General features: G+C 38.7%; 3 protein-coding genes across 5 annotated transcripts; 1 reads left to right on the top strand and 2 right to left on the bottom strand.

The window, feature by feature from the left end:
* Positions 1–12,968: 12,968 nt before the first annotated feature.
* rnf228 (ring finger protein 228) lies at positions 12,969–16,119 on the bottom strand. Its single transcript, XM_028463907.1, has one exon. It carries the CDS (start codon positions 15,867–15,869, stop codon positions 15,123–15,125), a length of 747 nt encoding a protein of 248 aa, XP_028319708.1. The 5' UTR covers positions 15,870–16,119; the 3' UTR covers positions 12,969–15,122.
* A 13,979-nt stretch (positions 16,120–30,098) lies between these two features.
* sgpp2 (sphingosine-1-phosphate phosphatase 2) lies at positions 30,099–66,759 on the top strand. Of its 2 annotated transcripts, XM_028463899.1 has the most exons (5): positions 30,100–30,446; positions 40,338–40,499; positions 50,163–50,342; positions 59,314–59,403; positions 65,979–66,759. In XM_028463899.1, exons 1-5 carry the CDS (start codon positions 30,195–30,197, stop codon positions 66,522–66,524), a joined length of 1,230 nt encoding a protein of 409 aa, XP_028319700.1. In that variant the 5' UTR covers positions 30,100–30,194; the 3' UTR covers positions 66,525–66,759. The 2 variants fall into 2 exon arrangements, with proteins under 2 accessions (XP_028319701.1, XP_028319700.1); XM_028463900.1 differs by lacking the exon at positions 40,338–40,499 and having other exon boundaries at positions 30,099–30,446.
* A 1,604-nt stretch (positions 66,760–68,363) lies between these two features.
* On the bottom strand, positions 68,364–109,852 carry farsb (phenylalanyl-tRNA synthetase subunit beta). 2 transcript variants are annotated; one of them, XM_028463863.1, is made up of 18 exons: positions 109,692–109,852; positions 108,145–108,200; positions 106,025–106,179; positions 100,301–100,373; positions 99,293–99,408; positions 97,133–97,283; positions 94,575–94,683; positions 92,324–92,394; positions 92,195–92,256; positions 91,821–91,872; positions 91,681–91,742; positions 88,201–88,408; positions 88,018–88,098; positions 86,703–86,795; positions 81,057–81,174; positions 79,403–79,555; positions 70,908–71,055; positions 68,371–70,018 (listed from the first exon to the last, which is right to left on the bottom strand). In XM_028463863.1, exons 1-18 carry the CDS (start codon positions 109,747–109,749, stop codon positions 69,253–69,255), a joined length of 2,532 nt encoding a protein of 843 aa, XP_028319664.1. In that variant the 5' UTR covers positions 109,750–109,852; the 3' UTR covers positions 68,371–69,252. The 2 variants fall into 2 exon arrangements, with proteins under 2 accessions (XP_028319665.1, XP_028319664.1); XM_028463864.1 differs by lacking the exons at positions 106,025–106,179; positions 108,145–108,200; positions 109,692–109,852 and adding an exon at positions 104,140–104,299 and having other exon boundaries at positions 68,364–70,018; positions 100,301–100,376.
* Between the last annotated feature and the right edge of the window lie 8,542 nt (positions 109,853–118,394).

Raw genomic sequence — 118,394 nt, 5'->3', positions numbered from 1 at the left:
CGTCCAAACGCAGACACATTAACACACACACTAACCCTAACCCTAACACATAGACTCAAAATCACTCCCTCCCGGTCCTTGTTGTTATTGTTAAACTTAGAAGAAAAAATAAACTGTTTCCCGCAGAACACAACATCAAAATAGTTAAAACCGAAAAGACACACAAGCACAAACACATCAGCCCATTGCAAAACAGAGATACATAATGATAAAAATAATCACAATCATAATCATCATAAACTTTATTTATAAGCGCTTTTCAAAACCTCAAAGACACTTTACAGTTGTTAAAACAACACACACAAGTAAAAAAAAAAAAAAAAAAAAAAAAAAACTAACAACAATAAAGGCAAATACAGAAAATAACAATCATAAGTAAAAAATAAAAATAAAAAATCATGTTAATTGAACTTTGTTTCAATACAAACATTACAGACAAACTCTGATATCAAATTAAAACACTGAATTTGAACCATAAAAGTAAGTGACAACAGTAAGGACATGAAACCATTTAAACTCAATCATAAAAAAGTCCTAACTTGACTAGATCGCAATAAGAAAATGAAGAAAACAAACAAACAAAAACATAAATAAATATCATCATTGAATCAAATTACACAGTAAATCAACTCTTTACTGAACAGATTTAACTGTGATAATAAACCCACATGTAAAATAAAACCATTCTTGAGTCATTTCCTCTCGTGTGTTGTTGTTACACCTATTACATTACATATTCGCCAGAAAAAACTATTTAACTTTGTTAAATCGTGTAATAAACAATAACTTTCTATTTGTTGTTACTTATTGGTTGTTGTTTTTTTTAAATGTATCTGAAGTGTGTATCATTTGAATGTTGTTTAGTTTGTAACTGCTTGTGACCTTTTGTCTCTGAGAGACTTTCTGTAAAATACAATGTGTCTCAACAAGACAAGCTGTAGAAATACATTTCAATTATTAGGACAATGCAAAAATAACAATAGTTATAATACAGTACATGGATTCAAATGTTGACCTCCTGAAATTAAAGAACACATTTTTTAAAATCTTGATTTTATTCCTATATGATTAACATGCTGGACAGGAAGTTAATCACCACTTTCATAAATATATATTTTTTTATTTTAAAAAAAAAATGTATTAAATTAAATTAAATCTAAATACATTTAATCTGAAATTAAATGAAATTATCAATATTTTGTAGATATTGTATTAATCATTAGGCTTTTGCCTGGACTAATAGTATGATTTTGTAATGATTATAACCATGTGACGCAGAGTTATTCTCGGTTTGCTTAGTGAGTTTTTTGTTTTTTTTTTAATTTCATAATATATAAAAGTGACTCACGTTTTCACTTTAAAAGAAAAGAAAAAACACACACACACACACACACACACACACACACACACACAAACGTATGTATTACGGTTTCATTTATGCATGTTGAGGTTTTCATTATTAACATAAGATCTTAACTTTTGACTTTTACAAAAGTTTAGACGTCCTCATGGTGCGTAAAATCAGCTCCAAAGTCTGTGACACATGTTATTGCACACGACCTCCAATTTGTTTCCACTTCATGGCCTGATCGTTGACACAAAACGGTGCTAAAGTGCGCGCACTGCGCACCTCCAGGAATTTATGAGTGTTTGGAGAGCAGCGGGACGCAGCGGGACACGACGCCAGCACGGCTGCGCTCTGAGTGGGATCAGCGCTGTGTTTCCATCCCCTAAATGTCTAATAATCAATACTAAAAAAAACACACACAATAGAGTTTCAGGTTTAAAGGTTCAGGGAGGTTTTTTTGTGCGGGTCGCGGGTCACAGCATCCTTTAGTCCACCATCAATCACTGAAGCAAAAGGTTCAACTCACGCTTTGAAATGAGACAAAAGCTCGTTTGACTTCATTGTCCATCATTCAGAGAAAGGAAAGGAAAGGAGAATCAAAGCGGATCCGATGAGAAACTTGGCAAATTCAACAAGGCAACAAACTGAATATAATAGAAAACTTTATTAACTTTTACATTTCACCACATTTTGCACTGGAAAAAAAAACCAAAAACAATTTCCCACAATTTTGAACTAGATCAATGTAAACACAGAGAAACAGTTGAAAGCCAAATTAGTGCATTAAAAATAATATCTAGACATAATTAATGAATTCATCTTGATTAATCTAAATTAATGGTTTAACAATAGAGGGTTTTAAATAGAATGGATGGGACAAACTGCAGTATGGGTCATAAACCCCGCCTCATCAATGAAAACAGATAGGATGTGGGTCAAACTGTAAAGTTTACTCATCACATTTTTTTTTTTTCCAAACCTAAACTCTGCTGTGATCATTAGTTATTATCACCCTACATTGTGTTCAAATGCTCAATTTTCTTTGAACTTTGTTTTAAATAAGTTATTTGAGGTTGAAAAACTGGATTTTACGTCATATATGACGATGATTGACAGCCGCGGATCTTGCGTAGCTCTCTTTGTGAATAGCAGTTACATCGTGAAGGAAAGCAGAGACGCTATTTAACTAAATATTTGAGTTGAAATCTGTCGTGGTTTTATACTAACCTCTATGATCTGAACAAGACGTTGGTAGATATTTCCAGCAGGAAACATATTTATGTTCTTGGCGTAGCTGGGCTGCGTAAGTCATCAAGACAGTACACTAAAAGGGCGGGGCGTGTTACCAGGGCTCCTCCCGCCGGACCCTATTGCGCAGACTCTGACTCCAAATTACGTCAAATTGGCTCCCTCGTCTTGGATCAATGATGACACGGAGAGTCTTCCGTCTGTCATGTATCCCGATATCGTCAACGACCTGGTTTTCTCGCCAAGCCCATACACAACGGAAGACCTTAAATCTTATAAAAGTTTGGAAGCCTATAACCAGAGGGAGATGCAGTATCAAGTTATCAATGACAGATGTGTTGTGAAGGCCAAAGTAAGTAATGCAATAACGGTAAAAGGTCAAACATTTTACCTGGAATAGACCCCTTAGTGGCCCACGTCACGAGTGACGTCACAACTCTAGTTGGATGCAAAAACAGGAAACACCGCATAGCTAAAGACTGTGGAGACTAGTAATGTTACAGCTTTAGAATGTCGTCTTGTTGTGTGTTTGGGTGCCAGAATAGGAGGAATAACGTTAGCAGACGTAAATTTAAGTTTTATAGGATTCCAGCGGACACTCCTGCTCGGAAAAAACTAAGACAATTGTGGTTTTGCCTCCAGGCTAAGCCCCGCCCAACAAAATACGTCACTATGTTTACAAACAATCAAAGGGTCTATACAATGAGAAATGCAGCACATTTTAGCTCTACAGTTTAAGAACTGTGTAGCTATTGTAGCAGGCTATAAAATTTGATTATATGAAGTCAATAATGCCACATGCAGTAGCTTGATATGAATCATATTATCATCATCACACTAGAAAATTAATGAAGAGCCACTGCTATCAACAATTAACTTACCTGCCTAGAAATGGGCCGAACAATTTTGGATGTTTTTCAGATTTTTGCCTCGTAGATCCTGGTTTAGCGTCACTAGCCACAAGGGCCTCCTTTCCTCTGATAACTTTTGATATTGTTCTCTTTGATTTGTTCTAAGTTTTGGCAGTCTAAACTCCATTTGGGGAGTGGTGGCCTAGTGATTAAGGACAGCGGGCTTGTAATCGGAGGGTTGCTGGGTCGAGTTTCACCTTGGGCCAACATTGTGGGATGTTGAACAAGTCCCTTAACCCCCAACTGCTCCCCGGGTGTCACACCGTGGCTGCCCACTGCAATCCTCAGATATGGGATAAAGAGTGTCTGGTGCTTTCCAGTCTGTCTCCTCTTCAGGAAGAAGCTAAGACTCCACCCACATCTACTTGAGGCCGTATGAGGGCGCTAGTTCTCCCCACCGACCTAGGGTATTTCTGAGAGGAGTCAGAAATTACTAGCTTTGTAAAGTGACTAAAACATGGAATCATGTGGTCGCTCACTCCAAATGTTTTTCACGTTCTGACCGATTGGTACAGCCAAAAACACGGCAATAATTCACCATTCCCTCTCGAAATTTGGTATTTGCTTTTGTACGTGCGCTTTGTTTACGCTTTGAGTACCTCCAATATGGCGACTTCCAGGTTGATGACGCGCCGTGAAAACCCTCTGTATTTGACAACAGAAGCAATGTTTTCCATTTTGGTATATGATTGAATCAATACAAATAATAAATTAGCTTAAACAACAAAATAGTGCTAACATAATGTGTAATATGAAAAACAAAATCATAATGATTGTATTGTTCACAAAGCTAAAACTTAAATGTAACCCTCCTATTATTCATTTTGACTGCATTCAATGTTTATCATTCAAAAAATAATTGTTGACTTCCTTTAATTTTTTGCTTCAAAACTAGTAACTTACTTTGAGTACCATTTAATTTAGCTACTTTTTACTTGTTCTTGAGTATTTTCTTTTATGACTTACTTGTACTTGTTCTTGAGTACAATTTCCATGAAGTAACAGTGCTTCTACTTGAGTAGAATATATCAGTGCTCTTTACACCTCTGGTTTAAGTCAGAGGTGAAAGTAATAGATTACAAGTACTCACATTACTGTAATTGAGTTGCTTTTATGGGTACTTGTGCTTCTTTGATGATATTTCTAAATCAGTCATTTTACTTGTACTTAATTACGTGTTAAAAGAAGTAAAGTAATTCATTATATTTCTATACCCAACCGTTACAGAGTAGATTTTTTTTTTCTGTTTTAAAATGATCAACAGACATTGTGAAACTACAAAAAAATTAAATGACCAAACCACAATCAAATGTATCACATCATAGCCGACCAATCAGATTAAATGTAAAGTGTGTAATTAGAATTTGCACAAAACACTGCACAGATTTTTTTTAACTTTTCTCTTCACACCTCTGATTTAGGTATACTAGTTTTATTATTGTAGGTTAACAATGGTGTTTTCGCAGGGCTTTGCATAAAAGTGCGAATCAAGCTTTGTTTGCGCTCAAAAAAGTGAATGATAGTGGATGAAAAGACCTGCAGGAGTGTCTTTGACAGAGTCGTGATCACGCACTGAGCACTGTTGAGAGTTTGTGTTGAGTTCAGAAATTGGTGTCAACCATTTCTAAATTGAAGAGTTAGCAAAAGTTGGCTCATGTTGCGTTTCTTCTTAACTATCACTCCTCTTCTTGACAAACGTGACGATTTGGACGTGATCTTATTGAAACTGGATATTAGAGTTTGTGGGGGAAAGTCAAATGGAAACCAGAGAGCGGAATGATGCTGGGCCCTTTGCTTTAAGGTGACATTGAATCTGCGTGTCCAATCCATTACCGGGGTTGGAAACTCAAAGGCAGAAATCTCCCTTGATGAGAAATAAATTGGCTGCTTCACATGCTCACAAACACGTGTTGGTCCAATCAAATAGTTTTTTTTATTACTGTCCATGTTTTTGTTAAGAGGTCAAAAAGACATGATTTTTGAATAAATAACAAATCACCCCATGAGGAAAACCTTTAAACGACTGAAAATATAGAACTGATTTGAGAGTCACATGATCAATGTTCACGTCACCATTTACAATAATGACCAATCTGAACATTAACACAGGAAACAACAGAAATTGTGTGTTTTTGTTGGATTTTGTGTGTTTAGAGTGATTTTTGTTGTTATTTTGAAGATTTTCAGTAACCTATTTGTTGTTATTTTGAACATTTTCAGTAACCTATTTGTTGTTATTTTGAATATTTTCAGTACCCTATTTGTTGTCATCTTGTGTGGTTTTTGAGTCATATGTATTTTTTTTTTATCCTTTTTCTCTATTTTTTCTTTTTGTGTATTTTTTCTGTAATTTTGTATGTTATTTGAAGTCATTGTTGTATTTTTGCTGTTTTTTGTAAATTTCTTTGGCAATTTGTGCATTTTTGGGGTGTTTTTGTGCCTCTACTTTGGGGGGCCACACAAAATTACACTGAGGGCCACATGTCATGTATCAGTTTAACAGTATCAACTCTGCACCAATCTTAACACAGGAAACAACCAAGAGATTGTGTGCTTTTGTTGTTTCATATATTTTCCTGTCATTTTTGTTGTTATTTTGTGTGTTATTGGCATTTTGTATATATTTTTTGTATATAATTGTAGTTGTCTTGTGTTTTTGGAGTAGTTTTGTGTGTTTTGCTAGTGACCAATCTGAGCATTAGTACAGGATACAAGAAAGAATAATCCAGAATAATCACCTGTAGTAAACATTGAATAATACAAAGAGATTAGGATGGATTCCAATTACAACAGCAGTCATCTAGAAGTGCTATCAAAATATTAAATTAGTAAGAAAAGAGATTTAAAAAAAAAAACAAATCCACATGAACCGCATCAGTGACAGTGGGAAGAAACAACTTCCTTCTGAAAGGAAGAAATCTCCAGAGGTGGCAGCCATCTGCGTCGACTGGTCGGGGTTAGTGGACAGGAGGACCAACAGAACAGGATAGAGAGATAGAACATCAGAGTGTCACAGACTAGTTGAGCCGTGAACCATAGATCAGGAACTGTCAACTCCAGCTTCAAGAACCGGAAACAGAAAAGAGAGAGAAGGGCGAGGAGAAGACACTGACTGCAGAAAAACATGATACAGGTATACAGTGGAATGAGAATTAATTATAACCTCCTTTAGCCTAGGAAACACTGATTTATAGTTTACCAAAGGAGACCAAATAATGCTGACCCACAATTGTGGCGACAACATTTAAAGGAACCCGATCATCTGATCGTTCACGGAAACTCGCGATGACATAAAAAAGACACTGTGTAGTTGAAAAAAAAGGGATCAGACATTTTTATCCACATAATGTTTTATTAAACATATTTCATTCACCTAGGAATGTTCTGTGCATCTTTAACAATGTCATAAAATCCTACTTATTCTGGATTACTGTTGATTAGTGAGGGGAAGGTGAGTGTGAGCAACCATTCACTTTGGTTCCTCACAGCCTGGTAGCCTCTTTTCCTGTGATTAACATTCAAACCTTGTGATTTTTTTAGATTATATCAGACGTTAGAGGCACAGGGAAAGTGTTAGAAATGCTTTTAGTCCATTTTCAGAAATTTGTAGTTTTTTCACCACGGCAGAAGTCACTGACCTTCATCGTTGTCGGCTCATTACGTCACCTTGTGAACTGTGTCTGACTGTCAAAACAACGTGATGGCCTTTTCCTAACTCCTTTAGGATGTCTCTTAAGTCCTTCCCTTAAGGAACAGTGGATAGGAAAAGAGATAGGAGGGACTTTTCGGACGCAGGTGCGTTCACACCGAACGCGACTAGATTTAATTCAAAATCAATGTCAATGATGCTATATCAAGCGACTTCCCTTCAAGCGACACAACTTGCGCGATTCTGGCGAACTAGTCTCTCAAAGTTGAAAAATGTGAACTATTCATGCGACTTCAAACGGCACCTCCCCGACGGTCACTGTCTGTAGAGCTGAGGCAACAGCCCCTCCCTCCTTCTACAGTGAGACGGCTGCAGTGCACACTATTCCCTGGTCATCACGTCACTGGAGCGATGAAGTGATGACCAGGTGAAAATATTCAAGGGACTCATCACGTTCGGCATGAACGCACTTTAAATGGGCAGTATTATGAAAAATTCACTTTAAAATGGTTTTGCTACAGTGATGTACATTCCATTAGCCTCATTCAGAGCGCCAAAGTATATACCTTCAGTATATAGACAATCCAGATAAACCACTCACAATCAGTTCCATTTTTAGTAGCCGTTATACCACCTTGCATCTTCTGTATGGGATGATCTGACGTGTTTGTGACCCAGTGTGATACAGCGGTTGGACAAAACAGTGGACTAACGTCTTAAATTAACTATTCCTGTGACCAGAAAAGGTGAAGAGGAGAAGAAAGCAGCATAGCAGCTCATGTGAGTGTTTGAAACAGCTGACTCAGCTAATAGTTGAGAGTTTACTTCCCTGCGGCGCAGAGCCAGCGGTTACAATCAGTTCCATTTTTAGTAGCCGTTATATCGCCTTTATGGGACGATCTGATGTGTCTGTGACCCAATGCGACAGAGCGATTAGACAAAACAATGAACTATTGTCTCAACTTAACTTAACTATTCCTGTGGTCAGACGAATAAGGAGGAGAAGGAAAACTGTTAATGATACGGCTGCTGCTGTGATAAACACACACTTATGCCTACTTATTCGTATGCACGAAGGCCCAAAAAAACACCTGTTTTTAGGAACACTGGAAGTTACTTTTCAGAGGCCAAAACTCTGGAAAACAGGCGAGTTTGGGAAAATAAACCTCAAATACTATGTTGATGGGGTTCTTAGAACAAATGGAGATGAGTGAAAAATAGCATAACACCGCACCTTTTAGTGTGTCTTGAAAACCTTTCATCCAAATCTTTTCTAATTTGGGGTGCACATTAATGGTAAATGGTAAATGGACTTGATTTATATAGCGCTTTATCCCCACACTGAAGCAGTCTCAAAGCGCTTTACATATCAGCTCATTCACCCAATCACTCTCACATTCACACACCAGTGGGACAGGACTGCCATGCAAGGCGCTAGTCGACCACTGGGAGCAACTTAGGGTTCAGTGTCTTGCCCAAGGACACTTCGACACATAGTCAGGTACTGGGATCGAACCCCCAACCTCTCGATCAGAGGACGACCCACTACCTCATTCTATGACTCATAGAATGAACCATATTGATGGATGTTGATGACCCCCTTCCTCTCATAAACATATTTATGTACTTATTTTTGGTAATATATTTGGTGTTATTCGCTATAAAGGTTCACTCACTTTTGTTATCCAGGCTTGGGACCGGCAGTGGCAGAGTTTTTTCTTCTTTGTTTGTTTTTTATTTGTTTATGTTTTCTTTTCTTTTCTTTTTTGTTAGTTGGGGGAACTGGGGGGTGGGCCCCCGAGCGCTACTTCAAAAAAAAGGCTCAGAGCATCTCATCATATTCATTCAGTACCACCAAACGTCGTAATATTGATTAGAAAACCCTACACATTAATAATTTAACCGTAGCATCTCAGTATAAAATATAAATACAGAGGTGAGGAGCCAACAAAAGGGTTTTTTTCGGAAAATAAAGAATTACCATCTTCATAAAAGGCCTGAAGATCTTAAAGAATGATTTTTTTCTGTGAATTCTGTAATAAATGAATTAAATCTTAATAATATAAAAGGCTTTCAAATGTCAAATCTACCATTTTAACAATTAGTACTTTCAATCATTTATTCTGCATGAAGAATATCACTGAACAACAATATCACAGTGAGAGCAACAATATCAAGTTCATGTGAGCATTAATAACTATGACCAAAATAAGCATTAACACAGAAAACAAACATTTTTGTCTTTTTTTTTTCTCTCCTTTCGTGTATTTGTTTTATTTGGTGTTTTTTGTTCTTTTGTGTCATTTGCTCTCTGACTTTCTTTTATCTAGTTGAGTCGTTTTGTTTAGTTTATTTTTCTGATTTTATGTATTTGTTTATTCTGTTGCATTTAGTGTATTTTCTCTTATTTCGTATGTTTAGGGGTCCTTTTGTGTATTTTTGTTGTTCTTTAGTGTAATTTTATATGTTTTCTGGAGTAATTTTGCATACTTGCAAAACTTTCTCTAGTTTTGAATATTTTAGGAGTCATTTTGTGTATTTTTTATTTTTTTTTATCTCATTTAGTTTTGTTGTCTTTTAGTGTATTTTTTAGGACAGTGATTCTCAAACTTTTCCAAGTACATCCTTTGTCTGACTGAAAAACAACAATAGAGCATAATAATGGAATGAATGAGTGATAAAACACATTTTAAAGAATAGTGGTTAGTGGTTAGCACGTCCGCCTCACAGCAAGAAGGTCCTGGGTTCAAGCCCTGGGGTGGACTTGGGTCCTTTCTGTGTTGAGTTTGCATGTTCTCCCCGTGGGTTTCCTCCGGGTACTCCGGCTTCCCCCCACAATCCAAAAACATGACTGTAAGGTTGATTGGAGTCTCTAAATTGCCCATAGGAGTGAATGAGAGAGTGAATGGTTGTCTGTGTTGCCCTGTGATGGACTGGCGCCCTGTCCAGGGTGTACCCCCGCCCAGTGCCCTATGAGAGCCGGATATTGGCACCGGCAGACCCCTGCGACCCTGTTAAACGGGAATAAGCGTGTATGAAGATGGATGGCTGGCATTCTGACGTGGAACCAACACGAAGTTCATGTTCGAAACACTCCTAAAATATTCAAAACTAGGGTAATTTTTATTTATTTCCTGATTTTGCATGCTTTTTGGAGTCATTTTGTGTATTTATGCTGTACTTTTGTGTGTTTTGTTGCTGTTAAGTCTATTCTTCTGTCATTCTGTGAATTTAATTCTGGAGTTGCACTAAATTAATTAAATCCTATATTTAAAATTTTATTAAATACTAAATCAAAACTACAAGTTATTTTGCCACTGAATAATATACAGCAGCTAACAGCTCCACTGTAGAGGAACTTTTCATATTGTAACACCTCAAACGTCCACTGGGGGCGTGTGTGTTGCACAGCAGGAGCTCAGTGTCTCATTATAATAAATAAAGAGTGCAGTGGGATACTCATGTTTCCTTTATTATTCAAATGTGTTTATGTTTGTAAAACAGCACATAAAGAGCATTTATCTGTGCAAATACAATTGGTACCCTAAACAACCATAAATTCTCATTAAAAAAACAACCAAAAAAGTCTAGTTCCTCTGAAATAAATACAACACACAGACTATAGTCAAAGGGGAATCCTGTTACCTTTGAACAATAAGAGGGAGAAAGTGCAGCGTGGGATCAGGGAAGGTTTGCAGAGGTGGAAACAAGTGTTAGCTGACAGAGGGTACTAAGTGTGTGTGTGTGTGTGTGTGTGTGTGTGTGTGTGTGTGTGTGTGTGTGTGTGTGTGTGTGTGTGTGTGTGTGGTTAGGTGCAGCACACTGTGTAATAAGTGCTTCTATTACACAATAAAGCACAATCCACCTCCATCTTCCGTTCATATTCCACGCTGCTCTTTTTAGGACCACAAACGGTCATTTTTAGTCAACAATATTACAAAAAAACAAAGTCAAGTGGTTCACAGTTATAGAAGTATATAGGCCGTCTGTGTTGGTTTTGACTTTGCATTTGGAAAATGTTGTAAATCAATCAATCAATCAATTAGAAAATCACTATCTTTGCATGCTGTTAGTGCAAGTATTCTACTGAAGGTTTGGTTTTAGTCCCATCTGAGCAGGACATCAAGGGAAAGCTTCTTCACCATCGTCATGGAAACGACTTAAGATTGAAGCTTTGATGAAAGAAGCGGAGGCTTTATAGCCTTATTACTCCTTCAGTCGCTACTTCCTGATTATGGGCACAACTCAGGATTAGGGTCAATTATAATTATAATTAATTACAATTATGACATAATTATAATTTTAATCGTAATTGAAAAAACATGTTGCTGTCGTAATCATAATTGAATTGTGATTGTAATTTGCATTAAAATTCTAGAAAAATTGTCAATTACAATTTAATGAAATGCAACCCTGGGGAACCATGTTACAGTTCTATGTCTTACACATAGGTAGTTAACAAATATTAAAATATGTTTTCTTTCTTATTTTCCCAACTACCTGTCAGTTCTCTATATTACACTGGTTCTCAACCTTTTCAGCCCGTGACCCCCAAAATAAAGGTCCCAGACAGCGGGGACCCCCACTGTAGCTGAAGGTGGGTGAACACAGACATGAACATTGTGGAGACAGGACCATCTATAAGGGGGAATAAAGGGGAGAGATTTCAGGGGTCCATCCATAAAGTCAGTAAAATGATGGTCCATTGTTCTATGAATCTGTAATAACCACATTTATTTATTCATCTGAATAATATCCACTGTTATCCAGGAACGTTTATTATTATTATTACAGTCATCTTAAAGATGGAAATCCTTGTTTTAATCCGAAATAAAATGGGTTCAAAGTGACCAAAAATGGGAGAAAAGGTGGTGAAATGGGATTTTAAAAAACACAGAAATTGGTTCAAAGTTGCAAATTAGAGTGGGTAAAAACAGAATGTGAATGTGGCTTGATTGGCAAAAAATAAACATGAAATATGGTGAAAAGAGGTTAAAAGTGACAAGTGCGACATTGGGTAGGAAAACTTAAAAGGGCCAAACATGTCTTGAAAGTGGAAAAAATGTGCAGAAAATTCATTGAAATTTGATGAAGTGGCAGAAATGGCAGAAATGTAGCAAAAAAGGCATCAACAGGAGCAAAAATAGGGCAAGAAAAAGTAAAGAAAATAGGTTTTGTGTAGTTGCAGAAAAATGAGCAAAAATGGGCTCATATTGTTCTTAAAAGCATCTGGTGACCCCTTCCCAGTGTCTTGTGACGCCAAAATGAGGTCCTGACCCCAAGGTTGAGAACCCCTGCTCTTAAGGATCATTTTACCATTTAAAAAGCAAAAATATGAATACCTATATTTTCATGGATAAGGAAGCCTAACAAGGAAACAAGAGATGAGAAAATAATCATCTTTTTTGGTGTATTTTATATCTGATTTAAGACATTGGTCAAAAGCGACCCTTTATCATAAGAGATGCTAACAGAAAGCTAACACAAGAGGAAGGTTACAGGGAAGCTTTTGCTTGTTTTAGTAATAAAATTGAGGCACCAAAGTCAGGACCTTTTCAATACAAGGTCAAGGAAAAATGATCAGTAGCAAATGCACACACACTTGTCTACGTAGCGATGGAAACAGGATAAAGAGGCTTGTACACACACACACACACACACACACACACACACGCACACACACACACACGCACACGCACACGCACACGCACACACACACACACACACACACACACACACACACACACACACACACACGCACACACACACACACACACACACACACGCACACACACGCCAGTAGTGTATCGTTCTATGTACAAGGTCAGCCGATGGATGCAATGTTTTTAAACGAAAGGCTTCCCAACCTGCACAGGAACAAAATCCACCAGCGTTAACATCTGTACAGTAACAACATAGTATGAGTGAACCAACGATAAACAGATTTAGGCTACGTTTACACTGCAGGTCTGTCTGATTCTGGACTCCTGAAATGCATGTGTCGATTCATTATTGGGGACTTGGTAAATGTGTAACACACGCACACACACACACACAGAGAGAAACATGTGTTTTGCATATGGAGCAGTCTGCTGCGAAGGAAGCAGACAACCACCATCATGTTTGTAGCTTTACCTCTATCAGGGTTATTGATGACGAAGTGTATCGGGGTTATTGATGACGAAGTGTATCGGGGTTATTGATGACAACGTGTATCAGGGTTATTGATGACAACATGTATCAGGATTATTGATTACATTAATAAATCTAGTCATCTGTGTGAGGTGATGAAATAAATTAATTGTCCAAGTTAATTTGAAACACCAGCATTAAAAGACCTAAGACGACAGATTTTAGTGCTCAATTCTGATTTTTTTGTGTGTGTGCTCGTTCACATTTACACAATAAATGTGTCTTCTATCAGTTTGGATTATGAATGGAATGCGACCCTAAAGTGACCCGCATGCGCTAAACAGATCCTGAGATACTAAGTGCACAAACAGGCACGCAATGTTTACGGAAGTAAATATAGAGGCATCTCGTCTTGGTGTGTGTGTGGCACTGATAATAATATACATAATATAATAAATATGAATTTATTTTAAGTGCTCACTCTCCTTCAGTTGTCTAATTTCCACTCCGTCCTCCACTGCTCTGTCTGGGACGCAGAATTATGACCTTTTTGTTCATTTTCATGACGTAAAGGTGGGATAAAATGCGACCTGGCCGTTCAGTCACATTGCAGAATATCAGATATGTATCAGATTTATATCCATAGACAAAAGTGGCCTGGGTCGGATTTGTACTGTTCACATTGACATGAAAAAAATCATATATGTGCAAAAAACAATGGTTATTGACCTGCAGTGTGAACATAGCCTTAGTGCACGGGTGTCAAACTCATTTTGGCTCAGGGACCAAATATACGTCAGTATGAGCTCAAGTGGGCCACAGATTAGTTAGAAAAAAAGTGCAATTTTAACACTAACGTGCCATAGTTATCACTTCCATGTATAACTGAGTTTGAAAAAGGCTTTGAATTGAGAAAAATGACAGTTATTTTGAGAATATAAGACTACAGTCGTGTGAGATATTGGCACAAACGCCCCTGCAAATATTGTCTGTTTATTAAATGTGTGTATTTGGAGGGAAAAATGATAGCTACAACTTATATAATTGATAAGTTGTGCAATGATTGTTTTCTTTGTCATTTTTACATTTTCATGTGGGTCAAAATGAATGATCTAAAGCAGTGGTTTTCAAACTCATTTTAGTTCAGGGGCCAAATACGGAGCAGTTTAGTCACAAGTGCCTCAGATTTTATGTGGAAAAACAAGAAATTTAAACAATTTTGTGCCCTGGTTTGCACTTCTACGTATACATAAACTACTACATACAGTATGTAAGAAACTGACCCTCCAAGTAATAATTGACAGATATCGGTCTCACAGGATTTTCACTTTAAATTTTGTAGATTTTGTGACGAATTTCAATTTCATTAGGGATTTTGTATGAATTTTGAATTTTTTCAACATTAAAATGACTGCTACGTGCGATATAAGCACTGGGAACACTGTGAGGAGCCCCTGCAAATATTGTTGAGTTTCATTTACACAATAATTCATGTTTTCTCTGTCATTTCAACTTTGTCCTGGGGGCCTAACTGGATGCTCCAAAGGGACAGATTTGGCCCCCGGGCCATGAGTTTGACACATGTGCCCTAGTAGGAGAGCATATTATTATTCACCAGGACAGAAAACAACCTGTAAATAACACTTTACATTCAACCAACCACAGCACTGAGTCTAGTCACGTGTTCACTCATCAAAATCCGTGCTCATCAATCAGGAGAAAAAGGTAATCATGGAGGATGACGTTGGCCTCACGAAGGCCTTTGGGTGTTTGCTGTCACAATAAAAGGCCATTTCCGGGCAGAATAAAGGTCCGTGCACAGCAGCGTGTCGTGTCAGGCGTTCCTCCGGGAGCTGGTGGCGGACGCGCGGCCCGTCTCGTGCTCCGGTCTGTATTTGAGCCAGCAGATGAGCCACGTGACCACCACGGAGAACATGGCCAGGATGCTGGCCACGGAGAGGCAGATGGGCCCGGCCGGGGAGGGGGGGACGCTGTGGCTGTGCACAAAGATCAGACCCATGAAGAGCAGCACGAGCATGGACAGGAAGGAGAAGATGACGCACACACACCCGGTGGTCAGCGCCACGCGCTTACAGCTCTGACAGCTGTCGTAGCGCACGGAGTCCTGGGAGAGCGTGGTGGCCGTGGACACGGTGGTGGACGGGGTGGCGGCACCGGCACCGGGACCCGAACCGGAACCGCTGGACGTGGCTACGGACGCGTCTTCCCGGCGCAGCGCCACCAGAGCCGGGTGCAGCGGGGGCGGGTAGGGCGGCAGGGCGTCCTGGGGCAGCGGGTCAGAGTCGATGTAGAACGGGAAGTCCTCCGTCACCTTGGTGTTGTTGGGCAGGTTCTGGATCCGGTAGTCCGGTACCGGGGTCCGGTGGCGGCACAGCGGGCAGCTGATGCGCCACGGCCGCTCCTCGCGGAGGTGGAGCGTGTTCAGACACTCCTCACAGAAGGTGTGCAGGCACTCCAGGATCTTGGGGGCCCTCCGGTCCAGGTCGAAGTAGTTGTAGCAGATCTTACACTCGTACTCCTCGTAGGCCTCAGCGGGGGGGTCCATGGCATCCCCCTCCATCAGCACAAAGGCAGCGGACAGACGGACAGATGCTAGTGGTGCTCGGCTCTCATCCCCCTCCTCTCTGCGCTCAGTGGAACACCAGCATCCCGGTACTCACCGCTGTCTGTGTCCGGGAATAATCCTCAAAGGTCCGCGGTCTGATCCAGATCACAGAGAGGCTCTCATGGCGGTCCTTCATCACTGACTGTGAACATCCTCATCCTCCAGGAAGGGAGAGGCGCTGTGTCATCTACAGTGTGTGTGTGTGTGTGTGTGTGTGTGTGTGTGTGTGTGTGTGTGTGTGTGTGTGTGTGTGTGTGTGTGTGTGTGTGTGTGTGTGTGTGTGTGTGTGTGAAATATGCTCATTCAGTTCATCTGAGGGCGTATAGATTCACTACTTCCTGTCACAAAATGACGATTTATTACATCTCACCAATGTTTCTGCTCCATGTCTCATTGTTGTCTGGGATGGAATCGATCTCTTTTTGTCCTTCTTGGAAAAAAAAGAAAAAGATCTCTCATATGTTCAACTGTAATGATCATATCACCCATCCATTCTCAGACCCACTTTGTTTTATTTCAGTGTTAAATACAGTTACAATCTGGATCAAAACACACAAACCTGCCACATTTGCCCAGAATGACACAAATAAATGTTATATTCTTTCAATAAACCATCTGTCTGGTGGAAATGTTAACAATGAGACACAAAACAGAGACAACTGAAAACAATGTGAATAACAACAACAGAAATACAGTAGCTATAAAATATTTAGATCAATATAAAATCTATGAATATACGCAAATTATAATAAGCCAATGAATAAAGGTTATGGTATAATGAACAAAACATGCAGGGATTGATGGGAAATTGACACAACGCTCCCTAAAAGTGATACAATAATTAATAAAAAGTGCATAAACAAAAATCCCAACATTAAAAATGTCACATTAACATTGGTTAGATTGAATTTATGTGACATAAATGTAAATTATTATTATTTGTTTTAAAATGATCAACGGACATTGTGAAACTACAAAAAATGAAACGACCAAAAAACAATGAAATGCGTCACATCATAGCCGACCAATCAGATTAAACGTAATGCATCACATCATAGCCGACCAATCAGATTAAACATAATGCATCACATCATAGCCGACCAATCAGATTAAACGTAATGCATCACATCATAGCCGACCAATCAGATTAAATGTAACGCATCACATCATAGCCGACCAATCAGATTAAACGTAATGCATCACATCATAGCCGACCAATCAGATTAAACGTAATGCCTCACATCATTGCCGACAAATCAGATTAAACATAATGCATCACATCATAGCCGACCAATCAGATTAAATGTAACGCATCACATCAGCCGACCAATCAGATTAAACGTAATGCCTCACATCATAGCCGACGAATCAAATTTAACGTAATGAGTCACATCATAGCCGACCAATCAGACTAAACATAATGCATCACATCATAGCCGACCAATCAGACTAAACATAATGCATCACATCATAGCCGACCAATCAGATTGAACATAATGCATCACATCATTGCCGACCAATCAGATTAAACGTAATGCATCACATCATAGCGACCAATCAGATTGAACAAAATGCATCACATCATAGCCGACCAATCAGATTAAAAGTAATGCATAACATAGCCGACCAATCAGATTAAACGTAATGCATCACATCGTAGCCGACCAATCAGATTAAACGTAATGTATCACATCATAGCCGACCAATCAGATTAAATGTAATGTATCACACCAAAATTATTTTCACAATTTTAGAGTTCATAAATGTATCTATACTTAGAACCTGATCATTTATTTTATTTTTAATTGATTTCATTGGTGTTATTTTATTTTAAAAATAATCATATATAATGATAACCCTTTTATTTTATACAGATGACTTTGTGGAAAATAAATTAAGTTCTACTTGTGGTAGATTTGGTTTGTTTCTTTTTAAGTTTCTACATGAGATGTTTACTGTATGCGCGGGAACCGTGGCAAGATTTATTACCAACAAAAACTGTTGGGGGGTGAAAGTAACTAATAACTTTTACTTTAAGTACTGTTTAATTGAGCTACTTTATACTTTTAGTATTTTATGTATGACTTACTTGTACTTGAGAACAATTTCAATGAAGTAACTTCTACTCTTTACATCTCTGTTATTTACAGTCAAACATGTTGATCCACTGCAGGCTTTTTTTAAAATTATTATTTTGGTGTCAATTGACAAAAAGTGATGGGAGCAAATATATGGTTTAATATGTTTAACAGTTTTTGAAAAACACAAAGTGATGATTTCATAAATTGCATTAAGTTTTAAATGTACATTATATGTACTTCATTATTGGGGACATTTTGGTGAACGTTTCAAATATGTAACACATTTTGTTCAATTGTTTTGAATTTTCAAAGTTTTAAACTTTAGACTGTAAAGTTTAAAGGCTTGTTGTAGCGCCACCTTTAGGGCGTTTGGCCTGTTGTTGTAGCTGAGACAATCTAACATTGGGCTGGAGTTTTGTACAAAATGTGATGTTTGTAGAAGAAGAAGAAGATGCAGGATAACAACAGGCCTCTAATTACAAGCATTATCAATGAATATATTTTCCCCTAATATTTGGAAACAACAATGACGATAATCACTAAATCAGCTCTTTTGTGCTGTTTAATTGTAGAGGGATTTTTCATGGTAATCACAGATTGTTTTTGTGTTAGAGTAAAGGTGATCTTTAAGGTTGGCATGGAAACAGAGTTCTTCAAACAGCAGTAAGTCACTGCTATCAGCGTAAAAAGTCTATATAAGTTATACATTATAAGTCTACATAAGTCATATATCCATCCATCATCCATCTTCTCCCGCTTAGCCGTTTCCGGGTCGCGGGGGCAGCATCCTCAGTAGGGAGGCCCAGACTTCCCTCTCCCCGGCCACTTCCTCCAGCTCTTCCGGGGGGACCCCGAGACGTTCCCAGGCCAGCCGAGAGACATAGTCTCTCCAGCGTGTCCTGGTTCTTCCCCGGGGCCTCCTTCTGGAGGGACGTGCCCTGAACGCCTCACTAGGGAGGCGTTAAGGGGGCATCCTAATTAGGTGCCCGAGCCACCTCATCTGGCTCTTCTCGATGCGGAGGAGCAGCGACTCTACTTTGAGCCCCTCCCGAATGACTGAGCTTCTCACCCTATCTCTAAGGAAGAGCCCAGCCACCCTACGGAGGAAACTCATTTCGGCCGCTTGTACCCGTGATCTTGTTCTTTCGGTCATGACCCAAAGTTCATGACCATAGGTGAGGGTTGGAACGTAGACCGACCTGTAAATAGAGAGCTTCGCTTTTTGGCTCAGCTCCCTCTTTACAATGACGGACCGGTGCAGACTCCGCATCACTGCAGACGCCGCACCAATCCGCCTGTCGATCTCTCGCTCCATCCTTCCCTCACTCGTGAAGAAGACCCCGAGGTACTTGAACTCCTCCACCTGGGGCAGAACCTCATCTCCAACCCGGAGAAGGCACTCCACCTTTTTTTGGTCGAGAACCATGGACTCGGATTTGGAGGTGCGGATTCTCATTCCGGCCGCTTCACACTCGGCTGCAAACCGATCCAGTGAGAGTTGAAGGTCACGGTATGTTGGAGCCAACAGGACCACATCATCTGCAAAAAGCAGGGATGCAATACTTAGGCCCCCGAACCGGACCCCCTCAACGCCCTGACTGCGCCTAGAAATTCTGTCCATAAAAGTTATGAACAGAATCGGTGACAAAGGGCAGCCCTGGCGGAGTCCAACCCTCACCGGAAACGATTTCGACTTACTGCCGGCAATGCGGACCAGACTCTGACTCCGGTCATACAGGGAACGAACAGCTCCTATGAGGAGGTTCGATACCCCATACTCCCGGAGGACCCCCCACAGGAATCCCCGAGGGACACGGTCAAATGCCTTTTCCAGGTCCACAAAACACATGTGGACTGGTTGGGCAAATTCCCATGACCCCTCAAGGACCCTGCTGAGGGTGTAGAGCTGGTCCACAGTTCCACGGCCAGGACGAAAACCACATTGCTCCTCCTGAATCCGAGGTTCAACTATCCGGCGGACCCTCCTCTCCAGTACCCCTGAATAGACCTTACCGGGGAGGCTGAGAAGTGTGATCCCTCTATAATTGGAACACACCCTCCGGTCCCCCCCGCGATGTTGCAGAGTCGTGTCAGCCATGACAGCCCCACAACATCCAGGGCCTTGAGGAACTCTGGGCGGATCTCACCCACCCCCGGAGCCCTGCCACCGAGGAGCTTTTTAACCACCTCGGCAACCTCAGCCCCAGAGATAGGAGAGCCCACTCTCGGGTCCCTGGGCCCTGCTTCCTGATTGGAAGGCGTGTCGGTGGGATTGAGGAGGTCTTCGAAGTATTCCCCCCACCGATCCACAACGTCTCGAGTCGAAGTCAGCAGCGCACCATCCGCACCATACATAGTGTTGACGGTGCACTGCTTCCCCCTCCTGAGACGCCGGATAGTGGTCCAGAATCTCTTCGAAGCCGTCCGGAAGTCGTTCTCCATGGCCTCACCAAACTCCTCCCATGTCCGGGCTTTTGCCTCGGCGACCGCCGTGGCTGCACTTTGCTTGGCCCGTCAGTACCTGTCTGCTGCCTCCGGAGTCCCACAGGCCAAAAAGGCCCGGTAGGACTCCTTCTTCAGCTTGACGGCATCCCTCACCCTCGGTGTCCACCAACGGGTTCGGGTATTGCCGCCACGACAGGCACCGACTACCTTGCGACCACAGCACCGATCAGCCGCCTCAGCAACAGAGGCACGGAACATGGCCCACTCGGACTCAATGTCCCCCGCCTCCTCCGAGACATGGTTGAAGTTTTCCCGGAGGTGGGAGTTGAAGCTCCTTCTGACGGGAGACTCTGTCAGGCGTTCCCAGCAGACCCTCACTATACGTTTGGGTCTGCCAGGTCTAACCGGCATCCTCCCCCGCCATCGGAGCCAACTCACCACCAGGTGGTGATCAGTTGACAGCTCCGCCCCTCTCTTTACCCGAGTGTCCAAGACATGCGGCCGCAAGTCCGATGACATGACTACTAAGTCGATCATCGAACTGCGGCCTAGGGTGTCCTGGTGCCAAGTGCACATATGGACACCCTTATGCTTGAACATGGTGTTTGTTATGGACAATCTGTGACGAGCACAGAAGTCCAACAACAAAACACTGCTCGGGTTCCGATCAGGGGGGCCGTTCCTCCCAATCACGCCCCTCCAGGTCTCACTGTCGCTGCCAACGTGAGCGTTGAAGTCCCCCAGCAGAACGAGGGAATCCCCAGAAGGAGCACTCTCCAGTACTCCCTCTAAGGAATCCAAGAAGGGTGGATACTCCGAGCTGCTGTTTGGCCCATAGGCACAAACAACAGTCATGATCCGTGCCCCCACCCGAAGGCGGAGGGAGGCTACCCTCTCGTCTACCGGGGTAAACTCCAACGTACAGGCACTAAGTCGGGGGGCAAGAAGTATAGCCACCCCGGCCCAGCGCCTCTCACCATTGGCGACTCCAGAGTAGAAGAGAGTCCAACCCCTGTCGTGAAGGCTGGTTCCAGAGCCCTTGTTATGTGTCGAGGTGAGACCGACTATATCTATTCCGAACTTCTCCACCTCGCACACAAGCTCAGGCTCCTTCCCCGCCAGAGAGGTGACATTCCACGTCCCTAACGCTAGCTTCTGTAGCCGGGGATCAGATCGCCAAGGCCCCCGCCCTGGACGACTGCCCGATCCACATTGCACCGGCCTCATATGATCCCTCCTGCGGGTGGTGGGCCTACGGGAGGTTATATGGTAAATAGTTATATAGTTATAGGTCTATGTAAGTTATATCGTATATAGTTAGAAGTCTATATACATTGTAAATATATGGTTATAAGTCTATATAAGTTATATAGTATAGTTATATAGTTATAGGTCTATGTAAGTTATATAGTAGATAGTTATAAGTCTATATACATTATATAGTATATGGTTATAAGTCTATATAAGTTATATAGTTATAAGTCTATGTAAGTTATATAGTATATAGTTATAAATCTATTTAAGTTATATAATATATAGTTATAAGTCTATATACATTATATAGTATATGGTTATAAGTCTATATAAATTATATAGTATATGGTTATAAGTCTATATACATTATATAGTATATGGTTATAAGTCTATATAAGCTATATAGTTATAGGTCTATGTAAGTTATATAGTATATAGTTATAAATCTATTTAAGTTATATAGTATATAGTTATAAATTATATAGTATATAGTTAAAAGTCTATATTAGTTATATAATTATAAGTCTGTCAGTTATATAGTATATAGTTATAAATCTATCTAAGTTATATAGTATATAGTTATAAGTCTATATAAGTTATATAGTTATGTCTATATAAGTTATATAGTATATAGTTATAAATCTATTTAAGTTATTTAGTATATAGTTATAAGTCTATATAAGTTATATAGTTATAAGTCTATGCAAGTTATATAGTATATAGTTAAGTCTATATAAGTTTGTCATAGTATCTAGTTCTGTCTATATAAGTTATATAGTACATAGTTATAAATCTATGTAAGTTATATAGTAAATAGTTATAAATCTATTTAAGTTATATAGTATATAGTTATGTCTATATAAGTTATATAGTTGTAAGTCTATATAAGTTATATAATATATAGTTATAAATCTATAGAAGTTATATAGTTGTAAGTCTATATAAGTTATATAGTATATAGTTATAAATCTATATAAGTTATATAGTATATAGTTGTAAGTCTATAGAAGTTATATAGTTATGTAATCTATAGAAGTTATACAGGTGTAAGTCTATATAAGTTATATAGTATATAGTTATAAATCTATAGAAGTTATATAGTTATAAGTCTATATAAGTTATATAGTATATAATTATAAATCTATATAAGTTATATAGTTGTAAGTCTATATAAGTTATATAGTATATAATTATAAAGCTATATAAGTTATATAGTTGTAAGTCTATATAAGTTATATAGTATATAATTATAAATCTATTCAAGTTATATAGTATATAGTTATGTAATCTATATAAGTTATATAGTATATAGTTATGTAATCTATATAAGTTATATAGTTATAAGTCTATATAAGATATATAGTATATAGTTATGTAATCTATAGAAGTTATATAGTTATAAGTCTATATAAGATATATAGTATATAGTTATGTAATCTATAGAAGTTATATAGTTATAAGTCTATATAAGTTATATAGTATATAATTATAAATCTATATAAGTTATATAGTTGTAAGTCTATATAAGTTATATAGTATATAATTATAAAGCTATATAAGTTATATAGATCAATATAAAATCTATGAATATACGCAAATTATAATAAGCCAATGAATAAAGGTTATGGTATAATGAACAAAACATGCAGGGATTGATGGGAAATTGACACAACGCTCCCTAAAAGTGATACAATAATGAATAAAAAGTGCATAAACAAAAATCCCAACATTAAAAATGTCACATTAACATTGGTTAGATTGAATTTATGTGACATAAATGTAAATTATTATTATTTGTTTTAAAATGATCAACGGACATTGTGAAACTACAAAAAATGAAACGACCAAAAAACAATGAAATGCGTCACATCATAGCCGACCAATCAGATTAAACGTAATGCATCACATCATAGCCGACCAATCAGATTAAACATAATGCATCACATTATAGCCGACCAATCAGATTAAACGTAATGCATCACATCATAGCCGACCAATCAGATTAAATGTAACGCATCACATCATAGCCGACCAATCAGATTAAACGTAATGCATCACATCATAGCCGACCAATCAGATTAAACGTAATGCCTCACATCATTGCCGACAAATCAGATTAAACATAATGCATCACATCATAGCCGACCAATCAGATTAAATGTAACGCATCACATCAGCCGACCAATCAGATTAAACGTAATGCCTCACATCATAGCCGACGAATCAAATTTAACGTAATGAGTCACATCATAGCCGACCAATCAGACTAAACATAATGCATCACATCATAGCCGACCAATCAGACTAAACATAATGCATCACATCATAGCCGACCAATCAGATTGAACATAATGCATCACATCATTGCCGACCAATCAGATTAAACGTAATGCATCACATCATAGCGACCAATCAGATTGAACAAAATGCATCACATCATAGCCGACCAATCAGATTAAAAGTAATGCATAACATAGCCGACCAATCAGATTAAACGTAATGCATCACATCGTAGCCGACCAATCAGATTAAACGTAATGTATCACATCATAGCCGACCAATCAGATTAAATGTAATGTATCACACCAAAATTATTTTCACAATTTTAGAGTTCATAAATGTATCTATACTTAGAACCTGATCATTTATTTTATTTTTAATTGATTTCATTGGTGTTATTTTATTTTAAAAATAATCATATATAATGATAACCCTTTTATTTTATACAGATGACTTTGTGGAAAATAAATTAAGTTCTACTTGTGGTAGATTTGGTTTGTTTCTTTTTAAGTTTCTACATGAGATGTTTACTGTATGCGCGGGAACCGTGGCAAGATTTATTACCAACAAAAACTGTTGGAGGGTGAAAGTAACTAATAACTTTTACTTTAAGTACTGTTTAATTGAGCTACTTTATACTTTTAGTATTTTATGTATGACTTACTTGTACTTGAGAACAATTTCAATGAAGTAACTTCTACTCTTTACATCTCTGTTATTTACAGTCAAACATGTTGATCCACTGCAGGCTTTTTTTTAAATTATTATTTTGGTGTCAATTGACAAAAAGTGATGGGAGCAAATATATGGTTTAATATGTTTAACAGTTTTTGAAAAACACAAAGTGATGATTTCATAAATTGCATTAAGTTTTAAATGTACATTATATGTACTTCATTATTGGGGACATTTTGGTGAACGTTTCAAATATGTAACACATTTTGTTCAATTGTTTTGAATTTTCAAAGTTTTAAACTTTAGACTGTAAAGTTTAAAGGCTTGTTGTAGCGCCACCTTTAGGGCGTTTGGCCTGTTGTTGTAGCTGAGACAATCTAACATTGGGCTGGAGTTTTGTACAAAATGTGATGTTTGTAGAAGAAGAAGAAGATGCAGGATAACAACAGGCCTCTAATTACAAGCATTATCAATGAATATATTTTCCCCTAATATTTGGAAACAACAATGACGATAATCACTAAATCAGCTCTTTTGTGCTTTTTAATTGTAGAGGGATTTTTCATGGTAATCACAGATTGTTTTTGTGTTAGAGTAAAGGTGATCTTTAAGGTTGGCATGGAAACAGAGTTCTTCAAACAGCAGTAAGTCACTGCTATCAGCGTAAAAAGTCTATATAAGTTATACATTATAAGTCTACATAAGTCATATATCCATCCATCATCCATCTTCTCCCGCTTAGCCGTTTCCGGGTCGCGGGGGCAGCATCCTCAGTAGGGAGGCCCAGACTTCCCTCTCCCCGGCCACTTCCTCCAGCTCTTCCGGGGGGACCCCGAGACGTTCCCAGGCCAGCCGAGAGACATAGTCTCTCCAGCGTGTCCTGGTTCTTCCCCGGGGCCTCCTTCTGGAGGGACGTGCCCTGAACGCCTCACTAGGGAGGCGTTAAGGGGGCATCCTAATTAGGTGCCCGAGCCACCTCATCTGGCTCTTCTCGATGCGGAGGAGCAGCGACTCTACTTTGAGCCCCTCCCGAATGACTGAGCTTCTCACCCTATCTCTAAGGAAGAGCCCAGCCACCCTACGGAGGAAACTCATTTCGGCCGCTTGTACCCGTGATCTTGTTCTTTCGGTCATGACCCAAAGTTCATGACCATAGGTGAGGGTTGGAACGTAGACCGACCTGTAAATAGAGAGCTTCGCTTTTTGGCTCAGCTCCCTCTTTACAATGACGGACCGGTGCAGACTCCGCATCACTGCAGACGCCGCACCAATCCGCCTGTCGATCTCTCGCTCCATCCTTCCCTCACTCGTGAAGAAGACCCCGAGGTACTTGAACTCCTCCACCTGGGGCAGAACCTCATCTCCAACCCGGAGAAGGCACTCCACCTTTTTTTGGTCGAGAACCATGGACTCGGATTTGGAGGTGCGGATTCTCATTCCGGCCGCTTCACACTCGGCTGCAAACCGATCCAGTGAGAGTTGAAGGTCACGGTATGTTGGAGCCAACAGGACCACATCATCTGCAAAAAGCAGGGATGCAATACTTAGGCCCCCGAACCGGACCCCCTCAACGCCCTGACTGCGCCTAGAAATTCTGTCCATAAAAGTTATGAACAGAATCGGTGACAAAGGGCAGCCCTGGCGGAGTCCAACCCTCACCGGAAACGATTTCGACTTACTGCCGGCAATGCGGACCAGACTCTGACTCCGGTCATACAGGGAACGAACAGCTCCTATGAGGAGGTTCGATACCCCATACTCCCGGAGGACCCCCCACAGGAATCCCCGAGGGACACGGTCAAATGCCTTTTCCAGGTCCACAAAACACATGTGGACTGGTTGGGCAAATTCCCATGACCCCTCAAGGACCCTGCTGAGGGTGTAGAGCTGGTCCACAGTTCCACGGCCAGGACGAAAACCACATTGCTCCTCCTGAATCCGAGGTTCAACTATCCGGCGGACCCTCCTCTCCAGTACCCCTGAATAGACCTTACCGGGGAGGCTGAGAAGTGTGATCCCTCTATAATTGGAACACACCCTCCGGTCCCCCCCGCGATGTTGCAGAGTCGTGTCAGCCATGACAGCCCCACAACATCCAGGGCCTTGAGGAACTCTGGGCGGATCTCACCCACCCCCGGAGCCCTGCCACCGAGGAGCTTTTTAACCACCTCGGCAACCTCAGCCCCAGAGATAGGAGAGCCCACTCTCGGGTCCCTGGGCCCTGCTTCCTGATTGGAAGGCGTGTCGGTGGGATTGAGGAGGTCTTCGAAGTATTCCCCCCACCGATCCACAACGTCTCGAGTCGAAGTCAGCAGCGCACCATCCGCACCATACATAGTGTTGACGGTGCACTGCTTCCCCCTCCTGAGACGCCGGATAGTGGTCCAGAATCTCTTCGAAGCCGTCCGGAAGTCGTTCTCCATGGCCTCACCAAACTCCTCCCATGTCCGGGCTTTTGCCTCGGCGACCGCCGTGGCTGCACTTTGCTTGGCCCGTCAGTACCTGTCTGCTGCCTCCGGAGTCCCACAGGCCAAAAAGGCCCGGTAGGACTCCTTCTTCAGCTTGACGGCATCCCTCACCCTCGGTGTCCACCAACGGGTTCGGGTATTGCCGCCACGACAGGCACCGACTACCTTGCGACCACAGCACCGATCAGCCGCCTCAGCAACAGAGGCACGGAACATGGCCCACTCGGACTCAATGTCCCCCGCCTCCTCCGAGACATGGTTGAAGTTTTCCCGGAGGTGGGAGTTGAAGCTCCTTCTGACGGGAGACTCTGTCAGGCGTTCCCAGCAGACCCTCACTATACGTTTGGGTCTGCCAGGTCTAACCGGCATCCTCCCCCGCCATCGGAGCCAACTCACCACCAGGTGGTGATCAGTTGACAGCTCCGCCCCTCTCTTTACCCGAGTGTCCAAGACATGCGGCCGCAAGTCCGATGACATGACTACTAAGTCGATCATCGAACTGCGGCCTAGGGTGTCCTGGTGCCAAGTGCACATATGGACACCCTTATGCTTGAACATGGTGTTTGTTATGGACAATCTGTGACGAGCACAGAAGTCCAACAACAAAACACTGCTCGGGTTCCGATCAGGGGGGCCGTTCCTCCCAATCACGCCCCTCCAGGTCTCACTGTCGCTGCCAACGTGAGCGTTGAAGTCCCCCAGCAGAACGAGGGAATCCCCAGAAGGAGCACTCTCCAGTACTCCCTCTAAGGAATCCAAGAAGGGTGGATACTCCGAGCTGCTGTTTGGCCCATAGGCACAAACAACAGTCATGATCCGTGCCCCCACCCGAAGGCGGAGGGAGGCTACCCTCTCGTCTACCGGGGTAAACTCCAACGTACAGGCACTAAGTCGGGGGGCAAGAAGTATAGCCACCCCGGCCCAGCACCTCTCACCATTGGCGACTCCAGAGTAGAAGAGAGTCCAACCCCTGTCGTGAAGGCTGGTTCCAGAGCCCTTGTTATGTGTCGAGGTGAGACCGACTATATCTATTCCGAACTTCTCCACCTCGCACACAAGCTCAGGCTCCTTCCCCGCCAGAGAGGTGACATTCCACGTCCCTAACGCTAGCTTCTGTAGCCGGGGATCAGATCGCCAAGGCCCCCGCCCTGGACGACTGCCCGATCCACATTGCACCGGCCTCATATGATCCCTCCTGCGGGTGGTGGGCCTACGGGAGGTTATATGGTAAATAGTTATATAGTTATAGGTCTATGTAAGTTATATCGTATATAGTTAGAAGTCTATATACATTGTAAATATATGGTTATAAGTCTATATAAGTTATATAGTATAGTTATATAGTTATAGGTCTATGTAAGTTATATAGTAGATAGTTATAAGTCTATATACATTATATAGTATATGGTTATAAGTCTATATAAGTTATATAGTTATAAGTCTATGTAAGTTATATAGTATATAGTTATAAATCTATTTAAGTTATATAATATATAGTTATAAGTCTATATACATTATATAGTATATGGTTATAAGTCTATATACATTATATAGTATATGGTTATAAGTCTATATACATTATATAGTATATGGTTATAAGTCTATATAAGCTATATAGTTATAGGTCTATGTAAGTTATATAGTATATAGTTATAAATCTATTTAAGTTATATAGTATATAGTTATAAATTATATAGTATATAGTTAAAAGTCTATATTAGTTATATAATTATAAGTCTGTCAGTTATATAGTATATAGTTATAAATCTATCTAAGTTATATAGTATATAGTTATAAGTCTATATAAGTTATATAGTTATGTCTATATAAGTTATATAGTATATAGTTATAAATCTATTTAAGTTATTTAGTATATAGTTATAAGTCTATATAAGTTATATAGTTATAAGTCTATGCAAGTTATATAGTATATAGTTAAGTCTATATAAGTTTGTCATAGTATCTAGTTCTGTCTATATAAGTTATATAGTACATAGTTATAAATCTATGTAAGTTATATAGTAAATAGTTATAAATCTATTTAAGTTATATAGTATATAGTTATGTCTATATAAGTTATATAGTTGTAAGTCTATATAAGTTATATAATATATAGTTATAAATCTATAGAAGTTATATAGTTGTAAGTCTATATAAGTTATATAGTATATAGTTATAAATCTATATAAGTTATATAGTATATAGTTGTAAGTCTATAGAAGTTATATAGTTATGTAATCTATAGAAGTTATACAGGTGTAAGTCTATATAAGTTATATAGTTGTAAGTCTATATAAGTTATATAGTATATAATTATAAATCTATTCAAGTTATATAGTATATAGTTATGTAATCTATATAAGTTATATAGTATATAGTTATGTAATCTATATAAGTTATATAGTTATAAGTCTATATAAGATATATAGTATATAGTTATGTAATCTATAGAAGTTATATAGTTATAAGTCTATATAAGATATATAGTATATAGTTATGTAATCTATAGAAGTTATATAGTTGTAAGTCTATATAAGTTATATAGTGTATAATTATAAATCTATTCAAGTTATATAGTATATAGTTATGTAATCTATATAAGTTATATAGTATATAGTTATGTAATCTATATAAGTTATATAGTTATAAGTCTATATAAGATATATAGTATATAGTTATGTAAGCTATATAAGTTATATAGTATATAGTTATGTAATCTATATAAGTTATATAGTATATAGTTATGTAATCTATAGAAGTTATATAGTTATAAGTCTATATAAGATATATAGTATATAGTTATGTAATCTATAGAAGTTATATAGTTATAAGCCTATATAAGTTATATAATATATATTTATATAGTTATTTATCTCCTAAAGTTTGTTCCAACAGCTTCTACCTGATCAGTCCAGGTGTAAACGTCACACAAAGCTTCAGCTGCCGGTTCAGACTCTCTGTCTGGCCCCGCCCCCTCCTGTACACCTGACGCACCTGTCCTCGCGCCCCTCCTGCTCTGCTCTGTGGATGCGTGCCACCGTCTGCACCGCGTGCGTTGGCCGGTAGTAGCTCGAACAATGGCCGAACCCGTCCTCCCGCTCCCATCCCCGGTCCTACCGGAGCCGCTGGCCTACCTCCACGACCCGGAGCTGGTGGCCCGCTTCCAGAGGCGCTGCGGCCTCTTCCTCATCCAACCCGGAGGAACTGGTACCGGAAGTGGCCCCCAGAACAGCACCGGAACCGGCGCACGTGGACATCTGAGGGCACAATGCGACCAGGACAACAACAACTCTAATGATAAATACAGACAGAACGGACACGCTGTGGATGTAAGTCATGTTGAAAGAAGGAAAGTATAATGTTTTCATTCACAGAATAGTGTCACCATGGCCTGATTAGAACATTTAAATGTAAAAACTTAGCATGAACTAGTATTTGATTTATTTAAATACTGTGTAAAGCAGAGTGACTGGTTTTTTTCGTTCTTCTGCTTCTGAAATCTGGGCTTTGTTCTCTCTCTGTTCCACCTCTGACACTGTGTTCTTCCTGTTTTTCTCACTGGAATTTAAAACATCATGATAGTGTTTTTCAACCTTTTTTTGAGCCAAGGTTCATTTTTTTTTTTCATTGAAAATATTCCAAGGAACCAACAAACTGAAAATGCTTTTTTTTTTTTTTTTTTTTTTTTTTTTTTTAATTATTAAACTTTGTAGCCTATGTTAACCATATTACCAGGGTTTTTCAACCTTGGGGTAAGGACCCCTTGTGGGGTCACCTTGAAGTAAAATGGGGTAGAATGAAATGTCTACTAATAATAATAATGCATTGTATTTCACTTTACATACTAGGCAATGTGTGTGAAGTGCCTTGCCCAAGGACACAACCGCAATGACTTGGTTACAGCGGGATTTGAACCCCCAACCCTTCGGTTATTAGACGACCCATTCTACCACTGACTCACGGTCGCCCATTTTACTAATTTTTTTAAATTAGTTAAAAAAAAAAAAAGAAAAAAAAATTACATTACATTTTTACATTTTTTGAATAATTATTTTTTTCAAATACACATCACATAATAAACAAATAACTGTATCATATACTTAAACTTTATCAAATATAAATATAGTTCAAATAAAATGCAGTATAAAAATGTCTGAGGTGGTGTACTTGTCACTAAGGCTACTCTGTATTTGTAACACACTGCTTTAAATCATATTTTTATATCTTTTGAATTATTATTTTTCAAATGAACACATTACACACAATACATATCAAACAGCAGTTTTCTATACTGAAACTCACTAATCCTGTCTACGCTGTGTTTGTAAAACACTTTAAATAAACATGACCAAAAACTCATTCTAGAAAAAAAAAAGACTTTAGTGATGGGGTCACGACACAAAATAGTTTGGGAACCTGTGCAATATACAGTCATTCATATCAAAGTTTCTTGAATAGGATTAAAATAACACATTTTTTGTTTTTTTTTAAGCATCTTTCATATTTTTCTTACTTGATACACGTCTTGGGAGGGATAAAAGTAAGTTTCCTCTTCACTCTGACCTGCAGCTGAGGTTAGGAACTGCTGTGAGTCTGTTTGTGGGAGGGGCTTGTTAGAGCCTGATATGTAACAACAACTTGAAATGTAACAAGACCTGAATTGTTATTAAAAAAAAAAAGAAGTAACAAAACCTGAAATGTTACAACTGGTCAATAATGTAACAAAATGCTGAGCCCAAAACATAAGACCCTTTTTCCTTTTTTAATTATACAGTACACACTTTTATTTATTTGTATGTAATATAGTAATTTTTAAATTGTTACATTATGGGCCATTTTAGTTTTTACGTTTTTGACTCAGCTTTTTTTTTTTTTTTTTTTTACAATATTGACCAATTTCTTTTTATAACAATTTTTCTTGTTACATATCTGGCTCTCACATGCTCATGGCAGCACAATGGCATATATGCAGAATAATAATTAATTAGTTTTTTAAAAATGTTTTTTTTGAACAGTTAGGTGGAATTAATCAATAGGTACTAAGGAACTAAGGATGCACAACACCAGCAACAACCATGTGAAGGAAAGCTGGTGTTAAATTGTAGTTTGGAGCCAAAATGAATCATTTGGACCTTATTCTCAATTGTAGAGATTTCCACTTCTTTGTTTCATTTGCACTGTTTTCTTTCTTTGTTTTGTTTTTAGCATTAAGTAATAATACGGTGTTGCCATTAGGCGTGTGGTGGATGCTAATGGGGAGATCCATTAGTGTTAAAGCTGTTTATTTTAGCTATTAACCGCTGAAATAATGACATCTTAAGTGTTGAAGTTGAACCAGTTTGACAGCTTTAGATAGAATACATCCATTATATAACTATTATTTCAGTTGATGCTCTTCCCATGTCATTACTACTGATAATTCCATCAAGTTAATTTTGTCTTCTTTTCTAATAATATGTTAAGGTTTCATTTATTCAGACAACTTTTTTTTTTCCAGGAAATTCACTTGACTTTGAGTTGACAGTCGAGACATGTCAGGAGATCAGAGTAAATCTCCTGGGAAAAAAGTTTAAATGAATGAAACCTTAACATATTATTCAAAAATGAAGACAAAATGAACTTGCTGGAATGATTACGCAGAAGTCAAGGACACATCAAAGGGATCAGCAGACTCCTCTGAAGATGACTGGCAGTTGACAGTCGAAACAAAATTTCCTGAAAAGAAGTTGTCTGAGTAAATTAATTCTTAACACATTACTAAATGAGTTTCTGAGTAAAGCCTTAATGTGAAACTGACTCAGTCATGTACCAACATGATTGTGGTTTTCAAGGTTTATAAAGTATTTAAAGGCAAGGTAAATGTATTTGTAAAGCACATTTCATACACAAGGCCACTCATTGTGCTTTACATGATCAAAAAGTGCAACAGAAAACATTCAACAGCTTAAAATCTATAAGAACATTAAAATTGGCAAAAAGAAAAACCCTTTAAAATCATCAGTAAAATCATCAACAAACACATGACATCAACAACATGACCATAAATCTCTCTCAATCATACGCAGTAGAGAAAAAAGTGCTTTTAACTTTGATTTAAAAATGTTCACATGTGATGCTGACTTCAGCTCTGCTGCAGTTTGTTCCACTTCTTTGCAGCATAACAACTAAACACAGCATCACCATGGTTACTGTGAGCTCTGGGCTCCACTATCTGACCTGTGTCCATAGATCTGAGAGACCTGCTGGGTTCATACCTGACTAACATCTCACTGATGTATTCTGGACCAAACCCATTCACAGATTTATACACCAGCAGCAGAACTTTAAAGTCTATTCTGAGGCTGACTGGGAGCCAGTGTAAAGACTTTAAAACTGGACTAATGTGTTCTGACCTCTTTGTTCTGGTTAAGGTCTGAGCTGAACCAGCTGTAGATGTTTGATGCTCTTTTGGGGGATTCCTGTCAGAAGACCATTACAATAGTCCAGTCTGCTGGAGATAAAAGCATGGACCAGTTTCTCCTGATCTTTCTGAGCCATTAAACCTTTCACTCTGGAGATGTTCTGTAGGTGGTAGAAGATGTTTTTGTGATAGATTTGATCTGACTGCTGAATGTCTAAAAGTCTCAGGAATCCGGCCCTTGAGGACTGGAGTTACCCACCCCTGGTCTACAGTGTCAAATGCAGCACTTAGATCCAATAGAACGAGAACAGATACTTTTCCTGAATCAGTGTTCAACCTTATGTCATTGATCACTTTGATCAGATCAGTTTCTGTGCTGTGATGAGAACCAAAACCTGACTGAAATGTATCAAATATTTTGTTGAATGTTAAGAATTGACTCAGTTGGTTGAAGACCACCTTCTCAATGATCTTGGCCATGAATGGAAGGGTCTGATTGGTCTATAGTTAGCCAGTATAGAGGCATCCAGTGTTCTCTTTTTTAACAGAGGTTTCACAGCAGCTACTTTCAAGGATTTTGGTACGGTGCCTGATTGGAATGATCAGTTAATTATCTGACACAAATCAGTGACAATTGACTTTACAAAAGTTTTAATGAAGTTTGAGAGTCTTGGCTTTTAGCCACAAACAATTGTTAGTGGCTGAAAGCCTGGCTCTGTGTAGCTGTGTGTAGCGCGGCAGCCCCCGGTCTGTGTGATGGACGCATAGGTGCACTGCTCGTGGCTGTCATAGAAGCCGTCTGAGGAGGGCAGCGGCGGCCCCATCACAGTCCCGATGGTAGGAGACCACCGTTCACCCGCCCTCATATCCCTGCAACGCGATTCGGTCTTTAAAAAGACCTTCTTCAGACAGGCTTGCTTGCTAATACACATGTACAAACGTGCAGGAACATAGTGTAATAGATGCGTGTCTCGTGAAATCTGAGCATAGAGTGAGGAATCATAAACTTTGAAATGAGGGGGCAAGACATTTGTTTGAGGGGCTCTGCCCCCACTTGCCCCTGTGTAGAGCCAGTCCCGATGCACACTGAGGCTAATTATCTCTGTTGATTCTCCCCCTTTGAAAGTTCTGAAAACATTTTAAGTGACTTAAAGAAACGCATTTCATTCAGAAATTTAGAAGATTTTCAGAAACCCTCCATGGTGCTAGACAACACTTCCTGTTAACTTCAAAACAAGCCCTATTTACAAAAGAGTTAAAAACAACTGTCGGAGAACAAGAAAATATGCTTTTATTTTAAAAAGGGGATGTTTAGTTTTTAGCTTGAAGCTGTCCCAGGACCATTTTACATACCGCTCGCAATGCATCATGGGATGGTTGAGTGTACCCACCATGCATACTTGAAAAATGTCCCCATACAGCATACATCTGGATATTTCTCATGTACTCTATCTTTCCATACTATCTAATGTGAACGCACTACATACTCATTTAGACGTCAGATTTGGTATGAGTAGTATGTTAGTATGATATTTACTACATAATCTGGGACTTAACAGCCAGCTGCACACAACATGTAGCGCCACTTTGGGCTTTTCCATCATATGGGACAGCACGTGTGAGTGAGTTCTGGATGTGGCTTGTGTCACACACACTTTGTATTATACTTTGTTATGCTGCTGGTGAAACAGAATCAGTCGTCCTTCATCCTTTAGTCAGATCTTGTTTTCAGACACAGATCTTGTCGCTAGTTTCTGTCGCCACGTTATCTCTGCAAACTTGTGATCAAGGGCGGCTGCAGTTTGTGTAAGAGGCAAAATATGGGGAAGATAAAGGGCGTATAAATGTTTTTGACTCATGGAACTAGTTTTCTGGTATGTCACACCCTCAATAGTCTTTAGTGCAGTGGTTCCCAAACTTTTTCGGGTCATGACCCCATTTTGATATCACAAATTATTGGTAGAGGTCGACCGATGTGGGATTTTTAAAGGCCGATGCTGATACCGATTTTTAAAAATAATTTCAGCCGATGGCTGATATCTAAAGCCGATTTTGGAAGCCGACATTTGAGGCCTATATACTTTTTTTAAAAGCACATTGATTATGAAAGACAACTGAAACGCTCGTATGATATAAATGTATATATTACAAATTAAATACACCAATAGAACTCTTAACATTTATTGAACTTTAAATATACCTGTACAGAACCAAGTAAAACCAAATGTACAGGACGAGTAAGTAGCAGTAACAATATACGATGTGCAAGTAGTCGGTTTAAACTAAATACCTGTTTTAGGTATAACCAGCAACTCCTTCACTCTGTTCACAGCCACCACCGTTATATGTAAACTTCACACTTGTAACCATATGCACAACTACAACATCACATCTCACTCTTGAATAATCAACTCTTCCCTAAACTTTCCATTTCCTACCTTGAGTCTCTCTTCCCTGTTCCCTTCCCCCTCACATAGGTGTAACACTGCCCTCCCTTTTTTTTTCTTACCTTTCCTTAGGGCTGGTGATGGTTAAAAAAACAAACATTTTGTTTTTTTTTTTTGGCCGATCTTGAAAATAGTTCATATATCGACCTCTAATTATTGGCGACCCCAGAGACATTTTTTTTCTTTTCTCGAATCAGTTTTTGATCATGTTTGTTATAGTGTACTTTAAATATTAGGGGTGTAACGATAAACAAAAATCACAGTTTTGAGGTCACAGTTTGGTTCATTTTCAGTACAGTTTGGACCAAAAGGCTAAACATAAATTTGCTTGTTTATTCGAAACTTTAGTAAACCAACAATGTATTTAACATTATACAGAATATGAAAATGAAGTTAAAAAAAATACAATACTATTGTAAAGTGCTGCTTGGAAATAATATTCTCAAACAAAAAATACATAAAATATAAAAATAGCTCATCACAGCTTGTTAACAGCTTTTATCTGCTGCTATAAAGACTGATGGCAGTTGTTACAGCTTTGGCGTTTCAAGTGAGTTAGCATGTTCGTCATGTTCCCGGAAACATACCCAATCTCAGCTGAACAATGTCGGCACACTGCCCTCGTTTTATCCACTGGTCTTTCTCCGTCGCAGTATTTTACCCGGAAGCCGAAGTGTTCCCAAGCAGGAGACTTTAGCGACAGGGGAGGGTCCTCCAGCTCTGGTTTCTCGCGCGCGTTAGCATGACATACACGGGATAGAACATGTAGCTGCAGGCAGAAGTAAACACACGCAACTTCCGTTCCGTTACGGGAACTCACCCGTGCACAACCCTGTACCCGAACCGAACGTCCTGTACCAAAACGGTTCAAAACAAATACATGTATTGTTACACCTTTAATAAATACATACAATAATAATACAGTTGTTTTATATTGTGGTTGTTGTAAAATATTCATTCTATCAAACTAAACATTTACTGAGTGCCTATTGAATAATGACTGAACAAGTATGTGGGATGTTTGTTGAAATCACAGGGAATGATCCATATCCTCTGGAGGTGAGGCTGGGGCAAGAGGAAATGTTCTAGGCCCTGTTTACACGAGAATGTTTTCTAGTAAAAACACAAGTTTTGTTGCGTTTTGGCGGTTCATTTACACGGCAACGGCGTTTGGGTGTTTGAAAACGGAACTTTTTAAAAACGGGCTCCACAGTGGGTTTTTGAAAACGATGTTAGCTTTAATCAGACCTACAAAGTTAGACCTGAACCAGAATAAAGCAGATCTCTTTTTGATCCTGGAATTATTGTTGCAGACACACTATTCACAGCTGTGCGCAGCGTGCCCATGTAGGCGAGTTTCTTTAATAACTCAACTTTATTTAAAGATCTTATATCATGCAAATCAACTTTTTTGAGCTTTTAACCTAGTTACAATGTTAATTCCTTATCAAAAACACCCACAAAGTATTATTGGGATTCCTTCCTGCATCTCTGGGAAATCCTCAATAATCCTGCTCTCTGAGCTGCTGCTCTGCCCTCTTCTGAAAAACGAGCACTTCAAATGCTAGTGACATCACTAGCATTCTGAACCATCCCCTCCAGGAAGTGCCTGCTGCTGGTGCCGCCCCTCCATAGTGAACATACACTCCCATTCTCTCTGGTGCTAGAGGCATGTGAGCGGCTGAAAAACATCTGTTTGGATGGTCATTGTCCTTTCTTATCCAGTCTGCACAGGGGAAAAAAAACGTCTTTGTCCCAAAATATAATGTCTGGTAAGGGAAAATGCATGTTCAACTGCAAAAGTCCTCGGAATTTGTTCAAACTTCCTAAAGAAGAGTCTACTCGCCAAAAGTGGTTGGAATTTATCTCCGGGAGCACACAGCACACCATCCAGCCTCCGTTAGTCTGTGACCGTCACTTTACAGAAGACTGCTTGGTGAACCTGGCCAGTTCCAAAGTGGATTGTCCAGTAAATTATGTCATCAAACTGGAGCGATTCCTACAATAAAATCCACTGATGGAGAGGCCACAGCCGTAAGTAAAATAAACCTCTAGCAAAATGTTAGCCATACTCACTTCTTTCTCTTTATATTTGAAATACATTTGGTATCAGACTCTGGGTCTGGCTCCACAGAACTCTCCTCCATCTCTGGAACTCTTTACAAAGTTTGGTGGGCGTGCCTGTTGCCCATGCTGCCAGGGCTCTAGGGCTACATCATGAAATGGGAGGTACTCACAAGGGGAGAGGCGGCGCGCCGAGAAACCGTGCGTCTCAACTTCCGGGTTGAAAAAAACTTTCATATTTCTTAATAAATTAGAATTTTATTTTGCAAAATGTAAAATATTATCCATGTGTGGCTGTAGTTGATTTTGGAAGGTCTTAATAAAGCATGATATAGGACCTTTAATCATACTTGTCAAGTTTTGGATTTGAAAATAAGGGAAATTTTCTGGCGCCCACAACGGGCCGTCCCACCCCCCAACCAAGCTCCAGTGTCCCTGATCTTTTAATATAGGTGTACAATAAATCTAAAGTAGCCACTTGTCAACCACTTACTAAATACAGTAATGTGATTATAATCTGGTAGCTCGACCTTTATTAACATTGAAATGCTGTGAACTTTCCTACTAGTGCTGGGCAATATGGACCAAAACTCATATCTCAATATTTTTTCTCAAAATGGTGATATATTATATAAATCTAAATAATTTTATCAAATAAAGTCTGACCAGAAAAACAATTCTGGGTTAAATATGCTGATGCAAAATGCTACACAGGGACATTTATTAACAAACAGCTGATCAATATGTGACACTCATTAATCATCTAACTGAGCTTTACATGTTGTTCTGAGAAGTAAAAGCAGTGACTCCTAAAACTAGTATTTTATATACATAATAAGCTATAATAAATATATATGAAATATTAGTTTTTTATATCGCCAAAATAGAAAACTCGATACATCTTGAATCTCGATATATCGCCCAGCCCTAATTCCTAAATTTTAAAACACCCTGTTAATTTCACATTGCTTGTCTTTAAGTTAGACATTAACATTTTATTTTTATTAGATATTTTCTTTTAACTCATGTGGTTCTCTGATATTCACTAATGACTTATTAGACACATTTATTACAGACTTTACATTATTTAACACTTTTATAAAGCAGTTTATATTTGTGGAGCTTGTGATTGGCTGATTTTTAATGGTGACTTACGTCGTTCCTTCCGCTGTGGTAGACGTTATAATATCAGTTACTAATCTAACAGAACGTGTAACTGTGTCACATCCTGATGGTCTTTAGGAAAATAAACTCATTTTACAACGTATTTACACCAGTTCTTTGGTTTTTCCGCCGTAACTTCTTCATCCATCATCTCTGTTCTGAGTTGTTTCTGGGTTTGTTGCCGCTGTCAGCACTAATCTCACGAGAACTGCCACTCAGGCCATTTCAGGTGGAAGTTCTCGCGAGGCTAGTGACGGCGTTCAGTTTAGCAAGGCATCTTTTAATAATTATTACATTAAAATACGGGATATTTACGAGAAAATACTAATGCGGGACAGTGGGAACGAGGGGTAAAATACGGGAGTTTCCCGTCCAAAACGGGATACTTGACAGGTATGCCTTTATTAGCCACTCGTAGTATGACAAGCAGCTTCATGTGATGCTACAGATGCTACGTAGTATTTTAATGATGTAACACACACAGCTCAGCAACCTGCATCTACATGTGACACACAGCAATACGACGAGTCAAAAACTAGTCACTTATGCATTTTATAACATAATTTATCAACGTACCAGAGGACCGCCTCCATTCACATCTGCAACAACCATTTGTACGTCACCTCGCGCTGATTGAAACACATCACCTTCAGCCCTATGTTAAAATGATGGAAATTAAGCCCACCTCCGGGTTTGGTCAATCATTTCTCAGTAGGAGTGCAGCTCTGTGATTGTCGTCAGAATCTGGTGCAGACATGAAATTCGCCCCTGCTGATCCAAGTAATGGTGAAGTAAATCAATACTTTGTTGGAGAAATTGTGATGCGCACGAACATTCTTACTTGTTTGCTTATTTTTGTTCATTGCAAAATTATATCTCCATCTATTGGCAGGACATGTTTACTACATCGTTTTTATGCTTCCAGCGGTCCCATGGAAACAGAGATTGTTTTGAAAACATTGCTGTGTGAATGCGGAACTTTTTGGAAACAAATACAAAAACAGAAGCAAATTGTTGTCGTGTAAACAGGGCCTTAGTCTTCTCCATCAACAGACAAGTGATCCAGTGCAGTAACAATCACAACGACATGAGTGGATCGATGCCGGTATGTATGAATAATGTAAATGTGTGTTTGTGTGCTGCAGGAAAGCAGCAGGCCTCAGTATGAGGCCAAGAACTGGTTGCTGCATGTCCTCTTTCTGCTCTCTGCTGGTCTGGGACACGAGGTGTTCTACATCTGCTGTCTGCCGTGCATTCACTGGAACCTGGACCCGTTCCTGTGCCGCCGCCTGGTCAACGTGTGGACCGTAAGTCACCAGCATGTCCTTCACAAAGCCTCCTCTCATCAGCCTCAACCTCCTTTCATCCCTACAATGACCCGTCACTGACATCCAGCCAGTTTATCCTCAGGGCTCAAGGCCAGTGTCTAACCCCCCACTCCCACCCTTCGCTCAACTGGCAATAGGCCACACATGAGGACACATCCATGAAAAAAAGATCCTTAGAAGTCTTTTTTGGGAAACACTCATGAAGAATCTCTAAAAATATGTGAAATGTGCTTCAGGAAAGCAACACTTGATACAGACAGACAGACAGACGTGTGTTTTCCTGCCCTTGGTGTACCCGCCCTGAGTGCTTTGTGCCCCCTGTTTGAACCCCTTTAGTCCCCCCCCCAGCCGTGCAGGGGGAGAATCAAGCCATTCCTCTGGAATCCTGGTTGACCGATATCCCAGTGTGAACTGGTTTTAAACACTGGTAAACACACAGTGCTATTCACTTCCTGGTTGTCCTTGCTCTAGTTACACATTATTAGACATTAGCAGCTTTCCTCATGCCCCGCCTCCTCTCCACCAGCTGATGCTTTTTATTTGCCTCATCAGTGCTTGAAGTGTTCTCTCTCTGTGTGTGGAGCCTCTCATCACAAAGCACTCCTGATCACTCCATCTTTGAGCTGATGGAGTTATCAAAGGTTCATGTAGTGCTGTCCAAGTATTCAGAAACAGTTTCATTTTTTGTGCTTTTTCTTAGTTTCTCTCATGCTGTCTTACTTTAGTTTTTTTTGTAACTATGACTCATATATTGTTTCTAGAAGTGTTTTGATTTTTCATAAGGAAAATAAGCAATTTAATAGTCTTAAGTGTGACAGTGTCTAGATTTGAACCACTGACTCTTTAAAGCTGCTATCCTGAGTTTCTGAGAAACATCTCTGCCCTGAACAGCCTCACTTCCTCCCACTGCTTTTCCCAATCCACCAGAAGCCACGCCTCTACTTTTATGCACTCACGATGCGGAACATAACAAGGTTGCATCTATAGGTCAGGTAAGAGCCAAACTCATATTTACCTGTTTGCTGTTGTGACTCGCAGCCTTGTTTCTGTGCACAGTTCCGCATTCACTTTGATTGACAGTCTCGAAAACATGAAGTCGAAGCCTATTGATGGACGCACTCGGCGATCGTTTCCATTTGCATCGGGGTCTATTGGACGAAGGAGGGACTTATATACACCAGCGGTAGACTTTAGTAAAAGACTAGTTAGGTATTTTTTCGCATTTAAAAATAATCATACATAAACATAGATTTCTCAGAAACTCCGGATATCAACTTTAACCACTAGATGGGAGAATACACGTAGGAGACGTGCATAGCTGTAGGCGAGTTAAAAAAAAAAACGCCGAAAAATCCTAGAGCGGTTAAAACGCTCCAGGATTTGTATGTTCTGATAGTCGTCCTCATTTGGTTAGTGTGAACACACAAACAAAGTCTAGAGTGATTAGCAGCGCCATGAACACAACTGCTCTCAGAGCGAATCAAAGACAGGAAGTATTGGCGATGAACGGCATTGTGAGTGATCAGGAGAAACGGCGACGGTACGAAACTTGTTGCTGCTCCATTGTTGAATGTAAGGAAAGAACAAAAGGAGAATTAAGAAGTTTCAGAGCACTCTTAAAGCTGCAGTATGTAGAATACTCCCTCCACTCCCTGTTTCAGAACCGAAACGTAACCTCCCTTACCGGTGTCCTCTTAGCAACTTTTTTCTCAATAGAGACGAGTGACAAATGTAGGCACTTTATCACGTGTTATTGGATAGTTTTCTGGTGTTTTAGAGACTGTAACATGAAAGCACGTATCACTCTGTAGTTATTGTCCTGAGCAGTGGCTGCTGCCGTCAGCTCGCCCCCGCCACAAACATAAGGAAGCCTAGGACTGCTACGCAGAGATGACCCAGCAGCCCACGGAGCAGCGGGTTTGCCTGCCAGCACTCGCCGCTACTGGAGCAGATGGAGGCGGCGCGACAGACGGCAGAAGCGTGGTTGCCACGGAGGACTATTGGCTAGGCTAAAGGCTAAGCCGTGGAGAACCCCGTACAGCAGACACACACAACTCATCTGCTTCTGCTGCTCTGGTTCTGCAGTGACACACACTTTTCTGACTCAAAATCACAATAGTCTCTTAAATAGCCATGTGTTTTACTGTAGTGTGCAGTTTTTGGCTGAAACCAATAATAAATGTGTAGATGACATCTACAGACAAGCTACTCATGAAGCGAGGCGAAGAGGCGAGCACCGTCTACAGTAGCCCCTCCCATCAGTCAGCTCCACATGCGGGTTCTTTAGGAGGACTGACAGGCAGCACGGCAGTATCAATGCTTGTTTCAGGCTTGAGGATTAACGCCACCTTAAAAATACCAGTAACATATTGCAAGAATATCACAAATGCGATTAATCGTTCAGCCTTACTCTTCAGTGTTTGTGACTTTAAGCTGTTGCTTCTCCACCTCGGTCTATCTTTTCTCTTGATTTGCTGTGTATTTGTTGTGCATAACGCCGCGATGAAGACTTCTGCTGGAACATCCACCATTAGACTTTTACTACTGATGGTACAGGAACGCGCCTGACTTCAGTCGAGCAGCCAAAAGTAATGCTCAATACAGCTCATGGAGCACACGTGTTTGTATATAGATCTCTGAGTAGTTGACATCCAGCATCACGCTCCTGAATTTCTAAATGTCTTTTACAGGGTCAAGAAAAGGAGAATAGATTCACTGTCCACTCAGAACACTTTGGATTACAACATGCTCAAAGATGATGATGGATTTTTGACCAAATTATGCCAAAAAAAAACTTACATACTGCAGCTTTAAGTGCTCACTTTGAGTGCCTCTTTTCAGGGTTCCCTTTATTTGCCTAGAGAAGTCTCTACTCCAGTAACAGTGCCCCCAAGTGGTTAGCTCATGTAACTGCACCAGAGGCAGTTTGGAGCGGATTAGAAGTTGTTCTCTGAACGCAAACCGAGCCAAACCAAGATGATCAAATTATCAGCTGTCCTCCAACCACTCTAACTGAGTCATGTGTGAAAGCAGCTTAAGTAGCCAAGCAACACCAATATTGAGTGTATTCTTCTTTTGGACAACTGTGATACACATGCACACACACATACACACCTACAGACACGCACGCATACAGACATGCACACAAACACATACACGTGCGCGCTCACTCACACACACACACACACACATACACACGAAGGAACACAAAAACAAACACACATACACGTCCGCACCGACACAAACGCACGCACACACTTTTGCGCACACACACACACTTCCGCATACAAGCACACACGCATACATACATACACCGAAACAAACACACACAGTCTCATCTCTTTGTTGACAGATCAAAGTCCAACGTTTCTCTGGTCTCAGTCAAAGCTTCCTTTGATCAGATCCGTCTCTGTGTGTGTTGACCTGCGTTTAACTTCTTCTCCTAATGTGAGCCGACGTTCCCCGAGGTCAGAACTGCTAACTTTTACAAAGACACCAATGAGACGTGGAGCCAGGCTTCACCGGGGCCACTCAATGCTATGTTTGTGTAGATGGTGAGTGCGGGGGGCGGGGCTATCACATCATGCAAGCTCTTGAACTGCTGGTCAGATTTATTGTGCTGGGGTGTCGAGGATCATGTGCACACACTATGGATTGTGTGATGAATACACACTGGTGAAAGTTGAATGAGGTCAATGAATCTATTTCTGTCTCCTTATCAGGACTAAGACTCACTCTCTGTGGAAGATTTAAAGATGCTGCAATCAGGCAGTAAACGGAACCGTTAAGTTTTATAGAGAAACAGGCTGTAAAACATCAATCATAACATTCCTTACCTCTACCTGTAACATTATTGTGGGCATTTGTTGTGGAAACCTTACTGTTAGTTGTGCAATGCCATTTGTATTTATAAGTGATGGGACTCAATTAAAAACATGTATCTAATTAATTAGACACTTGGGAATTAATGAAATTTAATTAATTTCAATTAATCACCAAACAATTTTTGACACGATGAGCAACATTTTTTCAATTTAAATGGATTTTGGTAAATGACTGAATCAATGAAAACAATAAATGATCTTAAACAACAAAATAGTGTTTATTATTTTCTAGTCAAGATGCAATTAATGAATTAATAATGCTCTGTAATTAATTAATCTCTTTTTTTAATCACACCTAAAAATTGATAAGAAACGCACTCACTTTGAAGTATTTTCGTTTAAATTACATTATTGTGGCAGATCAATACATTGATATGTAACAAATTGGCTTTATTAAGTCATTTATTGTTTTTAACAGACTAGAACAGATGCAGGCGTAGCCATTTACATTCTACTGTATCCAGGGCTTGAAGTTAACTTTAGATCAGCAGCCAGCAGGGCTAGTTGATTTTTAAAGTTACCAGCCAACCAGATTTTACACCAGCCAATTTTTTTCTAGTGAAAATAAACAAAAATATGAGCCACACAATAGATTTAAGCATTCACGTTTCTTTAAATAGTTTTTTTATTTTAGTTGATTGCAGAAATACATTAAAATTCTAAAAATATAAACATTTAATTTAAAAAAAATAATGTAACGATGCCTAAAAGGTGTAATATGGAACTTTGGATGTGTCAGAGAAGTGAACTTTTTTATAACGTATATTCTCATAATTTAATAAACAAACTTAACTCAGATGAAATATGGATTCCTGGAACACTGTTTGAACTTATAATATAAGAAGATTTACATGTACTGTAGAGATAACATGTTTTACTAACATGCATGCTCTTCAAATGTAAACAAATCCCACTCCATGTTTTAAAGGTGAATAAATGATCGAATACCAGCCACTCATGACGCGACATCCATTTAGTATTACTGTAAAAGTCCTTGATTTATTCTTTTTTCATCTTAATTTTCCCCTGTGTCGGCAGCAGCTTTCCCTTTTTGCGTTTCAGGTTTTTCAACACCCGATAAATCTCCACACGTTTGTTTGTTTTTTCCTAAATATTTTTACAACTTAATTCCAGCTCCTATTGTTTGTTTTGTGTCGTTCTGTTTGTCAATCACGCTAAAGTAAGCACGTAGCCAATTGTTGTATGACACGTCACAACATAGTAGGATTAATAAAACAAGCAGTGTTGCCAGATACACATTACGTTTTAAAATCTAAAAACACACAAAAACCCTCAAACAGCCCAATCATGGCAACAATCGTTTCTGCAGCCTGCCGATTCAAACAGACGCTGTGGTATTTGTTTCTTTCTTCACCAGCTAAAATGTTAATGGTAATAGTAACGCTACAGTGTTACCCTCCAAAGTTAATTTTTACCCGCATTTGGCGGGTGTTAATTTAAAGCCCTGGCTGTATGTGAGACTAATGTCATATTGCTGTGTGCTTTAGTCAATCTCCAAATAAAAGACAATACGTTAGACAATACAAAGTTAATTAAAACATCATATGTAGTTAGCGCATCATAAACAGTAAAACACTTTTCTATCAACAAACTTGTTGCTTGTTCTTTCCTTCAGATAATAATATTTATACAGTGAGTTTGTTCTTTTGTCAGTCATGGCGTGCAGCATGTAGCAGTTAGCACTGTCCGAGTGTCCGCGCTAGCTGTACATGCTAGCCGCTACATTGAGGTGGTAGTGAAGGCTGCACAGCTCCGGTGATGCACAGCTAGGCTTTAGTTTTTCATCCAGTGTTTTAAAAGCCAAAATTAATGCAAACGAAGCTGAGCATGTTTTGTTATTGCAGTCTGTGCATCAGTATTATAGGTATATTCCGGGAACTCTTGAAATAATGTTCCGCGCTGTTTGGAGTGCTAAACAAAATAGCGATTAACAGCGTTATTTTTTTCCTGGAATTAATTCATTGCAATTTACCATTAAAGTGACAGCCCTGTTATTTGCATCACTGTGAGTGCTAACATGTGTAATATGAAAAGAAAATTATGATTGCATTGTTCACAAAGCACAAACTTGAATAAGAAACTGTATATTCATGCTTTTCTGGATTTTTTGTAAACTTTCTAAAACGAATGTGTTTTTGTATCAAAATAAAAACAGCACTTAGTACAGAACATTCCAGAGAAGTGTAAACTAAACAGTGTAAAATAGTTAGAATATCTGTGGATATCATGAAATAAACAGAACTGATGAAGATTAGTTTGAAATAGTTTTTCTACATAGCAGTTGATAAGTTGGGTCAGATGATGCTATCTGTAGCAGCGCTCTTTTTTACCCTTTTCCAACTTCAACAGATTTTTTACATCCTTTAACCTGTTAATATTTTTCATTATCTTGTATCTTTTATAATTCTATTTCTTAAGCTTTTTCATCTTTCTGCAACTTTTTGAGCTTATTTCAACTTTCAATGCTTTTCCAACATGTTATAGCCTCTCTTTGTTTTTCAACCCATTTCAACATTTTTTCATCATATCTTTTACATTATTTCAAAGAGGGTTCAGCCGTAAATATCAGCGCATGCATCCTTTCTTCGGGAAATGCATTTGTTCTAGTTTGTGTTAAAATCAAGACATTTCTCTTGGGGAGGATCCTCCCAGACTCCCTTACAATGGGTTTTTGTCATCTTTTTCATGCCTTTGGTGTTTGTGTATCTGTTGTTATATTGTTAGTGTTGCTGCTCATCATCTCAACAAGAACAAACAAGGATCAGTTGAGTCTGTGACTGTCAATAATCACAAATGTAATGTGATGTGACGTGTTAACTGAGCTAACTTCTCTTCCTGTAGTTTTCAGTGCTTCATCATGGGCCTTGGTGCGCTAACAGCAGGTCAGCCTTTGTAATTTTAAACCATGGTTGCCATGGTAACGAGGGCTCCCTGATTATGGTGTCAGTGGAGAAGGGAATAACAGTGTCTCCATTGGCTGAGCCTTAAACACACACATTAGTAGTGTGTTCCATCTGTGTTTTTCACTTAGCCTTAGACAGCCATTCATTAAATATACAAGGCCCAGCTTTAAATAAACCTGGAGCTCCTCTGAGCGATGGGCCAGCACTTTTAGTGGGACACATGCACACACACATGCACTACGCTGACTGTGTCATGGTGTCAGGACTCAGGAGTCACCCATCTCAGCCCAGGAGCTGAAGACGCTGACTCGGCGTCTTCAGCTTTGGCTTTGGTTACAGTAAGAGTGCAGCATCAGCACTTTGTTCACGATAGGGTCTTTTTTGGAAGGGCTAATATTGATTTACTAATGAGAACGTACAGCCTGTTGGTAATATTTGGATGTCCCTCTATAACAGACATGGCAACTGCCGGCCCCTAAAGTAAACGTACAAAAGCAAGAATACATTGAAAAATACAAAGAATTACTACATCGTAGGCAAATACAGTGAAAGACAAGAAAAACACAGAAAAAACTCCAAAACACACAAAACTACTTTAAAAATGAACAAAATGAGAGCAGTAATACACAAAATGACTCAAAATAACACAAAACAACAACAAAAAGACATAAAATGACTCAAAAAAAATATACGAAATTTCAGAAAATAACAACAGTACACAAAAAGACAACAAAACTCCAAAAAATACCCACAATACAAACAAACAAGCAAAAACGACAGCAGAAATACACAAAAATAACTCCGAAATGACAACAAAAATACACAATATGACTCCAAATAATATATATTTCACATGAAAATTACTTAAGAGGACAACAGACAAGCACAAAATGCAATTATAACAAACATACACAGAATGACAGAAAAACACACAATTACTGTGCTGTGTTAATGTCATTATTCTAAATGCTGACGTGAATGTTGATTATGTGGCCCTTGGTTTAAACAAACACAATTTTTGTGGTTGCCTCTGTTGTATATCTCACTATTATCTGACTTCATGGTGAGCAGTCTTCCATTAGTTCCTGTCATGCTCCATTCCAGAGCATTTCATGAAATGTCTCTGCAGTGTCACCTACAGGTTATACGTAGGTGAACATGATGCATCCTATACGGTGTGCACACTAGACGTGGGAGACCGGCAGCAGAAAAATGTACAAAATGACAACAAAACTACTCCAAAAACACACAAAACTACAACAAAGACATAAAACGAGGAAACATATGCAAAAATTAAACCAAAAATGCACAATTTGACACCAATATCACACAAAACCACAACAAAAATGTACAAAATAAAAGAAGAAAAACCTTTAGGGCCTTCACAACTAAGCTGAATAAAGATATCTCTCCGTTAGCTTCACCTAACCAAATATTCTCTATCACAGAGCAGCTGTACTACAAAGCTGGATATCAACACACAGCCTGACACGTCACGTTCCTGTGACAAGGGGAGATTGCAGCGTCAGACCAATCGCAGAGAAACTGTGTAGAGCAACTTATGTCACAATTAAAATTCATAATTCAGTCCAAAAACAATACTGTTGCTGCAGAAAAAAGCAGGAAGGAAAGAGCACAGGATGGAAGCTGATGACTCTGTTAATGTGTAAAAGAGTGAACTCTTCAGAGCAGAGCAGCTGATGCTGTGACACGGTTATTTATTTAATTGCCGTTCATGTGACTGTTTACTGCAAGACCACTGCGCATGCCTCTGTGGAACTGCGTCAACAACTCGCATTCAGCCTCATTTGACGTCACATCTGCAAGACTGCGAGGGAAATTCGGACCACAAATTGCAGTAGATAATGCATCACACAGTCTGTTCAAGGCAATAGGGTGAAATGTGTGTCTCTTTGGTTTTGAACGCTTCATCACCTATTAGCATTAGATGACACAAATCCTGCATTATGCTCCTTTAATTTAGGTAAGAAGTTAGCCAGCATCATAGTACACCACACACCAAATAAATTATGAAAGTCAGTTAGATTAGAGGAAATCCTGTTTTGTAGTACAGGCCCAAAATGATAGCAAAAACACACAAAACCACAAAAGTACATTAAATGCCAATGAAGACATACAGAATCAGAAAAGTTTCATTTGCCAAGTAGAGTTTAAACAATTCAAAGGAATGTGACTTGGTGGATGGTGCAACAACAAAACAAACAAACCAGAAACAGTATAATAATAATAATCCCAATCTCCCCTGCACGTCTCAGAGTCCTGGAGGGAGGGCAGAGTGGACGATACGCGACGGTCTGACCTTGTCCTTGGCCTTAGCTGGAGTGTACCACATGGTGATGGAGGAGCAGAGGATGGACTGGATGATGGAGCTGTAGAAGTTCACCATCATCTTTTTACAGCTTCATCATGAGTATGAGAGGATAGAAATACTAAATTATTCCAAAATTACACAAATTGACAACAAAAACGCCCAAAACCACAACAAAGTCCAAAGATGACATGTTAAAATGAATCATTTTTCTGGATGCTGATGTCTTTCTTCTGTTCTTCTTTAAGCTTTTCCATTTGCTCCTTTTGGGTACAGAGGTCAGAGGTCGCTGATGAATATCCTCCATTTCACTCCATTTTGGGCATTTCACTCGAGCTCTCCCCAGTGGAGGCCACTCTGGGCCGGATGCTGATGTGAATTCTCATAATGTGGCTTTCGTATCAAACAAACCCATTAGTGTGATAAAAGCTGCCTGGTATAAACCAGTTTATCCACGAGTCTAGATGCAGAAGTTTGACAGAAACCAATGTACTGTCTTCCTCAGCTGGTGATGTACGTGGGCCAGGTGTTGAAAGACATCCTGAAGCTTCCTCGTCCTCCGTCCCCCCCCGTGGTGAAGCTGGAGACCCGCGTGGACGCAGAGTACGGACTACCCTCCACCCACGCCATGGCTGCTACTGCCATCACCTTCACTCTCCTGCTGAGTGCACCCTCCAGGGTCCAGGTGAGCATCAGCTGGTGGTCCTTTTAATTTCTGACTGTTGTCAGTGTGTGTGTGTGTGCGTGCGTGCATGCGTGTGTGACCCCTTCAACAACATCAAACCATGCAGGCGTCCTGCTCTAAAGCAGCATCAACACTGAAATAAGGAGACTTTTCTGAAGTTACATCAGCATTTTAAATTATATATTATTTAGAGGTCCAGGATTCTATTTTTCACCCATCTCCATTTGTTCTAAGAACCCCAACAACATAGTATTTGAAGTTTTTTTCCAAACTCGCCTGTTTTACAGAGTTTTGGCCTCTGAAAAGTCACTTTCTGAGTATTTCTATAATAGGGTTTTTTGGGGGCCTACTGATGCATATTAATGAGTAGGCGTGTCTAGGAATGTAACTATTCACTCAACTCCCGATACGATTCGATTCACGATATTGGGTTCACGATACGATTCTCTCACGATTTATTTTACAAAATGGGACTGTAGACAAATTTTTTTTTTGGGAAAAAAACTAGAAAATACTGTACTATTTTTCTTTTATTTTTCATTGTCAAAAGAATTCCTTGATAAACTATTCAAAACAATGCAATTTAACTAAAAATAAATCTTGAATGAAATAAATAAAGAAATAATACAAATGAAAATTAAGCCTATTAATTTAAATTCTGGTTCTATAATAAACAATGCAAAACTGCATAATAGTTCTTTTTCTTTTAAAAGTGCAACTGAAAATGTATTTTGTGCCTTAACAATTGGACTTTAAAAACAAACAAAAAACCGTGATTGCACTGATTTACGTCATATTTGTTTGGACCAGCAGAGGGCGCTGGTAACACAGTGGTCGGTTGGCATGCAGATAAGTGCAGTGAAGAAGAGAAGCTATGCTAGCAGACAGAGCTAATAGAAAAACGTGACTTTTACAGATATTCAAGTAATATTACAGATATTCTTTCAGTGCTAAAGGGGTAATGAATCATTTATTAACATATTTATTGTTATTATAAAGTGATTTTTATAACATTATAAAGTGATTTTTTTTTTTTCACAATACCGCCCCTTTAAAGCATCTGCATTGATCTAAATGGGTTTTTATCATTAGGTTATGGAACGCTCTACTCGTCTTCAAATTATGTGTATTTTTATGGTTGTTTTGTATATTATTTCTCATTTTATGCTCATTTGTTGTTGTTTTGTGGGGTTTTAGAGTAATTTTGTGTATTTTTAGAGTAATTTTGTCAGACTGAAAAGTTTTGCAGAATAGTAACCAATGTAAGATAATTTTATTGGTACTGTTTGTTTTTTTGTTTATTATTTCTAATTTTGTGTTTGTTTTTGTTGTGATTTTCTGTCTTTGTAGTATATTGTTGTGTTTTTGTTTATTTTTCATTTTGTGTTTGTTGTTTTTTGTTTGTCTTTGGAGTCAATTTATGTTGGCTTGTTGGTTTGTGTGTTCTTGGGGTCAATTTTAGTATTTTTGTTGTACTTTTGTGTAATGTATTGTCATTTGTTTTGTGTTTTTTTCTGTTTTTCTGTAGTGTGTTTTTGAAGCAATTTTGATTATTTTCACTGTCAGTGTGTCTGTCTTGTCGTGTTGTGTATTTTTCTGTAATTGTGTATGTTTGTATAGTAATTTTTTGTATTTTTGGAGTCATTTTGTCTGATTGAAAGTGTTTTGCAGAATAGTAAATAATGTAAGTTGATTTTAGTGGTACTTTCTCACATCTTAATGTGTGTGTGTTTGTTTTTTGTTTGTTTTTTGAGTTATTTTGTGTATGTTCTTTTGTTTTGTGGGATTTTGAAGTCATTTTGTGTATTTTTGTTGTATTTTTCTTTTATTTCTCATTTTGTGTGTTTGTTTTGTTTGTTTTTGGAGTCATTTTGTCTGATTGAAAGGTTTTGCAGAAGAATTACTAGTGTAAGATCATTTTATTGGTACTTTCTCACGTCTTAACGCTAATAGAACGTATAAACTTCTAATGGAGGAAGGTGGGCGTGGTGGGCGTGGCTCCACCGTCTATCAAAAGGTTCCAACAGAGCCGTGGGACAATAGGCAGTGAGGGGCGGAGCCAGCAGTCACCATCAGTCACCATTAGCCACGCCCACCAAACAGCTGCTCAGTCCTCTGATGGACTTCATGGAGTCAATGACTGTCAGTCGACCGTCACATCCATCTCACCCTCGTCCTCCTCCTCTTCCTCGCTCATCCTGTGTTATTCCCAGTAAAGAGTCGTTAGATCTTTGGATTAGTTTGTTTGCTTTTTGCTTCAAATGTTACAGAGACATTCATGTGTTCCTGTCAGGGTTGTGGTCAATTATAATTGTAATACACATAGATAATTAATTACAATTATGACATAATTAGGGCCCGAGCAACAACGGTGCGTACAGTGGGGCAAAAAAGTATTTAGTCAGCCACTAATTGTGCAAATTCTCCCACTTAAAAAGATGAGAGGCCTGTAATTTTCATCATAGGTAAACCTCAACTATGAGAGACAAAATGAGAAAAAACATCCAGAAAATCACATTGTAGGATTTTTAATGAATTTATTTGCAAATTATGGAGGAAAATAAGTATTTGGTCAATAACAAAAGGTCATCTCAATACTCCATAATGTACCCTTTGTTGGCAATGACAGAGGTCAAATGTTTACTGTAAGTCTTCACACACTATTGCTGGTATTTTGGTCCATTCCTCCATGCAGATCTCCTCTAGAGCAGGGATGTTTTGGGGCTGTCGCTGGGCAACACGGACTTTCAATTCTGTCCAAAGATTCCCTATGGGGTTGAGATCTGGAGTAGGGATCGACCGAAATGGGTTTTTTAGGGCCGATACCGATATCAGCCTTAGCCGATGACCGATACGGACTGCCGATTTTCTTAAGCCGATATTTGGAGCCGATACTACTTTTTGAATATTGAAATTAACAAAGGTGAGGTAGAATGACACCAAGTAAAACATATTTAACAAATAATAAAAACAGGGGTGTAGAACAAGAACAAGTTAAGAAATAGTGAGACATCTCATGAAATATTATGAAAGAACTGTTCGTCCTTGTCCTGAAAATAGCTTTGACAAATAAGTTGGCCTGACTGAAGATATATTTTATTAACAGTATTATTGAGTATAAATATATATAATTATAGTATTAAACACTAAAATAATCCATGAATAATAGTCCATTCCAACACAACCCCAGAACATAATTTAACAAAGGAAAATAACGTGATGTCGGATGCGCATTAAGCAATTGCTTAACACACACACACACACGCACACACACACACTCCAAACCTCCAGCAGCTGCTCGCTAACTAGAAGTGCGACACAACACGTGGACCCACGGAACCGCTAAGTTAAACAGTTAAAAAATTCTTTGAAAGTTTAAAGCCTGCCGTTGAGATTAAAGAGCTTGCTTCACGCTCTGCTAGTAGGGGGAGGGGCTCTGCACTCTGCTCTCTCTCTGCAGCAACACGGAGCCCTGTAGCAGCCACTTCACATGAAACACGCAAAAATCGGCCGATTAAATCAGCCGGCCGATGAATCGGTCGATCACTAATCTGGAGACTGGCTAGGCCACTCCAGGATCTTGAAATGCTTCTTATGAAGCCACTCCTTTGTTGCCCAGGCGATGTATTTGGGATCATTGTCGTGCTGAAAGACCCAGTTATGTTTCATCTTCAATGCCCTTGCTGATGGAAGGAGGTTTTGACTCAAAATCTCACGATACATGTCCCCATTCATTCTTTCCTTTACACGGATCAGTTGTCTCGGTCCCTTTGCAGAGAAACAGTCCCAAAGCATGATCTTACCACTCCCATGCTTTACACTAGGTATGGTGTTCTTTCTCCTCCAAACACGACGAGTTGAGTTTTTACCAAAAAGTGCTATTTGGGTTTAATCTGACCATATGACCTTCACCCAATCCTCTTCTAGATCATCCAAATGCTCTCTAGCAAACTTCAGACGGGCCCGGACATGTAGTGGCTTAAGCAGGGGGACACGTCTGGTACTGCAGGATTTGAGTCCCTGGTGGCGTAGTGTGTTACTGATGGTAGCCTTTGTTACTTTGGTCCCAGCTCTGCAGGTCATTCACCCACCATTCAACACACCTTGTGGTTCTGGGATTTTTGCTCACCGTTCTTGTGATCATTTTGACCCCACGGGGTGAGATCTTGTGTAGAGCCCCAGATGGAGGGAGATTATCAGTGGTCTTGTATGTCTTCCATTTTCTAATAATTGCTCCCACAGATGATTTCTTCACACCAAGCTGCTTACATATTGCAGATTCAGTTTTCCCAGCCTGGTGCAGGTCTACTATTTAGTTTCTGGTGTCCTTTGACAGCTCTTTGGTCTTGGCCATAGTGGAGTTTGGAGTGTGACTGTTTGAGGTTGTGGACATGTGTCTTTTATACTGATGATGAGTTCAAACAGGTTCCATTAATACAGGTAACGAGTGGAGGACAGAAGAGCTTCTTAAAGAAGAAGTTCCAGATCTGTGAGAGCCAGAAATCCTGCTTGTTTGTAGGTGACCAAATACTTATTTTAACGAGGGATTTACCAATTAATTCATTAAAAATCCTACAATGTGATTTCGTGGCTACGGAGTGCAGTGATTAGCCACCTATTGGTAAAAGGATCATAGACATTATATTTGCACAGAACATTGCAGGAAAGTTTGTGATATAATCCTTGAAAATGGTCAGCTACGTCTCAACACTTAAACATTTCTGCCACACCCCGACATGCAACACACCTCAACGTGCGCCACGTCCTGACGTGTGTGGTTGCGAGGACCCATTCACCACTGCTTGCAGCTTCAATTACAATTGTAATTGTAACTGGAAAAAAATGTTGCTGTTGTAATTGAACTGTAATTTTAATTAAAATGGAAATTCAATAAAACTGTCAATTGCAATTTAATGGAGAATAGGGCAGGATTTGTGAAAAAATAAACATACATTTTAAGTCTTTTAATGCTAAAGGTTGATGAAGCTCTCACAATTACAGAAAATGAGCCTACACACATTTCTCCCTATTGCCTGGAACAGATTGTGTGATACATCTTGTGCTGCTGTTATTACGGGCACAAATTTCCCACCCAGTTCTGCAGACGTGACGTCAAATGACGCTGATGGTGACGTTAAATGACGCTAGTGCGCATTCTAGACGGCTTGGAGAGGTGGCCCACTACCAGAAATAAAGCAAAATGAGAAGAAGACAGCTTGGAGACTGAAAGAAGACAAACAAAGTGAACTAAACTACTGTTTGGGTCCACAGATGTACGCAGAGGCATGTGCACAGGTCTTAAAGTAAACAGTCACATCAATGGCAAGTAAATAAATAACCGTGTCACAGTTGGAGTGCGGATCAGGCCGCATTTTTTCGTCCGAGTCCGACCCAACAGTGAAAAACCTTTTTTTTTTCTTAAAGAAATGACGTATTTACGTTTGTTTTAGTGGTTAATACCATTTTTATTAACAAACAACTGCTAATGTCATCATCAGATCAGTGCACAGTAACAAGCGAAAGTGAAACACAAACAGGGGCGCAGTGCACGCAAGAGACTCATTGGATCTATTTACATAATCCATGTTATTGTGCAGAAAAAGGAATATTGTATTCCTTTATAATTGTCCTCTGCTCCATCCTTCCTCCACTGGGATCCTGTTCTCACTGTTACAGTTAAAGCTGCAGCAGGAAATGAAGAACGCTGCAGCGCAAACAACACTGTGAGACCCAACACGAACACCAGTTCTAAATATCTGTCCGAACCCGACTCTTCCGGTGCCGTCAGGGTTCGGTCGGATATCCATCCTGTAGTTACAGTATCTCATCAGCTGTGCCCCAGTGATAAACAGCTTGGCTGATGGCTGCAGTTACACTAACCACTGTGGTGTCACTATGGAGTCTGATTTATACATCCTGCCCTATACTCCTTTAATTAAATGCAAAACAGTTCTGTGGCTTAAACGTATGGAGGTAACAAACATTAAAATTAAGTTTTACCCCTACCTGTCAGTAAGGGTGGTAAGGGTTAGGGTTAGTGGGTTAGAGTTAAGATATAATAGAAGTTTTTTTTTATAAGAACGATACAATTTTAGTAAAAATACTGTGAATGTAACTGATGTTTTGTACAAAGGGTTTATAGCTATTGCTAAATTCCACCTCTTGTCCCTTGTTGGGCTTTTACGTTAAATATTATAACCAATGCACTAAAATGCAAATACAATCATCACATTTCTATATGAATAAAAGTAATTGTAATTGAACTTTAGTAATTGAGAACGTAAATGTAAGGGGTGGACTGGCCATCTGGCATACCAGGCATCATCCCAGTGGGCCGTCAACCCGAAGTGGGCCGGTCCGCTACGTCTTTTTTTTTTTTTTTTTTTGACGAGTGAGTGGAGGCAGACATGGTAACAGGTGGCCAACAATGGTCCAAAAGTGACAAAAATGTGGCAAGGAAAGAGTGAAAAGTGACAAAAATGGGCCAAAAGCAGTCAAGAGTGGCAGAAAATGAGCAAATAAAGAGGAAACCAGGTTGCTTTAATATGCAAAACGTAGCAAACAATAGTGACAAAGTGAAACAAAAAGAGGCTAAATGTATGGAAAAAAGGAAAAAGAAGTGCTATTTATTGGACAAAAGTGTCAAAAAGAAAAAATTGGAAAAAAGGAACATTTATTTCCAAAAGGAAGTTAGTCTGAAAAAAGATAATTATGAAAAGATAAACAGGGGTTAAAAAGTTTTTAAGGTTTTCTGGTGGAATAAAAACTAAAATGAAGACATAAAGAGCCACATGTTGAGAATCACTGACTTAATAACAGCACATAAAACATGGTGTCACTGATAATGTAGTGGACTGCACAGACAATGCCAGGGCTGAATTTTTGTCCCACTCCTGCTTTCAGGGGGAAAATAATTATGCCGGTTATCGAAACCAAAATGTAATTGTAATTAAACCTGGATAATTGAACACGTAATTGTAATTGAAAAATATAATTGACCCCAACCCTGGTTGAAGTACAGTAGAGCAGTGACACACAGACTCATGAATAGCTCCAAAATCCCTGGGGCGACTTTGCCTGTTCTCAAGGAGGGTCAAAGGTCATAACAGTCAATCACAGAGTGACCCCCCCCCCCCCCACACCACCACCACCTCCTGTCCCCAGCATCCTTTGTGGACATTCATGAAGAAGCCTCTCATCATGAACTACCACTGAATAGACTTCCAGCTACAAAAAGAGAGGAGGAGGAGGAGGAGGAGGAGGAGCAGGAGGAGGAGGAGGAGGAGGAGGAGCAGGAGGAGGAGGAGGAGGGATTAATATACGAGGCGTCTTTTCACTGAAATCAAAGGAGGAAAAGGTAAAGCAGAGAAAAGGCCCAGACAATGAAGGACGGTGACAACACACACACACAGAACCATCAGAAACAGAGAAGGTGGATGGATGATGATTTCGTAGAAGTTCCACAGTGATGTCATCAGTCCAAGCTGTGAGCCAATACAAGTTTCAAGGGGGGGCGCTATTGAGTCATTTTTTTCCATTCACGTGCAATTCCCCCAAAATATGAAAATGTGTACGGACATTAGGACTGGCAAAAAATTTGATGAGTTCTAGAATGTGTTTAGGCTAGGGCCGGGACAACGCGCCGACGCAAAATGTGGGTGCCGATGCGTCGTGTGACCAAAACAAAGATAGCGGTGCTGGAGAATAACTACAATGCTAGTAGCTCCTTCACATTTCAAAAGTGCAAGGCAGCGAAGGTACGCACTCGTTCGCCGAAGGTAGCTGTTCCCCGTAACCCTCGTCCTTTATCCCGAGTGTGACCGGATGGCAACGCGCTGACGGGACAAGGAGGAAACACCCGCCGTGACATCAGCAGCAGCAGCAGCGCGCACACACACACACACACACACACACACATACCGAGCCATGCATAAAAAAACACATTCTCCTTACAACCGAGTGAATATCATCAAATGACTCTCACCATTAAAATAAGAACAAAAAAAAGCTGAGTCATGGTGAGAAGTTGCTCTACACCAGTGGTTCCCAAACTTTAATATAGATCATAATGATGGAATGAGTGAGTGTGATAACACACATTTTAAAATAAGTGGAATTAAACAGTATTTAGTGGCTCCTGAATAGATTTATTTCTATAGTTTTTATCATTTCATGTCATCTCACCCTAGTGTGGGACCATGTTCTAATCAAGATCATTTACAGTATCATTATTTAACTAAAAGTGAACATTATAAAACCCCATATTTCTTTGTTCATTTTCCACTTTCTCTCTTATTTTTTGTTGGAAAAGCACTTTTTTTTATTAGCCTTTGGAATTTTGAGATTAAGAAAAATGTGAGTGTCAGAGTGTATGACTTTAAGTTGTTATTTTAATGTGAATGAAGAATAAAATGATTTTCAGTAAGATCGGCCTGTGTGTTTTTAACATACAGTAAATGTTAAATTGTGTTGGTTGAAGGACACCATGACAGGCTTCTGACTCTCACTACCTTTTATTTTTTATTGAACGCTACCTCTGAATGCATATTTTGTACTTTTATATTCTTACTTGAACTTTATTTTGGAATTTTGAGTTGAAGAGCAATAAACGTATATTGCACTGTTAAGAAATTAATGTGTTTTTTTTTTAAATATGTAAATCAACATGTATAAATTACTTTTAGTCAATGAATGGGGAGATAATCAAATCAAGTCGAATCAAACTGGAAAAATGAGTCGTTAGATTAATCAATGCATTAAAAAAAATCGCGAGATTAATTGTTTAGAAATAATCGTTTATCCCAGCCCTAGTTTAGGCCCTAAACTAGTGTGATCATTTCCTCTATAAGAACATAATAAAAACAAGGTGCATTACTTTTGCTGCTTGGGCCATAATTACATCATAATGTAATTAATTACCAATTATGTGATTAGAATTAGAATTGACCCCAACCCTGTGTTTGTGTCTCAGATCCAGGTGGAGGTGGGTCTGCTGATGGCTGTGACTCTGTCGTCCTTGGTGTGTCTGAGTCGTCTCTACACTGGGATGCACTCAGTACTGGTGAGATTTACCCTCATCCATTCATCATCCATACCTGCTTATCTAGTCACAAACATTCATTAGTGATCGGATTAATTATTACTAAGGGTGGAAAGTTCAGCTCTGGCATTTTGTGTCTAGACCAGTCTAAACCAGTGACACCATGAGAAGCTCCCAACACGGTTTAATGTGAGAGTTTGTTTGCCATCGATGTCTGCTAGCATGCACGCTTTGCACAGGTGCACATGAAGGGTGCATAGTGGGCGGAGCTAAAGCACACTGTACGATTGGGACACCCTACACACTCGCACCTTTCAGCGGTGGCGAGCAACCGAGGGGCACAAGTGTGTGTATTGGAACGCAGACTAAGTCTCTCAGCTGGCCAGTCTGTTAAGTGGGCGGGGCTAAAATGTCTCTTTTAATGTAAAGGTTGCCGACCCCTGAGTTTAGTAATGCAGGTGCTTTTATAACACATTTAATCAGTCCAGACCACAGTCTTTACTACTCTTCACTTATCGACTTATTGATGCACAACATTCTATTAGAACCATCATCATCATCATCATCATCTTCAGCTCTTCAAACTAAAGTAGATGTTCTGTTGGGTTCTCCCTCATTGGCCAACCTCTGCTCCACTCATCCATTAACATCAGACTGAGGTCACATGGCCTCCGTCACCACTTTGAACTGAAGCGTCTCATCTTTAGATCAGACCACACAGACCAGTCATGCATTATGTAGACATGTTTACTCATCAATCTGTTTTTACTTGGACCATTAGTGGTTCAAACTTACCAAAGCACATCCAGTCCCCATGTGAACCATGTCCACCTCTCCTAATGCTTGGTCGTCATCTGTTTGTAGGGAAAACCATCTGAAGCATTTTATTTATTTTTTTAGTTTATCTTGATTGCATTGATGCAGCCGTCGGTGAACGCACACAGGCCGAAAAAGTGGCACTCATGGTCAAAATGACACGGTTCCAAAACATTTAAAAATATGCAACAAAAGCAAATGTTGCCTTTAAACAATAGTTTACACAGTGGACAACACAATAGAAAACCAGGAGCCTGTGGATGTTTGTAGATTCATCCAGTGCCAAATAATTAGATCCAGTTTCAGAAATGCTTTGATGCAAGTTTTAATAATTCTCATTATTTTATTTTATTTTTTCAAACTGTGGCTGAAAACTGAACTAGTGTAAACCAGCGTCTGCAACGTTTACTCTCAAAGCAACCATTTTACCTCATCTCACCTGGATTCAAGTCTTTTTGGAGGCAAAAAAATACCATCTCAATGAAGACAATATAGTGTAGAATATTCTTTACAGTTAAATGACATATTATACCTATTTTTCACCATTTAAAACAGTTCCTTGTGATCTAAATCAGGGGTTCTCAACTGGTGTCACCCTGGGACCCACATTTTGCCACGGTCATTGAATCGCGACCCATTTTGTTTTAGAACTCGACCAACCAAATTTAGTTTGTCAAAAAAAGCTGTAAAAAACACTGTTATGTCTCTTGTCTAGGGTCGGAACAAACACATTTTAAAAAAAACACAGATTTGAATAAGGCAAAGGTTATTTATTACCAAACAATTAAACACAAAAACAGAAGCATAAACGTCAGGGTGAACCAAGGCCAAAACAATAAATAAACTCCTACAGTATATAAGTCTGTACACAAAAACACTAGAAAACAGGAAATGAAATGGCAGCTCAGCCCTACAGCTTCTTTACAAAATACAAACAATAATTCCAGGTGCAGTTCAAACTCAAAACGCTGGTTAAACCAGGAACACTGAATATACACACACACACACACACACACACACACACACACACACACACACACACACACACACACACACACACACACACACACACACACACACACACACACACACACACACACACACACACACACACACACTTCCCACAGCCAGATACACTCTTGGTGGACAGCAAGCAAGGGAGAGTCACACAGCCACTACTGCTCTCCACCAGCTTCTGGGGTAGACAGTCCTTATGTAGGGCCACACCCTGGGGAGAACCAATCAGCATCCTTGGTGATGGCCACTCCCTGCTGTCCTGCTCATTGGGAAAGATATTAAATTGTGGAAGAGCTCTCACTCCTCCACCAACACAATAAACACAATAAGGCGCCAGCCGTAACGAACACAAATATATAATCTTTTTTTAAAACATGAATCTACATATTTTCCTGTGCAACATGCATTTCATGGCATGCCTGTCAAAAGAAAGGTTTCTTTCAAAATAAAAGGCATATTAAGTATTTATTTACTTTTGACCAGCTGTCCGTGACCCACCCAGTAGAGGTCCGCGACCCACTTTTGGGTCCCGACCCACCAGTTGAGAATGTTTATGGTCAGATTTAACACTTGTATGGAAGAATAAAAACTAAACATGTCACACGTTGTGTGAAATAAATGTTAGCATCAATAATAATGTCACTATTGTGAAACGCAATATTTATAATGATATTTCACGTGTTCACAGACAAAGCTGATCCCATTAGACTAATGTAACTATTGAGATTATTACACATAAATATACTGAATAATTAAATCATCAGCTTGATCTGGTTTATTTATAGGAAATCAGATTTATTTATTAATCATAACTTTATGTAACTCATTATCAGATAAATGAAACAAGATTCATCAGCAGTAAAAACACTATTTTGTGCTTTTTTTCTTTTGAAAATAATTTTCTTTCAAGTCAGGAAATAAATAAATTACATACAATAACACTAATAGTGACCCACATGCTCTAATATATTCCATAAAATAGTCAGCAGATTTTGTAGCCTTTTTAAATGTGTCTAATGTTGATGTATTCACATTTATTTGTGTTTGTAAGGAACCTGTTTACACTTTAAGTTGGGAATTGTTTTATTTATTTATTGTTTTTATTTAAGCTCATTTTTATCGGTATCGTGATAAATACCCGTTATTATTGTAATATTGTTTTAGCTCATATCTCCCATCCCTATGATGTGTAGATGTTGCAGGAGGTGAAGTAAGATGTGATTTATTTCTAGCTTAACGAATTGTTATATCGTGATTTTATTTGGTGTCAAACTCATTAATCAATAAACGTCTCTGTAAGAAAATAACATTTTTTTTATTTCATTATTTTTTTTAAAGCTATTGGGAGCCGTTGTTAAAGAGTCAAAGGGCCACATGAGGCTCCAGAGCCGCAGGTTGCAGACCCCTTCCATAAACCATACAAACGTACCATGTAAACCGAAATATAGTCTATTACTGTATTATACATATTATATATTGTCCTTAATTAAACTGTTACTCTTCTTACTAATGATATATGATTTAAAAGCTTTTTAAACTGGTTTATGTTGTTGCTTTGTTTTATTTTTTATTTTGCTATATTTCGTATTGGAATGTAGTTTTTCTCTTAAATTAAATGATATTCTGTTACTTTACGGTTTATAGTTCAAAAGTTATTTTTTTTGTGTGTTTTTTCTCGCTAACCTTTGCACATGTTTTAGCCTCTGTGTTATGTTCACTACATCTATGATTGAACGTAGAGCTACATCATAGATTGTCCTGAGTTGAACGTGCTCTACTCTTTTATCTAGGTCACAACATCAAACATTTACTTTATTACTAGATTCATAATTCATCTGTGTCTGAAACTTCCATCTGTCTGACTTAATGATGGAAATATTGATTTCTACATAAATACAGTAGTACACTACATTTAACTACACACTGTCACATTTACCAGTGGTGCCATTGGACTGTGTACAGTCAAAAAGACAGGTTTTTAATTACATACGTGTTTGACTATAAAAGGACTGTAGGAGTTCAATAATTAACATAACATTGTTGAAGGAAAAGCACAACAAAGCAAATAGATAAATATTAGAACTATAATTAGGTGTTAACGTTCAGAAGATGATTTAGGAGGAGATTTGGAAGAAAAAGGAGACGTTTTAGAGGTTTCACAAGCTTCTCAAAGTGACCTGTTGATGGACTGATTACTAGGGATGTACAGCATTAACTGGTTATGTGTGGGAACCAATTCTTTAGAATCACTAACAAAAAAACATTTACCATTCTGCTATCGGTTGTTCCCGGGCTGCGCCGCCACTGTTAACAAACGCACCCCACTCGCAAATTTGCAATGACGACGACGCACACACACACTCACTCACACACACACACACACACACACACACACACACACACACACACACACACACACACACACACACACTGCTACATGCGATGCCGTAGAAAAGTCCCCACAGATAAAAAGTACAGTTGTTTATGGAGGTCTCCTTAATTAATGTCTGATGTGTGAGGAACATGTTGTTTACCGCTGTTTACTCACGTGAGATTGATTACATATAAATATTATATAATATATACATATATAACATTATGAAAAAGGAAGGTTCAGAGATTCCACCAAAGTGTTTAATCAAACAGATTACGATCAATGATTCTGTCACCAGTGGTCGATCAACTTCCTCAGTAACATTTTCTTTTTGCAGAACAAAAAACATTTTCCAGTTTTCCTTTTTAATTTGGCTCATTCTGTGACAGGATGGAGCAGTTCCTCTAAATATTCATTCATTTGTATAAAATTTAGACCCAAATATTTTGGCCAGATATGGAACCAAATGTTCTAATGTACAGAATCTAAAACAAAAATATTTTTTGGACCATGTTGGAGCCCAAAATGTAACAAGACCCGAATTGTTAAAAAAAAAAGAAAAAAAAAGTAATAAAACCCAAAATGTAATAACTGTTAAATTATGTAAAACGTTTTTCTGTCGTTATTACATTATGGAACAGGCAAAATGGTGCGTGTGTGCGTATAATTAAAGCCTTTTGGAGAACCTTGACATTTGGTCATCTTTTTTTTTCTTCTTACATATATATATATATATATATATATTTTTTTTTTTTTTAAAGTTTAAAAAGTTTTAGGGTTCAGCATCTTGTTACATTATAAAACATTTATGGTTTAATTCATTGTGGTCTTGTTCCATTCCTGGCTCTAACAGACCACCACACTCAATAAATACAATTAAATACAAACGGCTGGATAGAAGTGCTGGAGCGGAATATGGAATGGACCACACCTGTCAAGTATCCCATTATGGACGGGAAACTCCCATATTTTACCCCTCTTTCCCGCCATCTCCCCGCATTAGTATTTTCCTGTAAATATCCCATATTTTAATGTAATAATAAATAAAAGGTTCCTTACTGAACTGAACGCCGTCACTAGCCTCACGAGAACTTCCACCTGAAATGGCCTGAGTGGCAGTTCTCGTGAGATTAGTGCTGACATCAGCAACAAACCCAGAAACAACTCAGATGTTACTACGAAAAAACCAAAGAACTGGTGTAAATACTTTGTGAAATGTGTTTATTTTCCTAAAGACCATCAGGATGTGACACAGTTACACGTTCTGTTAGATTAATAACTGATATTATAACGTCTACCACAGCAGAAGGAACCACGTAAGTCACCATTAAAAATCAGCCAATCACAAGCTCCACAAATATAAACTGCTTTATAAAAGTGTTAAATAATGTAAAGTCTGTAATAAATGTGTCTAATAAGTCATTAGTGAATATCAGAGAACTATATGAGTGAGCAGGAGAAATTATAAGAAAATATCTATTGAAAATAAAATGTTAATGTCTAACTTAAAGACAAACAATGTGAAATTAACAGTAAATATCTGTTGACTTGTATATAAACTGTAAGTATATTGAATAAACACATGTGCTTCATAAACACATTTATGTTTTTATTTAGGCTGTTTTATAATTTAGGAATTAGGGCTGGGCGATATATCGAGATTCAAGATGTATCAAGTTTTCTATTTTGGCGATATAGAAAACTATAATAATTCATATATCTATATCTATATATATCTATATATATATGTTCTAACCCAGACTTTCCCCTAAACAAGCCACACTACAGAACTCACTCACACGTGCTGTCCTTACAGGTGAAAAAGCCAAAAGTGGCACATATTGTGCAACTGTTTGTTAATAAATGAGTCTGTGTAGCATTTTGCATCAGTAAATTTAACCCAGAATTGTTTTTCTGGTCAGACTTTATTTGAAATAAAATTATCTAGATTAATATCACATATCACCATTTGGAGAAAAAATAGTTTTGGTTCATATCACCAGCCCTAGTAGGAAAGTTCACAGCATTTCAATGTTAATAAAGGTCGACCTATCAGATTCTCATCACATTATGTATTTAGTAAGTGGTTGATAAGTGGCTATTTTAGATTTTTTGTTCATCTATATTAAAATATAAGAGATACTGGAGCTTGCTTGGTTCCCTTGTTTTCAAATCCAAAACTTGAAATAAACTGATTATATCTGAGTTTTTGGATGCAGGACGATAGAATTGTATATTGTATTTCAGATCAGGACAACCTTAGTAAGAATAAATAAATCGCTTCAATAAAACAATATATATCAGAGATTTTTATATTTTTCTTGTATCAGACCAATATCATTATTATATTATTATTAACAGCGTTAATATTTGTTAAATGTTGTTCCAGGATGTGCTCTGTGGGGTTGTGATCTCTGGCCTCCTCATGCTGATCACCTATCCTTACTGGGACACCTTTGACCACTTCCAGCTCACCAGTCCCTGGTCTCCAGTGTCTGCAGTGACCCTCCTGCTGCTCCTCAGCTACACCTACCCAGAGCTGGACCACTACAGCACCACCCGGGGCGACACCACCACCATACTGGGAGTGTGTGCCGGCTGCTCTGTGGGGTACTGGGCCAACCAGCAGCTGGGAGACGTGGACGCGCCTCTGGGAGTGTTACCAGTGCCTCTCCCTGCGCTGACGACGCAGGCTGTAGTGAGGGGCGTGGCCCGTTACCTGGTAGGCGTGACCGCACTGGTCGGCACTCGACAGGTGGTGAAAGCGTTGAGCCTGCGGGCGCTGTACGCCTGGTACGACGTACCGAGAAGTGACGACGGCGCCAGGAGGAGGAAACGTATAGAAGTGCCGTATAAGTTTGTGACGTACTCGGCTGTGGGCGTGGTCAACTCTCTGTTGGTAAACAGACTGTTTATTCTGCTGGGGCTGCGATGACATCATCACATACGACCGAGCTCGGGAACAAAAAGGACCTCATATTTATTTCAATGATTCTATTTTTACAACGTGTTTAGTTTCTACTAATCACTGAATGATTCCAAACTGCACCTGTGACTGAGACGACACTGATCATTGCTTTTTTTAACTTTTTAAAATGTGCATGTTTTAAAATGATTCTCCACTGTTTTTACAAATGTGGCCAAAAATCTTTGACATGTACTTATTAGTAGATCTGTGTCAAATAAAACACATTATTATGCATCATGTTTGTTTTATTGCCTTTTAAAAATGGGACTACTTTAGTTTTAGAGCCTGTTCCTCATTTTACACCAAATACACCAAACTTGCCAAATTTTAACCTATTTTCCTCACTTTTTCTTGACATATTTTTGCTACATTGGTCTCATTTCTGATCTAAAAAGCTACTAAATGAAACATCCCTCTGTATTAAAGCAGCATCTGACTCAGCCACACTTTACAGTGATGATGATTTTAACTGTAACTTGGACAGAAGAATGCGGTCGATCCTCAGTCACACTGCAATAATCTGATCAAATCAACCTGTTGCATTGTTTATCAACGAAGTCGTTTCAAATTAAAAGTGAACTTTATCATTTTCACGGATTTCAATGACATTTACAAGCGTTGGGAAACTCCATGTTCTGTTCCTTCAGCCTGCCTTCATTCACAGACTACGCGGCTTTACTTAAGCATGGTGGGCGTGTCAGGAGCCTAGACCGGAGAATTGTGTAACTGCAGGCGTGCTAAACAGCGCTTAAGTGGGAGAATAGACCCCTTAATGAATATGATGCAAAAATAATGCATTTTGACAGATATGGATTCTTAATAAATACATTTAAAAAAATTTAGGCCACATTTGTAAAAACAGGATCCACACAAGTACGCACAGGCCTGAGAAATCCAATCAAAACCAGTCTGACTGAAATGTGGCTGCGGTTGATTTTAGCAGCACTTTTTCCCATTGTCTTCTCGTCTGTGCAGGTCGTAGCAGGCATCGTCGTCCTCAGCCGCCGTAATGTGTTGCTGTGTAATGAGATGCACCTGTCACACTTAGTCTATACTACAAATGTCCTCTGATTGTTCTTTTCTATCTGCTTTTACCGCAGAAACTGTTGTTTTTGGTCTTAATTATTGATTTTAATTCTTCAAATTTTGAAAGAATTGCTCTACAGCTTCTCTGTGATTGGTCTAACGCTGCACTCTCCCCCATCACAAGAGCGTGCACGTATTTATATCCTGCTTTGTAGTACAGCTGCTCTGTGACGGAGAGTATTTGGTCAGTTGAAGCTAACGGAGAGATATCAGGATATTACTGTATTATCCAGCTTCATAGTACAGGCTCCATGTGTTTTCATGTGGTGCCTTCAACACTTTCCTTGTTTTTCTTACTGCACGTCATAATAAAAGAATGGATTCCAAACACTCAGTAAGAAGTTAATTTGCTTTATTTGATTTGTAAAGTTGTGAATTGAAATGAAAGCATGACATCACCTGAGCTTTAGTTTTAGATTACAGATTACATACAGAGCATACGCAAAGTATTCTCAGCGCTTTGCTTTTCCCACATTTCATCATGTTACAGCCTTATTCCAAAAGGGATTAAATTCACTTTTGTCCTCAAAATTCTACACATAATACCCCATAATGACAACTTAAAAACGTTTGTTTGAGATTTTTGGCAAATGTATTAAAAATAAAAAATGAAGAAATCACTTGTACATAAGTATTCACAGCCTTTGAGATCAAGCTCAAAATTGAGCTGATGTGCATTCTGTTTCCACTGATCATCCTTGAGATGTTTCTACAGCCTAACTGGAGTCCACCTGTGGTAAATTTAGTTGATTGGACATGATTTAGAAAGGCACACACCTGTCTATATAAAGTCCCACAGTTAACAGTGTATGTCAGACCACAAAACAAGCATGAAGTTGAAGGAATTGTCTGTAGACCTCTGAGACAGGATTGTCTCAAGGCACAGGTCTGGGGAAGGGTACAGAAACATTTCTGCTGCTTTAAAGGTCCCAATGAGCACAGTGGCCTCCATCATACATAAATGGAAGAAGTTTGGAACCACCAGGACTCTTTCTGGAGCTGGACGTCCCTCTAAACTGAGTGATCGGGGAAGAAGGGCTTTAGTGATGGAGGTGACTAACAACCCGATGGTCACTCTGACAGAGCTTCAGGGTTCCTTTGTGGAGAGAGGAGAACCTTCCAGCAGGATGACCATCACTGAAGCCCTCCACCAATCAGGCCTGTATGGTAGAGTGGCCAGACGGAAGCCACTCCTTAGTAAAAGGCACATGGCAGCCCGCCTGGAGTTTGCCAAAAGGCACCTGAAAGACTCTCAGATCATGAGAAACAAAATTCTCTGGTCTGATGAGACAAAGATTGAACTCTTTGGCATGAAAGACAAGCGTTATGTTTGGAGGACACCAGGCACTGCTCATCACCTGGACAATACCATCCCTACAGTGAAGCATGGTGGTGGCAGCATCATGCTGTGGGGATGTTTTTCAGCAGCAGGAACCGGTAGACTAGTCAAGATTAAAAAAAAAATGTTTTTCATGTTGTCATTATGGGGTATTGTGTGTAGAAATTTGAGGAAAAAAATGAATTGAATCCCTTTAGGAATAAGGCTGTAACATGATGAAATGTGGGAGACGAGTATGCACTGTAGTTACTGTTATTTCTCGTGTGTGACTCAGATCTTATTGAATGCCGCGACGTCCACAGACTGAACGTACTGGTCGAAGGCGGTGATGGCTTCCTCCAACAGGTCCGTTCCCACTTTGTCGTCCTCCACCACACATCCTATCTGCAGCTTCCTGATGCCGTAACCCACTGGCACCAGCTTGGACCGCCCCCACAGTAGCCCCTCCATGCTCACGCTGCGCACACGCTCCTCCAGCTCGGCCATGTCCGTCTCGTCGTCCCAGGGCTTGACGTCCAGCAGGATGGACGACTTGGCCACCAGAGCTGGTTTCTTGGACTTCTTGGCCTCGTACTCGGCCAGACGCTGTTTTTTGATTCTCTCCGCCTCCTCGTTCTCAGCCTCATCGTCTGAGCCAAAAAGATCAATATCGTCATCGTCATGGTCTTCGTCAGTGAGGGGGAGGACCAACTCCTTCTTGACGGTCGGGAGATGCGTTCTCTCTGTCTGAAAGGATCTGATGTGGTTGTACCAACGTGACAGGTGGCAAAGGGTGGGGCAGGGGGCCGACGGGAGGGCGTCGAACATGGCGGTGTCGGCTTGGGTCGCCATGAAGCCCTCCACGTAGCTTTTATCAGATAGATAACTATCGAGCGCTGCGAGGCCGGCTGGTGACGACAAGTCCCCAAAAACTGTTTTTGTGGAGGTCAGGGGAGCCCGCTGGTCTGGCCGGACCCCCTCCTGAGTTAGGTATTTGTTCTTGAAGACTCCTTGCATTGGGATGTCGAGTGTGAGGAGGGCTTCAGCTGATTGGCCACTGGAAGAACCAAGGCAACAACATCAGGTCATGAGTCACCAAGTGTCATTGGCTGTGTTGTAAATGTCCCACTAACGTACTATAAACTACTTAATGAGTATATACTGTCTACTATATACTATAGTATGATTAGGATGATGAGCGTTCCCACTGAAGTAAACTTCCAAGTTTCCCAAGATGCATTTGGAACCTGAATCACACCGAGGCTAAATATGTCTGATCACCTTTACTTTGAAAGTTCTGAAAACATTTCAAGTGAGAAAGTGACCAAGTAGAATATCAACATGTGCTCATTTGATCCATAAAACTCACGTAAACATTTTATTCCCACATTTCAAAGACCCTCCATTGTGCTACTGACAAAACTTCCTGTTAACTTCAAAACAAGAGCCCTATTTACAAAAGCGTTAAAAAAACAAAAAACTAATGGATATGCTTTTAATTTGAAAAGGGGATGTTTACATTTTAGCTTGAAGCTGGTCCCGGGACCATTTTACGTTCCACTCTCAATGCATCATGGGATGGTTGAGTATGAGACTTGTCACCATATAGTATACATGTGGGTATTTCTTACTTTCTAAAGTTACTCATTTTGACGTCATAGTACGTTAGTATGACATTTAAAACACAGCCATCACCTTCATTCTTCGTCATGCACCAACCCTAGGATGTGATGTCGTCTAAATTAAGATGAGGCATGCAAGCAGGCAATGTTCATGTTTAATTTGTTTTACTTCAGTAAATTGAAAAAACAGCTTTAAAGCCCAAAACAACAGCCCCTCATAAATCAAACCCCGTTTAATGTGACATTCATGCAGCTTTGATCATTTTCACCTAAAATAAACTGATAATAGTGACTCATGGATGAAGTTAAAGAAGGAGAATTCACAGGAAAGGCTCGATATCCATCTCCAGCGCTGAGCAAGGCATGGTCAGCTCGAAGCGGGTGACCACGTTGGGGTGGAGGACCCCGAGGCGACCCACACTCTTCCCATCAACAAAGATCTCTGCGCAGCGTCCCGGGAAGAAAATGGAATCTGAAACGAAAAGAAAATTGTGAAAAACTAAAGTAATACATTTGGACATGTCATTGGAACATCTGCACAGAACCAAACCAGAAGAAACCAAAAGCTTCCAAACCCTATAAGTCTCCACAAACACTGACGGGATAAAGTTTTTCACCGACAGCACAAGCATTCTGCAGTTTATCTGACTGTTCAATCACATCATTAAGTTATAGAACCATCGAGGGGATTGTGGAATATGGTCAACAAGTCAACGCACTGCTGCCAAGACCAGAAACCTGCAGGTGTTTAGAGCAGGAACAACTACAAACACACACAGGGAAATACTGTAAGCAATAATAATACATGACTCAATGTGCTGGAGTTTGAACAGCAAGGTGGAAACTTTCATTATTAGGAGCGTCCTGATCAAAACTGTTCCATGTCCGATGACATTGATATTGAAACCTTGTGTGTTGGCCGATACAATATCAGCATGATTCTGTTGTGCTGTCTCCCCCGACGTTGTGTTTCAACCAAAGTAGGGGAGACATCACACAGTAGGGGAACAATATCACAACATAGGGGTTACCTACGCTCAACAGCGCTGGCGAGAACCCTGCGACACTATCTGTTAATTTACAGTGCAGCGTCCAACCAGAGTCTGTGTTAGAGATAAATTAAGCCCGACGCCGGGTTCAACTCTAAGTAGGAGTGCAGCACTGTGATTGGTCAGAATCTGGTGCAGCCATAAAATACGTCTCCACTGATCCAAGTGATGGTGAAATAAATCTACATTTTGTTGGAAAAGTTCAGTTAATTCCAAAGACTGAAGCTGAAGAGTTTCTATTACCCTTGGAAATGCGCAAAATCTAAATAGCAAAATAAAAACACCTGAATTTAAAAAAAAAAAAAACACTCAAATATCACTAAAAAGTTTTTACGTTTTAATGAGGAAGGATTTCAGACATTTTGATATTGAAAAGTGTCGCAAAAACGCGATGGAAACACTTTTTCTGCAAATACACATCACAAGATGCGATGTTCATGGTCACATGACCACTTCTCGAGTGAACATGATGTGGTAAGTGTAGACAGAAGAAGAGACCCAGACATCTCTCAGCATTATACTTTAAAATTATTACTGCCACATTAGATGTAAAACAACAAAGTGTCCGTCTTCCTGAGGCGAAGTCTCGCGGGATGAGATTTCACGGGAGTTACGAGGCTCCAAAACAACGTTAAATAAAAACATGTTCAAAGCATAATTATTCATACATTTAAAAATATGGCTTTTATTTTGCAATAATCTGTAATGGAAACCCAGCTGGAGTGAGTTTCTGTTCCATGTTTACACAGAGACAGAAGTGTTTTTGAAAAACTTCCACTCTGGAGCCTGTTTTTAAAAAGTCCTGTTTTCAAGCACCAAAACCGTGTTGCCGTATATATGGCAGAAAAAACGCTAGAAAACCTTTTCACTTGAAAATGTTGTTGCGTAAACAGGGCCTCAGGTGCGTTTTACTTGTTCCTGACGAGGGAACAGGGCAGTTCTTTGTGAAGAGAACAGTTTATTACCTAGAATGACTTCCAAGTGTTTTGGGCCATCTTGTTACTATTTAGCACATTGTTAGCGAGGTCCTGTTATTTTCTGGAGTGTGACGACGAACTCCTGTGATGTTGGACTGAAGTTTCTAACTGAAGTGTTTCTGATGCGTCACGGTGCATTGATCATGAGTCAGTCGTTGGCTATGCCTTGTTTCTTCCCTGATGATCATTTAATATCAACGATTCCTTCGACATTTCTTATTCAGAACAAAAGCTTAAAAGGCATCACTTCCTGTTTTTGATAGACTTTAGTTCAAACCGTTCCTTATCTTTAAGGGCAAAAGTTTGAGCTTCTCCATCGTCTCCTCACACACAGATTTCAGACACTGAATGAAGTTTGGAGTCAAAAACTCCACCAACAGAAAGACAGACTGAAGGGGAACTTGATACAGGGGTTGCTATGACAACACCCCCACGCACAGACATGGCATTCTCCCACAATGCAACACTCCTTCCCACGCTGCCTTGCTAATGGGTTCCAAAGTCAGCAGCTTAGATGTTTCCCTGGTTTTAAAGAAGGCGCTCACTGTTCTTTAAACTGTGTGTGTGTGTGTGTGTGTGTGTGTGTGTGTGTGTGTGTGTGTGTGTGTGTGTGTGTGTGTGTGTTTATAAGAAGATTCTAAATCAGGGAAAATTCCACGCAGTCTTGAATCCACTCATTCACTGCCAGTTCTGTTTGTGCTTGCTTGTGTTTTCACATCATCATGTTGTTCTGCCTTTGGGATGCCAGACAAAGAGCTGTGGTACATCCTGAACCCTCAGCCAGTCCATTCACGTCCTGGTTTCATCTACAACACGTTCCATTACCTCAACGGTTACATTTTTTGAAGCCCTGAGACGACAAATACAGACGACCTAGAGGCTCATTCCAAGTCATTGCAACAAATGGTCCACGCACTTCTGTCTCAAAAAATTCTGACATTTTTACCAGTTGTTTCGTGATTATTCGGTAGTCACACTGTAAATGTTTAGTTTGATCAGATCAATACTTTTTGAGATATGGACAGTGAGGGGGGTGTGTGTTGATTTTCGCAAATCTTTATTTTTCTTCCATTTTCAGCTTCCAATATCTCAGGAACTACATCACAGAGGAAAATAAAATTTGGTTTAATAACACATCTCCACCCACTCTCTCAGAACATGCAAACATTAGTCACATATATGCATTGGTTATTGGGTGACAGTCTCTTGAAATCTGAAACTTTTTTTTTTCTTACTATTTTCATTGGCCCATAACTACATGTGGGAATGTGAGAAAAAAAAATCTGACCTGTTTTAATGTATAGTATAAAGGTTACTCTTCATGTGACTTCATTTTTATTTTGGACATTTGAAAATCTTTACACGAGGCCATTACAGCTTGCCTCTGTGTCTTATAATAATTTATTGTTTATTAGTTTTTCACTAGAAGAAGTCACATGAAGAAAAAATAGTTTTATATCCCAAGAGATAGTAATCTTTATATTGTGAAAACCTGTGAAAAAGTTTAAGGCGCTTTCACAGGTTTTGAGCACCTATGGACTTCTCTTTTGAGGAAACATACTTTTTGACTGTTTCTTACATTTCAAAACATTTTTCATGTTTTTTTTTTTTACCATTCGCTGTTTAGACCGGATGGACAGGACCCTGAAGTTATGACGGGCAATGGCAGTGGCTGAGTTGCAAGCAAACGGCAAAAAATGCAAATTTCTTCGTGGATACGGCATTATAAACGCTGATATTTTCACCATGTGCTATAACCAAATGTGCACCTTGGATGTTCATGCTGAACGCACACAGAGCTGTTCAGAGAGAGTCGCGACAATGGAAGAGTTCACGGAAGTTTCAAATAGTTCCCGCGGGTTGGTTTTTCTACACACGTATTTCAACAACCTGTGACGGAGTATGTGTATGCGCACGACAACAGAAATGCACAAAAATATACAAAAAGGCTCCAAAAACATACAAAATGACTCCAAAAACATATTTTACAAAATAATACACCAAACAACAAAAATATGAAAATGACTCAAAATACACGAAACTAAATATTTATACAAAAAATATACAAAATGACAACAGAATCACTATAATGGCAACAGAAAAAAAAAAATACAAAAAATGCACAAAAACACGACAGAAAGATAAAAAGATACACACATTGACTCCAATAAACACACATTACAGAAAAATATGCCAAACAAAAAAAATATAAAAATGAGTAAAAAACAATCACACACACTATTTTACTTTGCACCCACAAATAAACCCCTTTATAACACTACAGAGTATTTACACCTCTTTGTACATCAAACCTTCCAACACCTACTCTACTTAAGCTCCTCCCACTATATGAATACATACTTCTGACGGGCACTGTACTAGTAACCAAGAAAGAAGAAAAAGAAGAAAACAATGGGATGTTTACAGGCAGTGGGGCCGTGTGACATCATCAATCACGTGATTTCAAGATGGAGGAACACAGGCTATAAAACTGTAAAGTAGTAAAACAAATATTAGGATTCTCACCAGGAATTTTTTACAGCATAGGGGAAACGCGTGGTGCGTGAGCGAGCACCGATGGTGCAGAACATTTTTTAAATGTATAACTCTATGAGGGCCAAAGTGAAGTAAAGTTATCCTTTTTTAATCTTTGTTCCACCTTTACTTTAAAGCCAAAAGTTATTTGTTGAAATGAAAAAGGATAATGATAAATGTAGTTAGAGTTATATATACACACTCTATATACAGTAGGTCCTCCACTAGTAAATACTGACACTGTAGAGACAAGAAAGAACATTTTGTTGAAAAGACTGATTTCCAAGACGCAATTTTCAAATTTAAATGAGGCATTATGTGGGACCCGTCGTAATATTGGGACAGCTTTGAATTGTTATGCAGATTTTAAAAAGAGTTAAAACAACCTGCGCATGCCTGGAAGTCCCTATTGTGTTTAAGTGTGCAACAATTATTACAACGTTACCGATTAAAAAAAAGGGAAAAACAACAGGAAATCCACCTATACTGGTTGAAAGTTTAGGGGGCGACATCACTCCGTAAAGGATCAAAATGACAACTTTGAGGGACCCTAAGCGCTGGCAATAACCCTGAATATGGTGAATAATAATGTGTTTTGTTAAGCATAGATCTACTAATAAGTACATTTCAAAGACTTTAGGCCAAACAGTGAAAGATCCCTTTAAATATCTGCCTATAAGAGTGAAAACAAACTGCAGCACGAGGTCAAAAGCTGCGTAAGAACTGCAGGTTCTCCCTGACTGGACACAGCTGTGAGGTGAGACGTGCACATCTGTCTGCCAAGTGTTCTCTCTCTCCTCTGAATCCACAATGAGTGGAGGAAACTGTGCTGCTGTGTGTTCCCTGGGAAAGTCAGGTGAGCTCTCAGGTGGGGTCATGACCTTGTAATGGGTTAAGGACACGCTGACATACGTGTGAGTGTGGATTAGGATAATAGTGCATCACGCTGTGTGTGTTAGAGGTTGATCAGACCCCGACTGCTCTTTTTTACATTATTTGTAGCTCCCACCCTCCTGTCCTCCATCCTTCCTGCCCCTCCCCTCTCTGGTTTCAGTCTGAATGGGCGGCTAATCCCAGGGAGTGACCTTGAGGCAGCCAGGCCTCAGCAGGAGGAAGGAGTGAAACCAGCAGCTGGGCTGGAATGTTTGGAAATTCAAACCATGTAAAAGATGCTCAGTAGAGGAAATAAAAGGAGAGCCTATAATCCACACACGCTAGTGGTGTTCATAACCATGAATCTGACAATACAATACTATTCATAATTTGCATGTCACAATACAACATATCACGATACTAAACAATACGATATTTATCGCAGTACAAAATAGTGCAAAATACAATTTTTTTCAATTTGCGAAAAAACAAGTAAATGGTAACTAACTGTAATTCATGCACCAATATCTCAAACAAGTTGTATGTTTATCAAACTGTTAAATTACATTACAGGAAATCAATTTGGACATTTTTTTGGATCAATACGTTAATCACACGGTGAAATATCGCGATATATCGCAGAATTAATTTTTTTTCTTCCACTTTTAACGTACGCTGAGTCCAAACCTCACTCCTGTAGAAGAAAGATGACACTTCACTGACTTGTTCAGTTCTGCTTTAAGTAACTGTGTCCTCTGTTAGAACCTGATGCTTTCATGACCTCATCAAAACGACATGAAGCTCCATCCACAGCCAGTGCAAACTGACCCTGTCAATGATTAGTTAAACACACACTGATCCATCCACGGAAAGACAAAGATCAGGAAGCAATAACTTTTTAACTAGCAGCCTAAAGGTCTGTTTAAAAAAAGAAAAGAAAGGCTCATTTTATTTCAAAAACAGCCTCGAACTCCACTCGACCTCAAAAGCTGTGGTTCCCAAACTCACCGCTCATGGAAATGTGCAATATGGTTTAAAATCTAGGGCTGAGACTTTGACGCGTTAATCGCGATTAATTAAATACAGAAAAATAACACACAAAAAAGATATAACCTAGTTAATCACTTTTTTTTCACTTCAAACCTCTCATTTCTCATTATACCCATAATACTGATGCTCATACCACAACACAAGAAACAGGTGAACCAGCGCTTTGTGTGTTTTAGTTTTAGTTTAGTTTCACTGCATGGAAACCAAAAGCAGTTTTGTGCAAATTGTACAAGAAAGAGTTTGTGGATCACCAGAGCTCGTCTAGTCTCAGCTAGCACCTCAGTGCTAAACATGTAGCAGCTAGCACCTGAGTGCTAAACATGTAGCAGCTAGCACCTCAGTGCTAAACATGTAGCAGCTAGCACCTCAATGCTAAACATGTAGCAGCTAACACCTCAATGCTAAAATGTAGCAGCTAGCATCTCAATGCTAAACATGTAGCAGCTAGCATCTCAATGCTAAACATGTAGCAGCTAGCACCTCAGTGCTAAACATGTAGCAGCTAGCACCTCAATGCTAAACATGTAGCAGCTAACACCTCAATGCTAAAATGTAGCAGCTAGCATCTCAATGCTAAACATGTAGCAGCTAGCATCTCAATGCTAAACATGTAGCAGCTAGCACCTCAATGCAATACATGTGGCAGGTAGAGCACCTCAACGCTAAACATGTAGCAGCTAGCACCTCAATGCTAAACATGTAGCAGCTAGCATCTCAATGCTAAACATGTAGCAGCTAGCACCTCAATGCAATACATGTGGCAGGTAGAGCACCTCAATGCTAAACATGTAGCAGCTAGCACCTCAATGCTAAACATGTAGCAGCTAGCACCTAAATGCTAAACATGTAGCAGCTAGCTGCAACATGCTCCAAGCAGACAGTGTCTCCAATCCACACTGAACAAGATGACGGGGTTCAGAGCCAAAATGAATAAGTCTCCCTTTAAGGGAGAGTTATGGCCCCTTAGGAAAGCTCTTCTTCTCTGCCTCTACTACAAACTGCAGAGCTGATCACAGATTTTTTTTTCAGGTTACAATTATTCTTCTCGTTTGGTTTACATCGACATCTTTCACTTCCCCTGATTATTTAGAGCAATCAAAAGCAGCAAAACATGCGTGTTATCCTCCAGATCCAGTCAGAAGGGGTTACAATATGCTGTGGAGGGACATATTCAACATATTAAAATCAACAATAGTAGCTAGCAAGTTGCTAATAACTGCATACCCCCCCCCCTCACTAGGTACTTGAATGTATAGTTATGTCACCTTATTTAATCCAACTCAAATCAACCATTATTACCATTTTGCTTAATATACACATTAGTGCATACACGATGAGATAACTAAAAACATACACATCTCCCATACTACACACACACACACACACACACATCTCTGAGAAGTTTTTATAGTTTTACAGTTCATTGTAGACATCGCTCCAGTTGTGTTTTCAGCTTTAGGAACAGAAACAACACGACTCCTCCAGTCAAACTCTTGGGGTACCCGGTATCCGACTTGTACAAGCCATGAGTACACCGCTTCACCATTGAGCCTGCTCTGAGCATGTCGGACCTTGTTTACATAGTAACGGTTGCTCGGACGTATGATTGGACAATGACTGTTTGTGGGCGGGGTTTTGCGAAAGGTCAACTGTGATTTTGACTGAAAAAGCAGCTAAATGATCTAATAATCAGGCTGAATGTTTCACTCCAATAGAAAACAATGAGATGTTTACAGGCAGTGAGGCCGTGTGACATCATCAATCACGTGATTTCAAGATGGAGGAACACAGGCTCTAAAACTGTAAAGTAGTATATGAATATGGTGCATATTATGCATAGATCTACTAACAAGGATGAAAATTTAAAAATTACAAAAATATTATATTCATTATTATCAAATTAATTAACTATTAAATTAGTTAATTTTTATATTGTATTTTAAACTAGATTCATATTTGAGAAAGTGAAAGTATAGAATACAGTTGTTTGAGAATGTGTGGTGGTGTTTTAATTTGAAAAAAACAAAACAAATAAAAAATATATTTTATTATTATTTAATTAATTATTTATTAAATGATTACATTTTTATACTGTATTTTTTTTTAAAACTATATTTACATTTGAGAACATGTGATGGTGTTTTTAATTTGAATCTTTATTTTTTTTTAAATGTAAAATATTAAAAAAATTTAAATGTGAAAATCAAAAAATTTTAAAATGTAAAAATCTAATTTTAATCTGTATTTTTTTATTTTATCATGACTAGACATTTCAGGAGACCACATTTTTGTTCCAGGTGAACCTGAGGTTGAAAGCCCCGCTGTGGCCTCTTACCTTCTGCGGCCTGGATGTGGTACCCCTCTCCACGGAGGGGCTTCACCCCCAGCAGCTGCATGGTTCGGTCCATCAGGCCGTGGATCACCTCAAAGCCTGGACTCTTGTTGTAGTAAACGGCACAGAAACGTCGGCTGTTTCTGGCTCCGACATCTGAGGAATATGAGGGACATTAGGACCATGGAGGGCTGCAGCGCTGCCTGCTACATTATGCACATTAGAAACAGACTGAGCTGCATTATAGTAAGTCTACTTATAGAACCAGTGCTTCTCAAAGAGTGTGGCGTGGCCCCCTGGTGGGGCATGGAGGTATGACAGGTGGGGCGCGACCAGAAATGAGTACAGATATATTCTAGTCAAGTAGAAGTTAATCATACATAAAATACTCCAGTACAGTTAAAAAGTAGCTCAATTATATAGTACTCAAAGTACTATATATTCATGGTTATGTTTTGGTAATAAATCTTGCCATGGTTCCATTACATACAGTAAACATCTCATGTAGAAACTTAAAAAGGAACAGACCAAATCTATCACAATAGGAACTTCATTTATTTTCCATAAAGGCATCTGTATAAAATAAAAGTTTTGTCAAAATTTACAATTATTTAATTAAAAATAAATAAAAATGATTAGGCTCTAAGTATATATACATTTATGAACTCAAAGAGTTTTGTGTCTGTTTTAATGCGGTGCATTACGTTTAATCTGATTGGTCAGCTATTATGTCCGTTGATCATTTTAAAAGAAAAAATAACAATTTACTCAGTAAGGATGTAAAAATCTAACAAATGACTTTAATTCTTTAAAAACATACTTAAATACATGTAAAATGAGTGATTTATTACCCAATAAAATCAACTCAATTACAGTAACGTGAGTAATCCATTACTTTCACCTCTGGGCACAACAAACTTCTCAATTTCATGCAAATTCCTTTGTCCATTGAGAATAAAGATCATTAACACTAAAAAAAAAAACACATACACACAAAGAAATGAATAATGAGAACCTAAAAATGTAGCAGAAATAACAACAGCATTAATCTATTAGACTGTATTAGATATGGACCAGAAACCAGACGTAACATGGAACTGAAGTACAAAAATAATGATTTACGTCGGTTGAAGTGAAACAATAAACAACTGACATAAAAAATTGTTTTCTTTTCTGTTTTCTTTATCTTTCTGACAGAGTGCAAACAATTTTTCTTTATTTCTTGTATTTTTGACTGCTGCACTTTAATATTTGTTTTTCATGCAAGTGATTCGTTTAATTTTGTATTTATTATGAAATATTATGTTAATTGTTCCCTGTTAGTTCAATAAATTTTAAAATGTGTTATTTGTCAGGATTTGGAAGCCTGAAATAAATAACCTTATAAAAGTTAACTTTCCTCTTGTGTTAGCTTTCTGTTAGCATCTGTAATGATAACGGGTCCTAAATCAGCTGTAAAATACACTAAAAACAAATATCTATCATCTAATATATTTCCTATATATTGGTTAACTTGTTAGGCTTTATAATCAATGAAAATATTGTGAATGAATATTTCTGTTGTGGACATCTGAGCCTTTTTTACTCTAAATTTTAATGTTTTTTTAAATGGTAAAATGAGTGAAAGCTTGATATGAAACAGATCGCGCACACACACCTTTGCTCTTGTCCTTCAGCACCACATCTGATATCTCAAACAGTTTGAGTGGGAGGGGCATCTTCTTGTTGGCAGCGATGGTTTTCAGCAGTCCAGGCAGCAGAGTGGTGCGCGCCACCTGGTGGAAATGAAGAGTAACGACATCAACTCATTAAAGCTCATTTTTTGTTTTAAAAATAAGAGAAGGGGAGGAGTGTCAATTTTTCCTCGTCCTTATTTTTCTTCCATGTTCAGCTTCCAATATCTCAGGATGTACACCACATAGGACACTGAAATGTAATATAATAATACAGCTCCACCTACTCTCTCAGAATATAGAAAAATAACTGCTATACATAGGGATGTAACGATTAATCGTAAGGCAGTTAAAAATCGATTCATAGGTATCACGATTGATATCGATCTTCTGAAAATTGAATCGCAGTACCTTTTTTAAAGGTACCGCTATCCAGAAGTGTAGGCGGCGGGCGGAGTCTGCTAATACTTTCTTTCTGGCCGCCTTCTATTCTTAAATATGTTAATATTGTAATAATACTGGCTAACTATAGACCAATCAGCAACCTTCCATTCATGGCCAAGATCATTGAGAAGGTGGTCTTCAACCAACTGAGTCAATTCTTAACATTCAACAAAATATTTGATACATTTCAGTCAGGTTTTCGTTCTCATCACAGCACTGAAACTGCTCTTATCAAAGTGATCAATGACATAAGGTTGAACACTGATTCAGGAAAAGTATCTGTTCTCATTCTGTTGGATCTAAGTGCTGCATTTGACACTGTAGATCATACAATTTTGTTGCACAGATTGCAAACATGGGTTGGACTAAATGGAAAAGTAATGCAATGGTTTAAGTCCTACTTGGAGGAGCGAAGCTATTTTGTAAGCATTGGAAACTTTGAATCTGACAGATTACCAATGTCCTGTGGGGTTCCTCAGGGCTCTGTTCTTAGACCCCTTCTGTTTAACCTTTATATGCTTCCTTTAGGACAAATTTTACAAAACTGTAAGGTTGATTATCAGAGCTATGCAGATGACACACAACTATATCTATTACTGAACCCAGATGACTATGGTCCCATTGAGGTGTTGTGTGACTGTTTAGAAAAAATAAACTGCTGGATGAGTGAAAACTTCCTTCAACTAAACCATGACAAGACGGAGGTGATTGTCTTTGGTAACAAGGAAAAGAGGACTGCTGTCAGCAATTATCTTGAGTCTCAATCTTTAAAAGCTAAAGACCAAGTCAAAAACCTTGGTGTTCTGATTGACTCAGATCTTACATTCAGCAGTCAGATCAAATCTATCACAAAAACAGCCTTCTACCACCTAAAGAACATCTCCAGAGTGAAAGGTTTAATGGCTCAGAAAGATCAGGAGAAACTGGTCCATGCTTTTATCTCCAGCAGACTGGATTATTGTAATGGTCTTCTGACAGGAATCCCCCAAAAGAGCATCAAACAGCTACAGCTGGTTCAGAACGCTGCAGCTCGGGTCTTAACCAGAACAAAGAGGTCAGAGCACATTACTCCAGTTTTAAAGTCTTTACACTGGCTCCCAGTCAGCCTCAGAATAGACTTTAAAGTTCTGCTGCTGGTGTATAAATCTGTGAATGGGTTTGGTCCAGAATACATCAGTGACATGTTAGTCAGGTATGAACCCAGCAGGTCTCTCAGATCTATGGACACAGATCAGATAGTGGAGCCCAGAGTTCACAGTAAACATGGTGATGCTGCTTTTAGTTGTTATGCTGCAAAGAAGTGGAACAAACTGCCAGCAGAGCTGAAGTCAGCATCCAATGTGAACATTTTTAAATCAAAGTTAAAGGCACTTTTTTTCTCTACTGCATATGATTGAGAGAGAGATTTTTTGTCATGTTGTTGATGTAATGATGATTTTACTGATGATTTTAATTGATTTTACTGATGATTTTAAATGTTCTTATTGATTTTAAACAATTGAATGTTTTATCATGTAAAGCACATTGAGTTGCCTTGAGTATGAAATGCGCTATATAAATAAATTTGCCTTGCCTAATAAATGATTCATTGCCCCTTTAGCACCGAAAGAATATCTGTAATATTACATGAATATCTGTAAAAGTCACTTTATTCTATTAGCTCTGTCTGCTAGCATAGCATCTCTTCTTCACTGCTAGATTAGCTGCATGCCAACCGACCACGGGGTTACCAGCGCCCTCTGCTGGTCCAAACAAATATCTGACGTAAATACAGGGCAATGACGTTTTTTGTTTTTTTTTTTTAAGTCCAATTGTTAAGGCACAAAATACATTTTCAGTTGCACTTTTAAAAAGAAAAATAACTATTATGCAGTTTTGCATTGTTTATTATAGAACCAGAATTTAAATTAATAAGCTTCTTCTTCATTTGTATTATTCCTTTATTTATTTAATTCAAGATTTAGTTTTAGTTAAATTGCATTATTTTGAACAGTTTATCAAGGGATTCTTTTGACAATGAAAAATAAAAGGAAAATAGTACAGTATTTTCTAGTTTTTTTTCCCCCCCAAAAAAATAAAGGAATATTTTTCAATCATCATTTGTCTACAGTCTCATTTTGTAAAATAAATCGTGAACCCAATACCGTGAATCGAATCGTATCGAGAGTTGAGTGAATCGTTACATCCCTAGCTATACATTCTATCTGGTGGACATGCCAGCTCCTCAAAATTGGAAAAAACTTAGCGTGTGTTTGGGTCTGGAACATGGAACAACTTAGCATATGTCTCAGCTCCCTGTAATTTGATCAGCTTAGAGCTATGAACATAGACTGTTCACATCACTAATGACTAGTCAGTAGGGTAACATGCTCTTGAAATCTGAAAAAATACTTTATTTTTTACTATCGTCATTGACCCATCACTGCATGTGGGAATGTAAGAAATCTGTTTGAATTTATAGTATAAATGTTTCTCTTTCTTGGGATATAAAACAATTTTGTTTATGCAACTTCTTCTTTGCGTTATTTCACCACTTGTGAATATTGTCCATATCTCAAAAAGTATTCATCCAATCAAACTAAAAATTTCAGAATTTTTTGACACGGAAGAGCATGAGATTTCCTGAAAATGTGTTGAAATAACCTGATTCAATGTTGTGAATTTAGTAGGCATAGATTTATCAATGTGGATCAATATACAGTATATCGATTGGTTAAGCAACGATCCAATCAAATCAAAGGAAACTCTAAAGTATTTCATGTTTTTTGGTAAAAAGAATGATTTTCGTTTAAAAGCCTGAAACGTTTCAGCAATAAAATCAAAACATCAAAGTTGTTTGATGTTTTTTCAGGTTTAGGTGAAATCACTGTTTTATCTTCATTCCAACATAAACTCCTCTCAGCCTTCAGCTCAATAACAGACACAAACTGAAACTAAAGACCTTTAGGTCTTAAAATCTCCATATGTTCCTACAATGTGCGCCATCTAGTGGCCAGGAGAGAATACAACTTCACATGTGGGTGAGACCAGGATATCAGACACAGACCCACCAAAATAAATCACAAAAGGCTCTTTACTGTATTACAACCATTATTCTGTGACATAGTACATAAGTCACATAAGTTAGAATAAAGAGAATAAAACTGCTTCAACTTGTTTATGATTTTTGCTCATATTTCAGGTTTAAAGCTTGTTGTGAGTACAGTTTCTGTGTAATCTGTTGGTCCTCTTTGTCTTACATTTATGGGACGGAGTAACATTCTTCTTAGATCCAACAGAACATGTTCAGAATGTTTCTGTAATAGTGTTGTAGTACTTAAGGTTGGTCTTGTTCTCGAGACCTCGTTTTAAAGGTCTTGGTCTCGTCTCGGAATGCCTAAACTAACGTTTTCCTCGTGCTTTTATCACTTGATGCCAGGCTACCAGACTCAAAACACCACTTTGTTGTTGTTGTTGTTGTTGTGTAGTTAAATTCACTACTCCTCTGTTATTTGTTAATGGATCAAGATAAAATTTGTTAAGTAAAATCTATGTGTACGCATTGATGAACAGAGCTCGATTTTCGATTTGGGGCCCCAAAAGAAAACAAAAAAACAATGTTGATTTCTCATTTATTTGCAAGTCCAATATTACGACGGTTGGTGGTACCAAATCATTGACACATACCAATATATGAATGGGGTCCATTACTCCATATGTGCCACGGGGGCATCAGGGGGCTCCATTCTTTAAATGACATGGATAGTCTATGTGCGGATGTCAAGAGCCTGTCGGAGACCTTTTTGAAAGGGGGGAGGCCCAAGGCCAAGGCAGGCTGGCTTGATGATAATGTATCATGTTTTTCTGCAGTCAGTGTCTTCTCCTCGTCCTTCTCTCTCTGCTCTGTTTCAGGTGTCGTGAAGCTGATGATGTCAGTTCCTGATCTGTGGTTCACGGCTCAACTAGTCTGAGATACTCTGATGTTCTATCTCTCTATCCTGTTCTGTTAGTCCTTCTGTCCACTAATACCAACCAGTCTACGCAGATGGCTGCCACCTCTGAACCTGGTTCTAACGGAGATTTATTCCTGTTCAAAGGGAGTTGTTTCTTCCCACTGTCGCTAAATGCTTGTTCATTAGCCCCTGAGCTAAAATGAGTTTGACAACCCTGATTTATCTTATTTCTAGTCACGATTCCCTCTAAACACTGACTGTACAGTCAACTGACAAATAAACATCTCATCTTCAGATATTTGAAATAATTCTGGACTTATCAATTACTTTTTCAATACATACAAGAGTTTATTTTTAAAAAGAATTTAGTTAAACCAAGATTTTTAAATGTTCTGCTTTAAAAGAGTTGCTCTGTAAAATGTATTTAAAAAAACAAAAAAAAATAGAGAATGTTCTTCAGACCACGTCTATCTCAGGAGTAGGAACCGTTTAATCCGCTGTGCGTGAGATCTAACAAGGACTTGGTGAGTCTGTTTGTTGTTGAATCCAGAAAAACATGTGCTGTCAAGAGATTAAATAAATTGTGTGATTAATTAATCATGCTTTGTAATTAATTAATCTCTTTTTTAATCGCAAATTTATTCAGTGAGTTTGTTGATTTGTCAGTCACGGCGTGCTCACAGCATGTAGCAGGTAGCACTGTCCGAGTGTCCGCGCTAGCTGTCCGTGCTAGCCGCTACATTCAGGTGTTAGTGAAGGCTGCAAAACTGCGGTGATTAGGCAAACTTTTTCTTGCACAATTTGCACACAACTAGGCCTTAGATTTCCATACGGTGTTTTTAAAAACCAAAATTAACGCAAACGAAGCTGAGCAGCGCAGCAGTCTCCTGTCCTTTTATTGTGCATCAGTATTACAGGTAAACCGGGAACTCTTGAAATAAAGTTCTGCGCTGTTTGGAGTGCAAAAAAAAACAGCGATTAACGGCATTATTTTTTCCTCTAATTAATTAATCGCAAATAACGCATTAAAGTGACAGCCCTAGTGTTAAATACTGTACCGAGACCTCCTAGCTAGCTCACCACAGTTATGTAGCAATTACGTCATGGATAAGCAGCAGTTACTGTAAATGCAGGGAAAACAAAAAAAACTATAGTTGTAATTGGACTTGTTATATCAGAAGATAAGTTCAGCTCAGGGAGGTGATGTCATGTTTTTTTTAATTGTATTCTGTGAGCTGGACTGCATGGTGTTACCTGGAACTCTGCCGTCTTTGGGTTGGAAATATGAGCCGCTCCAGTCTCTGAGATCTTCTTCCCCAGTTTGTCGCCGACATCTTCTTTAGAACACTACAAGAAAGACAGCAACTTTATTATTATTGAAACATTAACTCACTGACTGCCATTGACGTACATATACGTTATTTCAAATCCAAACGTTTGTCAATTGTGTTTTTTAATGGGGGTTGCTAGGAGACATTGTAATTGGACTTGTACCGTGGTGTAGTGACCAACTGGTTCCATGTAGGTGGCAGCAGTGCACCTTTAGATGAGAGATCACCGTGATCGGCAGAGGTTAGAGGGATGAGGAAAGGAGTTTACGAGGAAGAAAAAGGTGCCACGAGAGTTGATGGTAAAGCTCCCATTAGCTCACAGCAGCACACACTTGAGCAGATGTGTGGACCTAAGTAGACTATTGAATGTCGTGATTATGAGAGAAAACAATCAACAATCCGGGTCAAATGGTGAGACTTGGCATGTCAGGAAGTAGGAAGAAGTTGTGTGTGTGGAGACTGGGGGGGATCCTTGGAGGAAGGCCAAAATATGGTAAGGGTACCAAACAACTCTCACCCAGATAGCAAAATAATAATAATTTTGCCACAAAAGGCCTGGTCTTAGTGTTGTTTTTCTTGCTTTATAGAAAGAAACCAATGTTGAGGTGTCACTAAAGTAAAAAATAAATTAGCCTCAAAGTCACTGACAGGTTTTTTCAGAAAAAGCCTTTTTTCTCAGCTTTTTGCTCAGAAATTGGCGTTTTGTGTGAAACTTACCTATTCAAGAAACAAAAAAAATAATTCTAATTAAAGTAGAGAGTAAAGTAAAGTAAAGTAGAGTTTCAGATTTTACATAGTCATGGTACAAAATATTCTGTGGGTCTTCAAACTCAGTTAAAATTTTTTGGGACACAACTGCTTTTATTCACTTTCCGTAAACAAATCATCTTTAACTTTTCCTGATTATTGAGAGCAACCAAAAGCAGCGCAAGTTATTATTTTGACTGAAAAAGCTACTAAATGATCTAAAAATCAGGCTGAATGTTTCATTCCAACAGAAAACAATGAGATGTTTACAGGCAGTGGGGCCGTGTGACATCATCAATCACGTGATTTTAAAACTGTAAAATAGTCCCATTTTTAAAAGTTAATAAAATGAATATGGTGCATAATAATGTGTTTTGTTAGACATAGATCTTCTAATGAGTACGTTTCAAAGATTTAAGGCCACATTTGTAAAAACAGTGGAGGATCCATTTAAGAAAAAAAAAATTTAAAAATATGAGTTTTTTTATTACCAGTGCAAAGGTGAGGACTTCTGTGAATCCAGCAGCAGCAACATCTTGTCTCAGCAGCTCCGTCAGCTTATTAAGTGGAAACTACACACACGCGTACACGCACACGCACATACTTTAAAGAGACAAAGCTTTCCACACACAACATCATGGCACCAAAACAAAGCAGAAGCCCTGATCAAACACCTGCGTAGCTACGGTGTAGGAGCGCGGTGTGGTACGAGTGATGTTGTTGAAACCGTAAGCGATGGCGGCGTCCTCCACGATGTCGCAGGCGTGGATGATGTCGGAGCGCGTTGGCGGGATCTCCACCTCGATCTGGTCGCCCACCCCGGTGAGTTTGGACAACAGGCACATCCTGGTGAGCAGCTGAGCGACGGTCTCAGTCGACTCACTGTGAGGAGAGGAAGAGATGAATACGTGTTTAAGGTTGGGTTGTGATGCTGTGCGATATGGAGAACGTTTTATATCACGATATAGGTAGATTTACAACCTGATAATGATATATATCCTGATTCTTTCTTAAAATTACATTCAGTGAATGGAAATGTGCTACTCATTATATATTTTATTATATATAAAATTTTACAAAATAAACGGTACTTCTCCTTTAAGAATCTTCTCAATGAAGGAATATTTGTGACTTCTGCTACATTTACTGTTACTACACACACGTGTTCTGATTTGTAAACGTGTACAAATATCATATGATAGTAGAGGTTTGGTTTTATTCCTTAATAGTTATTCTAGAGCAACAGGAGATAAATTAACACTTCCATTTGTGAGACACGTTTGCAGCTATTTTGCTTGGAAGAGTCATATTGGCTGTAAAGTTAAAACACTCATCACATAGATTTTTTCTAAACCTGAACTCTGCTGTGATCATTAGATATTATCACCCTACATTGTGTTCAAGTGCTCATTTTTCTGTGAAGTTTGATTTAAACAAGTTATTTAAGGTTGAAAAACTGGATTTTACATCATATATTACAATGATTGACAGCCTCGGAACTTGCGTAGCTCTTTGTGAATAGCATAAGCAGTTACATCGTGAAGGAAAGCCGAGACGCCATTGAACTTTTCCCTTCAGTTTTTTGTCTTTGTTGAGCTACTAGTACTAATAATAACCTCTATGATCTGAACAAGACGTTGTTTCGTAGCTGGGCTGCGTAACTCCTCAGTGTAATATGCTAAATGGGCGGGGCGTGTTACCAGGGCTCCTCCTACTCTACTGAGCAGACTCTGGCTCCAAATGACGTCAAATTTGCAAGATGGCAGCGTCCCTTACCCGGGATTTCCACTGGATACGTCTCCACTGCGCCACGGCACCGATCCGGTATTTCACCGCTGTCCGCCGTCCGGTAATTCACACCGGTTGTGTTTTGTGCCGCGGTGCGCTCCGGTTGAACGACTGTGACGTCACGAGAAAGAGCAGTTCTCACAATATTTATATAATCGCGCGAGAACGCAGTTAAATGCATGTGTTCTAAACGCAACAATAAAAAGACAAACAGGTCAGTGTTCCTAAAGAAGGAGAACAAGAAGGTTGGACTTTTTATCAACAGCCAACAGAGAAGAGATAAAACTGTAGTATAAAACATGAACTAAATCTATATCTATATATCAGTGCAGTTACTATATGAGAGGAATCAATATAGTGGATGTGAATTTGTTTTTACACATTATGACGTTTTGGTGATGTATTTACTCAAAATATAATCTGAAGTGTTTTATTTTGAAAAGTAACAGAAAATTTTATTGTGGAGTACGTGCTTAATTTCCTGTTTAGCTTCATTTGCTCTGTGCTGATTGATGCGTCGTGCTCCGGTGTCCGTCAGAAATAGAAGCCCTACGTATATCTGGTGGAGGGCACCGGACTACCACATCTGGGAAGGAACAGACACGCAGCGCAGTGGACCCGGTGGAAATTAACACACAGACTAAAGTGGAAACCTATCAGCTCCGGTGACACGGCGGTGACGTAACGCAGCGGAGCCACATCCAGTGGAAACTGGGGATTAGAGGCTCGGAACTCTGACATTTTACAACTAAATACGTAATATTAAAATACTTTACTAAAATGTGAAGAGTGGGACTAGGATTAATAAACAGCACTACTTAAAACCCAAATACATATGTATTCAGCAGAAAAAAGTGGGTTTGGGATTTAGTTACTCTTTAAGTTAGCCATATAAACAATAGATTGTTATATCGTACGGTAGACCTTTTTATATCGCACTACGATATATATTGTTATATCGCACAATGATATATATCGTAAAATGTTTTATGTGACACCAACTATGCGAAGAAGTACGCACGGTTGTAAAATCTGAGCTTTGCATTTAATTGGCCCCATGGACTCTGCTTTGCGGGTGTCCACCCGAGGATGCCTGAGCCTTAAATCAGTAACAGGGATTAATTTAATAAAACTACTTTAGCTTTACTTCACTAATTTCGGCCCTCAGAGAGTTATACAACTCAAAATTGTGCTCACTGGTGCACCACGCCCCCTATGCTATGAGCAATTCCTGGCCCCAGAGACCCCAGGCCATGAAGCAGCACACGCACATCCAAGGAAACCCCGGAAAGCCGAGCACCCAGCGCACACCACCCCAACCCCCGAGTGAGGGCCCAGCAAGAGGGCAGAGACCCATGCCCAGGGGGCGACCAGCATCGCGCAGGACAGGCAGCCAGGTCCAGAGCCAGCACCCCAGGTTCGGTCCAGAGGCAGCACCGATAGAAGTTTGCACCAGGACAGGGGGCCACTGCAGGGACCGACCCCAAGACCACCAGGAGACAAGGCCAGCACCCAGCCACACCAGAAGAAGGGAGGCCTCTGTTAGCATCTATTAATGCTAACCATGTGCACTCGCGCTATGTGCAATAATATTAGCAATTTAACAACTAACCTGGCCAAGGGTGGTATGCAATAATTTTGGCATTAACCAACCAGGCTGAGGTCGAGGTACATTAGCACGTTTGCACTTTAGCACTTTATCATCTGCCTTATGCACTTGAGCTGCAATGGTCACTTTATTTCTGGTCTGTCCTAAACTAAATGTCGTTATATTTGAGTCTTTGCATTTTATTGAACTGTCGTGTCTATGCGTTCTGAATTTGGTGTTGTCTGTTTTTTTTTCATGAAGGTTTGTTTTTTTCTGTTTTGTTAAAATGTAAAAACTGTTGTAAACAACAACAACCTGCTGAGGACTACAGATGGAAACAAGCCTGGGGCTACATTCTGGCACATTTACATATTTCTCCATTAATGTGAATTTCCCTTGTCATAAACAAATAAATAAATAGAAAATAAAAAGGGGCCGGACCCCCACCTGATGGGCCTTCCACAACTGCATTGGTGGATGGAATCACATCATGTCTGATCGGACCATTTTGTACTCTGAGCAGGTGACTTAAATGCTTTTTAATATCTTGTCTGATCAGGTCAGGTGACTTAAATGCTTTTTAATATCTTGTCTGATCAGGTCAGGTGACTTAAATGCTTTTTAATATCTTGTCTGATCAGGTCAGGTGACTTAAATGCTTTTAAATATCTTGTCTGATCAGATCAGGTGACTTAAATGCTTTTTAATATCTTGTCTGATCAGGTCAGGTGACTTAAATGCTTTTTAATATCTTGTCTGATCAGGTCAGGTGACTTACTTGATGCCAATTTTGCGGTTGACAAACTCGCCGGACAGCTTCTCCTTTCTGTACGGCAATTCCTAACGCACAGAAACAGAGACCGTGAGAGAATGTTTTCTCATAAACACATATGAAAGGAGTCAGAGTGGAGACAGTACTGGATATAAGCAGGTTTTGCCGTCGGGATAAACCACCTCCGCCTCCTCCACGCTGAAAAATAAATGGAAACATTCACACCACACATGAAATGCTAAATGATTCATGTGAACACTATTAGAAACAGTGCTTGGATAGTTTAGAAAACACAACAACTGTTTTTTATGTGTACTGTGACCTGTGGTAATAAACACTGTCTTTATGCTGGAGGTATGTAAAGATACAAACTCTGAATAGTGATATACGATTGAAAACTCAATGTTTTTTACTCAATAAAGTCTTACTAAAAGGAGGAATCTGGCTGAAAGTCACTGGTGCTAAATGCTACAATGCTAATTAATGTTCATGCTGCATGATTTTATGATTGATTACTTACGTGAAGGGCTGTGAACAGTATTGGCTGAACATGGTCACCAACGTGTCCAACACGACTTTAGCCTAGGAGCAATACAAACAAAAGTGTGTCAGTCTGAGGCCCAGAGATGATCTGATGTTTTCACTCTACCTTGGTCAGATCTGTGGCTGTGCACTCGATGAACACGTTCTTTGTCTTCAGGGAGATCTTTGTGTGATCGCCTGGGAAAGAAAACCAACATCAAGTGATTATTGGAAGAACAAAAGTGTTTCAAATGCTCACAAAAATATGACATTTGAGCTCCTTTAAAGCAGTGGGTTAGCAAGACACTGGGACTGGGTCACCAGATGCCTTCAAAAAAACTAAGAATATTTTTTTAACAATTTGAGCCTATTTTGCTTGTTTTTACCTTCTTTTTTTGCAACTACACCAAACTTAACCTATTTTCATCACTTTACATAGTTTTGCTCCTTTTAATGCATTATTTTTGCTACATTATTCCCATTTCTGATAATTATCCATTAAATTTCGATGCCTTTTCTGCACATTTTTTCAACTTTCAAGACATTTTCGCCACTTATAAACCCTTTCCACCACTTTTATACCTAATGTCGCAAAAGTTGACCCATTATTGTTACTTTTAACCTCTTTTCACCATATTATATGATTATTTTTGCCAATTTAACCACATTCGCAATTTGTCTATTATTTGACAGTTTAAACTAATTGTTCCAAATAATTGTTTCCCCTTCTGGGGATGAATACAGTATCTACCTATCTATCTATCTATCTAATTGTTCCAATATTGACACTTTGAACCCTTTTTACTAGTTTTTCTGTCTATTTTTGCCCACTCTAATTTGCAACTTTTAACCAATTTCTGTGATTTTTAAAATCAGTTTTTGTCAGTTTTAACCCATTTTATTTCTGATTAAAACAAGAATTTACATATTTAAGATGACTATGTACTATGGCCCAAATAATAATCAACTTCCTGGATAACAGTGGCTATAATTCAAATAATAAATAAATGTAGTTATCACAGATTCATAGAACAATGGACCATCATTTTGTGGATGGACCCCAAAAATCTCTCCCCCTGTTCAACCACCCTTAGGAATAGTGGGGTTCACAGTTTCTGGAAGCTTTATTTTGGGGGTCGCGGGCTGAAAAAGTTTATGTTCTATCACCTGCTTTTCACAGAACCAGTTATGTCTGTATCAAACACCTCAAATGTCTGGTGAGGGATGCAAGGGGGAGGAAAACGTCCAGTAAATTTCCAAAGGAACTTAAGCTCAAGAATTTAGTTTCCTAAAGTCTTGAGCTTAAAGTCGATGGAAAGACGAAATAAACTTGTGTTATAAGTTTGTCAAACCACAGAGATGTGTCACTGACCACTGAGCCAAATTTGAAAGATGAAAAAAATTGTTACGTATATAAAATTACGTCTCAAAATCATGGAAAAACAAGTACTCCTCTCTGCTCTGAAACGCTGGGAGCGTGTCAGTTAGAGGCACTGGAACCACGCCCATGAGCGGGAAGGGGGCCACCTCCGTGTACTGTCTATGGGATGGAGCAGTGTGAAAGTGGCTCCAGCGTCGATAGCACTTCTCCCCTTAGGTTTTCTAAAAGTACTCGGATCAGGCCAAACCAGGTGTCAGCGGAAAGGTCTGCTCTGCCCGAGTCCAAATGTGTGCATCTCTCCCACGTAGAGTCAGAACTGCGCCCACTAGTGCTCATTTTGGGAAAAATGTGGAACCAGCGGACGCGTTTTATTCCTTTAAATATGGATATGTGGTTTGTTTTTGGCTCTGGGCCAAATTGCGCCCGCTAGAGGCCACGGAAGTTTGGTGTGCTTCAGCAGCAGGGTCAGGTAATGAATGCTAATGATGGCTCCGTTAGATAACATGGCTATGATTTCTGACCCGCCCATTAAATCCTCAATACAGAAATTTGAAACAGTTTGTGAAGCCTAGCTCCACAATTAAAACATGTAAAAAGCCATTCAACCATTTATCATTTAAGAAAAACATTTATGACCTATTTAATGTGTTTAGAAGAAAATTGCTGAATTTGCTTTACACAGACTTTAAGTTCCTTTGGAAATTTACATTTAAAAAATGTACAATGGAATTTAACTGAAAATGAGGAGTAATTTTAAAAAATCCAAACATAAATATTAACATCAATGCAAAAAAACAAAAAAAAACTAACATTTATTTTTAAATAAGCTCCATGGGAAGTAACAAAAAAAAAAGAGGAATTAACACAATTTAAGGTTGTAAAAATATATTTCAGCATAATCGAAAATATGAGTCATTCAAAATTACTTCTAATTACTAGTTAATAAAAAAGCCTTTTTGTTATGGATCCGCTGAGACTAAACAGTAGCAGTTCTCACCATTGATGATGGGAGGCATGGACAGGACGATGCCGTTGCTGTCGTAGATGACTGGGTACACTGGCTTGTCTTCAATTATGTGAAGGTAATGCTTCAAGTGGCTGTCAGTCTGTATGAAGCAGACGAAAACAACAGCAGGTTAGCTTTGTGTATGAAAAGGAACAGAATTCACTTCCTGAAAATGATTTGGAAATATCAATATTATTATTACTAATTAAATTAGGGCTGCACCGATTTCCTGGCCTATCACCAATGTTTAATAAGCCTGACCTGCCGATCCTGAATTTTTTTTTTTAACGTTTTAACTTTTTATTTCCATAAAAAAAAGGTGCAATATCTTATAAAGGTACTTTGTGCTTCTTCCAACAAGCTTTCACCACAATGAACTTACACATGCCCCATTCCCCCCCCTTTGCCCCCCAAATCTAACACAAACTACAATCGCACAATGATACACTTCAGCTCAAACTGTGCGACTGTTGTGCAGAGCCCGCATGTGCGCGATGACATGTACTCACACTGTACGAACCGACACTCGGACACGACCTGACTGCTCACACTGTACGTTCATACGCGACACGTCAGGGTCTTATTTCCGTAAATGCAACGCACAAATTAGAAGAAGAAGAACTCTGAAGCGTCGCCATTAAAACAGAAGAAGAACCCGGAAGTGAAGAGACACTCACAAATCTCAGCAAAAAGAGCTTTAAAAAAGAAAAGATGGAGATGTGATGATCCAGGAACTGGCTGGACAGACGTAGGAAGTACAGTCTGTCAATTTTACAGCGGTCCTACGGTGTTCGCGCATGTGCAGTGTGAGCGTTTATGGTAAGACGGTCCGTGGCACTGCTTCACCTGTGAGATACCCTCACGAGGAGCGACTGGATTTCATACATGTTTGATTTCCCTACGACCCTACGATTGCTGATCGGTAGCTGGTCGTGAGGTGTTCATCGCTTCTCTTAATCCCATGTTTACTACACGATGCACAACACACAATCTAGCAGAAACTCGCACGATCCCACAAAATAGACACACAAGTCGAAAAACTATTCCAACCGGCTACAATTTTGTTGTATGACTTTTTTTGTACGATGACAATAAAAGCAATCTAATCTAATCTAAATCTATCATGAAAAAAGTGAATGGATTGTTTTTTGACTGACATCATACACCTTGAATGTTCAAATCTTATTTTATAGTAAAATATTGAACAATACCCGTGACACAATACAAACGTGTTGTTTTACCTGAACACAAGGTAGTTATCTCAAATATAAATGAAAAGTATAAAGCATTGCTGTCCACAATACTAAATTATATCAGTTCCTTTAGTCTTTCATTTTTCACATTTTAAAAACAAACATATGCAATAAGTTATACTGCAGACCTGTTTTAAGCTCTTTGCCAAAAATAAAATCACAAGGTTCGAGGTAGATGATAAAATAATAATCTACGAGACAAACAAACAAAACATATTAAAGGAATCCTCCACTGTTCTTACAAATGTGGCTTAAAACCTTTGAAATGTCCTTATTAGAAGATTTATGCCTAACAAAACGCAATGTTTTGCACCATATTCATTTTATCAACTATTAAAAATGGGACTACTTCACCGTTTTAGAGCCTGTGCACCGCCATGTTGAAATGACGTCATTGATGACGCTTTTAGTACATTGAGTTCTATAGGAGTGAAGCATTCAGGATGATTTAGCAGCTTTTTCAGTCAAAACGACAACTTGTGCTGCTTTGGGTTTCTCTAAAAATCAGTAAAAGTTTAAAAAGTCCATGTAAACCTCTTGTTTACCAAAATTTGATAAACAAAATCTGTAATCGCAGGGGGCGACAATTCCAACTCTGCTGTTTTGTAGACAGAACAAGGGCTATAACTCCATCGAGGTACTGATACCCTGAACCCATACACCAAATTTGGTTATCCCAACTTAAACAGTTTGTGAGAGAAGCTCAAACTTATATCCCCCTTCCACTTTGTGGCGGGGGAAAATAAAGCTGCAAGCAGCGTTGAACGGACCATCGCAACCACACGCATGTCGGGAAGTGGCGCACGTTGAGGTGTGTTACATGTCGGGGTGTGGCAGAAAGTGTTGACCATTTTCAAGGATTATATCACAAACTTTCCTGCAATGTTCTGTGTAAATATAATGTCTATGATTTGCTTTTACCAATAGAGCAAATCATAGAAAGAAACAACAGTGTTTTCTGCTAAGAAACAACAGAACTTACCCAGATCAGGGAAATCCTCAGTGTACTGAAGTAATAGTTCTTCAGTACACTGTAGAATTTGGACATCATCACATTACACATCACATTTTTCGCCAGTCCTAATATGCATACAAATTTTCAGTTTTTGAAATTGTTTAGGCCCTCAAATATGTGATAATTTTGCCGTAAATAAAATAATAAAAAAATGACATCTGATGAGGGAAAGACAGTGAAACAGAAACAACATGGATGTGGGTAAAGTGAAACACAAACATGAATGTGGGTAAAGTGAAACACAAACATGGAGCTCCTGAGCAGAATCTAACTCCTCTCACCCTGTAAAGGCTCATGAGCTCCGTGGCAGTGAACTCTTTGGTCTGGTTCAGGGGCTGGAAGCAGATTTCTGATGGAGGTTTGGCTGTGTAAGTGAACGGACCAGACGTGGTGTCCAGGTCGTGGGTCCCGATGGCCACGATACTCCTCTTCCTACACGCACACACACATACATTGGATTAAGAACATGTTTTACTAATCTAAACACACTAAAATGACATGAATAAAAACCTTTAATCTTTTTTTCTACCACATGCGCATTTGTCGTCATTGGTTAACACAACACGTAATGCAACGACTATGCATGTCTTATTCTTTTTAAACATGCAATAACACATTTATTCTATGTACAGGAGGCTCTATTCTCCCATGCACGTTAGTCAAAAAAGCCGCGCAGCAGTGATGTTTCTGGCTACGTGCTATTCTCCCCCTGTATTTAAGTCAGTTACTGTGTGGGTGGAGCAGCTCTGAAATGTGGGCGTTCCCATTCAAATCTGGCTTTATGCGTATTCTACCGTCTACTTAAGTTCTTTTCCTCTTACGTTCTTCTAACCCTGGAATAAGTGCAGCGCCCCAATAAGGTGAAACATTATATTGTAAAAGAAATATGGACTTATTTACATTTGAAGCCACACAAACTCATATTGCAGAAGAAACTCCCAGAAAGAATCTATTCAAACTCACACTGTCATGATGTCACGGGGGTGGGAGGAGTCACACAAGCACGCCAAAGGATTGACCATCATGTTCACATTTACCAGTTCCAGACGGGACAAAATGTGTTAATAATTAATTTGATTTTATCCGTACCGTCCACTCCTTGTCCTGGACGAGGGTGCGTCATGGAGCTGATCAGCTGTGTGCTGCGGTGTGCGCGTCAGCTGCTGCAGCTCGTTACAATGAAAGTCTGACAGATTGACTGATTAAACTATTTTATCACTGTGTACAATGTAAAGCCACAGTTTGATCCACTATAAGAGTAAATAACAAGTGAAATGATGATGATGATGATGATGATGACTACATTTATGAATGTAAAAATGTTAAAAGTAATAAAATCAGGCTTTCCACACAAATAAACGTTAATCTGGCATTAATATGAGGGAAAAGAGATTAACTGTGACTCAGACAGAAAAACGTGGCTGATTTTCACCTGCAATAATCTGATCAATAATCTGATCAAATCAACCTGTTACATTGTTTATCAACGAAGGCGTTTCAAATTAAAAGTGCACTTTATCATTTTTACGGAATTCAATGACATTTACAAGCATTGGGAAAACTCCGTGTTCCGTGATTTCTAGACCGCCCAAAAATAATGACATCACCAGTCCGCCTCCTTTGCTTCAGACCGCCTTCATTAACAGATTACGAGCTTTTGGTTGATTGACGCGCAGTGGGCGTGTCAGGATCCTGGACCAGAGAATACATGCAGGAGAGAGGCAGGTAACTACAGACGTGTAAAAAAGCGCAAAAGTCCAGAACGGAGAATAGGGCCCAGGGTCATTCCATGTCATTTCTAAAATGGCCCACGTTCTTCAGGCTGAAAACATTCTGAATGTTCAACCAATTGTTCCGTGATTATTCTATAGTCACACTGTAAATGATTAGTTTGATCGGATGACCGCTTTTTGAGATATGGACAATTTAGTCGACGCAGATGTTCTCCAGCTCTGAACCTGGTTCTAACGGAGATTTCTTCCCACTGTCGCTAAATGTCTGTTCATGTGAATCTTGTTGGGTTTTTTCCTTCTTATTATGAATTTTATATTTTGATAGCACTTTGACATGACTTTGTTGTAATTTATGCTATACAAATAAAGTTGAATTGAACTGTATTATTTTGCATGGAAGTCAATATTCATTCATGATTTAAAAGTTCTCCTAATTTCTGCTTCATTTTAATAAGTAATTCCCATGAAAAGTTTCTACTTTTTGAATATTGCCAAAATGATCCAGCTTAAGTTCCCGTTAAATTCTGCAACTCTATGGATATATCTACAACTGCATTACTTGGTCATTTACACAATGATTCATGTTTTCTACATGGTTTCTACTTTCTCCTGGAGGCCGATTTGGAGGTTTTCAAGTGCCGGATTTGATGATCCTTTCTCAGTGACTTGTAAACACTGTTACACAGCAGTGGATGACGTGACTCTGACCTGCAGATGTTCTGGTGAAGCTTTTCCTGGAGCTCAATGAAGCTGTCGTAGCGTTCCTGGGTGAAGGTGATGTCCCTGAGCACGGCTGCCACAGCGTAGGGTCGTACAGCTGCAGTCTGCACACACAACACACACCATGCACTCACTTATTATCTACCATTAAAGCAGCGGTTTAATACAATTACTGATTAAAATCACATTTTTATTCTTTTACAGTTTTAAAATGTATTATTTTAATTACTTTGCACAGTTAAAAACACTACATAATTCAAGGATTCATATTTGTCATTATGTGTATGAACATGTAATAACCTGAAGTTTTCAATAATTACTTTTAAATCATGTTTGTTGCACTGCATTACAGATATAGATAATTTCATATTTATTTCAATGTTTCTTCTTTTTCCTCTTTATTGTTTTATCTATTTGATTTAAACTAGATTTATATTTGAGAAAGTGAAAGTAAAGAATACAGTTCATAATATTGTGTGTTGTGTTTTAATTTAAAAAAAGAATAACAATTTAAAAAATTCTTATTACTCAGTAATTCATTTGATCAATTACTAGGCATTTCAGACAACCCAGGTGACCCCAAAGTTGAAAAACACTCCATTAAGCCCTTAATGAATGGTATAGTATAAAAGAATAGAAATAGATAAACACCAGTAATATAAATAGAATATATACAATGATATACAAAACAAGAAGATCATAGAAATAGATATCAGTGCAGGAAAAGAGCTAAAACACCACATACATTATTTAACAACTGTATTTTATACGTTCACTTTCTCAAATATAAATCTAGTTCAAATAAAAAGCAATATGAAAATATCTGAGCTGGCGTACGTTGTCACTTTGTATTTATAACACAGTATAACAAACATGATAAAAAAAATTTTATTTTAAAGTCTCTGGGGAGGCCAGAAATGTGTGATATAAAAATGGGGTCACGACTAGAAAAAGGTTGTGAACCACTGGGTTAAAGGCTCTGGGGTCCACACCCACCTCCTTGGTGATGATCAGCTTCTGTGGCTGTCCACTGACGGGACTGACACGTACGTAACGAGGCGCCTCCAGCCTGAAACAGGAAGGGTGTCACAAACAAACACAGGACTCAGACATTCAGTCATGGCCGTCAATATGACCGTACTATAGAACAAGCAGTGGACTCAATTCAGGACACCATCATGTCGTCACAATCTCCTTAAAGACGAGATAATGATCAAACATGGCTGGCAAACTTAATGTTGAACAAGGATGTAAGAAAAAATCAATTTGCCGATGTAGCGTAGTATTTCATTATTGTATTGATCCAAAAAATGTCCAAATTGATCGTTTAAATCATGTTTTATAAAAAAAAAATCATTTAATTGTGCTAACATATGCCTAGCACGTAAACTCCCGGTGTCAGTGAACGCACCATCAGACCTCGTTAAACTACTTCACTCCTCAATGCATTTTAGCTGCAAGTTGATTGCACTTTATTTTCATAACACATACTGGACACTTGTATAGATATTGTATACTTAAACTACTCTTTGATTAACATAGAACTTTTCTACTGTAATGTGTGCACTTGTATTTAATCCCTATTTCATTTACAGTCTTTACTTAATATGTACATTTTCTTTTTTCTTTTCTTTGTTTGGTGTTTCTTCTTCTTATATTTTGTGATATTTCTCAAGCGTCTGTAACAAAGTCATTTTCCCCTGGGAGCAATAAAGTATTTATGATTCTGATTGTTTTCATTAACTGTACTTCAGCGTAGGGACCCCGACGTTGTCATTTTGCTCCCTTTTCAGCAGAGAAGGAGGGATTTTCTGTTGTTTTTTCTCCCTTTTTTAATCGATATTGTCATAATTGTTGCAAACTTGGACACTAAAGAGACTTCCATGTGTGCATGTGTTGTTTTAACTCTCCTTTTAACCTTAAAACACATACATCAGTCGCATCGTCTATTTAATACAGGCGATCTGCTCGGATGCTCCTGTCTTTACTGGAGGACTCGAAGGACCCCTGCAACCACTTAGCTGCCCCTGATGTTGCCTGTGTGCATCCTGCGCTTGGTAACGTAATCACCATCCAATATAAACAGAGCTTCAACCAGACGTAGCAGCTTCTCATGTTTATAACGCGCGCACGGGTGTGAATATTGTATGGTTGAAATAACCTAAACAAAACAATAGAAACACATACATATATATATATATATATATATATATACATCCCCAGACACCCCTACAACATTTGTGCCATCGGCGCTCACTCGCGCACCACACCATCCCCCTATGCTAGTGATGGGCAACTGGTGGCAAATCTCCAAAAATTGTAATTCAAAAAATTGGAAGGAATTTTAATCCCAACTTAATAAACAAAGTACACAAACAATTCCAAAAATACACAAAATGATAAAGCATATAATGACAACAACCACTTAAACAAACAAAATGACAACAAAAACACACTAAACTACAACACATTACAGAATAGCTCCAAAGACACAAACTATTTACAAAATGACAGGAAAAATACAGAAAAACAACATAAATATTAGGGATGCAACAATGTTCTGTATTTTACTGAACCATTCAATACGCCCAGTACAGTTCAATTCACAAAAGCAAACAATGGTATTTTTAGTACGTTTCCCCATCACAAAGGTTTTTCAGGCTCACTGCCAATCAGAACATCCCTGAAATTCCTCCGTTGTCACCACATTGTGTTTGCGGTGCAGAGGAACCTGTTAACCTACATTCTGCTGTGCGTTCTTAGGACTCCTCCCCAACCGTCAATGTTCCACCGGCATTCCTCCGCCTTTTCAACAGAGAGGTGCCGCCAACAGTCCGCACGCCAGCCTGTGAGCTGGCGTGGATCCTGCTGCATGTGTGTCAGACAGGACACTGTCTACAGAGCTGCATATACAGGCTTCGGGCGTGGACGCTGTGCGCGTGTATTAGTGATGCGCGGGCCAGAATTTTTCCAACCCTGGCCCCGCATGTACGGCAAAATCTTACCTGCACCGCCCGCCTCGAGCTGCTGTCTCTATTTTCAGACCATGATGTGAGCTGTGAGCCTGAGCAGCGCTGATGCGCCCCAACCTGAACCGAGATTAATTGATAATTTCTTCAACCGCATCACCCTGCCCCGAGCCCCGCGGGTAGCCCGCATCAGTAGTGTGCATGTCTATATGTATGTTTATGTATATGTGTGTATGTTTGTTTATACACCTTTTTGCGGTGACATCACTATCCGGGACATTTGCCTTAGCAACAACCTCCGCCATTTTAAGAGGGGTTTACATTTGCTTGACAACCGCTATTTACACTATTTACCACGGACAACATGAAGGTTTTACTCAATGTTGTACGAATATTTCAGCAGATTAGAGCCAAAGGCCAAGCACCGATATGAAAGGAAGTTACATCTGGTTGGTTTAGAATCATGTCCATACCAAACACCTCACGGTTCATGGAAAAACGACCTGACAACATGGTCAGATCTCCAATGGCCTGATATTTATGATTAGTTCATTAACAGCACTGACGTCTACACAATGAGAAGATGAAAAGCTTAGATGCATATATTTTCTTTAAGGTAAACTTATGTATGTGTTTTTGTATCTATATAGCCCTGTGTCATCATGATAATTGGCTCGTTATGTGATGTGGCTATGCTAGGCTAGCACCGCTAATAATATAATAATAATATAATAATAATACAGCCTAAATTAAAACATAAATGAGTATATGAAGCACATTTGTTTATTTCATATACAAGTCAATGCATTGCATATTTACTGTTAATTTCACGTTGCTTGTCTTCAAGTTAGACATATTAGCCATAAACAATTCAGTCATTACTGAATAAATTATAATTTAAATGTAGGATAATTCATAATCAATGTCATAAAATCAGTCAGGAATAAATTAGATCCCTTAAATACACAACCTACCATAAACGTAATGTCTACTGTAAACATACAAACACTTTGATTTTGGGCTCCATGTAGTTTCATCTACGTTTGTTGCCTCAGTGCTTGGATCCATAATGTCAGTTTCTGGCCTTTTTCTGTCAGTATTCTGTAAAAGTCTGTCTTTTCTTTCAGCCAGGTGTGGTTATGACTATGAATACTACACAGGATTTGGGCTTTATACGATAAAAATCATCAGACTGCAAAATCAGCGGTAAATAGCGGTTGTCAGGCAAATGTTTACCACTCTTAAAATGGCGGCGCGCGTTGCTAAGTCAAGTGAAAAGGTGTATATGTGTGTGTCTGCGTACATGCATGTATGAATTTATGTGTTTTGTGTGTGTGTGTGTATATATATATATAAATTAGGGCTAAACGATTTTGGAAAATAATCTAATTGCAATTTTTTTCCCCTCATTATTGCGATTGCTGTGACCGTACCGTTACCGTGGCCCAAAAATCGTGATGCATACCAAACCGTGGGAAAACTGTACCATTGCATCCCTAATAAATATAAAAAGTGACCCCAAAAACGCACATATGAACAACAAAAAGGGAGAAAGACAAAAAAAAGCACACAATTACACCAAAAACACAAAAAATAACAAAACATAAAATGGCTAAAAACTGACAAAACATCAAATCCACAAAGAAAAAACAAAAAAAAAAAAAGAGACAAAACCCTTTTTTACCCCTGAGTTAATGCTGATTGGTCATTATTCTAAATGCTGACATTAATACTGATCATGTGACCTTCGGATCAGATATAATCACACGTTTGTGGCCCCCGCTGTGTTTGAGTTGCCCATCCCTGTGCTACGCAGTGAAAATGTCCTGGTTATCTTAGTTCTGCACAGTCACAGAAACTCATTTATTGTTGAAGACCTGCAGTCCACGAACCAGCCCCTCCAGACACAGCAGGTCGTAGCGGTTAGCGGGAACATCAATTTTATACAGGATGACATCAGATGCTCCAGCTGCTTTGGAGTCATTCTGCTCTTTGCGGTATTTTACCGAACCATTCAATACGCCCTGTACGGTTCAATGCACAACGGCAAACAACGGTATTTTCAGTACGTTTCGCCATCACAAAGCTTTGTGCAACCACGCATGCTGTGTGATCCTCTCAGGAGACATGAGAGCAGCACATTGATCAGGCTCAGTGCCATGAGCTGCTCATGCCGCCTTCAGAGCCAATCAGAACTAGGAGTGTGACGATATCTCGATATGGCGATATATCACAATATTTTTTTCGCACGATTGATTATCGATATGCTTGCGCTAAGTATCATTTTTTTAATTTTTTAAACCTTTTCTGCTTTTTCACTAAAATGTGCAGGTACGTCTTCACAGAAATGTTGTCACTGTTTGTTGAAGGAACCAATATTTTGTTTACTGGAATATTTCACTATAATGGTGTCACTGGTAAGAAAAACCTTATTTATTATTAGCACTATTGGAGTGACTTATTTGTTTACATTGGTATGTTGACACTTATTTACAGAAATATTGCATTAAAATAGTGTCACTGTTCATAGGACACTTTTTCAATTTATTGTCTTTCAGAGATATAAAATAAAAAATTTATTTTTTCACTTAATCATTTTTTTCTTGTTATGTCATAGATTATCGTAGATTGATTTCTGACAAACATATCGATAATCGCAGTATTGTTAAATCGTGAGATAATCATTATCGTGAGCTTTGTATCGCGTATCGTGAGGTACCCAGAAGTTCCTACCTCTAATCAGAACGTCCCTGAATTTCCTCTGCTTTCAGAACATTGTGTTTGCGGTGTGGAGGAACCTGCTAACCTACATTCTGTTGTGCGTTCGTAGGACTCCTCCCCAACCGTCAACGTTCCACCGGCATTCCTCCGCCTTTTCACTGGAGAGGTGCCGCCAACAGTCCGCACGCCAGCCCGTGTGCTGGCGTGGATCCTGCTGCATGCGTGTCAGACAGGACACTGTGCACGTTGCTTAGTGACGCGCGGGCCAGAATTTTTCCAACCCGCGGGGCCCCGCATGTATGGCAAAATTTTAACCACACTGCCCGCCCCGAGCTGCTGCATCTGTTTTCAGAACCCGCTCATACCCAACCCAACGTCACGCTTTTCGTCCAACGTAGAGTTCAGTTTGTGTAAAGAAAAAAGTTAACGCTGCATAATGTAAGCTGTGAGCCTGAGCCAGCGCTGATGCATTCACGGACAGTCGTAAAATAGCAGATACCTTTACTTTCAGTTTAAAAAATGACTCACCCCAACCCGAACCGAGATTAATTGATCATTTCTTCACCCGCGTCACCCTGCCCCGAGCCCCGCGGATAGCCCGCATCAGTAATGTGCATGTGTATGTTTATGTATATGTGTTTATATGTGTGTCTACATATATGCATGTATGAATTTATGTTTTGTGTGTGTGTATTGCGATTTTTTTCCCTCAATATTGCAATTTCTGTAACCGTACCATTACCGTGACCCAAAAACCGTGATGCATACCAAACCGTGGGAAAACTGTACCATTGCATCCCTAATAAATATAAAAAGTGACCCCAAAAAACGCACAAATGAACAACAAAAAGGGAAAAAATTACCAAAAAAGAAAAATACGCACAATTACACCAAAAACACAAAAAATAACAAAATGAATCATGTGACCCTCGGATCAGATATACTGTAATGACACGTTTGTGTCCCCCGCTGATAGAGTTGTCAATCCATGTCCTGGTTATCTTAGTTCTGCACAGTAACTGAAACTCACTTGTTCTTGAAGACCTGCAGTCCACGAACCAGCCCCTCCAGACACAGCAGGTCGTAGCGGTTAGCGGGAACATCAATTTTGTACAGGATGACATCAGACGCTCCAGCTGCTTTGGAGTCATTCTGCTCTTTGCTGATTAGCTCCTTTTCCGATGTCTGTAACGGAGGCAAATAAAGGTGATGTAACACTGAGATGTAGAGACACAGGGGCTGATTCACTAAGATCTCAAATAAAGGGTGATAAACCAGTTGTTTCCCTAAATCCTTTAGTGATGCAGTTTCTTCACCTGCTGTGAGGAATTCACTAAGATTGCAGCAATGATGAGTGCACGTGCAGAACTGGTGCAGACCGCCCCATTTAAATGAACATTTTGCTAGTTTAATGTGGAGACAAGCACTGACATTTGAGGAAGTTAAATTGGAGGCAGATGCACTTCTCTGTCTGCTGCACAAACATTTCATAATGTAAAAAACTAAATGAACAAATAAAAATGTTTTTAATGATATTTTTCCCCCTCATTTAATGTGGGTGCTCTGATGAGTTCATGAAAAATATGCTAATTTGGACAGAAACCATCTTATTGATCTGTTGATGCCATAGATCTGAGTTAATACAGCAACACAGTCAGTTGATCAGCACCATTTTGAGGTGATTTACTGACCATCAACCAGTACGTTGGTCCTCCTGAGTAGTGCTGTGTCACCGCACTCTGATATTGTGCCATCGCTGCGTAAATTATGCATGTGATGAGCTGATTCTGGCATGATGCTCCTTTCGTCAACGCGACACGAGAGTTTGATGGTCAAAGCATCACTGGAGTGGTGCATCCATAGCGCACACAGCATCCTCTTTCCACCGCAGTATCACCGGACGCCAAACACACCGCCGCAGGTGTGAAGCTTTTTCTCTCCCTCACACACACTTTATTGTCTCAATCAGTGGCTGTTAATATTGACTATCGTTTCATTTGAATTCTTTTTTTATACTACAAAATTTAACTGGAGCCTTTTTTCTCATCTTTGATGTGTTTTGTGTCAACATTTACTGCTGCGGATCTCTGCGTGTGGGTTTGCACCTGCTTGTCAGAGGTGTGTTCCATAAAGGAGGGTTAACAAACTCTGAGTCTATCCATAAACTCTGGGTCAACATACCCCGCGATGGGAAACTCTGGTTGGAGGTGTCATAATTCACTGCGCCATCATAACTTCAAATTGTATCATCTATAGATCAAACTGTATTACAATATAAAACAACAATAGATTCTCAAAAGTGGATTCATTTAAATGATCATCTCCTCCTTTATATTATCCACAGGTTTGTATTCAGTGAACTTTACTACAGACGTCAGTAGATGTTTTAATGTAGATCAACCTTTTGAAGAGTCTCACTTAATGATCTGTATCCACAATGTTATAAAGAAAACTACCATTTACACAAAAAAAAAAAAAACATAAAGCAAGACAACATTAGTAATGATGTGAACACGTCTGTGGTGTGTGACGTTACTAATGTGTTACAGAGAAAAGTGTTAAGGTTTATTAAAGTGTTCAGAAACGGTGTTCAGGTGGGCGGAGCCAGGTAGAAACCCAGGGTTTCTTTGATAAAACCAGCCAGCGACCAGGTTTAGTTCACGGACAGTGTTACCATGGTAACATACTCAGAGAAGAACATACCTCGCGTTTAGGAATGAGATACTCAGAGTTTCATCATTTGAGCCTGAACATACTCAGAGTTTGAACATAACCTGCTTTATGGAAAACCCCTCTGATGTAGTATTTCTGTGCTAAAATAATCACAGTTCCAGATTTTATTAGTTGCAGTGCTCCCACAGTACTGCGTTCATTTGTTTGCATATCCTCCGCCCATTTTTCTGCGCGCTTTACGAGATCCACCTACTATACATATTCAGAGGAAAACGCACTAAATGGATTCTGATGCGATGGAGACACGCAGTCCTGATTCCCTAGAGTTTGTACTCCTTATTAGTGCGTGGAGTGACGTTTGCACACGTTTTAACAGCACTAAACCTTAGGTGAATCTGCCCCTCAGTGCAGACTGTAAAATTGTGCTCAAGTGTTTGCTTCACTGACATTTTGCTAAATTTGCCGTCGTGCACTTACAATTTCATCCAACTCCAGGCCAAACTGAAAGCACAGCTCATCAAACTCCTCATCGGCTGAAACAGACAGAAAATGAAATGGAAAAGACTTTTATTTTTGCACTGAAGAACCACAAACTCCAGCTTATACCAAAGTATGTGGGATGTCATGAAAATGTGTTAAAACAACATGGAATGACCCTACAACATCATAGAGTACAAATAAAAATATTATATATGTTATATTCCAAAGTAAAAGAACAAATCCTACTAAAGAGGATCAGTGATCATACTTATACCGGCTTGTAATGGAAGTCACTTTCAGTAGATATAACTAGAATAAACATTATATATAATTATTAAGGTAGAAAATAAATACACAAGCAATAAGCAGTGTCTCATGTCAAAACATGAACTTATTAATAAGAGTCAACACTTTTGAAATGATTTCCCTTTATAACCAAAATATTATTAATCAAAACTATGAATTATTTTCCCTCATAAATAAATGCACATTAACTGTTTAAAGTTGAAACGTTTTACGTCAGTGTTTTTCAACCTTAGGGTCGTGACCCCATGTGGGGTCGCCTGAAATGCCTAGTAATAACACAATTTTAAAAAATTACTCATTAAAATAACATTTTCTAATCTAAAAATATATATAATTATTTGATAATTTCAGCAGCGTCTTTAGAGCACAGTTTTTCAACCTTGGGTCGTGACCCCAAGTGGGGTCGCCTGGAAGTAAAATAAAAATAGGGTTGCCTGAAATGTCTAGTAATAATACAAGTAAAAAAAAAAAAAAAAAGTACTTAGCAAAATTATATTTTTTAATTCAAATAAATAAATAAATTATTTATCTATTTTTCACAATTAAAAAACTTCACCTAATATCACAAAGAAGAAACAAAGTGCAGGAGGAAAGCTCAAAGAGCTTAAATTATAATAATTATTATTATTTTTCAAATTAAAACACCACACATAATCTTATAATACTTTGAATTTATCAAATATAAATCTCGTTCAAATAAAATCCAAACATAACTGACCAAACACTTTATTCACTATTACTGGCTATTTAGTATTTGTAACACAGTATTACAAACATAATCGAAAAGCGAATTTTAAAGAAATGTGTGATGTAAAAAGAAGAAAAAGTTTGTGAAATATGATATTGTAATAGTTACAAGATAGAAACAACAATAATACACTAGTAGTACCAGGTTAACAAAGTCAGTGATTCTTTAAAATCGGTTTGAGTCACTGACAGAAACTAGAGGAAATGATGCAACGACACTGACATCCACCACATGCAAAAGCAACATTATAAAGAGAACCACTCATTAAAACCACCATCATGTCACACAAAGTACAGTTAGAAATGCATTCCGGTGCTAAAACGTAGTGTTTTCATTCACGGGCAGGTAAAAAGTTACAGTTTGGTACATGATGAGCAGCTGCTGCTGTTGTTGATGAGAATCAGGCTGGTTTTTATTATCTAAAGTTTATAAACGCACATAAAACTGCTCTGGTTTGATTCATAAAATAATGTAGAAAAATTAGACTTACTGTAAGATCTACCCAGAGCTTTAAAGAGAAGATCTCGTTTAACTCCAACAGTCGGCATGTTTGCAGATGCTAAACGGGCTAATCCTGCTACACAGACCGGTGGAAAGGACCTCTACGGCCTTCTTCTTCTTCTCCTTCCTCTTATGTGGTTTATTAACGGGTGGAGCTTAACTGAGAGAGGAGCATTTACCGCCACCTACTGTATTGGACACCACATCGACTGCTGCCGCCCACTACAGTGGTGCGTCATAGGGCGGCCATCTTGGAAGGGTGGCAAGCGCTCCTACAGTGCATTACATCTATAGAGGAATGATGTATTTACACTATTAAAGTTGTCATAAATCACTCAATTCTCAAGCTATTTTCACGGGGTTTGTTTGTAACAAACGTCAGACATGAAATATAGATAGATAGATAGATAGATAGATAGATAGATAGATAGATAGATAGATAGATAGATAGATAGATAGAACAATTATTATAATTATTGTGTAATGGTACTATTAGTGTATTATTGTTGTTGCTATCTTGTGAATATTATTACATTCTCATTCTATTGTATTATTATTTTATTATTATTTTATATTATTTTACATTATATGCTTATTATTCTTATTATTATTAGTCTTTTTCTTCTTCTTCTTCTTCTTCTTCTTCTTCTTCTTATTATTATTATTATTATTATTATTATTATTATTATTATTATAAATGTCATTGTTACTGCATTCTTATTATATTCTTTTGTTATTGCTATTAATATCATATTATGAATATTGTTTTTAATATTGTTACTGGATTCTTATTCTTATTATTCTTATTCTTATTCTTATTCTTATATCGTCATCATTAATTATTGTAGACAAAGAACTGAAATATTCAAGGATGTGGGTGTTGAGTGGTAAAACCATCATTTTAAATATATCTTTGTATCATAACTACATGTGTGACGTTTTTTTTTTTTTAAATTAAACAGTTTAAAAATCGGTACAAAATTCAACGAATAACTCTACTAAGAGATTGAGCAATAGATCTTTCTGTCGTCATGTCAATGCACTGCTGCCTCCACCACCACCGGTCCAAGATGGCGGCGCTGTTGACGTGTCCCTCCACAGTCGATGCGGTGTCTACGTATATGATGTACATGCATACAGCTGCCTAGGATGCTGCCTGAATAAAAAGAAAAACAGTATTTTTATTCTTTCTAATTTGTCAGTTTTAATGGGTGTGGGAATCCAATTAAGAGGCATAAAACATTGGCATATTTAAAAACAAATCAAGCAGATGTTTTTTTTTTACATGACCAATAAATGCAAAAAAAAGAAGAAAAAGCCCAATTTAATTTAAATGAAGAGGCTTTTGAGAGGGGACAGATACCTCCTATGTTTGATGAGGTATTAATATCCGTGATTCCAAAAAAAGATAGGGATAGCACAGATCCATCAAATTATAGGCCAATAAGCTTGCTGATTGTGGACTGTAAAATACTAAGGTGCTCGCCTTACGTTTACAACGAGTCCTTCACAGTATCATACATCCAAATCAGACCGGTTTTATAAAAAAACGTTCTTCCTCTGATAACATCAGAAAACAGTTGCACGTGGTTGAGCCAGTAGCTGTCTTATCCCGGGACACAGAAAAGGCGTTTGATAAAGTTGAGAGGGGCTTTCTTTTTTCAGCTTTATCACATTTTGGATTTGGACCACATTTTACTAAATGGGTTAAATTATTGTATAAAGAACCAAAGTGGTGACCAATGGCATTATTTCCTCCTTTTTTGGTCTTTCACGTGGTACTCGTCAGGGCTGTTCACTCAGTGCCCTGTTATTTATTATTATTATAGAAACTTTAGCATTAAATATTAGGACAAATACGGACATTAAAGGGATATTCATGGGTAAACAAGAACATAAACTGCTCCTTTATGCAGATGACATTTTGGCACTGGTCACAGATCCACTTATTTCCTTATCACATCTGATGGACACTATACAGTCTGATTCAAAGGTTTCAGGTTACACAATAAATAGAACAAGTCTGAGGCCATGCCTTTATCTGCTCTCTGCTATCCATATATGGTGGAAACATTTAAATTCAAATGGACACCTAAATGCATGAAATATCTAGGGATTAGACTCAGTCAGGATTTGGATGAATTACCTCTACTAAATTTTAACCCATTGTTATCAAAAATTAAAACATTGAAAAGTGGGAAAAACTCAAATTAACATTGTGGGGCCAGATTAATATCATTAAAATTATTACAGCCCCTCAGTTTAACTATGTGCTTATGATGTTGCCAATTACTATCCCACTTGATATTTTTACAAAGTATTAAAGTTTAATGAAACATTTCCTGTGGGGAGGTAAAAAGGCTAGAAATGATATGTCTCTAGAGAAAAAGGAGGTAAGGGACTTCCAGATTCAAAGCTTTACTCCTAGTCATTTGAAATGGCTAAAGTTGTAAAATATTGGGAGGACAATGAGAGTGGACAAGAATGGTTAAACGTTGAGGTAGATATTTGTTCACCGTTTGATCCAAGACACAAGTTATCTCAAAAAACCTGACACAACAAACCTGGTTTTGATCCATTCTTTTGAAGTTTGGTCAAATGTACATACAATGTTAAAGCTGTCACATTATTTACAAAAATATGCATCTCTGTGGAATAACCCTGCCATTTGTATTGGCAAAACACCTGTTTTTTGAGCACAGTGGCATTCGCGTGGCATTGGGGATTTATATAAAGATGGACAATTGATGTCCTACGAGGACCTAACCCACACATTTAATTTGGAAGGTAGAAAACGTTTTGGAAATATTTACAGATAAGACATCGTGTGACTTCTAAATTTAGGGACACGGTCGAAAATTACATTTTAGATTATAATGGCATGCCACATGAATGTCACACAACTTCTAAATTTTATAAACTCTTCAATTATAGTTTGAGTCGTCAATCTGAGATTTTTTCCATCGCTCCCTGGGCCACAGCTGCTGCTTTCTGACTTGAATTTGCATGGACATATATCACGGCGTCATCGGCGAAAATTTGTACGTGGACTTCAGGACAAATAGCTGGAAGATCATTTATATAAACACTGAACAACAGAGGGGCCAAAATGGAGCCTTGTGGCACCCCAACTGAGCTGTCTAATAAAGAAGACATAGTGCTCTTCATTCTTGTGCAGTGCTTTCTATTCTCTAAATATGATTTAAACCATTGTCATGTCTCATCAGAAATATTGTGAGAGGACAATTTGGATAACAGGATGTTATGGTCAAATGCTCTTTTCAGGTCTAAAAATATGGCACCCAGTCCCCTCAGGGATCAATGGTTTACTGAATCTGAGCACGTTTATTGATTAAGTTTTGATGAGTTAATGTAAATATATCTAATTTATATTATCCAGATGACATAATTCCAGACCGTAATGATCAGACAAAAATAAATGGACACAAGGATGCATCAGTTATTTCACCACTAGGGGGGCAGAAGATTCTACATTAGTAATTCAATTCAACTTTATTTATATAGCACAAACTACAAGAGTCATCTCGAAGCGCTTAACAAAATATAGAGTCCATAGTAAGAAAGAACGACCCCAACAAGATCCACATGAACATTTAGTGACAGTGGGAAGAAAAATCTCTTTTTTTATGGAAAGAAAACTCTGTTAGCACCAGGTTCAGAGGTGGCAGCCATCAGCTTCCACTGGTTGGGGTTAGTGAACAGAGGGGCAAACAGAATAGGACAGAAGGATAGACCATTCGAGTGTCTCAGACCAGTTGAGCCGTGGGTTGGGGTCAATTATAATCGCATAATTGCTAATTATTTACAATTATGACATAATTATAATTGTAACTGGAAAAAAGTGTTGCAATCATAATTGAGTTCAGATAATTGACTTTCTATAAAAGCTGTCATTTACAATTTAATTAAATGCAAAACTGGGGAACCATGTTATAGTTCTATGGCTTACACACTTCTGTGGTAGTGATGAAACTTCCTGTTAACTTCAAAACAAGAGTCCTATTTACAAAAGAGTTAAAAACTAATGGAATACAAAAAGAGATGCTTTTATTTTGAAAAGGGGATGTTCGATTTTTAGCTTGAAGGATGAATCGTCCTTGGACGATTTCATGTTCTGCTCGCAATGCATCATGGGACGATTGAGTATGACGAGTGTACCCACTGTGCATACTTAACAAATGTCCCCATATAGTATACATCCTGGTATTTCTCACGTACTCAATCTTTCCATACTATCTAATGTGAAAGCACTACTTACTCATTTAGACGTCAGACTTAACATGAGTAGTACTTTAGTATGACATTTACAACACAGATTGCTATGTCTCTCGACTTGCTACGGAATGTCTCGGAATCCCCCAAGAAGTGTTAGATTTACCTATATCCTCCTGCATTTCCCTCATCTCAATATACAGTAAATTAACATCTTTTGGTTTCCTTTGTTCAGAGAACACAGTAAAACTATTCCAGAATGTCTACATGGGTGAACTCCTGGAGGGAGCCAGTGAGTGCTGTCTGCAGCCCTGGGAGGAGGATTCAGGAAACAGGTTTACCTAAATGTGACGTTAACAATGTTAACAGGCGACTCAGGGGCATATGCAGCTCCTGGTCCAACTTTGTTTAGCCCCCCAAAAAATATGCAAAGCAACAAATTACTCCAAAAACACACAAAATGATGGAAAAGTACACAAAATGACAACAAATGTAACCACGAAAAAACAGCCAAAAACAAACAAGAAAAATACACAAGAAACAGCAAAAATACACAAAAAAATTTCAAAAATACACAAAAAGATTAAAAAAAACCCACAAAAAACAGCAAAAATACAGAAAAGGACAACAAAATCCCCCAAAAAACACAAAAATACGTGAAAAATGCACAAAAAAATTTCAAAAATACACAAAAAACAGCAAAAATACACAAAAGGACAACAAAATCCCCCAAAAAACACAAAAATACGTGAAAAACAGCAAAAATACACAAAAAGGCAACAAAAATACACATAACAAAATACAAAAATAACCAAAAAATGACACCTAACCAAAACAAAACCTGTACAAAGGCTTCTTTGTTTCCCGTATCAATGATCAGAATGTTCTTTATTCGAGATACTGATGTGAATGTTGATGATGTGGCCCTCAGATCAGACAATCACATTTTTGTGGCCATTCTGTGATAAAAGTTGCCTGTGTAGATTCATTACACCAAGTAAAATCTGTTTACTGGGACTAATAGTTATTCATTTTTCTAATCACTAATTAATATTCTAAGCCAGGATAATATGAAATCTTACAACAACAAAACAACTGCTTTTGTCTTAGCTATAGTTCATTTAGCCCCTATGAACTCTGTTCATAAAAAATATTGGTATATTGGTATAGGCCTATTGCTATAGTGATGCATTGATTAAGCGTCGCATTCCCTTAGCTTTATGAAGGAATAACTCTGCCATAACTAAAAATTAATTTATTAATACCCACAGATATACGCTATAAATAAATAAATAGTATTTATGACATATATTTAGGTATTTAAGCTCACTAGTGCTTTAAACTCCTTACTTATCATAAAGTTATCTTAAACCAAGTGGTGGGTAGGGTAATCAAAAAGTGTTATTCAAATAAATTATATATTTATTTATTTTATTCTCCTTGAGTCACAGCGTTGAGTTGGGGCAGGAAATGGAGGCTAGACCATCTACAAGCTGCCATCAAGGCCCAATTTATAGAGAAGTATCATTTACAGATGTTTCATAGATGGTTCCTTTATTAACCATGCTCTGTTATATTGCTTTTAATCAAGATATAGTCAACATTTCTTTAGTATTTTTTTTAGAAATGACTGTATTGTTTTAAAAAACTTAGTGGTGTTGTGTGTCCACCAGACCGTGAGTAACAAAAACACAAACTCCATACAAGGATTAAATGACTGAAACAAAAGAAACCACATTCATTTATTCACAAAGGTAAACATCTGTATCTGTATCTCTACCTTTCTATAGGTCCAAGATCTCACCTTCCAAACACTCATCAGCTCATCCCACCTCACTGCACCGGTACATTGAAATCAGCAACAATGTCTTAAATTTTTGTTAATTAAGATCTTTGTTCCTGTCCTTCATAAGAATATATAAACACAGTACACACACAGCTGAAGTCAGTGGACAGATAAAGAGAGTACATAACTGGTAACTAATGTGTGTTCTAGGACTTAAAATCCAACAGTGCAGACCATTGCCAGATCTCAAAATATAAATTAACAGATGTATTTAGCTTATGTTCTCTTCTAGTGTCAGTTCTTGCAAATGGTGTCCTGGCAAACATTTCAGAGGCTGAGACGGAAACAGCCAACCAGAAGTGGCTCAGGCTGAGGCAGGACGGAGGACGGCAGAGACCAGTTGGCACCAATCCTATTGGAGTTTTGGACTGAAACACAAACACACACCCACACACACAGTACATATAGGTAAAGAGTTATGCATCACAAGCAGGAGAGAGAGGCGGAGCTAAACATGTCCGTTAACTTGTTGGTTGTGAAATTTGGTTTCACGAACCGCAAAGAATACATTTGTAAAAACACAGCAAACAGGAAACACTCTGTGGTGTGTAGGTGACCAGTCATGTTATATCTTGGCAGAAATGCTTTTAAACACTTGCTGTACATTCAGCTGACATAAAAATCTTGTTTTCAAATATGTAGAATAATTGTAAATTTATCAGTAGCAGTAGTAGTTTTAATATTTTAGTTAATTTTTTGCAGGCACCTTTTTTGTCCATCAAATGTATTAAAAATAAACTAAAACTAAAGAGAGAATTTTATTTAATTGTTGAACCTTGTCATAATTTCATTTATTTATATATTTTTTTTAAATTTAAAAAAAAAATGTTTATGGTCTTGGTCTTGACTCCGTCTCGGTGCATTCTGGTCTCGGACAAGTCTTGGTCTCAGATAGTGTGGTCTTGAACACAACACTACCTGATGGTACACAAACTAATCATGCATCAAAGTCAGTGTTGTTACTAATCTTTGGTATACTGTAACTATGGTAACAGGTTAAAAAAATCCTAAGGCTCCAGTAATTTTTTAGACAGAAAACAGTCATTTTGTGTGTTTTTCTCCCCAAATCAGTGACACCACTTGTAAAATTGTAGAACTGTAAAATGTCACTGACATGAAGCTGTTTTTGTGCTGGGGCTCTTTTGGCTGAACATACATTTATGATCATGAACTGTGTCTCTCTTTATTTTGTCCACATACAATAAGATATTTAGTGGTAGTAAATTGTTTTATTGTTGTGATATTGCCGTATTCCTATCAGATTTAAGTAAATACTCGACTATGGATATGGAGATATTTATACTAATTGAATGATCTGAGCTAAATAAAGGTTAATATAAGCTGTAGAGAGGCCGCGCTAAGCAAACACTGATGTCTCCGCGACGTCTTCCCAATGAGCAAACGTTTTCCATAATACGTCTCGCCAATGCAACTTTATTCTGACGTCGGCAATGTGCTATCTGGGATATGGCAATAAAGTATAATATGTATTCTATATTAAACCCACAGTGTTTGTTTTAGCTGTGAGGAAGTTTGAGAGGGAGGAGCTCACGTTCTTACAGGGTAGGAGGAGCCAGGATTGTCAGGAGGTGGAGTTTCCACGTTGTGAAGTCACAACGCAAGAAAAATCAAACTCACATGTTTGGAGCTGACTTTTTACAAAATGTGGAATAACAAGGGAGGGAGAAACAGACTTTTTCATCTTTGTTCCTCTGAATGAGGCTAAAAGGATGTTTACCACTGTAGCAAAAGCATTATTAAGATGTTTTTTCATATTACTGCCTCTTTAAGTGTGATTATCACTAAATCTCATGGCTAAAGATTTAGATGTATTATGAACCATTTATTAATGAAAAATGACACAGCTTTCACATGCACTCACTAAATGGCTTTTGGGATGAATAAAAGTTTTTTTGTTTTTTTTTGTTATTTTGATACACATACATGAAAAGGAGCAATGGAAAAAAAAGTGTGAAATTTTCTTTGTATCATTTAATCATGTATTATTATTCAAAACATATTCACATAATTACTATGGCTTCTTCATTTATTGTTTATGGATTTATCTCCTGCCATCAAGGAAAGTTGCTGAAATTATTTTTAATGTTTTTTTATTGAACATTTACTTGGTACATTCCAAAAATCACAATCCACACTCAATAAGGTGACTATACATATGCATAGATACATTCGTAGATGGGGGCTATTGTACAAGGTAAAAATAATAAAATAATAATAATCAATCACTATACTGATGGATGGAATGAAGCAGTGCTGGAATCACGTCTCATCCTGACTGGTGTTTATAGTAATATAGGACCAAAATGTGCTGTCCTTATTTTTCAATCTATTTAGCATGCATTCATATGAGGCCATTTTTGTTATCGTATTTGCCAATTCCTTAATATGTGGGGCAATTGGAGTTTTCCAATGTTTAAGTATAACCCTGGCTGCCACTGATACCCTGACCATAATAACTGAAAATTTGAATATATTAGTTATCCTTCCTTTATCGCCCAGTAAACACAGTCCAGGACTTTCTCAACAATTTACTAAGGACATGGATGACCTCCACCCATAAACAATGCATAAGAGGACCAGTATCATTTCCAT

The sequence above is a fragment of the Gouania willdenowi genome, chromosome 13 (genome assembly GCF_900634775.1).
Source record: "Gouania willdenowi chromosome 13, fGouWil2.1, whole genome shotgun sequence".
Lineage (NCBI taxonomy): Eukaryota > Metazoa > Chordata > Actinopteri > Blenniiformes > Gobiesocidae > Gouania > Gouania willdenowi.
The sequence above is the reverse complement of the archived record's forward strand: the minus strand, read 5'-3'. Positions and strand labels throughout refer to the sequence as shown.

Bases quoted from the DNA above. Each gene is read 5' to 3' on its own strand.
- sgpp2 (XM_028463899.1), top strand. From the start codon at position 30,195: ATGGCCGAACCCGTCCTCCCGCTCCCATCCCCGGTCCTACCGGAGCCG. The intron at 50,343-59,313 runs GTGAGCATCAGC...TTTGTGTCTCAG, and splicing joins GTGCACCCTCCAGGGTCCAG to ATCCAGGTGGAGGTGGGTCT. The intron at 59,404-65,978 runs GTGAGATTTACC...ATGTTGTTCCAG, and splicing joins CTGGGATGCACTCAGTACTG to GATGTGCTCTGTGGGGTTGT.
- farsb (XM_028463863.1), bottom strand. From the start codon at position 109,749: ATGCCGACTGTTGGAGTTAAACGAGATCTTCTCTTTAAAGCTCTGGGT. The intron at 88,409-91,680 runs GTAAGTCACCTG...CTCTCCTCACAG, and splicing joins AACCGCAAAATTGGCATCAA to TGAGTCGACTGAGACCGTCG. The intron at 81,175-86,702 runs GTAACACCATGC...CATTTCCACCAG, and splicing joins CAAAGACGGCAGAGTTCCAG to GTGGCGCGCACCACTCTGCT.
- rnf228 (XM_028463907.1), bottom strand. From the start codon at position 15,869: ATGGAGGGGGATGCCATGGACCCCCCCGCTGAGGCCTACGAGGAGTAC.